At 45.9% G+C, this 144,179-nt stretch overlaps 1 protein-coding gene across 4 annotated transcripts; it reads left to right on the top strand.

Annotated features, from left to right (window-relative positions):
• Nucleotides 1-17,595: 17,595 nt before the first annotated feature.
• Nucleotides 17,596-119,409, top strand: PPM1B (protein phosphatase, Mg2+/Mn2+ dependent 1B). Of its 4 annotated transcripts, none has more exons than XM_068233018.1 (7): nt 17,596-17,678; nt 75,876-76,735; nt 86,214-86,331; nt 92,830-92,941; nt 95,765-95,822; nt 100,266-100,594; nt 114,359-119,409. In XM_068233018.1, exons 2-6 carry the CDS (start codon nt 75,890-75,892, stop codon nt 100,536-100,538), a joined length of 1,407 nt encoding a protein of 468 aa, XP_068089119.1. In that variant the 5' UTR covers nt 17,596-17,678; nt 75,876-75,889; the 3' UTR covers nt 100,539-100,594; nt 114,359-119,409. The 4 variants fall into 4 exon arrangements, with proteins under 4 accessions (XP_068089119.1, XP_068089117.1, XP_068089120.1 ...); XM_068233016.1 differs by lacking the exon at nt 17,596-17,678 and adding an exon at nt 19,266-19,594; XM_068233017.1 differs by lacking the exon at nt 17,596-17,678 and adding an exon at nt 73,362-73,450.
• The last annotated feature ends 24,770 nt before the right edge of the window (nt 119,410-144,179 follow it).

Consider the following 144,179-nt stretch of genomic DNA (forward strand, 5'->3'; position numbering starts at 1 on the left):
TGTGATTCAGCCATTAAAGGTACCATGAACATTCGTTAAAAATGAAATAGTGACTTACCTGGGGCTTCCTCCAGCCCACCATAGGCCCCAAGGTCCCCCGGCATCCTCCTGGCTCCTCTCCCGGCTGGCGGCTTCGTTATGGGATTACTTCGGCCTGAAGTCATCAGGCCTGCTTCCAGCTTTGTCACTTTGCGACATCACACTGGCCGGTTACGCATCATCACGCTGGCCAGCATGAGAGTCCTGCACATGCGCGGTTCAATATTAGGGAACTGCGCTTGCGCAGGACTCTCATGTCGGCTGGCGTGATGACTTGTAGCCGGCCGGTGTGATGTCGCAAAGTGACAAAGCGGGAAGCAGGCCTGACAACTTCAGGCCGAAGTAATCCCATAAGGGAGCCGCCAGCCGGGAGAGGAGCCAGGAGGATGCTGGCGGACCTTGCGGCCTATGGTGGGCTGGAGAAAGCCCCAGGTAAGTCACTATTTCATTTTTAACAAGTGCTCAGGGTCCCTTTAATGAGATTGCTGCAATAAGTTCCATTTTTAAAAATGTAATTCAGAGCTAAGAGTCCCTGTCACGGTCACCCAGGCAGCATTCCAGTGATGGTCTCCTTAAGTCTCATGACCTCCTCGGGCGCTGTCTCCGGAAGTCTTACAGGACCACGTAAAACTTCACAGGTAGCACTTGTCTGACATCATATACAGGCAGCCTTGTTAGCCAATTATAAATTGTCTATCCTCCTCCCTATATAAGGCACAGGAAGTGGAAGGCTGGGCTCCGGGCCGCCACTACAGGGTAGCAGCCCCTGCTACTGCAGGGGGCCCAGAGCTGTAGGGGGGCCCCAACTACAGCTTCACTCTCTTCGATAAACGGATCTATCCCTCAGATAAGGTGTTTTTGAGGCTACACATGGTATGGGTGTGAAGACTTTGATGTCCACACTTTTATGACTCTTGCTTGATGGGCCCCCAGCCTGTGAGGGGTTCGCAAGTGAAAGGGTGTAAACATTCAAAGTTTTGCTGAGGGGCCCATGATTTGTATTTACCCCAAACAAAAACAAATGCTCCAGCAGAGCATTGACTCATTTGTAAGCATGTACCTGTTAGAGATGGTCCGAACTGTGCACCGGCGAGCAGTATTCTGCGAACATCGGCTGTTTGCATTCGTGGCAAACAGCGAACATTTGGTATGTTCGATTCGCCCCCTATACATTTTCATTAAGCTAAACTTTGACCCCTTTCCTCACAGTCAGCAGACACATGGCAGCCAATCAGCTATCACCCCCTCCTGGAACCCCCACCCCCTATTAAAAAGAAGTTGCGGTGGTTATATTGAATTGATTCTCTGCTGGCTGCTGACTGTTAGTGAGAGCAGGGTCAGACTTGCTGCAGATAGGTAGGGAAAGCATTAGCTGGGCCTGTGTTCTTGTTCTTCAATAGCTGTGAAAGCACTCCAAACAGCCCTATTGAGGGCTAGCACATCAGTCTCCTGTGTTTTTTTTGTGTGTGACACTCCACAGCCCACTGACACCCAGAGCTGTGTGCACACTACTGCTGTTGCCTCATTAAGTTGCAGACACAGGACCACTCCAGTGCATTATTATTTCATTGTATTCTGATAATACTATTGCATTCCTCTGTGAGACACTCCACAGCCCACTGACACCCAGAGCTGTGCATAATGTGATGTCTTTAAGGATTTAATTCCGTAATTTTTGGTGGGACATTTGGCATGGATCCCCCTCCGGCATGCCCCTGTCCAAGTGTTAGACCCTTTAAAACAGCTTTTTCATTACTTTTGTAGCCAGAAACAATCTTTGTATGTTTTAAAATTCGCCTGCCCATTGAAGTCAATGGCAGTTTGGCTGTAACGATCGGTGTCAGCACACAGAGAGAATCTGATTATTGGTGATCTGCAGAATCACCAATAATCCAAGTATAACTAACCTCTGGACACCTCTATAGTGTGAGTGTTTGCTGCAACAGTAATGACTTTGAATAGGACCACCCGAGGAGCAGGTGGTCCTTCCTTGGCAGTATGGGAAATACCTCCCTCTGGGAAGTGTAAAAACCTTCCAGCAGCCTGAGACATCCAAAGGGGTGGAGCCCCAGGCTGGATAGCAGGTAGGCCCTGTGACTGAGTGACACCTAGAAGGTGGGCGTCACAAGCAGGTCTGGAGACTAATCTCTCAATGGAGAGAAATAGCTCTCAAGGTCGGGCAAGCAAGGTCGGCAACACACGGGCAGACAAGGTACAGAGACAGAAGGCTGATTTGGTAACCAAGGGCAGGCAGGGTTGGCAACAGGTAATCAGATATGCGTCGGTACCGAATCAGAAAGCAGAGGGATAGTCAGAAATGCAATAGGTCATAACAGATATCAAACAATGTCTAGTCTTGGGTGTGAGGTCCGTGGTCTCAACACCCTGAAACTAGTCTGAAGTATAATATGATGGTACACAGTATCCCTAGTCTTAGGTGTGAGGTCCGTGGTCTCGACACCCTGGAACTAGTCTGAAGTATAACACAAAGATAACACAGAAGTAATCTGGCTCAGTGTTAATTCCCAGGTCCTCCTGGTTCTAACACACTGTGGGATCTGACTATGGTCTGAGTGCTTTCTTACAACTTGAGACTGACCAGCAGTGACTATAAATAGAGCGGTGCTCTCCGGCGCCACTCATCACCGATCACCCAATAGCCACTTGCTCTGGGGTCAGCTGACCAACCTGGTCAGCTGATCCCTCCTCGTTTGTCATAAAGGTTCTGCCTCTCAGCGCGCGGGCGCTTATTCCTCAACCTGTGTGAACTAACAGACCCAGCCACACCAGACGCACGCTGCTGCGTGCAAATTGCCGCGCTGGACGCGGAATCAGCCGCCTTGCTGCCAGTACACGCGGTGGCTTTTCCGCGATCTATTACAGTACCCTCCCCCCTGAGGAGTGGACTCCGGACACTTCCCACCAGGCTTTCCAGGATGCGAGTCATGGAATTCCTTCTTTAATTCCTCTGCGTGCATACAACAATCTGGCACCCAAGTTCTCTCCTCTATGCCATATCCCTTCCAGTGAACCAGATACTGCACGGAGTTCTGCACAAGCCGAGAGTCCAGAATCTTTTCTATCTCATACTCAGGTTGGTCATCGATCAACACAGGGGGGGGGGAGCAGAATCCACGTGCACTGCCGGCTTGAGTAAGGACACATGGAATGATCTCACACCTCGCATGCTGTTAGGGAGATCAATAGCATAAGTGACATTATTGATTTTTCTGGTCACTGGAAAGGGATCCACGAATCTAGGGCCCAGTTTGGGTGACAGTTGCTTTAGAGCCAAATGTCGTGTGGACACCCAGACCAAATCCCCTAGAGAGAATTCCCATTCTATGGAACGTCTCTTGTCAGCCTGTTTCTTCTGGTTCTGAAAAGCCCTCCCCAAATTTCTTTTAACATTCCACAAATTTGCTTCAAGGACCTCTGCCAATCCTCCAGGGCTGGAAACGGAGTAGAAGCCACTGGCAATGGGGCAAACTTAGTTGACCTTCCCGACACCACCTGAAATGGGGAAAATCCTGAAGAGGAACTTTTCAGATTGTTGTGTGCAAATTCTGAAAATGGAAAAATTTTACCCAGTCGGTTTGTGCATCTGCAACATAACATCTCAGAAACTGTTCCAGGGACTGGTTGACTCTTTCAGTCTGGCCATTGGTCTGTGGGTGGTAGCCTGATGAAAAGGAAAGATCCATGTCTAACTGATGGCAGAATACCCTCCAAAACTTAGATAGATGTAGTGTCAGATCGGGGAGTCCAATTCGTATTGGACTCCCCGATCTGACACTACATTTTCCGGAATGCCATGCAGCCGGAAAATGTGCTGGATGAAGAGGTCAGCCAATTCCTGGGCCGAGGGGAGTGCTATCAGGGGGATAAAATGAGCCATCTTACTGAATCGATCAACTACCACCCAAATGACCATCATGCCCTCAGACCTGGGGAGTTCGCCCACAAAATCCATGGACAAATGGGTCCAAGGTTCACTCGGAACTGGTAATGGCTGCAACGTTCCAACAGGTGCCCGACGGGAGGGTTTGCTCCTAGCACACACTGCACACTCTCTTACAAACTCCTTACAGTCTGTTGCCAATGACGGCCACCAAGCACATCTAGCAAGCAGATCCTGAGTTCTGGTGGCCCCAGGATGCCCAGCATTCTTGTGGGAATGAAACAGCTGCAACAGTTGTAGGCGAAAAGGCAATGGTACAAACAGGACCCCCTCAGGCTTCCCCTCTGGAACATCCTGTTGGAATGGACTCAGAGTGACAGTCCAGTCTTTCCAGGTCTCAGTGGCTGCCAGGACCACCTTCTGAGGTAGAATGGTCTCAGGGGCTGAGGGCTGTGCTGTCTCGGGCTCAAAACACCTGGATAAGGCATCAGCCTTGATGTTCTTACTACCAGGGGTATACGTAATTACAAATCTGAATCTCGAAAAAAATAACGACCACCGGGCCTGTCGGGGGCCAAGTCTCTTAGCGCCCTCAATGTACTCTAAATTTTTGTGGTCCGTGTAAACTGTAATGATGTGTTCTGCCCCTTCAACCAATGTTGCCATTCCTCAAAGGCCAACTTGATGGCTAGAAGTTCCCGGTTGCCTGTATCGTATTTTTTCTCTGCGGGTGAAAACCTACAGGAAAAATAAGCACATGGGTGGAGTTTTCCCTGCAAACCAGAACGCTGAGACAGTACAGCCCCCACCCCTACCTCTGAGGCATCAACCTCCATGATAAAGGGAAAGGTGACATCTACATGTCTCAATATGGGTGCAGAACAGAACAGTTTCTTCAGAATGGAGAAAGCAGCATGGGCCTCTGGGGACCAGTGGTGAGTATCTGCCCCTTTCTTGGTGAGACTGGTGAGAGGCGAGATCACCGTAGAGTACTCCTTTATGAACCTCCTGTAGTAGTTGGCGAACCCCAGGAATCTCTGGAGTGCCTTCAGTCCTACAGGCTGAGGCCACTCCAAGACAGCAGAAACCTTTCCAGGGTCCATAGAGAGGCCAGAGGTCGAGATTATGTACCCCAGAAAGGCGACAGAGGTCACTTCGAAAATGCATTTTTCCAATTTAACATACAGCATATTCTGTCTCAACTTCCGTAACACAAACCCAACATGTTTCCTGTGTTCTGAGAGGTTGGATGAAAAAATCAGTATATCGTCTAAATACACCAAGACGAATCTGCCCAACACCTCTCTGAACACCTCGTTAATCAGCTCTTGGAAGACGGCCGGGGCGTTACACAACCCGAAGGGCATCACTAGGTACTCGTAATGCCCGTCGGGTGTGTTAAAGGCCGTCTTCCATTCATCACCGTCCCTGATACGCACAAGGTTGTATGCACCCCTCAAATCCAATCTCAAATCCAATCCAATCTCAAATGACCCCCATCTAGCTGAAACTGCCCATTTCCTGAACTCAGCTGCGTATATTTCAACCGCATCCTTGCATTGCCGCAATGTCTTGAGCTTCCGCTCAGCGGTAGAGGCAATGTCCGGATCATCATAAATTATAGCAATAGCTTTAAAAAATTCCTCAACCGAGGTTAGGGCCTCATGCCCTGTCTGGAGACTATATGCCCAAGTCTTGGAATCCCCTGACAGCAGAGTCTTAATAAACGTAGTTCTCTGTGCCACGGTTCCTGATGAATTAGGCCTCAACTGAAAGTACGACAATACTCGATTTCTAAAATTTTGAAAGTCAGATCTGTGACCAGAAACCCTTTCGGGCACAGGCATACGTAAGTCTGTACCTGGAGGAGATCGCACTATATTCACAGCCGTCTGTAGGACTTGTGCAGACCCAGATAAAGCGTTGATCTGGGTCTGATGACTGTCCAGCACTTGGATGAAATTTTCCACCGAGGTGGTGAGTGCATCAAGACGGCTGTTAAGTACGTCCATTTGGTTTTGGTCTGCCGTTCTGTAACGATCGGTGTCAGCACACAGAGAGAATCTGATTATTGGTGATCTGCAGTATCACCAAGAATACAGATATATACCTGATTATTGATGATCTGCAGAATCACCAATAATCCAAGTATAACTAACCTCTGGACACCTCTATAGTATGAGTGTTTGGTGCAACAGTAATGACTTTGAATAGGACCACCCGAGGAGCAGGTGGTCCTTGGCAGTATGGGAAATACCACGCTCTAGGAAGTGCATAATCCTTCCAGCAGCCTGAGACATGCAAAGGGGTGGAGCCCCAGGCTGTATAGCAGGAAGGACCTGTGGCTGAGTGACACCTGAAAGGTGGGTGTCACAAGCAGGTCTGGAGACTAATCTCTTAATGGAGAGAGATAGCTCTCAAGGTCAGGCAAGCCAGGTCGGCAACACACGCAGACAAGGTACAGAGACAGAAGGCTGATTCGGTAACCAAGGGCAGGCAGGGTTGGCAACAAGTAATCAGATATGCGTAAGTACCGAATCAGAAAGCAGAGGGATAGTCAGAAATGCAATAGGTCATAACAGATATCAAACAATGCCTAGTCTTGGGTGTGAGGGCCGTGGTCTCAACACCCTGGAACTAGTCTTGGGTGTGAGGTCCGTGGTCTCGACACCCTGGAACTAGTCTGAAGTATAACACAATGATAACACAGAATCCCTAGTCTTGGGTGTGATGTCCGTGGTCTCGACACCCTGGAACTAGTCTGAGTATAACACAAAGATAACACAGAAGTAATCTGGCTCAGTGTGAATTCTCAGGTCCTCCTGGTTCTAACACACTGTGGGATCTGACTATGGTCTGAGTGCTTTCACGTAAGTGTTCGCAATGGCAGACAACTTGAGACTGACCAGGAGTGACTATGTATAGAGTGGCGTTCTCCGGCGCCACCCATCACCGATCACCCAATAGCCACTTGCTCTGGGGTCAGCTGACCAACCTGGTCAGCTGATCCCTCCTCGTTTGTCATAAAGGTTCTGCCTCTCAGCGCGCGGGCGCGTATTCCTCAACTTGTGTGAAGTAACAGACCCAGCCACACCAGACGCACGCTGCTGCGTGCAAACCGCCGCGCTGGACGCGGAATCAGCCGCCTTGCTGCCAGTACACGCGGCGGCTTTTCCGCGATCTATTACATCGGCAGATTTGCCTGTTCACGAACATTTGCGGAAGTTTGCGTTCGCGAAAGGAAAATTCTATGTTCGCGACATCTCTAATGTCTATCAGATGCAGTGTAAATTGTATGTGAAACAGTCCATAGTTTCAGAGGTATATATATTCTCATGAAGTCAAAGTCCAAATTACGAAAGCTGAACCTTTGCACTTCCACTGATGATAGTGAAGTCCAGAATATCAAAGAGTCATCAGGGAGGTCATGTTCAACTTTAACAAGAAAACTGCAGTCCATACATTTGCTTGGCAGGTTGATCGGTGTGGCAATCACAGAATAAACAGGAAAAACAAATCGTTTTGCCATGTGTTTGCCATGCCTTTACTGTGGTGCTTGCGAACAAGCGTTCAGCACATGTGCAGTTGCAATTTTTATGGACTGCGCACAAGCAGAGCGCTCCCGACCACGGGGGATGTGATCGAGGAGGCGTATGGCCCGAGGCCACGCATGCAGCTTTTGGAGGTGCGCAGCTGCTGAGTGGATTGGCAAGGAGTGTCTGCAAGAGCACAAAGAGTCAAGAAGAAGCAAGGTCAGTTAAAGTGGTCTGAAATTCTGACATAACATTCAATAAAAATGTGTTTTCCTACTTTTTATTACTCACACAGTTATCATATTTGCTTTTGTGCATAAGTAATATTGTCTGTTTACAAATTACAAGTTTCCAAAGTGTAGTTTATCTTGGCCTGAAAGCTGCCATTGCTTTTTATTCAAACTGCTTTTTATTATATATTAACATCTTCTAATGAGCTGTTCTGGGCTGTTTGTGTGCAGAGAGCTCCTTTTCACTCGTTACGCTGTGTTTACACACATGTATCAATATTGGAATGTAAACACGGATATTGTTATCTCCAGTTTGGATTATTATTATTATTTAGTATTTATATAGCGCCGACATATTACGCAGCGCTGTACAGTGTATATATATATATATATATATATATATATATATATATATATATATATATATTGTCGCTAACTGTCCCTTAAAGGAGCTCACAATCTAATCCCTACCATTGCCATATGTCTATATTATGTAGTGTAAGTACTGTAGTCTAGGGCCAATTTTTTTAGGGGGGCGCCAATTAACGTATCCGTATGTTTTTGGAATGTGGGAGGAAACCGGAGTGCCCGGAGGAAACCCACGCAGACATGGAGAGAACATACAAACTCTTTGCAGATAGTGCCCTGGCTGGTATTCGAACCAGGGACTCAGCGCTGCAAGGCGAGAGAGCTAACCACTACGCCACCGTGCTGGATGCGGATTTGAAGCTGAATAGCAGGACAAAGTGCTTTGTTTAACCATTTCAGTGATGTTCTGCTAAAAAAAATATCTAGGATAGTATCTTTCAAGCTAACGCTTTATCCAGGTGTTTTGAACCTGAGACAGTCCAGCCTTCACTTCCAGTGAACCTTCTGCCGGATAAAGTGGTAATTGCAGTCACTGAACCCTTTGAAGACTTGACTGCCACATTGCAGTCTTATCAGTCTGATGCTTCTGAGGGTAGACCTGAAGTGGTATTATTTGTTCCTTTACATCTGCGTCTGCAGATTTTGCATATGTTTCATAGCCATAAAAATACTGGCCATCCTGGTATTGGAAGAACTGAAGAGTTATTGTCACGCAATGTATGGTGGCCTTCGTTAAAGAACGATTGCAGAGAATTTGTCAATTCCTGCACAGTTTGTGCTCGTAGCAAGGCTTCAAAACAGGCACCCGCAGGAACTCTACAGTCCCTTCCCGTGCCCACTGAGCCATGGACCCATATATCCATGGACTTCGTGGGGGAACTCCCTGTTTCTGATGGCTACACGGTGATTTGGGTGGTCGTCGACCGTTTTAGTAAAATGGTACATTTCATACCTTTGAAAAATTTCCCTACAGCCCAGGAATTAGCGGATCTGTTAGTTAAGCATATTTTTTGCATTCATGGAATCCCTGTTAAGGTTGTCTCAGATAGGGGAGTACAGTTTGTGTCCAAATTCTGGTGAGCTTTTTGCCAACATCTGGGTATGACACTATCTTTCTCCTCAAGCTACCATCCTCAGACCAATGGCCAGTCTGAAAGGATGAATCAGTCCTTGGAGCAGTTCCTGCACTGTTATGTGGCAGAATCCCAACATGAATGGGCCAGGTTTCTCCCCTTCGCGGAATCTGAAATGCTCTGAAATGCTTTATCAAGTTTTTCTCCGTTTCAGGTAGTCACGAGGAAATCACCTAAATTTTGCCAATTACCAGCGACCAATTCGCTTTTTCCTGCCTTGGAGTCATGGCAAGTAGCATGTAAGAGAATTTCGGCGTTGGTGAAGGCTAATCTGGAAAAAGCTTTTAATGTCCAGAAAAGACAGGCCGATCGCAAGCGTTCACCAGAGTGGAGCTTTGCTCCGGGGGACATGGTCTGGGTCTCTACGAGGCATATAGCTTTAAGACAACCTTCTGCTAAACTGGGACCTAAATACATTGGGCCCTACCCTATTGCCAAAAAAATTAACGAGGTAGCTTACAGAGTAGCACTTCCGGCTTCAATGAAAGGAGTAAAATCTTTTCATGTGTCTTTGATTAAACCAGCAGTCTACACAGATTCCTTGCCCCCCCCCTGTGATTATTGATGGAGAACCAGAGTATGAGGTTGAGGAAATCTTAGATTCTCGCAAAGTGCGAAACTCTGTTCAATATGTTCATTGGAGGGGCTATGGCCCAGAGGAAAGGTCTTGGGTACCAGATCATCGTCTGCATGCAGATGAATTGAAACAGGAGTTTCATGTTTTACACCATGATAAACCCTTCAAGGCATGTCCGCTTCCGCATCAAGTGTCTCAGAGTCTTCCGCCGTGGCATCTCCGGGCCTCCCATCGGCATCTGGGAGGTCCGGTGTCAATAAGGAAACGAGCGAGCATCAGGCTCGCGTGCGCGCAGACCGCCGCCGCACTTATACTTTGAGGAAGCAGGTCAGCTGACCTGGTCGGTCAGCTGACGGCAGTATGCTTCCCCTTTGGCTGGGCTTCTGGGTGGAGCTGTGGGCTGCTCCACACTATTTTAGCTCTCGCTGGTCATTTGCTCTTTGTCTGCTGTTGAGAATAGAGAATACTTCACAGTACTAGCTCTCAGACCTTTAGTCAGTTCCTAGTGTGTTGATCCGGCAGGACCCCGGGGAGTCACACTTAGCTCAGGTGTTTTGATAGCTATAATTATAACTATTATACTGTATTGATATTTCTGTGTATGACCTTCTGCTTAACCTCTGACCTCGCTTCTGCTCTCTGATTCTGTACTTCTGCCTTTCTGATCTGCTGCCGACTCATTGCCCGAATGCCGACTAAGTTTGCCTGACGATTCTGTACCGCTACTGCCCGACCCGCTGCCGACCTCTTGCCTGTTTACCGACTACGATTTGCCTAACGATTCTGTACCGCTACTGTCTGACCCGTTGCCGATCCTGCTAGTACGACTATTCACTTCCTGGTGATAGCCTCAGTCACCAAGGGCTATCACCTAAGGAGCTCTCCAGATTACTGTTTACACCAATCACCACACTCGTGCATTAAAGCTTTACGTTATCAGTTTTTTGCTTATCTGCATTATTGGTGATACTGCAGATCACCATATAATCAGATACCTGCATTGTTGCTGGCGCTTCACCGTTACATCATCACTCAGATTATCAGAGCTGTTACTGATCGTTACAGCCCTCCTCTTCAGCCTGGTTAACTACCCTGTCCCTCCCTCCCCTGCTCTCTGCCTGCCTGGATCAAATTACTTCTCTTTTCATAAACTGTAGTACAGAGGAGACACAGGGAAACTGCAGCAGCCTGTCTTATCATGTCTGTTTGCTGTAATTCTTATTTCAGATGTCTGCCTGCCTAGATTAGATCACATGGACATGGTGGGTGGAGTTATGACATCAATCCCCCAGCATCCTTTGCACCTATGGTTTGGAAAGAAAAAAAAATGCCCCGGGCTCAATTTCACACTGGAGGCGGGGATTTCAAGACCATATGTGGAATACGGACCCTGGGGGTGAGAAAATCGCACTCTATCATGTGTGATTTTACGTATCTTGGCAACTTATTAAGTTTAAAGCATACTTTAATTTATAATTTAGGTACTCTTTAATTAGCCCAAACCTTGTAAGGGTTTGGGTTTTTTTTTTGCCTTCCCCTGGATCACCTGGGATATGTCAGGGTGCAGAACAGAAGTGTACCTCATTTTTTTTAACTGGATGGATGTCTTTTTTCGACCTAACTATGTAAAAGGCGGTTGCTGCAAACCAGCCCTTAGGGTCCTTTTACACTAAAAGCACAGTGTACTAACAACCCGTCAACCCCCCACCCCCCACCCCGCTGATATAATCTTTTTTTTTTCTGTCTGTTAATGTGTCCTTATCTGCCTGACATTTCTGTGGTAGGCCAGATCTCAGAAGTAAGGTAATAAAAACCTATGCTAAACATTTAAATGTAACAAGAAGAGGTAAAATTGAGGTTTTTTTTTATAATGAGCCACATAGCATGCATTTTTAATGTGCTATTGAGATGCCCCAGGTGCTAAGAATGGTGCTTGCTTAAAGAGACACTGAAGCGGAAAAAAAACTATGATATTATGATTTATATGTGTAGTACAGCTAAGAAATAAAACATTAAGATCAGATACATCAGTCTAATTGTTTACAGTACAGGAAGAGTTAAGAAACTCCAGTTGTTATCTCTATACAAAAAAAGCCATTATCTCTACGTCTTTCAAAAGTCGTGGAGAGGGCTGTTTTCTGACTTTTATTATCTCAACTGTTAGTTAACTATTTACTTTTCCTCTGGCAGAGGAGAGTTCATTAGTTCACGGACTGCTCTGAAAGAATCATTTTGAATGCTGAGTGTTGTGTAATCTGCACATATTAGAGAATGATGCAATGTTAGAAAAAACACTATATACTTGAAAATAAAAATATGAGAATATTTTCTTTGCTGCTAATCTTCTAGTAATTATTCATAGTACACAACCAATTATTTATATCATATTTTTTTTTCACTTCAGTGTCTCTTTAACTTTAACACTGCTGAGAATGTAATGGAGTTTTGACAGATTTTCTGTTGCAAAATGGGTATTTTTTTTTACTGTGGGCTCAAAGGGAAGATTGAAACTACCTAAGTAGAAATTTGATAAATATCAGTTCAACTTTAAATAGCCCAAATCTGCCAAAATAATTGTGTACTTTACATTTGATTGATTTACTAACAGTTTAGCAGTCTCAAGCAAACGGATGAGTAAATTCTCCCTTCATTGGTCTCAGAGAGAGATTTAATCTCAGATAACCAATTAAGGGGCATTAGTATTGTCACTGCTTACGCAATGCACCTTAGCTCCTTAGCGTTAGATACATTAACTGGCAATGCGTTAAGTGTCATTAACTGACAGTATCCATGGACTTCCAGACAGACCGAAAATAGGAAATCCAATAAAGATTTGTAATGTTGTTATTACCGGGACAACTGAACAGTGTCCGGGATGTAACGAGATATGGCAATCAAGTAATTGTAAGCTTTAGCGTTATGACAATGACAAAAGCGCTGCCTGTACCATTTTCAGGGCGTATTTGCCCTGAATGGAAGGTATAGGGAAAATGCAAAGCGCTTTGTATAGCAATTTCCCCAGAGCTTTAATGAATAAATACATTGTATTTATTCATTTCCGGGGGCAAAGTAATCGCTTCCAGATTGACGTCAGGAAGTGATTTAAATAATTGTACTGCTAAAGCACTTACAAAAGCACTTATAACACGCAGAGCAGAAAAATGATCGCTCAGCGCAGGCGGGAGCGCAAATGCAAAGCAAATTGAAGGCCTAAAAGTGGACCTGAACCTAATTTGTTCACTGCTTTAGCTGTTATACCCTCTTGTCTTGTATCAACTGTTTGTATTGTATACTTTGTATTGTTATACCCTGTATTCTATTGTACAGCGCTGCAGAAGATGCTGGCGCTATATAAATTAATAATAATAATATTAAAACTCTTGCACAGGACAGAAGGAAAACAAAGAGAAATGCAACTTGTACGTGTTTAGAGAGTTTAGCCCGCAGGGGGTGGGCAGGACACATACCTCCATCCACGTGCCAGAGCTTCTTCTATCTAAGTGTCTGATGCTACTTCCTGTTTGTACAGGAAGTAGTATGAGGCACTTAGAGATCGGACCTCCGGATGGAGGTATGTCTTCCTGCCCACCGCCTGCTGCCACTTATTGATGCAGGAGGGGAGCGCGCTGAGGGGAGAGTCCGAGGTGATGGAGGAGGGGGGGACTGTCCCCCCTCCCCACGATGTGTGGCCACGCTTTCCCCTCATGCTGTGACCCCTCCTGCCCCCCAAAACAGCCCCAAGCGGGCCCAGGGGGGCATACGAAACAGCCCCAAGCGGGCCCGGGGGGGGGGGGGCATACAAAACAGCCCCAAGCGGGCCCAGGGGGGCATACAAATCTTTGCAGAGGGGCCCGGTAATTTCTAGTTACGCCCCTGATCAGTGGATCGGGAAAAGACACAGATAAGTCAAGCATCAGAGTTTGGTAGGAACTGGAGAAGAACCAGTCGGTAGGGCAAAGAGGAGGTTTTTTTTTTAATAGTGTGGTGAAATCATATGACTAAGGCATGAAAAGCACTTTAGCAGCATCTTTTGTGAGAAAGGACGGGAATATATATATAAATATATATATATATATATATATATATATATATATATATATAGTGGATGCTGCAGCACACAACAGGAAAACAGTAACAGGGACTCTTGGTTACGCTTTAACGCGTTTAAAGAGACTCTGAAGCTTGTTGCTACAACAGATTTAAAGAGACTCTGAAGCGAGAATAAATCTCGCTTCAGAGCTCATAGTTAGCAGGGGCATGTGTGCCCCTGCTAAAACGCTGCTATCCCTCTGCTAAGCGGGGTCCCTTCACCCCCAAACCCACCCCCGCAAGACTTGGTCACAAGTTGGTCGTGAAATTTTGTTTCCTGGAGGCAGGGCTAACGGCTGCAGCCCTGCCTCCAGGCGCGTCTATCAGACGCGCATCGCCGCCTCTCCCTCGCCCCTCTCAGTGAAGGAAGACGGAGAGGGGCGGGGGAGAGGCGGAGATTCGCGTCTGACAGACGCGCGTGGGGCAGGGCTGCGGCGGTTAGCCCTGCCCCAATGCGGAAGCGCTCCCCCGCTGTACGGAGGGGATTTGGGGGTGAAGGGACCCCCGTTAAGCCGCGGGATAGCAGCGTTTTAGCAGGGGCACACATGCCCCTGCTAACTATGAGGTCTGAAGCGAGATTTATTCTCGCTTCGGACTCTCTTTAAGCTCACCAACTGCGCCAAAGTGTCCCCTATCTGGTGAGTCCTACTCTAGCCAGGCAAAAATGCTAGTTTTTATCAGCATTCTAGTGGGAACCATGCCAAAAGCCCAGGGGTCAGCTAAATGGGAGAAATGAAATTAAAAACACCTCACCTTCTACTAGCTACTAACTGAACTATGAGTACCGCTCATTTATATGCTTAACTGTGCTAGAGATGGGTGTGGTTATGCACGCTCACAGGGGAAAACAACATAAGCCAAGGGATGAGCAGCACAAACTGAATTTTATGCAATACTATGCAAAGCATGCACGCAGCACTGGAGAACCCCAATCTCCATAAGAAATATATAAATACAGAGGGTGCTGCAGCACACAACAGGAAAACAGTGACAGGGGCTCTTGGTTACGCCTGGTTAGAGTAGGACTCACCAGATTGGGGACACTTTGGCGCAGTTGGTGAGCTTAAACGTGTTAAAGGGTAACCAAGAGCCCCTGTCACTGTTTTCCTGTTGTGTGCTGCAGCACCCTCTGTATATATATATATATATATATATATATATATATATATATATATATATACAGTGAGAAATGCGAAAGTTTGGGCAACTTTGTAAATTGTCATGATTTTCCTGCATAAATCGTTGGTTGTTAGGATAAAAAAATGTCAGTTAAATATATCATATAGGAGACACACACAGTGATATTTGAGAAGTGAAATTAAGTTTATTGGATTTACAGAAAGTGTGCAATAATTGTTTACATAAAATTAGTTAGGTGCATACATTTGGGCACTGTTGTCATGTTATTAATTCCAAAACCTTTAGAACTAATTATTGAAACTCAAATTGGCTTAGTAAGCTCAGTGACCCCTGACCTACATACACAGGGGAATCCAATTATGAGAAAGAGTATTATATAAGTTTCCCTCCTCTTTTAATTCTCTCTGAAGAGTAGCAACATGGGGGTCTCAAAACAACTCTCAAATGACCTGAAGACAAAGATTGTTCACCATCATGGTTTAGGGGAAGGATACAGAAAGCTGTCTCAGAGATTTCAGATGTCTGTTTACACAGTTAGGAACATATTGAGGAGATGGAAGACCACAGGCTCAGTTCAAGTTAAGGCTTGAAGTGGCAGACCAAGAAAAATCTCGGATAAACAGAAGCGACGAATGGTGAGAACAGTCAGAGTCAACCCACAGACCAGCACCAAAGACCTACAACATCATCTTGCTGCAGATGGAGTCACTGTGCATCGTTCAACCATTCAGCGCACTTTACACAAGGAGATGCTGTATGCTAGAGTGATGCAGAGGAAGCCTTTTCTCTGCCCACAGCACAAACAGAGCCGCTTGAGGTAGCCAGCTTCATTTTGGAATAAGGTGCTGTGGACTGATGAAACTAAGGCCCGGTTCACAGCGTTCCCTGTCCGGATTCGCCGGGCCGGATCCGGACCGTATACTGTTCAAACGGAACGTACGTTCCACATAGCAATGCAAAGGCTATGCAGACGTTCACACGTGTTCGTTCCGTAAAGTACGGAGCCGGACCGGATCCGGACACTTTTCCAACATGCGCTATTTTTTGGGTCCTGGTCTCCGGCCAACGCACCCGGACCGGAGCCGGACCTGAGCCTGACAGCACCATCCGGAACACAGAAACCAATGGGAAACGGAAGGCACAGAACACACTGCCTACAAAAACCTGACGTTCTACCCCACTTCCTATGCGTATCCAAGCGGCCATTTCGGATGGGGACACATGGGCCAAGCATGTCTGGAGTGGAGCAGCAGTGACAGACGTGCTGGAGCTGTTTGGCAGAATGTCGGAGGTGGAGGTGAGGCCTACAGCGGAGGAACCTGATTCTACAGGTGCACCTTCTGCTGACCCCAACATTTTTTTATTTAAATTTCGCTATTTTTTGCCCACGGATCCGGATGGCAGCCTGATGCATGCCTGATGCAAATGGACCGGATCCGGATCGGAACCGTACGGTTCCGATCCAGAATCAGGTTGTGATCGATCAGGATCCGATCAGGATCCGGTCCGTTTGCATGGCAAAACGCAAGTGTTAACGGGGCCTAAAACTGAGCTATTTGGGCATAACAAGGGGCTTTAAGCATGGAGGAAAAACAACACAGCAATCCAAGAAAAACACCTGCTACCTACAGTAAGATATGGTGGTGGTTCCATCATGCTGTGGGGCTGTGTGGCCAGTGCAGGGACTGGAAATCTTGTCAAAGTTAAGGGACGCATGGATTCCACTCAGTATCAGCAGATTGTGGAAACCAATGTCCAGGAATCTGTGATAAAGCTGAAACTGTGCCAGAACTGGATCTTTCAACAAAACAACGACCCTAAACACTGCTTAAAAACCACTAAGGCATTCATGCAGAGGAGCAAGTAAAACGTTCTGGAATGGCCATCTCAGTCCCCAGACCTTAATGTAATTAAAAATCTGTGGTGTGAGTTAAAGAGAGCTGTCCATGTTCGGAAGCCATCAAACCTGAATGAACTAGAGATGTTTTGTAAAGAGGAATGGTCCAAAATACCTTCAACCAGAATCCAGACTCTCATTGGAACCTACAGGAAGCGTTTAGAGGCTGTAATTTCTGCAAAAGGAGGATCTGCTAAATATTGATTTCATTTCTTTTTTGTGGTGCCCAAATGTATGCACCTGCCTAATTTTGTTTGAACAATTATTACACACTTTCTGTAAATCCAATAAACTTCATTTCACTTCTCAAATATCACTGTGTGTGTCTCCTATATGATATATTTAACTGACATTTTTTATCGTAACAACCAACGATTTACACAGGAAAATTGTGGTGATTAACAAGGTTGCTCAAACTTTTGCATCCCACTGTATATATATATATATATATATATATATTTTAAGAAGTACTTCCAGAGTAAAATAAAACATAAATTATTTCTCGCCTATGTTGCTGTCACTTACAGTAAGTAGTAGAAATCTGACTGAAGCGACAGGTTTTGGACTAGCCCACCTTCTCATTGGTGGGTTTTATTTTTAAAAGCACTTAGTGAATGGCAGTTGCTCCTTCCAACTGCCAAAATAGTGTGCAGTGAGCAGGGAGGCTGGCCAGCATCTTTGTATTAATCATTTTCAGGGAATATCAATAAATAATAAAGGCCATGCTGAAAATCCCCCATGAAGAGATGGACTAGCCCAAAACCTGTCAGGTAATGTCAGATTTCTACTACCTTCTGTAAGTGACAGCAACATAGGAGAAAAGTAATGAATGGCTCATTTTACTCTGGAAGAAATGTACTTCTTATTTATGTGTTTTCAATTTTAGCATTTTCGCGACAGTTCCTCTTTAAAGTGTTTTTACAATTTTACGCTATGGAAGCTTTGATTATGTCTTTCTGAGTTGATATGGTTCTGCAGTGATCTGAGAGCAGTGGAAGAGACTTCCTTGTATGGCAGGGGGCGGCCAGATGACCCCATAAGCGCTGAAGACCCATTTAACAAAGGGTCATACGTAACGGTGAGTGACCACTGCTTTGGGTGTGATGGTGATTCGCAGAAGCGGTTTGCTGAGCTCTGTACAGCTAGAGGAAGAGATCTGGACTGCTTGCTTGTCAGTGGTTTCATGGATACACTGTAGAATCATTAGTGCGCAGCAGTTTTTGTAAATTATTTATAGGTAGAAAAAACAAAAACAAAAAACAACAAATGTAGATTAAAGAGAAACTGTAACCAAGAATTGAACTTCATCCCAATCAGTAGCCGATACCCCCTTTCCCATGAGAAATCTATTCCTTTTCTCAAAAAGGCTCTGTATGGCTGATATTGTGGTGAAACCCCTCTCACGGTGTGATGGCAGGACCATGGACTTGACTGTGTCCTGTCTGTGAACCTCATTGCATTGTGGGAAATAGCTGTTTACAGCTGCAAAAAAAAAAACCAAGCAGCATCTCCTTCCACTGACATCACCTTCCAGCAGTAAAAATGTCACCATGTGATAAGTGTCAGACTGTAAATCAGGGAAAGATTTTAAAATGGGCAAACACCGACTAAATCGTTTATACATAATAAATGTGAAAATGAAGCACTTTTTTTATTACATTATTTTCCCCGGAGTTCCTGTTTAAATATAGAAATAATGTGTAGGAGAGTGGCAGGATTCTTGGACTGGTTACTCCCCCTTAGCAGCCATGTCATGTCAGAGCCAGTGACAGGTGAGCCTCTGTGTGTCAACATAAGATTCTCAGCTTGGAATCTCCTCCACAAGGCTGGAACATTCCCCCTCACAAACTTTCCCTGACATTCTAGCCACGCCCCCTCCTCGCCAGCCAGCGTCAAACATGCGAGATGTTTTGGCGAAGCCGATGACGTCACCCGCCGCCCTCATTGGCTGGCGATGATCTCATGTTACATCCGGGGCTCTCTCCTCCCCTCCCCTCCGCAGTTTCACAATGAAGAAAACAACATCCTCTCAGCGCTCTCGCTCTTACCTCGCGCCCTCCCCGATTCCAGTCACCCCATTGGCCGCCGCCAGCGCCTATCAAGCCGCAAGCCAATCACAAATCGAAGGCTCGCTAGCACGACCTCCCGCCCCCTCCTCTTCACGACAAACACGCCCCCTTTTCAGCTCTGACAGCTGCCCCAGCCAACCGCGCTGCGACTTTCTTTGATTGACAGCGCTCACAGCCAATCCAGCGCCGGCTCAAGGCAACATCGCGCTTAGACAAAATGACAGCGCGACCTCCTCACGTCCTCCCGCTGTCCAAATCCTAAGGCGCAAAACACTCGCAGCCCGAGCTCCGCGCAGGCGCACTGCCATACCGCCTCCTGCGCCCCGCCCCCCTTGCGCCTGGATTGGCCGCGCGGCAGCGTCAGAGCGCTGGCACCGCGACGTCTCCGGGTTCGCCAGCCGACCCAGCGTGCCGCGCGCGGCCGAACTGCGGTTGCGCGATAGTCGGCGCATGCGCAGTATTAAACACCGAGCGTCGAGCCGAGCACACAGCGCCGAGACCGGAAGAGATGGGGGGAGAAGCGGCCTATCGCGTGTAACAGGCGGCTGGGAGCTCCCAGAACGAGTAGCGAGGCCGGCAGCGTGGGGGAGGAGGCCCACTGGAGCTTGTACCGCTAGGTAAGTGGCCTGACTCCCCCTCCCCGCCTCCTCCCCTGACAGCAGAGAGGTCACCCAGGGCCCGGGCCGCCTCTGCCTGTCACACGTGCCTTGCCAGTGGCTACACACGCTGCAATTACATTTTACCTAGATTTGACCGATCTGATGCAATTTTTTAGGGGGTTGATTGGAAGCTTGCAAGAAATTGAGCGATTTATAGAGAAACCGTGACCAAGAATTGAACTTCATCCCAATCAGTAGCTGATATCTCCTTAACCGTGAGAAATCTGTTCCTTTTCTCAAATGGATCATCAGGGGGCTCTGTATGGCTGATATTGTGGTGAAACCCCACCCATACTGTTATGTCAGGACCATGGTCCTGACAGTTTCCTGTCTGTGGTCCTCATTGCATTGTGGAAAATAACAGCTGTTTCCAACTGCCAAAAAAGCAAGCAGCATCTCCTTCCACTGACATCACCTTCCAGCGCTAGAAATGTCACCATGTGATAAATGTCAGAATGTAAATCAGGGGGAGGAAAGATTTTACAAGGAGCAAACGCTGACTAAATCATTTATACATCATTATTGTAAGAATGCCGCACTTTATTACATTATTTTCACTGGAGTTCCTCTTTAAACCTACATATGTTTGAAATTGCTGCAGTTTTGGGGGGGAAAAAATTGTAAATGTTGAAGTCGGTTGGTTAGAAAACCCTCCTGCATAATTATTATTTTTTTTTTGTATTAATATAGTGTTGAATTCTTCTTCTGCACTGATGTATAGGGTATGTAGTCGTGTCACTAACTGTTCCTCAGAGGAGCTCACACTGTAAACCCTCCATAGGCTTAGTCTATTGTCCTACCATATTATGTATTTATATAGCACTGACCTCTTCTGCAGCACTTTACTGAGTACATAGTCATGTCACTGACTGTCCTCAGCGGAGCTCACATTCTAATACCCTACCCTTCTAAAACACTGGTCATAGTCCAGTGTTTCTCAAACCTGTTTTTGTGACTCCCCAACGGTGCATGTTTTGCAGGTAACCTCACGCATGCCCAGGTGGGGTAATTTGTGTCTTAGCTACATGGAATTCACCTAGCTGAGACACTAGCCGACCTGTGTATAGATGAGGTGAGGATCGGATTCTCAGCATGGCCTTTAATCTTTATAATGATACTCCCTGAAAAGGATTTATACAAATATGCTTGCCGGCCTACCTGCTCGTTAGACACGGATTTGGCAGTTGGACAGAGCAACTGCCATTCATGCAAAGCTTTTGAAAATAAAGAAACCACTGAGAATCCCCCATAAGGAAATGATCTAGTCCAAAACCTGTCGGTTCTGACAGGTTTCTACTACCTACTGTAAGTGACATCAACATAGGAGAAAAGTTATTTATAGCTCATTTTAATATGGAAGAAATGTACTTCTTATGCTTCATACACACTTGAGATAAAAGTCTTTGGAAAAGGCAAGATCACAGACCAATTTTACCCCCTTCCATGAGAGCCATACTCTACACAGTCTATTCTATGGAGCTGCACTCCCCATCAGACAGAGATCTTACCCCCTTCCATGTAGTATGAGAGCCATACCTACACAGTCTATTCTATGGAGCTGCACTCCCCATCAGACAGAAATCTTACCCCCTTCCATGTAGTATGAGAGCCACACCTACACAGTCTATTCTATGGAGCTGCACTCCCCATCAGACAGGAATCTTACCCCCTTCCATGTAGTATGAGAGCCATAACTACACAGTCTATTCTATGGAGCTGAGCTCCCCATCAGACAGAAATCTTACCCCCTTCCATGTAGTATGAGAACCACACCTACACAGTCTATTCTATGGAGCTGCACTCCCCATCAGACAGAAATCTTACCCCCTTCCATGTAGTATGAGAGCCATACCTACACAGTCTATTCTATGGAGCTGCACTCCCCATCAGACAGAAATCTTACCCCCTTCCATGTAGTATGAGAGCCACACCTACACAGTCTATTCTATGGAGCTGCACTCCCCATCAGACAGGAATCTTACCCCCTTCCATGTAGTATGAGAGCCATAACTACACAGTCTATTCTATGGAGCTGAGCTCCCCATCAGACAGAAATCTTACCCCCTTCCATGTAGTATGAGAGCCACACCTACACAGTCTATTCTATGGAGCTGCTCTCCCCATCAGACAGAAATCTTACCCCTTTCCATGTAGTATGAGAGCCACACCTACACAGTCTATTCTATGGAGCTGCACTCCCCATCAGACAGAAATCTTACCCCCTTCCATGTAGTATAAGAGCCACGCCTACACAGTCTATTCTATGGAGCTGAACTCCCCATCAGACAGAAATCTTACCCCCTTCCATGTAGTATGAGAGCCATACCTACACAGTCTATTCTATGGAGCTGCACTCCCCATCAGACAGAGATCTTACCCCCTTCCATGTAGTATGAGAGCCACACCTACACAGTCTATTCTATGGAGCTGAACTCCCCATCAGACAGAAATCTTACCCCCTTCCATGTAGTATGAGAGCCACGCCTACACAGTCTATTCTATGGAGCTGAACTCCCCATCAAATAAAATCTTTGCAAGATGCTGCACACACAGATGCTGTACACACTCAAAAGATCATTATCTGCAAAAGATCCATTCCTGCAAAAGATCCGTTCCTGCAAAATGCATTCATAGTCTATGAGCTCTGCAGATCTCCTACACACCTTGTTTAACAGACAATCATCTGCAGATCAGATCCACCAGGATGGATTTTCAGATCTGCAGATGATTGGCAGATATGCAGATGAAGTCTGTTAAACAAGGTGTGTATGATGATCTGCAGATCTCATAGACTATGAATGCATTTTGCAGGAACAGATCTTTTGAGTGTGTACGGGCATCTGTGTGTGCAGCATCTTGCAAAGATTTTATCTGATGGGGTGTTCAGCTCCATAGAATAGACTTTGTAGGTATGGCTCTCATACTACATGGAAGGGGGTAAGATTTCTGTCTGATGGGGAGTGCAGCTCCAGAGAATAGACTGTGTAGGTGTGGCTCTCATACTACATGGAAGGGGGTAAGATTTCTGTCTGATGGGGAGTGCAGCTCCATAGAATAGACTTTGTAGGTATGGCTCTCATACTACATGGAAGGGGGTAAGATTTCTGTCTGATGGGGAGTTCAGCTCCATAGAATAGACTGTGTAGAGTATGGCTCTCATACTACATGGGAGGGGGTAAGATTTCTGTCTGATGGGGAGCTCAGCTCCATAGAATAGACTGTGTAGGTGTGGCTCTCATACTACATGGAAGGGGGTAAGATTTCTGTCTGATGGGGAGTGCAGCTCCATAGAATAGACTGTGTAGGTGTGGCTCTCATACTGCATGGAAGGGGGTAAGATTTCTGTCTGATGGGGAGTGCAGCTCCATAGAATAGACTGTGTAGGTGTGGCTCTCATACTACATGGAAGGGGGTAAGATTTCTGTCTGATGGGGAGTGCAGCTCCATAGAATAGACTGTGTAGAGTATGGCTCTCATACTACATGGAAGGGGGTAAAATTGGTCTGTGATCTTCCCTTTTTTGCAAAGACTTTTATCTCAAATGTGTATGAAGCATTATTTGTATGTGTTTACATATTTGTTTTGTAAAGTGCTGTGGAATATGTTGGCGCTATATTAATAATATATTTTACATTTTCCAATTTTTCGCAACAGGGGTGCTTTGTGGAAAATAAGGTGTCATGAAACCCATTCAACAATTAATTAATGTTTTGAAAATGTCATACATTTGTACTCCAGTTGTGATAAACTATGGTCACACTATTTGGCCAATTACAATGCTTTGCATTATGGAGGGTGCTGTGATAGGAGCAGGGCTGTGGAGTTGAAGTAATTTTAGGTATGAGTCGGTGGTTTCATAAACTGAGGAGTTGGAGTCAGATGATTTTTGTACTGACTCCACAGCCCTGGATTGGAAAACTCTTCCCTGCTGGGTCCCATCAAGTAGACTAGTGCCTTGCTGTTCCCTGAAATTCTTCATGTGATTATTGCCAATCCCGGTGCAGATGGGCTGGTGGGCTGTGCCAAGCAGGGCATTCTGTCATGATGGGAGGATGACATGCTTTGCAGCTCCACTTTTGACCCAGGACATGTCTGTATGGAGTTTGTCATCAATATGTAAATAACCTTTGAATTTCAGAGGTTCTCCCAATGTTTGTGTGGGTCACTTGTTTTTCCTCCCACATCTAAAAATGTGTTTTTTTTTGTTTTTTTTTCTTTACAAGTTATGTCCCACCAGTGGATCATCCAGCACACCCTAAGGCTTGAAACCCACTACAAATCGCTATCGCTAATTGCAACCACTAGCGTTTAGTATGAGCATTTTCTGGCGATTTGGGTAGCAATTTTAAAAGTGTAAGCGTTTTGCTAGCGATTGTGTAGTGATTAGCGTTTTAATTCTGATTGGTCCTTTCAATTAATTTTAATTTTTTACAATGTGCAGTAATGTAAAAACGCTAGCAAAATCGCTCCGTGTAGGTTTTGATGAGATTACACCAGCGCTTATATACTTTACATTGCAGAAACGCTAAACTGTAAAAATGCTGCATGTCCTGAGTTTAGCGATTTGGTAATCGCAATCACTCCAGTGGAATTTGGCCCATCCATTAACATTAGCTTAGCGGGAAGTCGGTAGTGTTTTGAATCTCTCCTTAAACGCTCACAAAATTGCTGTAGTGGGGTTGAGTCCTTAGGGCTCAGACACACTAAGTGCTTTTCTGAGCACTTTTTGGACTCCTGAGCTTAATGAGTTTAAAAAAAAAAAAAAAAAAACACTCCCATTGACATAATTATGCAGTAAAATCGTGCGATTTTATTGTGATCACTTCCAATGACTTGCATTAAAATCGAGTTTTTTCTTAAAAAGCTCTCAGAGAACTGTGGAGGCCAAAAAGTGCTCAGAAAAGAGCTTCTAGTTTGTCTGAGCGCTTAAAAATGTGTTACAGACTTTGGTAGGGAATGGTTTTGTGAGTTCCTCTAAGGTCATGTTCACAGTGACTGTTGCAACGGATTGTGACACGGTGCAATGTAAAGGATTTGGACAGCAGCGCGTTATGGCTGTTTTGTCGGGTAAGGTGAAGCATGCAGTCAATAAAAAAGTAAGCTTCACTCCACCTGTTCTATCGCAATGCACACCCCGCACTGTGAACGCCGGTGCATTGCGGCATGCCGCGTTACAATTTGGCCGTTACACCACACCGTGACCGCTAAGTGTGGCCTCAGGCCTGGTTTCTCAGCCAGTGGTATGTGCACCCTGAGGCGTACTTCTGATGGGTCGGGGGGGGGGGGGGGGATACTTGGGTTTTAGGTATAACACCCTTTTTAAGATTTTCAGAACATTGTGCTTGATGAGCGCCAAATTAGTATTTTAGATAATTTATGAGTAAATGCTTGGATACTGTTTAAAGACAATTAATGTGTAGTACTATTAAATCGGACTTGAACTCAGAACTTCCTCTTTGTTCTAAAAGATAAGCAACAACATAACTTAAAAAAAAAAAACATTTCTTTGTTACAGCTGATACAAATCCTGCAATAAATCTGCAGTGTCTACTTCCTGCTTTCACGGAAGCAGACATAGGGTTAACCTTCTGTGTTTACAAATGACCAGCTGACACAGCTGAAATCAAATTACAGTTGTGATTAGCCACAGATGATGACCACAGGTGATTAGCCACAGGTGAGTGTGATTTAGACAGGCTAAACGCGTTAAATACATACAGGGTGCATTTCTCTGCTTTCCTTTTGTCCTGTGCAAAAGTTCAGGTCCTCTTTAAATGTGTCAAGGGGTACAATCTCCACTATATCAAGAGGTACTTGGTGAGCACAGGCCTTCAAAAGAGGCGCACTCCAAAATAATGTTGAGAAACACTGCCTTAAAGAGAACCTGAGGTGGGGTTCTGACAATGCTAGCTACACACAGAGGCTGGGTTTGCCTATACAGCCTAGCCTCTGTTGATATCCCAATCCCCCCCCTCCCCCAAGCCCCTGCGCTCTGTTATCCCCCATAAATCAAAGCCGTGCTGTCGACATGCAGCATGTCGCAGCGGGCTGTGTTTACCTCTATAGTGTCAAGTCTGCTGCTCCCTCCGCCTCCTGCATAGCTCCAGTCCCCGCCTGAGTCCCTTCCCTCACCGCTGATTGGAGGGAAGGGACGGGACGCAGGAGGGGACCGGAGCTATGCAGGAGGTGGAGGGAGCAGCAGACTGACAGTACAGATGTAAACACAGCCCGCACAGCACGGCTGTGATTTATGAGGTATAGCAGGGCGCAGGATCTGGATAGCAACAGAGGCTAGGCCAGGCATGGGCAAACTTGGCCCTCCAGCTGTTAAGGAACTAGTCCCACAATGCATTGCAGGAGTCTGACAGCCACAGTCATGACTCATAAAGGCAAATGCATTGTGTGACTTGTAGTTCCGTAACAGCTGGAGGGCCAAGTTTGCCCATGTCTGGGCTAGGCTGTATAGGCAGACCCAGCCTCTGTGTGTAGATGGCATTGTCAGAACCCCACCTCGGGTTCTCTTTAAGGTACAATTACTGTATATACTCGAGTGTAAGCAGAGGTACTCGCTTTTCCCTCAGAAACCAGGAAAAACTTGCGTGAGACCCTCTCCCCGTAGCCAGATGTGCCCCAAGGATGATACTGCTGTGTCTTAAGATGACATAGATATGAGACACAGCGATTGCCGCACAGGAAGAATCCCCGATCACGCTCCGCTCCACAAGCCAGGGGACACAGGTAGTCTTGAGCAGCGCACTCTGCACACCATGTTGCAGGGGATGAGGGGAATTGCCCCAGCAAAGAGACAGCTGGTAAGAGCAGGATCACTAGTGCACAATCCTTGTGCTCCTCTGCCAGTAACAAAACCTGCTCCACTGACCCGCATATAAGCCGAGGGGTAACTTTTCAGCATTTTTTTTGAGCTGAAAAATTAGGCTTATACATGAGTATATACAGTATTTGATGATGTACATTGTAAAGTGCTGTGGAAGATGGCTACACTATATAAATACATAATAAATGTAGACTGTTCAGTCTACAGGGTCAGGAGCCAATGAAATTGTGTCCTGCCTGGCTTCCAGAGATCCGCTGTCGTGGAGACTGCAGAGTGGGTGGGCTGAGGTGACGGATGTGCATCGTGAATGCCTGTAGCGGTGATTTGTCGGTATGTTCTCGTATGAGTGGTCTCTGGTCCTTAAAGGGCCAGAGACCGCGGGTACTGAAGCGGTTAAAGAGGAACTTCAGCCTATACAAACATACTGTCATAAAGTTATGTTAATTAAAATAGGTAATATAATCTCTTACCCACCCTGTTTTAAAAGAACAGGCAATGTTTGATTTTTATGAGGGCAGCCATCTTTTTGGTTGAAAGGAGGTGACCGGGAGCATGACACAGTTCCAACTGTCGTGTGCTGATCACCCCTCCCAGTTGCTAGGCAACATGAATAACATGGGAAATCCCATCATCCTTTGCACAGCATCAGGGAAAAAAAGCCCAGGCAGTTTTCTTTGATGGGTGGAGCTTAGCTAAAAATACAGCTAAAAATTATGCTTTGGTATAAAAAACTTCTGATGCTGTGAAACTGTTAAAGAAACACCAAGCCTTTTCAGTTCTGCTTAGATTTTTAGTCTGCAGGTTCACTTTAAGCTCTGGATTAGCATCCATGAAATACATTTACCAGCATGCAGCGCATATACAATACCACAGGGATTTACTGGCCAGGGTCCAGTAGCCCCACCAACCATGCACACATTTATATAAAAAAAAATGTATCCAGTTGTGATTTATTATGGTAGCATCGCTGTAAAGTCGAGCAGCTGAAACCATTCCTATGGGGGGAGGGGGACATCATACCCTTCCACCCCCTGAATACTGCTATACCATAACTGTACAGTGCTGGGTACTAGGTTCACTTAGGACCCCAGTCAGGGCACTCTCTGAATGGAATTTGCATGTGTTTCCTCCATGCGCTCTGGTTTCCTCCCACAACCCAAAAACATAGAGATATAAATTGGCCCTGGACTATGATGGGTATAGAACTATAATAGGGATAGGATTGTGAGACCCGAGACAGTTGGTGACATGACTTTATTACTCTGTAAGAGTGGTTATAACTTAATATGGTGTTGGGGACCAGAGAGACTCTCACCCTCTGGTCCTCCACCGGGAATATTCATTTTTTTTTATCACCACCGGTTACTGTTCTTATTTTGCTTAAGGCTACTTGCACACCAAGACGTTGCGTTAGGTGCTACGTTAAGGTCGCATAACGTGCACCTAACACAACGTATGGTGCTGCAAGTGAGGACGGTAGAGTGAGCCGCGTTAGGCGGCTCGATTCCTATGTCTCCCAGAGTGGCGCTGATTGGCCAGCGGGACCACGTGATGCGGAGCGAGACACTCCGCATTACGTGGTCCCGCCGGCCAATCAGCGGCCGCCAGTGCAGTGAATATTAAGTAGCCATGTGCGCGGCTAGTGTAGCTGGCTCTCCCCGCCTCCTCTCCGCCCCCCACTGAGCATGTGCAAACAGTCTAACGCGGCTATAGCCACTCTAACGCCGTAGCATGCTGCACTTTCGGGAGAACGTGCAGTGTAAGGGAAGGTCCAAGCAAAAAAAAAAAGTTTCACTTACCTGGGGCTTCTACCAGCCCCATGCAGCCATCGTGTGCCCTGGTAGTCACTCACTGCTCCTCCATTCCCCCGCTGGCAGCTTTCTGACCTCAGAGGTCAGGACCGAATTGCGTACATTTTTACACACTCCCGCTAGTGCAGGAACATTAACACATACATTTTTACGCGTTAGTGGTGCAATGCGTACATTTTTGTTCCTGCACTAGCTGGAATGCGTAAAAATGTACGCAATGTGGCCCTGACCTCCGAGGTCAGAAAGCAGGCAGCGGGGGACTGGAGCAGCAGTGAGTGACTACGAGGACACAGGATGGCTGCATGGGGCTGGTAGAAGCAGAACTAGCTGGGGGCGGGGGACTGGAGCAGCAGTGAGTGACTACGAGGGCACAGGATGGCTGCATGGGGCTGGTAGAAGCAGAACTAGCTGGGGGCGGGGGACTGGAGCAGCAGTGAGTGACTACGAGGGCACAGGATGGCTGCATGGGGCTGGTAGAAGCAGAACTAGCTGGTGGCGGGGGACTGGAGCAGCAGTGAGTGACTACGAGGGCACAGGACGGCTGCATGGGGCTGGTAGAAGCAGAACTAGCTGGGGGCGGGGGACTGGAGCAGCAGTGAGTGACTACGAGGGCACAGGATGGCTGCATGGGGCTGGTAGAAGCAGAACTAGCTGGGGGCGGGGGACTGGAGCAGCAGTGAGTGACTACGAGGGCACAGGATGGCTGCAGGGGGCTGGTAGAAGCAGAACTAGCTGGTGGCGGGGGACTGGAGCAGCAGTGAGTGACTACGAGGGCACAGGACGGCTGCATGGGGCTGGTAGAAGCAGAACTAGCTGGGGGCGGGGGACTGGAGCAGCAGTGAGTGACTACGAGGGCACAGGATGGCTGCATGGGGCTGGTAGAAGCAGAACTAGCTGGGGGCGGGGGACTGGAGCAGCAGTGAGTGACTACGAGGGCACAGGATGGCTGCATGGGGCTGGTAGAAGCAGAACTAGCTGGGGGCGGGGGACTGGAGCAGCAGTGAGTGACTACGAGGGCACAGGATGGCTGCATGGGGCTGGTAGAAGCAGAACTAGCTGGCGGCGGGGGACTGGAGCAGCAGTGAGTGACTACGAGGGCACAGGATGGCTGCATGGGGCTGGTAGAAGCAGAACTAGCTGGCGGCAGGGGACTGGAGCAGCAGTGAGTGACTACGAGGGCACAGGATGGCTGCATGGGGCTGGTAGAAGCAGAACTAGCTGGGGGCGGGGGACTGGAGCAGCAGTGAGTGACTACGAGGGCACAGGATGGCTGCATGGGGCTGGTAGAAGCAGAACTAGCTGGGGGCGGGGGACTGGAGCAGCAGTGAGTGACTACGAGGGCACAGGATGGCTGCAGGGGGCTGGTAGAAGCCACAGGTAAGTGAAACTCTTTTTTTTTTTTTTTTTTTTTTTTTTTTTTTTGCTTGGACCTTCCCTTTAAGCAGTCAGTGTTTGCCCATTGTAAAATATTTCCTCTTCCTGATTTACATTCTGACATTTATCACATGGTGACATTTTTACTGCTGGCAGGTGATAGTGGAAGGAGATGCTGCTTTTTTGGTAGTTGTAAACAGCTGTTATTTCCCACAATGCAACAAGGCTCCCACAGTGTGATGTCAGAACCATGGTCCTGACATCACACTATGGGAGGGGTTTCACCACAACATCAGCCATACAGAGCCACCTGATGATCCATTTGAGAAAAGGAAAATATTTCTCATGGGAAAGGGGGTATCCGCTACTGATTGGGGATGAAGTTCAGTCCTTGGTTTCCTTTACGGTCTATCTTTAAGCTGTTTTGTTACCCGACATGATCGTGTGTGGTAGGGGTGGAAGGACAATCTTTGCTTTAAGAAATGGTAAGTCTTGATTTGCTTGACTACCAATTTTTCAGAGTGTCTCCTTTGCCTCTTATTCCTCTCCAGCCCCCCCCCCCCCCCCCCCCCCAAGAGTCCACTAGGTGAGTAGAGTATGCCAGAGCACCTGGCTCTATGCTGTCACTCAGTGCATCGAGTCCCAAACTCTGTAAGCGGCAATCATACTTCTGTGTTCACAAGCTTAGCAGACAGAATGGACAGCAGAGTGTGAACCCTTGCTGCAACCACCCCTTACCATAGATAAATGGCAACCTAGCCTCTCCCATCGAGTCCTATGACAACTGGGTGGAGTTTTTCACTGATATGGCCTGTGGGTCTAATAAGATCATCGTTAAAGGACGCCCGAAGCGAAAATAAACAAATGAATTTAACTCTTGTATCGATCTTCCTTCTCCTCCTAAAACTTACTTTTGAAGATATTCCACAGTTTTAAGTTTAAATCTACTTTTTGAAGTTTTAACTGTCTTGTTTTTGCTCAATGACACATTCATTGAAGTATGCCAAAGCTAAAATCTATGAACTATTGACCCTTTTTTATTTCCTGCTCTCAGAAGCCATTTTCTGCTAGGAAAGTGTTTTATTGTTGGAATTTCTTATCAGTGAGGGTCACAATGTAGTCACTTCCTGTCTTGAGTGAGTCAGACCTGAGTCAGACACTTACATACCTGATGTTTAACTCTTTCAGGCAGAGAAAGAAAAAAGAAACACAGCATAGTTAAGTGTGCTAGGCACTGTACATACCCATGTCTATCTCATCATGTCACTTCACTTCGGGTATCCTTTAGGCTAATTTCACACCAGGATGTTGCGTTAGAGGGGGCGTTAAGGTCGCATAACGTCCCCCTAACTCAACGCCTGGTGGTGCTGAATCTGGACGTCAGAGTGAGCCGCGTTGTGCAGCTCACTCTGGCGTCAGTGATGCCGTGATGCGTACTCTTGTGCGCATGCGGCATCACGTGGTCCCGCCGGCCAATCGCCGCACAGAGCGGCTGCTCCAGGAAGTAAACACTGCACGTCACAACGTGCAGTGCATATTAATTAGCCATGTGCCTGGCCGCTCTCCGCTCCTCCCCAACATTACTGAGCATGTGCAAGCAGTCTAACGCGGCTCAGCCGCGTCCAAAGTACTGCATGCAGTACGTTGTCTTGTGACGCAGCGTTACAATGTAACGCAACGTCCGCACTGTGAACAGCCCCATTGATTTTTCATTACTGTGCGGTGGGCTGCGTTACAGGCTGCTCTAACGTGCGCCTGTAACGTCCCACTGTGAAAGCAGCCTTAAAGAAAAGGTTTCAAAATCTTTTATGAATGGTACTTGATTCCTAATAAAATCTCAAATATTTCCTTCCGCTTCTAGCCTATGTTTTCCTTGTGCCACTCCAGGCACAGAACATGGTTGACTGTCCTGCCCAGTCATTCAGATTTTCTGGGATGCCTGTTTTGACCAGATGTCCCCTTTAAAAATTCATGGCCCTATTTTAGCAAGACTCGTTAATGTCACCAAATGTCAAAATAAACTGATAGCCTTACTTTGTGAGGATAATCGACACCTTATTGCTAAATTCTGGAAGTACCCTCGCGTTTTCCCATCTAGATGTACTGTGGTGGTGCTACCATATGTAGAACCTTTCCTACTGCAATCTAGAACTCATGTATTCGGGTTTGGGCTCCTTGGATTATGAGATGCCTTCTCTTAATATGTTATAGCTTGTTATCTATCCTAGATCTATGTACATGTTAACTTGATGATGTATAGCTGTGGGGTTCATGTTAATAGCTGCAGCGTTGTACCTGCTCAAACGACTTTCACCTACCTATGACTGCTTGTCAAAATGTCTATGAATAACGTAAGCAATATGATGCAAGTATGTTATTTTCATCTTCTGCAAAAGTCTTCAATAAAACAAAAAAAAAGGGAGTGACACCTCTCGGGAGAAAACTAGCCAAGACTTCATTAAAAAAAAATGTAATTGCTGGTGACAATAAGATTCAAATCTAAGTTTATGCAGGATTATACTAATATATGCGGCATGAACATGGACCAATTAAAGGGATACTGTAGGGGGTCGGGGGAAAATGAGTTGAACTTACCCGGGGCTTCTAATGGTCCCCCGCAGACATCCTGTGCCGGCGCAGCCACTCACCGATGCTCCGGTCCCACCTGCGGTTCACTACTGGAATTTTAGACTTCAAAGTCTGAAAACCACTGCGCCTGCGTTGCCGTGTCCTCGCTACCGCTGATGTCACCAGGAGCAGTACGCACAGGCCCAGTATGGTCTGTGACTGCGCAGTACGCTCCTGGTGACATCAGCAGGAGCGAGGATGCGGCAACGCAGGCGCAGTGGTTTTCTGACTTTAAAGTCTGAAATTCCAGAGGTGACCCGGAGGCGGGGCCGGAGCATCGGTGAGTGGCTGCGCGGGCACAGGATGTCTGCGGGGGACCATTAGAAGCCACGGGTAAGTTCAGCTCATTTTCCTCCGACCCCCCCCCCCCATACAGTATCCCTTTAAATGTAGCCAAGCAGTGGGTAACTACAATTCATGGTACCGCCCTGCAAAATTTTGGTGTGCTTGCCCCAATATTCACACCCCTCCTCCTGCCTCCCCTTGGTGGCTGTCATGGCCTGGGGACCCATCTCACAAGTCATCAAAAAAGTGTGGCCATCATGATGTTTACACCTGTAACAAGTGTGGCACCAAAACACCTGCAGTGTTCCTCCCCCCTCCCCAGGCTCTTTTAGCCAGGTGCTCCACCAGGCTAGTTTTGGTGAGCACCCGGTTGTTACCAGCTCACTTCCTCCTATGCTTCTCTCATCTCGCCCCACCTGGCTGCTTTTTCATGCCACCCGGCTGGCAGCGATGAGCTCCGGATGAAATCCAAATGAGTTTCATTCGTATTTCATGCTCTAATTAGTGCAGCTGAGCAGGTAGGTGAGGGAGGCGGGTGGCATCCTTCTTCTTTAACCCATCCAATGCTGCGTTCCCAGCCGCGTCACGTGACTACTACGCATCCTCCTTCAACTCGGATGGAGGAAGTTTGTAGTCACATGACAGCAGTGTGGGACGGGTTAAAGAAGGCTGCTGGGTAACTCCGTGCTCCGAGCACCTCTCATGGGTATGCCTAGAGACTCCGACCAGTACTGCAAAGTACTTAAAGATGCATACCATTCTGTAGCCGTTGTACACCAACTAATTTTTGTTCGATTTCAATTTAAAAATCCCAGCTGCCTTCTTGGCTATGTTATAACTTCCGGGTCACCCCAGTCTTCTCTGTTAGAGAAGTGCATCACTGAATATAGCAGGAAGGGGAAGTGACACGCATGGCCATTGCAAGAGGCTCCTCCAGAGGGGTCATAGCACGACTTTGTTGAAAGTCATCTGGCTTAAAGGCATGCCCATGAGAGGTGCTCGGAGTCCCTTTAACACACACCCACTCAGCTGCACTACTTAGAGGATGAAATCTGATTGAAACTCTTTCGGATTTCATCCAAATTTGATCCAAAGCTCGTCCCTGCCGGCTGGAAAGTTTTTTTTTTTTTTTTTTTTTTTTTTTTTTTTTTTTTTTTTTTTTTTTTTTTTTTCTGGGGAGATCACTGACCTAACCTGAAGTATAGTCCCCTGCATCGGGGGGAGGGAGGGTTAGCATTTGTGGTCTGCATTTCTGATAGCATTCCCTGCATATGATAGGTAGATCATTATTTTTTCTTGTGGGAGGGGGGGTTGTGGCGCAATGTTTAAGAAACCAACACAAATCACAAATGAGCAGAATAAAGGGTGGCTTTTTCAGTTTTGAGCTAAACGTGTCCAGGGCTGGAGCTGTCTTAAGTTTGGCAAGGCGTTCCAAAGGGTAGGAGCAGCATGACAGAAAGTTGAACTCCGGGGGTGGGCAAGTTATTGGATTATTTTGATCTGAGGTTGTGGCAGGTGTGACGCAGTTGCAACGAATCCTTCAGGTATCCGGGGCCTAGGTCATGTAGGGATTTGAATATTAGCATGCCAATTTTGAAGAGGATTCTCCATTTTATGGGTAGCCAGTGTAGTGAGCAAAGGATTGGTGTTATGTGGCAATGGTGGGGTTGGCTTGTTAATCATGTGCAATAAGGCTTGGATACTGAAATGAAACAGAGAAATCCGATAGAATATATATCTATATTTTTATAGACTATGTATACTCTGTACAGCTCTGCACAAGATCTAGGTGCTAAATCATTTTTGAATAGTCTAGCGGCTTCCTAGATCAGGGGTGTCAAACTCCAATACAAAGTGGGCCGAAGTTGTAAACTTGGACCAAGTCGTGGGCCAAGCTCAATGTCTACTGGTCACCTTCCTCCCTTACAAAGCTCCCTGGTCTCTAAGGGCCTCCCCTCCAACCCTTATGCAGTTCACTGGTGTCTAGTGGTCCTCCTTCCCCTGTACAGTTCCCTGGGGTCTAGTGCTTTCCCCTTACCTCCCCCATATGGCTTCCTAGATCTTCCTCAAGCCTACTACTGCTGCCCAGGATCTTATGGCTGTGCACGTTATACTATGTGAGATTACCTTTGCGCTGGAGAATAGAATGTATGTGCGCTCCCATGACTAACAAAACTTATGTTCAATAGTTTTTTTTTTTGTTTTTTTTTTATTAATAGCATGGGAAGAGCTTCATATGGGGAGTGTATTTAAGTCAAGCATGTTTAATGAAAGGTTTCTATGTTCTTCTCTACAGCCCATACTCCAGATTACATGCTGACCTGCATCAGGGAGCGATAGCTAAAAATAATGCAGCAGTTAGCATTATCACGTAGAGGGCTATGTAAAGCCTTAGACAGGAAGTATTCGGTGCACAGACACTTTCAGCGAGGAACCAGGCCAAAGGTACCTACAGACCCGAGCTGTATTTCAATGGAAGGCAGTCTCACATGTGAAGGGTCCCTGTAGCTTTTACCATTGAGTCTTATTAACTTATAATAACTTAAAGAGGAACTTTAGCGAAAAGGGGGAAAAAAATAAATTAATACGTTGCGATGTGAGAAGTTAAATAGGAGAGAGATCAAGAAATTATTGATATTGGCCGTGTACTGTAATTTGCTGGTCTGTGGAGTCGGTGGTTTCATAGTCGGACTCTGAGTTTGATGATGTTTATACAGACTAACCAGCAAGCTCCTTGTGAACCAGAACTCATTGGAGTGTGTGAGGGGCTACAGTAGTCCAAAAAGCTCCCTTACTAAAATGCTGTGCAAAATATGTTTGCTTTCTTAAAGCGGGATTGTCACCATAAAATTCAAATTTTCATCAGGAACTCGTCTGAGTGTATTAATAAGTGATCAAGATGCTAATCCTGCATTCAAAACTTTCAAACATTTTTCTGCTGTTATGGTTTGGAGTTTTCACAAAACTTCGGAGCACTGGCCCTTTACTAGCCATTGCCAAACAGTTGCATGCTGGGGGTTCTTTTTATCTATAATCCTCCTCTTCCATGTATTTCCCTGCCTAGCTGAAACATAATCCTCTGCTCACTTGTGTTTAGAAGCAAGGCTGAGGTGATTCGGCGATTGGAGGAGAAAAGAAAAATTTAAGGGAAGAAATTACATCAGTATTTAGCCTAAACTGTGGGCAAAAGACCTGGTTCCCACCAGGAACAGAATTCTCTTAATTTTACCATATAAAATTCACTAAACTCAAAACGTAGACAGTACAATACATCGGCTATAGAAGTAGAGCAAGTATTTATTTATCAACATATGTATGTATGTTTTCTTTTTTTTCCCCCTGGCATAGCATGGCTAATCCTACTGCTTAAAAACAATACTTGAGTCAAAATAAAAAATGTACTCATTTGGGGCATCCCTCAGCCCCCTTAAGCTGTATGGTGCCCTCACAGCCTCGCTCCGATCCTCCTGTCCCCGCCGGCGGCTACTTCCGGGTTCGGCTGGGAACGTGATTTATATGATGTATATGTTATACGCTATAGCAGCATAGAGGGTGATATAGCGGCTGGGAACGCGGAGAATCACTCGCGTTCCCAGCCTGTCAGCTGGTGTCTCCGAACCTGGAAGTAGCCGCCGGCGGGGACAGGAGGATCGGAGCCAGGCTGCAAGGGCACCATACAGCTTCAGGGGGCTGAGGGATGCCCCAGGTGAGTAAAAATATTATTTTTATTTTGACTGAAGTATGCCTTTACAGGGAACCAGAGACTAAGAACCCTCATGTATTTTACCATGTAGATCAGTGGGAACATTAGAGAAAACGCCTACCATGCTCTCTGTTTCATTATTTACTGTTCAGATTGCTTCTTATCGCCCTTGATAAAATCCCCGACTGAGCATTCAGTCTGGCTTTGTTCAGGAATCTTTAGAGCTGAGTCTGTCTTCTGTGCTGTCTTTTCAAGCCCAAGCCTGCCCCCTTGTGGCTCTGCTCAGGAATCATTATAGCGGAGTCGTTATAGCAAAGCCAGACTGAATGCTCAGTCGGGGATTTTATCAGGGTTGAGAAGAAGCAATCTGAACAGTAAATAATGAAATCGAGCAGGGCAGGTATTTTCTCTAATGTACCCACTGATATATAGGGTGCTTCGTCTCTGGTTCCCTTTAAAACAGGAAGTATTTCCGATTTAATTCAGGTTGGAGTGGGCTGCTAGATGTCTCCCAGTACAGACTCAACAGCCTTGGTAATTTTGTTCATATTGATTGACCCACAATCAGCCTGCAGGTAATCCTCTTTACTACTGGCAGACATGAAAAAAACACTGCGCCAACTGCCATTGGCCTCAATTCACTAAGATCATGCTGGAGATAAGGCAAGAGAAAACTTACTTCCACACAGTGAGAGCGTTATCTTTTCTCTTCATTTCTTAAAGAGAATCTGTACTCTAAAATTCTTACAATAAAAAGCATACCATTCTATTCATTATGTTCTCCTGGGCCCCTCTGTGCTGTTTCTCCCACTCCCTGCTGCAATCCTGGCTTGTAATTGCCATTTTTAGGCAGTGTTTACAAACAAAAGACATGGCTTCTAACTAGAGTGTGATAGGCTTGAGAGTAGCTCAGTCTCTGACTCATACAGAGCTTGGAGAGGGTGTGTATAGCGTCTGCCAGTGACAAGCAGTGCAGCACATTCCAGCCTCAGCCGACAGACGAGAGAAGATTAGATCATATAACAGAGATAACACAGCCACTGTGCAACTAGAAAAAGGCTGCAGTAACACAGACCACATTAGAACGGGTATAGGAACTTACAGGATAGAAGAAATAAGGCTGACAATTTTGTTACAGAGTCTCTTTAAGTTACCTCCTCTGTAGTTGGGACCTCCTCTGTAGTTTTTTTCACATGCAGTTAATTAACAGCCTGTCTTTAACTTTAGAATTCTGGAGTTATTTTAAGGATTGAAGAGTTATCTTAGACAGAAGAGTAAACTTTAGGTTTGCCTGAGGTAAGATGTTTCCTGAATACTACATGCCTCGTCACCATGGTGAGAACTCTAGAAACGTTACTAAAGACAGGAGATAAGCTTAGTGAATTGAGGCCATTATCTATAACCACACCCCCTAACAATGCAGTGTTGTTGTTTTTTTTTTTTTATTCTAGTTATACATGTGCACAGAGGGAGATACTGGTTGCTTGGCAGTTGGAAACAGCTGTTATTTCCCACAATGCAACAAGGCTCACAGACAGGAAACTGTCAGGACCATGGTCATGACACCACACTGTGGGAGGGGTCTCACCACAATATCAGCCATACAGCGCCCCCTGATCTATTTGAGAAAAGGTAAAGATTTTTCTCGGGAAAGGAGGCACCAAGTACTGACTGGGATTTTCTGTTTTCCTGCATCAGGTTGAGTGACGATCTGACAATTTCCCTGCCTCTGTCATACATGTCAAACCCTGGCCCATGGGCCAAATTTGGCCTTCGGAGCCCTCAGATTTGGCCCTCTTTGCATTGATTAGACCACCAGAGAAGCTATATTGGAGGGTGAGCCCTAGCTAGATCACCAGAGAAGCCATATGGGGAAGGGGACAGCACTAGATAGCAGGACATTGTGTATAGGAGAGGTAAGGGGACCACTAGACTACAGAGAACTGTATAGGGGAGGGACTGAGGACTACTAAACATCAGGGGATGGAGGGGGACTATTAGACACCACAGAACTCTATAAAGGGAAGAGGTGGCCTCTAGACATTGAGATCGGCCTGTGACTTGGTCCCAGACCTCAATTTTGGCCCACTTTCTATTTGAGTTGGACACCCCGGCCAGCTCTAAGTTGATTAAAAAAAAAAGAGGACTTGGATCTTTCCCATGAATGTTGTTAATAAATTGGATGATTGCAGATGTTTGCAATCTTCCAGCACTGGTGGTGGTCTTATGCACGCACTTGTGACTGTCCAAGGGCAAGTGCCCTTGGACATACCGTAACTTTCTATACCTATTTTATTTCTTTACCAGGCTCTCATTCACACTTGTAAATGTATTTGAAATACATTAACATGCATGCATTTGTTTATGTGTTTTTGTGCATTTCATTGCATTTCCACACATTTTCTATGCGTTACACTACATTGTCAAAACACTGAATTGAGGTTGAGGGAAAGGAAGCCTGCTCATTCATGGGGCTTCTTTGCCTGATCCATGTGCTGAAACACACGTAGTATCCATTACTGTGCGCTGCAGTGCGATTTCATCACTCCCAACACATTGAAATGCAACGCACAGCTGTACTGTGAATGCTAAAGTGTCTATGGACTCGTGTTACCATGTTTAATGCACGCTATGTGCAGTGCGCCATAACTCAACCCACATAGCGTGACTGAGCCCTAACTGCTGACATTCGTGTGGCTATAAACTCTCTTAGCAAAGAAATGAACAGCGCTACTTAAAAACAGATGAATGCTTACCTGCAAAAAAGTGCAGACCCCACTCATGGGATACAAATACACAATGAGCACACATACAACCTGTCTACCACTTGGAGGATGTTAGTTTCCACTAACAGCTTGCAATGCAATTTGTTAGGTACTCGTCCCTCCCACTGTCGAAGAAGTCTTTCCTCCATGGGAGGGGACCTAACACTAACTAAAACCTACCTATGCATATGCATAGCCTGGGCGCGCTACCAGTAAAATTAAGAATTGCGCACTTCAGCCTTCAGTCGTTTTCACTTTATGCATCCAAGCAATTTTCACCTCCCATTCATTAGCCTATAACTTTATCACTACTTATCACAATGAACTGATCTATATCTTGTTTTTTCCGCCACCAATTAGGCTTTCTTTGGGGGGTACATTTTGCCAAGAGCCACTTTACTGTAAATGCATTTTAATAGGAAGAATAAGAAAAAAACGGAAAAAAATCATTATTTCTCAGTTTTCAGCCATTATAATTTTAAAATAATACATGCCTCCATAATTAAAACTCACGTATTGTATTTGCCCATATGTCCCGGTTATTACACCGTTAAAATTATGTCCCTATCACAATGTATGGCAACAATATTTTATTTGGAAATAAAGGTGAATTTTTTTCATTTTGCATCTATCACTATTTACAAGTTTAAAATAAAATTTTTTTTTGAAACATTTCATCTTTACATTGATATTAAAAAAGTTTAGACCCTTAGGTAAATATTTACATGTTTTTTTTTTTATTGTAATGTTTTTGTTTTGTTTTTTTGTATTAAACATTTTATTTGGGTATTTTTGGGAGGGTGGGATGTATGCCATAGTTTTATAATGTAAATGTGTCTTGAGTTTTATTTTTTTCACTTTTTGTTTTTACTTTTTGGCCACAAGATGGCGGCCATGAGTTTGTTTACATGACGTCACTCTAAGCGTAACATAGGCTTAGAGCGACGTATGGGGGACGTTACAGCCAGAAAAAGCGCAGCTGCCGAGATAAGCTGTCTCTTTTTCAGCGAGGGAGAGGAATCAGTGATTGGGCACCATAGCCCGATTCACTGATTGCCAGGCTAACGAACCGCGGCCGGGAGCGCGCATACGCGCATATGACCTCCTGGGCGTAGCTAGTACGGCCAGGAGGCCAAAGTAGTTAAAGGGAACCTAAACTAAGAGGAATATGGATTTTTTTCCTTTGAGACAATACTAGTTCCTTGGCAGTCCTGCTGATGAAACAAGCATGCAGCTAATCCAGTCTGACTTCAGTCAGAGCACCTGATCTGCATGCTTGTTCAGGGGCTGTGGCTGAAAGTATTAGAAACACAGGATCAGCAGGAGAGTCAGGGAACTGGTATTTTAAAAGGAAAAATCCACATCCTTCTCAGTTTAGGTTCACTTTAAGGCGGAAGATGTTTACTTCCGACAATTGGGTGGCTAAACGACACATTGAAAGTGCTTTTATGCTGCGGATGTCAGTCCTTTGGCTTGTAGACCAGGTGGGATCCTAGTTTGCACGGGAGTGGCTGGGCTGCCATACCCTTCAACTTTGTGGGACTCGGCAGTGCCTCATTAGAGACAGCAGGTCGGCGCTGTTGAGGGTGGAATGGTATTCAGGCTTGCAGTCCTTTTGAGGTTTCAGTAAAATTAAATTCTCTGACTTTTGCAAATAGCATGTTTGTGTTCTCCCAAGAAATATTCTCCACCCAGGTGGCATGAAAAAGTAGCTGGGTGGGGAATTGATGAGAAAATGCAGGTTCGGTGCAACTCTGCTTACAAGCATAGGAGGAGGAGAGCTGATGACAGCCGGGTGCTCACCAAAAGTAGCCGAGTGGAGCACCCGGCTAAGAGTGTGGGGAGAACACGGTTTACTCCATTAGCTTGATTTTAAGGGGGTTCTATGGTATCTTTAAAAAAGCTAAAACTGACACTTACCTGGGGCTTCTATCGGCCCCCTGCAGCTGGAACGTCTCACGCCGTCCTCTGATGCACTGTTTCCCGCCGCCAGTAACCTGCTAATTATTCGCCTAACTAGACGAATAGAACTGTGGCTGCACGTGTGCGCTCTACCATGCGTGTCATCTGAAGCTTACTGCGCAGTACATGAAAACTTCTAGTTAGAAGAATAATTACCGGCGGTGGGGAATGGAGGATCGTAGGAGGACAGCGCAGGACATTATAGCTGCAGGGGGCCGATAGAAGCCCCAGGTGTCAGGTGTTTTTTTAAGATACCAGAGAACCCCTTTAAAATACAGTAACCTTTTAGTTGCAATGACTGCCACAAGCTGGCCTTTTCCATTGTGTAACTGCAAAGCTTGCGTCAGCACCTGCTGTGAAGCTGACTGACAGACATTATGCATCTCTGGGCCACACCTCTTCATACCTGCTGCTTACATGGAAGAGGGGCAACTCAGGCCCGTAATTGACTATATGGTCTGTGTTGCTGATGAGGCGGTTTTTAATCTCAGTTCTAAGCATTCTGCGCCCATCAAAACCAGTATTCTGACCTCCGCTTTGCTTCATTAATAAAACTGACCTCCAAAGGATTGGCGTTAGCAACCAATAAGCCTTATAATAAACCTGCTGCTTTGATTGTAGCAAATTAGAAAACTTTTTATTTAGCACAAGACCTGTAATAACATACAGTTCCTAGAAATACCCCTTCCCCCCCCCCCCCCCACCCCATTTAAATCAGCTTGTTGGTCATCGGCCTCATACATTTGCACACCCTGCATGAACCAGTCGTATGCTGAGCTTGTTTCGACAGTCTATGCCAAGTATATGGTTTTTGACCGGCCCAAGCTCACACCCCCTGGAGGTAATGTTGGGTATAACAGTCAGCTAGATGCAGATTGTGCGCCCTCCTCGCTGAGTCAGGCCACGCCCACATGCGCAGTACACCCTTCCACGCGGGTTTCCTCACCGTGACTTATACCCAGACTAGCTGATGGCCCGGTGTATTTGGCTGGTGCTGCCTCCGCCCACTTTTTCTAACCTTAATGCACAATTACTCATTGACCAAGCTTGTGAGCTTTGCGGTATTTGGCATCAATTTGCATTAAAATGAAACTAATCTGATTGGCTGTTTGTGGCTCCACCCCTTTTCTGAATTTGAACCCCAGTCACCCAATGACCAACTATACCAGGTTTGAAGCTTGTGCCATTAAGTGTCAGAAATTTGTATTTGTCTCCACCCACTTTTTGGCTATGGGGGTAAAAAGTATCCTATAGGTTATTCCAGGTAATGTACTATGTGTGGGCCAAATTTCACTCAAATCTGTTCAGCCATTTTTGCGTGATCGAGTAACAAACTTCCCCATTTATAATATTAGTGAGGTTAGGGAGAGGTTGATTGAGTTTTAAAATGAGCACGTTCACTGGAGTTGAAGTAGCTAGCCAATGAGCTTCATGCTAGTGTATGCCTTGTGCACTTGCTACTGTGGGCCCATTCCTCAAACATTCATCAAAGGTCAGCGCAGGTTTAGAAAGTCATTATATGTAGGGAATGGTAAATTCTTCACCACCACCAAAGTTCGCCTTTTCTCCCCTGATAATGCAGGACTGCGAAACCGGTCGGGGAGGTAACAGGCGGCACCATTGTTTATTGATCTACGATTGACCATTACATGCGCGCTAATCTTCCGGGGTTCCCAGTTTATGGGCCCTGTATGTGAGTTATCGGTTTCTATTTACTGCCTTTTTAAAGAAATTTTATCTAAATAAACTGGTTACGCTTAGATATTGCCATTTTTGTTTTCCTATATAAATTCCTGAAACTTTACCTCCATACGGATGTGCACTGGATCTTCACGACGTCTGATGTTCCCTGGACGTTATCTGTGACCTGAGTCATTTTACAACCTTATAATGTGGGTTGTTGGGAGCTGGTAAGCCTTTTCTAGTTTTGATGTTTGGCGGATACCTACCTCTGAGCGTTTGATATATTGTGGTGAAGAATTTACCATTCCCTACATATGACTTTCTAAACCTGCGCTGACCTTTGATGTATGCCTGACTTCTGAACTTGGACATTGTTCTTCTCAGCGGCGGTTCCATTGTCCCTTGGCGCCGATATATTTGCTACTATACATTACATTCCTCAAACATTGCTTAGCTACTTAGAGAACCCGAGGCAGCATAAAAAAATGAAAGAAACGAACACTATCTGCTCTACACCACCTCCCAGATCCATCTGCACCGCTCTCAGTGGCCCCGTTCTTTCTCCGATCATCGGAAGAATCCAAGATGGCTGCAACCCAGAAGCACTTCCTGAGACATGGCTTAGATGCCGATTGGAGGAAACTAGCGGGGAGCAAGGTGACTGAGGTGGAGTGAGGAGGCGGGGGAACAAGGCATGGAGGATGCAGGGGAACTGGTGATTGATAGCCAGAAGGGGGAAAAGGAGGCTAGCAACTTTTTTTTGGGGGGGGGGGGGGCAGCAGCACCAGGACGACACAGAGGCATGCCATTGTGCACAGAACATGCCACTGTGTCTTATAATCACTATAAAATCCACCTTGGGTACTTTTTGAGCCTGTGAGAGCTTATCACCATCATGACCATAAAATTAACTGGCTCCTTGCAGAACTGATCTACAGAGCACTGCTGGCTGTCTTGTCTGTACAGTGACGTAAAACCTCATATCAGCAACGATTTCAAAGGTCTTTGGCTGCTGCATTTTTCTCTGTAGGTTATGGGCCATGTTTTTATTGAACCTTGATTTGTAAAAACAGATTATAAAGAATAAAACCCTTGCTGAGAATCCCCCATGAACAGATGGCCTAGTCCATAATCTGCCGGTTCTGTCAGATTTCTACTACCTTCTGTAAGTGACAGCAACATAGGAGAAAAGTGATTTATGGCTCATTTTACGTTGGAAGAAACCTGCTTCTTTTTATGTTTAAGTGTATTTAAAGTTTTTTTTACAATTTTTCGCGATAGTGGGCCTTTTTTAAAGGGTTACTATAGAAAGTAGGTAGCTCCAAAGAACGTGCCAAAGCTGGCTGCTGTCCTAGTGCTTTGCAAGAGTAATTTTTCGGGATTTGAGCGGGCGGCAGGGTGAGGATTTGGCTCACCGCTGGCAACATCCTATGTACGCATCAGGAGCCCCCTATATAGTGCAGTGTATATGAGTGCAAGGATTGGATGCAAATATGTACTCTCAAACCCGCATTGGCTTGTAAGTAACCACTGTCTACTCCAGTGGAGCCTTCCCAGACGAACACTGTTAATCCAGCGCAGGAGACTTGGACACAGCCGGCGCCACCATAGGCCGTAATAATAATTACGGCTATAGCAGAGCACAGGGAGTAACTTCGGCGCCGTCAGACGGAGCTGAAGTGACTTTTAAAGCCCAATAATTCGGCTTCCAGCAATTGCTGGAAGCCGAATTATTTCATTCACCATCCATGGCGGCCTGGAGGGGGAATAGTATTTAGCATGGCTGGGACTTGTGCAGCAGCAGGATCAGCCATATACCGGCTGTATCCTGCGCCCAAGTCTCCCGCGCCGATTCCTCTCGTACGCTTCTCACAACTCTGTCACACTCCAAATAGATATATTGTTATGACCAATATCCATTTCCCCATCAGGATTAATATTGGCAAAGGAGACCTACCAGAATAGAAAAAAAGGCAAGTATTGACTAGCCGACAGATGTGGCCAGAAAACTCGCTTCAGGTGGATACAGGGCCTGTGGCTGCAGTGAAAGCAGCTAAGAGCACCTCAGAGGCATTTGAGGAAATTACTTCAGGTGTGCTATCGGGAAGCTCAGGGGACTTTTGATGGTGTATTGGATTGGGCACTTGACCTGAGTTTGCGAGGAGATGTGCATCTGTTACGATTGGAGTTGTGGATGTGGTTTGGGGTTAAAGGACTTCCGAGGCCAAAATGAAGAAAAAGTTAAATACCTGCATTGCATATGAAGGCACGGAGGACACCATCTGTGCCATTCCGCCGGGTCCCCGCCGCTCCTAGCCCCCCGGGCTGGTTCCCGACCCCACGGCCCAGGTCGGGCTTTCCTGCCTCCACAGACATGGCCGCATGAGCTGGCCGCGGCTTCGCGGCCCTCATAGCTCTAGGGACAACCCCCCCGATCCACTCTACAAGAAACAGCCTGTAGCGTGGATCGGGGGGTTGGCCCTAGAGCTGCGCAGCCGCACTCGTGGCTGTGCGGACTGCTCAGCCGCGGCCAGTTAATGCGGCCATGTTTGTAGAGGCAGGAGAGCCCCACCCGAGTCTGGAGCCGATCCGGGGGGCTATTGAGTGGCAGGTACCCGGCGGAATGGCGCGGATGGTGTCCTCCGTGCCTTCATATGCGATGCGGGTATTTAACTTTTTTAGTTTTGGCCTCGAAGTCCCTTTAAAAGGTAAGGATGGGTGTTTGGTAGCTGGACTTGTATTGGCAGGGAGTGCTGGTTCTCAAGGTGAAAACTGGGAACACCTGTCACATGCTGTTGTCTTTGAGATGACCATTGAGGACCTTCTTGGCCAAGAGTTGTCTAACCTATATAATTTACTTAGCTGTATGTAGATCTTTTATCATTCATTTATTGCTTCTAAGTTAAATACATATTCAGTTCAATTGTATTTTTTTTTTTTTTTTCGTTCTAGTTTAAAGATCAAAAATATGACTCCAGTCCTAATTAGAACTAGGCTGTGTTTGTGTGTTACCCCCTCCTCTTAAAGAGCTGTCAGCCATACTATCTCAAAAACAAACACATATAAGTAGATAAATACTTGCTCTACGTACATAACGTATGTATTGCACTGTCCACTTTTTGATTTTAGTGAATTTTATGTAGTAAATAAAGAGAATTCTGTTTCAGGCATTTGCTATCTTAATTCCCTCTGGCTGAAACCAATACTGATGTCATTTCCTCCCTTATGCTTGGGGGTACACGGTAAGATGCTTTCTTACGATTGATAATTTCCGACAGGTCCGATGACCCGCCGGATCGACTCCCCGCAGGCGGACAATAGCTGGGAATCGAGCAGAAGATAAGGAGCGCCCACGGGTATCGATCCAGGCGCCGGCAGGGATCGAGCCAGCGCAACTATCTTACCGTGTATCCCCAGCATAACTCTGGGAGGAGGGCTGCCAATGCAAACAGTCTTCAGACAATCCCATCCTGCTCTACTATAGAAAGTGCATTGTCATTGTGACTCTGTAGCTTGAGAAGCCTGAGAAATATGGGCCAATCGGAGAGGAACAGAGTTGTGGGAGGGGAAAACAGGAGGGAAAGAGGCTTTGGCCAATCAGGCTACATCAGTTAAGTCTGAGGGGGAAAGTAAAGAAGCAAAAAAAGGAAAACCCAGCATGCCTTGCAACTTCCTTGGTGCGGTAGATGTACCAAATAAGAGCCAGGGATACTAGGTAAAGATGATTTACACACACACCCCCGCAGAGCATTCACTGTTGGATCTTTTTCGTGTCTGTGTGTGTACAGTGTGTGTGTGTGTTTGTGTGTCCGTCCGTGTGTGTTTTTTTTTTTTTATTTATAAGCGAACTTCTTCCAAAAGCTTTCCACAAGACTTGCTGGGCTGTTAAATTGGTTTGGAACAACGCTTCCGGCACACGGTGTGCTGAGAAAACGTTTGTGGACCATGCTGCTATTCTGGCTAAATAAAGACCCCAGCACAGTCTAAAAATAAATCCGTTCTAAAAATAGATCAGCATAGGATAAATATAACCATAAAGTGATGCACAACAAGAGCGCTGTATATAAAACAATCAGAACTGCTTATTTAAAAGTCCCTTTTTATTACTAAAGGGAGCCGGAAGTGAAGGTTAACAATGGCATCTATAATCCTTAAAGGGGATCTGAAGGCTGCCTTATTTATTTCTTAGTCGACAATGCCAGTTGCCTGGCAGCCCTGATTGACTGACAGTAGTAGTGTCTGAGTCAAAACCCTGCAACAAGCATATGGCTAATCCTAGTAAAACCTGAATCAGTGTACCTGATCTGCTGCATGCTTGTTCAGGGTCTATGGCGAAAAGTATGAGACAGAGGAGATCAGCAGGACAGCCAGGCAACTGGTATTGTTTAAAGGGGCACTATGGTAAAATTTTTGAAATTTAAAATATGTGCAAACATAAACAGTTTTTTTCAAGAGTAAAATGAGCCATAAATTACTTTTCTCCTATGTTGCTGTCACTTACAGTAGGTAGTAGAAAACTGACAGAACCGACAGGTTTTGGACTAGTCCATCTCTTCATGGGGATTCTCAGTGATTTATTTATTTTCAAAAGCACTTGGTAAATGGCAGTTGCTCTGTCCCAAAAAACTGGGTAGCGAGCAGGGAAGCTGGCCAGCACCACTGTTTAAATCCTTTTTGGGAATAAAATCCTTGCTGAGAATCCCCTATGAAGAGATGGGCTAGTCCAAAAACCTGCTGGTTCTGTCAGATTTTTAATACCTACTGTAAGTGACAACAACATAGGAGAAAACAATTTATGGCTCATTTTACTCTGGGAGAGATATACTTCTTATTTGTATGTTTGCACATATTTTAAATTGTACCTTCCCCCCCCCCCATAGTGTCTTTCTTAAAAATAAATGTCACCCTCCATATCCCTTTCACCTCTGTTACCCTTTAACCACTTAACGACCGCCTAACTGCGATAGGCGTCGGCAGGTCGTTAGTGGTATAGCATGGAAACGGCCGCTCGTTCGAGCGGCCTTTCCATGCCAGTTCACCGAGGGTGTCTCCGTGAACAGTCTGCGAGCCGCCGATCGCGGCTCGCAGGCGAAATGTAAACACGCGGGTAAGAAAGCTGCTGATGTTTACATCATACAGCGCTGCTGCGCAGCAGCGCCGTAAAGGAGATCGGCGATCCCCAGCCTCTGACTGGCCGGGGATCGCCGGCATATAATAGGCTGAAGCCCGTCCGTTCTATCCGTCCTGCGCCGCCCAGGTAAAGGAGGGGAGGGAAAGCCAGGGAGGGTGGAAAACGCTGCGGAGGGGGGCTTTAAGGAGCCCCCCCCCCAACACAAATCTAGCCGGAGGCGATCAGACCCAGCCCCCCCCCCCCCCCCAAGGGGCAAACCCTAGTATGGAAAAAAAAGGGGGGGGGGGGGGGAGTCTTATCTCCCTGCGTGCCTGCTGATCTGTGCTGTGGGCTGGAGAGCTCACGCAGCACAGATCAGCCAGAATTCGGCTGGTCCTTAAAGAGATACTGAAGCGAAAAAAAAAGATATTATGATTTGTATGTGTAGTACAGCTAAGAAATAAAACATTAAGATCAGATACATCAGTCTAATTGTTTCCAGTACAGGAAGAGTTGAGAAACTCCAGTTGTTATCTCTATGCAAAAAAGCTATTAAGCTCTCCGGCTAAGTTAGTCGTGGAGAGGGCTGTTATCTGACTTTTATTATCTCAACTGTATGTGAACTGTTTACTTTTCCTCTGCTAGAGGAGAGGTCATTACTTCAGACTGCTCTGAAAGACTCATTTTGAATGCAGAGTGTTGTGTAATCTGCACATATTATAGAATGATGCAATGTTAGAAAAAACACTATATACCTGAAGATAAAAATATGAGAATATTTTCTTTGCTGCTAATCTTCTAGTAATTATTCATAGTACACAACCAATTCATTATATCGTATATTTTTTTTCGCTTCAGTGTCTCTTTAAGTGGTTAATCCTAGATATGTAGTTCCTGGAACTTGATTTTGAATTTTAAAGGTTAAAATGTACCTGTGAACAGTCTCAGGCTTCTTTCAGTTGCGTTGAGAATTGATCATCAGTGTATGTGCTGCTAGGTTGAATAGCGCTTTACCCACTCCTCAGGTAGCCTTCGGAGCTACTCGGGGGTGCAAGCCGTTCTGAAGACTACCCGTGGAGTACTGGGGACCTAGGATGGCAAGTAACTACAACCAGGAAACGGCACCAAAACAATGGGACAGACTAGAACGTCTCTTTGGTATCCTGAAAATTCTCTCTGTATGAAACCTCACTTCTGATTTACTTTGTGTTGTTGCTAGTCTGAGCATTGTTTGTCCTTGCATAATCCATTGTTAATAACATTTTATTTAAGCTTTGGCAGCTAGAAACTAGTGTCCCAGCGAGTCTAAACGCATGGTGGGATGCCAGTTTATGCTATATGTATGTTTCTGCGTTGTGAAGGGTCCTACTTGCCATCCCTCTTTCTCTTCTGTAGATTGATGTTTTTATATAGGGGAGATGTTATGCTGTTCTCCTTTATAATAAGAGGGTAACAGCACTTGCCACTCCACCAATACGATCCAGGAGCAGGATAAGATTTCATCTACAACAGGCTCACCTATTGAGAAAAAAAAAATCTGCCCAAACTGGAAGGTAAAAGTCTTAATTGTTGTTTAGACAGTCATGGACAATACACCATGCTCATGCATATCGGAGCTGCAGTTGCTCCTTAGTCCTAGTTAATGCCCACACAGGAGCAACAATTTGCTGCCCACACGGGCAGTACAAACCATTAAAAACGCAACATGTGCTGATACTTAAAAGTACAGAATATCAAAAAGTTTAAAGTGAATAGGTTATAAACAGTGCTAAATAAAATGCAAGAAAACTGGAGAAAAATAGTATTATATCTCCCCTATATAATATTAAAATATATAAGAGGAGGGATGGCAAGAAGAACCGTCCTGAATGCAGAAACGTACAAATTGTAGTATGAACTGACATCCCACCATGCGTTAAGACCCTGTACACGAATTCCCAGCTGCCTAATCCAGAATGTTTCGCGGTTCTCTGGCCATCACCTCCTTGACTGGCCTTTAAGCCTCATCTATACGGGTAGATGAGGCGGCGATGTGGCTTATCAATCGAGCTGCTGATGCGGCTCGATTGATAAGATCCGACAGGACAGATCTCCCCACCGCCGATTCCCTGCTTGTTCCCCGCGAGGGGACAATGGCAGGGAATCATGCGGAAGATAAGCGGGGAATCTAATCCGGCGGGGATGCGGAAGAGGCGATCCGGCGGCAAATCGAGCCACCGAATCGGAGCCTCATCTACGCGTGTCGATGAGGCTTAAAACCCGCTTTACACCTTGAAATTTAAAAAGGTAGACATGATACCCTAGAACCACCAACGTTTTTGTTTGTCTTGGAGGCACTAAGGTAATGTTCTACTAATGTTCTATTTAGTAGTAATGCATTGTGGTGGTCCAATCGCTCACTTAAAACAGAAGGCATTTGCGATAATTCAGCTTTAAGTCAAACTACACTGAGCGTTGCTTTTTAGTAGGAGGGCCCTCTAAACATTCCTTGTGGTTTTGGGTCACCCTGAGCTGCTTGGGCATTCCGTGATGTCAGACTGTGGTGCAAGACTGTCACTAAACACACTCGAACAATTCAGGTTGTCGCTCCCATTTCCTTTTGTATTACAGGGCACTTTGTTAGCATTAAATGTAAAAGCTGTGTGCAGCAGCGGTGCGCTGTGGATATGAACACCTGTTTTACTTGATTGAGTCCTTGGCCATGGAAAATTTCCAACTGGCTCCTGGATTCTCTGCTTGTCCACACCTGGCATAGCGTTCTGCTTAACATTGAGTGGGCAGCACACCTGGCATAGCGTTCTGCTTAACATTGAGTGGGCAGCACACCTGGCATAGCGTTCTGCTTAACATTGAGTGGGCAGCACACCTGGCATAGCGTTCTGCTTAACATTGAGTGGGCAGCACACCTGGCATAGCGTTCTGCTTAACATTGAGTGGGCAGCACACCTGGCATAGAGTTCTGCTTAACATTGAGTGGGCAGCACACCTGGCATAGCGTTCTGCTTAACATTGAGTGGGCAGCACACCTGGCATAGAGTTCTGCTTAACATTGAGTGGGCAGCACACCTGGCCTAGCGTTCTGCTTAACATTGAGTGGGCAGCACACCTGGCATAGCGTTCTGCTTAACATTGAGTGGGCAGCACACCTGGCATAGAGTTCTGCTTAACATTGAGTGGGCAGCACACCTGGCATAGCGTTCTGCTTAACATTGAGTGGGCAGCACACCTGGCATAGCGTTCTGCTTAACATTGAGTGGGCAGCACACCTGGCATAGCGTTCTGCTTAACATTGAGTGGGCAGCACACCTGGCATAGCGTTCTGCTTAACATTGAGTGGGCAGCACACCTGGCATAGAGTTCTGCTTAACATTGAGTGGGCAGCACACCTGGCATAGAGTTATTTGTCTTGTCTTGCTTAACATTGAGTGGGCAGCACACCTGGCATAGCGTTCTGCTTAACATTGAGTGGGCAGCACACCTGGCATAGAGTTCTGCTTAACATTGAGTGGGCAGCACACCTGGCCTAGCGTTCTGCTTAACATTGAGTGGGCAGCACACCTGGCATAGCGTTCTGCTTAACATTGAGTGGGCAGCACACCTGGCATAGCGTTCTGCTTAACATTGAGTGGGCAGCACACCTGGCATAGCGTTCTGCTTAACATTGAGTGGGCAGCACACCTGGCATAGCGTTCTGCTTAACATTGAGTGGGCAGCGTTTCCACATTGATGTAAATCAGCTTGTGGTTGGCAGATGTGGGTAATGTTACAGGCTGACGTTGCACTCTTCCACCTAATTTAATAGCCAGCGAGTTATTATGGAATCTTCTGCTAGTAAAAGTTCAGCTCACAAATGTGAGGTTGTAGCATTTATTGCTGCATCAACGTGTTTGTACTGGCCTACACACCGCGGAACAGCTGTACAGATACCTTCCTGGGAAAGCTTGTAATGGATAGCCTGGAAACTTTTCAGCATCGGTGTAGGTACAGGAACGCTGTGACTGTCACAGGAGCACCTTGTTGTGTAGGTTGTCCTGTAGTTTGATTGATTGATTGAACATCTGCAGTGTATGTCTTTGGAAAGAGGGTTTTTTTGCAGAAAGTTTTTTTTTTTTTTTTTTTTTTTTTTTTTTAGGTTAATATTCATAAATAAATTTACAGTGTACTCTGGCTTCAAATGGGCATGTCTTATTGTGGAACTGTAACCAAGGATTGAACTTCATTCCAATCCGTAGCGGATACCCCCTTTCCTCATCTCCAATCTTTGCCTTTTCTTGATTAGATTGGAGGGGGGGGGAGGGGGTTTATGGCTGATACTGTGAAACTCCTCCAACAGTGTGATGTCGTTTACATGGTCCTGACAGTTTCCTGTCTGAGCCTCGTTGCATTGTGGGAAATAACTGCCAAGCAAGCAGTATCTCCCTCTGTGCATAGAACTCTCAGTAATGAACATTCCGTACAGATCAACCAACAGGACTAAAGATGTCACCATCTGTGATAAATTTCGGAATGTAAATCAGGCAGTGAAAAGATTTTACTATGGGCAAACGCTGACTAAATTTATAAGTGAAAATTGTAAAAAAAACATTTTCCAACATGTTATCTTCACTACTGTTAGTGAGCATATACATATGCATTAAAGGTTCTGACAGGTGAAATTATTATGGGAATAATGGGATGCATGGTCCCAGATTTAAGGGCAAACTTGCGGTCCTTTCAGCGGATCGTACGGAACGAATCTGTTCTAACAGAGCAATGTGGAGGGTTCTATAGGTTAACATTGGATCCGATCGCATCCCTTTAGGATCTGTTGCGTGAATGTACTGGTTTTTAATGCAAGTGTGAACTGTGCTTTATTAGTGGGTTACGATTGTGTGCTGTGTAGTAGGCTAGAACGATAATTCGAATTTAAACCGAAATCGTGACCTCCAAGATCATGATTTCGGAATCGTCAAAGCAGCAATTATCGCAATGCAGTTATTTCCGCATGGGGGTAGTTTGAGGAAGTGGCTTTAAACTTTAGAGCTTCCCCCAAGTCCCGGTGCGTGTGGACCACAGCATCGGCAGTGTTGGGACATACATTCCACGCGAGTCCAACGCTGTCGTCCTCTCTCGCCGATTTCCAGCTCTTGTGCTCGGCATACTTCCTCGTTCGTGTATGTCACATCATAGTATGAAGTATGCCGTGCATTAGATCCTGCAGGAGGTGAAGTGGATAGATGGGCATCGCTGGACTCGTTCAGCACTGCCGCAGCTTGGGGGGGGGGGGGGGGGTGACAGAGAGACCTGGCAAGGAGAGAGACCCAAACACACACACAGAGAGAGACCTAGAGGTGGCACAGAGAGACAGAGGGTGCACAAAGCTTAATTTGATGGAAATCGAAAATCAAAATCGTGATTTTTTTTTTGGACAGGGATCATTCAATTTTTTCCTAAAATTATTTGGGCCTATTGTGTAGATCAGCGGTAGGGAACATTGGTTCTCCAGCTGTGATAAAACTACAAAACCCAGAATGCATTTGTCTTCATTAATCATGACTGTGGCTGACTCCTGCAATGCATTGTGGGACTTGTAGTTCCTTAACAGCTGGAGAGCTAAGGTTCCCTACCCCTGGTGTAGATCTTTAGTGGTGTGAGTTCTGCGTCTGAGAGGCAGGAGGATCAGGCAGCATCTTCCCCGGAGATGCGTCCTGTGTCAGCGCTCTGTCAGCTGTAGTCTGATAGATGGCGTGTGTGAAGCATTCACCGAGGTTCATGGAAATAAAGCACCTTGTTTACTGTAATTAGTGTAGACACAGTTCATGTGGTGTCACCAGGATAGGACACTGTGTAGACATTCCATGGTGTTATTCAAGTACACTTTGTAATCTGTGCGAAGTCGAACAGGATGACAAATTATAGGGACGTTGCTAACTTCATTATTTTTTAGGACGACTGAGGTATATAGTCTGACACAGTGCTTAACCTTCCTGGCGGTAAGCCCGAGCTGAGCTCGGGCTATGCCGCGCAGGAAGATATCTCAGCCCCTGGTGGAGCGATTTGCTCCATTTAAAATGCTGTACGCGCAGCTAGCACTTTGCTAGCCACGCGTACAGCTTGATCGCCGCCGCTCTGCGGCGATCGTCCGTACGCAGCGACGCAAGAGGGCCCCCCCCCCCGCCAGAGCCCTGCGCTGCCCGGACCAATGAGTTCCAGGCAGCGCTATGGGCTGGATCGGAGGCGTCTGACGTCAGGACGTCGGCTGACGTAATTCCGATCGTCGCCATGGCGACAGGAGAAGCCAAACGGGAGCGCGTTATATACGCGTTCCCCTGTTTGCTATTGATGCCGGCGACGATCGCACTAGAGGGACACATGCGCCCTCTAGTGGTGTTTCATGTAGCTACCACTCTGGTAGCTTTACATGAAACACAAAAAAAAAAAAAAAAAAAAGATTTTTGCCATTTTGGCAAAAAAAATTAACCGCCAGGAGGGTTAAAGGACACCTGAACCGGAAAATAAACTAAATGATTGTATCTTCCTTCTCCTAAAAATGACTTAAAATATTCCACAGTTTTATTTTATGTTTAAATCTACTTTTTAAGTTTTTGTTTAACTGGTTTTGCTCAATGACACATTCATTGAAGTATGCCAGAGCTAAAATCTAATATTGACCCTTTTTATCTCTTTCCTGCTCTCAGAAGCCATTTTCTGCTAGGAAAGTGTTTTAATAGTTGGAATCGGTAAGGGTCACACTGTAGTCACTTCCTGTCTGAGTCAGGACTGAGTCAGCCACTTGCATACCTGATATTTAACTCTTTCAGGCAGAGAATGAAGAAAAGGAACACAGCATAGTTATTTGTGTGCTGGGCACTGTACATACCCATGTCTATCTCATCATGTCACATGTCAGTTCGGGTATCCTTTATCGGCACTGTTTTATTCTAGTTCGCCGTGGTTGTACCATTGGTTGGAGGTTGTGGAGTGCAGATGTTGCGTTGTCTCTCGCCTCTGGTTTCCTTTTAAAGAATGTGGTATGTTTGATCTACAGTTGATCGATAGCTCAATCGTAATACCTAAAAAAGAAATCTAATATTCTACGGCCACCATGAGGATTGAGGCCCACGAGCAATCGCAAAACTTTTCAAACAAAAGCATTTTTTTTCTCCACTAAACCACGATTTCAAGCAATGCGATTTTTGCACCCTGTGTTCTCTAAATGAAATGGCTCTGAAAATGCCACAGGGACCTCGATTGCGATTTTGCCATATCCCAATCGCACCTGTAAAATGAGTTATAGGCTTACAGTAGCGAAGTGCTTCTGGAATTGCTGGTGATTTCTATAAAGCTGGAAATGGCTTTTGTAAGTGCTGTAAGCCTAAATGTGATCTTGAGTGAACCCAGCCCCTGTAGATAGGAGCTGAGTTCACTCAAGCTGAAGCTGTTAAAGTGGATCCGAGAAACGTTTACTCACTGCATAATTGTTCCTTTCATATAGTTTATAGGGAATTCCTCAAGCCAAATACTTTTTTTTAATTTTTTTATTAAAGGGGAACTTCAGCCTAAACAAACATACTGTCATCAAGTTACATTAGTTGTTAATTAGAATAGATAGGTAATCTCTTACCCACACTGTTTTAAAAGAACAGGCAAATGTTTGTGATTCATGGGGGCTGCCCTCTTTGTCATGGGGGCAGCCATCTTTTTGGTTGAAAGGAGGTGATAAGGAGCAGGAGACACAGTTCCATCTGTCCTGTGCCCGGATTATCCCTCCCAGCTGCACACACTAGGCTTCAAATGTCAAATTCAAAATGTAAAAAAAAAAAAAAAAAATAATTGCACCAAAACAGCAGAACGAGAACATCATCAGAAATCCCATCATGCTTTGCACAGCATCAGGGGAAAAAAAAGCCTGGGCAGTTTTCTTCTGTGCAGCTAAAAATGAGGCTTGTATAAGGGAAACAAAGTTCTGATGCTGTAAAACTGTTAGAGAAACACCAAGCCTTTCAGTGCTGCTGAGTCGATTTTTAGTCCAGAGGTTCACTTTAAGCAAAAAACATTAAGGCTCGTCTCCATTTTGCTAAAAAACCTCTCAATGATTGCCAAGACTTTTGGGAAAATACCTTGTGGACCAATGAGACAAAAGTTGAACTTTTTGGAAGGTGCGTGTCCTGTTAAATCTGTCGTAGAAGTAACAGCATTTCAGCAAAAGAACATCATACCAACAGTAAAATATGGTGGTGGTAGTGTGATGGTCTGGGGTTGTTTTGCTGCTTCAGGACCTGGAAGGCTTGCTGTGATAGATGGAACCATGAATTCTACTGTCTACCAAAAAATCCTGAAGGAGAATGTCCGGCCATCTGTTTGTCAACTCAAGCTGAAGCGATCTTGGGTGCTGCAGCAGGACAATGACCCAAAACACACCAGCAAATCCACCTCTGAATGGCTGAAGAAAAACAAAATGAAGACTTTGGAGTGGCCTAGTCAAAGTCCTGACCTGAATCCTATTGAGGTGTTGTGGCATGACCTTAAAAAGGCGGTTCATGCTAGAAAACCCTCAAATAAAGCTGAATTACAACAATTCTGCAAAGATGAGTGGGCCAAAATTCCTCCAGAGTGCTGTAAAAGACTCGTTGCAAGTTATTGCAAGCACTTGATTGCAGTTATTGCTGCTAAGGGTGGCCCAACCAGTTATTAGGTTCAGGGGGCAATTTCTTTTTCACACAGGGCCATGTAGGTTTTGAGTTTTTTTTTTTGTTTGTTTTTTTTTTCCTCTCACTAAATAATAAAAAACATCATTTAAAACTGCATTTTGTTTTCAATTATGTTATCTTTGACTAATAGTTAACGGTTTTTGATGAGCAGAAACATTTAAGTGTGACAAACATGCAAAAGAATAAGAAATCAGGAGGGGGGGGGAAATAGTTTTTCACATCACTGTACTTGTCTGTTAGCACATAATTTAAATGTTAACATTTTTCACCATAGTGCCCCTTAAATGCAAACTGCCACCTCAGAGCGTAAATGTGCGGAGAGAATCCTGCTGAGGAGAGAACAAGGCCGGCTTTCTTACTGCGACGCTGCCTTTTTAATTCCATTCTCCCCATCACAAGACTGTTATCCCATGTACTGAGATCAGCTCCTAAATTTGGTAAAGCTTGCTAATCTGCCACTCGCCTGCAAGCTCACGGCTGGCATCTAATGAGCCAAGTCACCTCAGGACATCTTGCTGAACGATCGCAGACTCCTAAGCCATGGCCTAGACATGTACTGTCATTGTTTTTATTACTGTACTCCAAACCTCATTCAAAGGAGCTGATGTCACTTGTTATAAACATGATTTTAAAATGTCTCAAGCAAAGTGGTAGATATAAACCACGATGCACAGAGTGATGAAATAAAAGCGCAGCACAGATTTTATAGTGAACCGCAAGACTAAAAAACTACTCAGCAGCACTGAAAAGGCTTTCGTGTTTAACAGTTTCACAGCATCAGAAGTTTGTTTTTCTTACCCAAGCCTCATTTTTATCTTTACAAAAGAAAACCGCCCGGGCATTTTTCCCCTGATGCTGTGCAAAGCATGATGGGATTTCTGATGATGATCTCGTTCTACTTTTTTGGCACAATTTTTTCTTTTTGAATTTGAGATTTGAAGCCTAGCATACACAGCTGGCAGGAGTGTTCAGGACATTTGGAACTGTCTCATGCACCCTGTCACCTCCTTTCAACCAAAAAGATGGCTGCCCCATGAAATCACAAACTTTTGCCTGTTCTTTTAAAGCAGGGTGGGTAAGAGAATATATATTCTATCTATTTTAATTAACATAACTAATGTAACTTAATGACAGTATGTTTGTTTAGGCTGACGGTCCCCTTTAATGCTAGGTACACACTATGAAATTTTCTGGCAGATTTACGATCAGATCGATCATTTCCAACATGTCCGATCTGATTTTGGATCGATTTCCAATCGATTTCCGACCGTTTTCTTTTCACTCCTATCAGAAATGATCAGAAATCAGATCGGACATGTTGGAAATAATGGATATAACAGTAAATCTGCCAGAAAATCTCAGTGTGTAATCTCATAAGGCTCTGGGTATTGGAGTGGTCAGCAGCAACAGAAGGCATAAGCATTTTGACATGGCCACAAGTTAAGATCCTTTGGCCATTTGCAATTAACTTTTCCTCTTGACTTTTTTTCTACTAGTACAGGGGTCTGCAACCTTTAAGAATGAAAGAGCCACTTGGACCCGTTTCCGAAAAGAGAAAAAAAACTGGGACCCGCAAAACCATTATAAAACAGATATGTCCCCAATATGCACAAATCGTTAGCAGATATGACCCCAATATGCACAAATCGTTAGCAGATATGACCCCAATATGCACAAATCGTTAGCAGATATGACCCCAATATGCACAAATCGTTAGCAGATATGACCCCAATATGCACAAATCGTTAGCAGATATGACCCCAATATGCACAAATCGTTAGCAGATATGACCCCAATATGCACAAATCGTTAGCAGATATGACCCCAATATGCACAAATCGTTAGCAGATATGACCCCAATATGCACAAATCGTTAGCAGATATGACCCCAATATGCACAAATCGTTAGCAGATATGACCCCAATATGCACAAATCGTTAGCAGATATGACCCCAATATGCACAAATCGTTAGCAGATATGACCCCAATATGCACAAATCGTTAGCAGATATGACCCCAATATGCACAAATCGTTAGCAGATATGTCCCCAATATGCACAAATTGTTAGCAGATATGTCCCCAATATGCACAAATCGTTAGCAGATATGACCCCAATATGCACAAATCGTTAGCAGATATGTCCCCAATATGCACAAATCGTTAGCAGATATGTCCCCAATATGCAGAAATGACCCCCAATATGCACAAATCGTTAGCAGATATGACCCCAATATGCACAAATCGTTAGCAGATATGACCCCAATATGCACAAATCGTTAGCAGATATGACCCCAATATGCACAAATCGTTGGCAGATATGTCCCCAATATGCACAAATTGTTAGCAGATATGTCCCCAATATGCACAAATTGTTAGCAGATATGTCCCCAATATGCACAAATCGTTAGCAGATATGTCCCCAATATGCACAAATCGTTAGCAGATATGTCCCCAATATGCAGAAATGACCCCCAATATGCACAAATCGTTAGCAGATATGACCCCAATATGCACAAATCGTTAGCAGATATGACCCCAATATGCACAAATCGTTAGCAGATATGTCCCCAATATGCAGAAATGACCCCCAATATGCACAAATCGTTAGCAGATATGACCCCAATATGCACAAATCGTTAGCAGATATGTCCCCAATATGCACAATCGGTAGCAGAAATGACCCCAATATGCACAATCGGTAGCAGAAATGACCCCAATATGCACAATCGGTAGCAGAAATGACCCCAATATGCACAAATCGTTAGCAGATATGACCCCAATATGCACAAATCGTTAGCAGATATGACCCCAATATGCACAAATCGTTAGCAGATATGACCCCAATATGCACAAATCGTTAGCAGATATGACCCCAATACGCACAAATCGTTAGCAGATATGACCCCAATATGCACAAATCCTTCAGCAGAAATGACCCCAATATGCACAAATCGTTAGCAGATATGACCCCAATACGCACAAATCGTTAGCAGATATGACCCCAATATGCACAAATCCTTCAGCAGAAATGACCCCAATATGCACAAATCGTTAGCAGATATGACCCCAATATGCACAAATCGTTAGCAGATATGACCCCAATATGCACAAATCGTTAGCAGATATGACCCCAATATGCACAAATCGTTAGCAGATATGACCCCAATATGCACAAATCGTTAGCAGATATGACCCCAATACGCACAAATCGTTAGCAGATATGACCCCAATATGCACAAATCCTTCAGCAGAAATGACCCCAATATGCACAAATCGTTAGCAGATATGTCCCCAATATGCACAAATCGTTAGCAGATATGTCCCCAATATGCACAAATCGTTAGCAGATATGTCCCCAATATGCACAAATCGTTAGCAGATATGTCCCCAATATGCACAAATCGTTAGCAGATATGTCCCCAATATGCACAAATCGTTAGCAGATATGTCCCCAATATGCACAAATCGTTAGCAGATATGACCCCAATATGCACAAATCGTTAGCAGATATGACCCCAATATGCACAAATCGTTAGCAGATATGACCCCAATATGCAGATATGACCCCAATATGCACAATCCTTCAGCAGATCTGAAAAGAAAACCCCATTTACTCACCTAGTAAGAAGAACTCCTGTCACGATCTCCTCCGGTCCCGACCTCCTTGTGGCGCGCAACTCCCACGATCCTCTTCCTTCCCGACGTCACGTCCTGCCTGCACTACACTGCAGGGCTACGGGAAAATGGCCGCCCGAAGCCCTGCACTGGTCCGGCGGCCTCTCTGATAGGCTGCCGGCCAGCGGCAGCACACCTGACGTCACACGCGCGCCGCAACCACTGACACCCACTAATGGTGTAGTGTCAGAATGGGCAGCCCTGCAGCACCGGAGCCGGGACTGAGCCGCGGCAAAGGGGAAAAAGAGCCGCTTGCGGCTCCGGAGCCGCGGGTTGCCGACCCCTGTCCTAGGAGATCACTTTTTTTTTTTTTTTTTTTTTTCTTCTTCTTTTTATGCAGACTGCATGTAGACTACATAATAGACACAGAGCAGTGGGTAATTGGAATTTGATTTTGTATTTGACAATCCCGCTTTAGTATTTGGTTTCCAAGGCATAATTGTCTAATTCAAAGAAAATTGGGTCACTTGTGTTAACTGTTTTAAGTACAGTAATAAAAAAAAATTGTGACTACTCGTCTAGGCCCCTGCCTAAGAATCTGTAGTCGTTCAGCAAGGGAACTTGTCCCGAGGAGGCCATGTTCGTCAGAAGCCAGTCCTGAGCTTGCAGGAGAGTGGCAGATTAGCAAGTTTGAAAGTGTACCTGTTCTCTTGCACAGGACAGAAGGAGAACAGAGAAATGCACCCTGTATGTATGTAGATTCCCTCTCATCGGTGACTAAGCACAAGTTGTAATTTGATCCCTCGGCTGTCAGCTGGCTGCCTCAGCAGAACAGCCCATTTGTAAATGCAGGGGGTTAACCTTATGTCTGCTTCCATGAAAGCAGGAAGTAGACACTGCAGATTTATTGCAGGATTTGTATCGGCTGTAACAAATGTTTGTTTTCTTTAAAGAGACTCTGACCAATACTGCAAAGTACTTAACCAGCTGAGCGGTCTGGACGAGCTCAGCTCGTCCAACACCGCCAGCGGCTGCCGCTCAGGCCCTGCTGGGCCGATTTTGATGAAATAAAAAGCAGCACACGCAGCCGGCACTTTGCCAGCCGCGTGTGCTGCCTGATCGCCGCCGCTCTGCGGCGATTCGCCGCGAGCAGCGGCGAAAGAGGGTCCCCCCAGCCGCCTGAGCCCAGCGTAGCCGGAACAAAAAGTTCCGGCCAGCGCTAAGGGCTGGATCGGAGGCGGCTGACGTCACGACGTCGGCTGACGTCGATGACGTCACTCCGCTCGTCGCTATGGCGACGATATAAGCAAAACAAGGAAGGCCGCTCATTGCGGCCTTCCTTGTTTATTCTGGGCGCCGGAGGCGATCGGAAGATCGCCTCCGGAGCGCCCTCTAGTGGGCTTTCATGCAGCCAACTTTCAGTTGGCTGCATGAAATAGTTTTTTTTTTATTTAAAAAAAACCCTCCCGCAGCCACCCTGGCGATTTAATCAGAACGCCAGGGTGGTTAAAGGAAACCTTAACTGAATGGGGGGTAAAGAGTTTCACTTACCTGGGGCTATTACCAGCCCCCTGCAGCAGTCCTGTGCCCTCGGAGCCGCTCTGGAATCCTCCGGTACCCCGCTGTCACTTAGTTTCGTTTCTGACGACTCACCAGTCGGCCGGCCGCCATGCGTATTATTGGACGCATTCCCTACCTCAGTTAGCGCTGTTGCGGACCGCAACGCGTACAAAAATACGAAGTTTTAAATCCGGATGATACCATTTATTGGCTAACTACAAATGAATAAAATAAGCAAGCTTTCGGCCTTGCAGCCTTCGTCTGGCTTATATCCTGTTAGTTTGCAAGCTGGTGGTACAGACAGCTTATATACATGCAACATCAAAAGGGAAAACAGATATTTTTTTCAAGCATAAATACATGTCATTAAGATGCCTTAATTCACACAGACCATCGACCTGGGGTTAGAGGTTGTAAGCCAAGATAAGAATCCTTGTTTACTCCCTACTCACATACCTGGGAGTTGGACTGACACAGAGGTATCGTAAATTCTTAGTTCACAAGTTCAGCTATAAGGGCTGAGAAAAGTTCAAATGTCATCAGTCTCATACCAATATAGAAAGTTGTTGTCCTTATTCAGACCCTTCTGCACAGCTTTGAACCAATTTATACATTTTGTTTCTGCTATTAATCGGTCATTTGACGTTTTGAAGCCGCCCTTCAGGGCAGTGACACGAAGATCATCCATGCTGTGTCCGTTGGACCGAAAGTGTATAGCAACTGGGAGTCCAGATTTGGTATCATTAATAGTGTGCCTGTGTCCATTCATACGTTTGCGCAGAGTTTGTCCAGTTTCTCCCACGTACATAACATTGGGGCATTTAGCACACATGATCAGATACACCAGATTGGTGGAACCACAGGAAAATGTACCTTGTACTCTGTACTCCTGTTGTGAACCTGGTATCATTACCCTGTCAGTGGAGTAAATGTGTCTGCAGGTCCCACATATTTTTTTGTCGGCAGGGTGATGTTCCGTTTTGTTGAGGCCTATTCAAAGAACTCCTGACAATCATCTGTTTTAGATTGTGTGGTTGCCGATATGACAAGAGTGGAGGTTTAGGGAATATCGTTCTCAGTCTGTGATCCTTGTGTAAAATGGGATGAAGTTCCTTAGCAATCCTCCTTAAGATTTCCAGGTGTGGGTTGTAGGTGACAACCAAAGGGACACAATCCTCTTTCTGGTTTTGCTTATATTTCAGGAGTTCAGTCCTGGGGATGTTGCTGGCTTTCCTGATTTGGGCCTCAGCCATAGGAGGACTGTAACCTTGTTTAATGAAAGTGTTCTTAAGGCGATCCAGGTGCTTGTCTCTGTCCATCCTGTCAGAACAAATCCGGTTGTACCTTATTGCTTGGCTGTAAATTAGAGTTCTTAATGTGCTTAGGATGAAAACTGTCATATCTTAGGTATGTGGGACGGTCTGTAGGTTTGCGATACACAGAGGTTTGTATGTTGTTACCCCTGATGTATATGGTGGTGTCCAGAAAGTTAATCTCTGTGTGAGAGTAGGTAAGTTTCAATTTGATTGTAGGATGGAAGGCATTGAAGTTCCTGTGGAACTGGAGAAGATCATCCTCACTTGCGGACCAGATGATTAAAATATCATCAATGAAGTGGAAGTAGGCCATGGGTTTTATGCCACATGCATTGAGGTATTCCTCTTCGATTTTGGCCATGAATAGATTTGTATACTGTGGAGCGAATCGCAAACCCATTGCCACGCCCATCTGCTGTAAATAGAGGTCCTGTCCAAAAGTGAAATAATTATGAGTGAGAATGAATTTGATCAGTCCAGCAATAGGCTTTACAGGTATGCCCTGACCCTGAAGATATCTACGGCAGGCCGCAATACCATCATCATGGGGAATGTTCGTGTACAGGGACTCCACGTCCATCGTGGCCGGTATGGTTCCCTCAGGTACTGGGCCGATGGCTGTCAGTTTGTTCAGGAGGTACGTGTGATATCTACGCGTGCGGAATGTGGCAACGCGTATTTTTGTACGCGCTGCGGTCTCAAACAGCACTAACTGCAGTAGGGAATGCTTCCAATAATACGCATAGCGGCAGCCGACTGGTGAGTAGTCAAAAACGAAACTGACAGCGGGGGACCGGAGGATTCCAGAGCGGCTCCGAGGGCACAGGACTGCAGCAGGGGGCTGGTAATAGCCCCAGGTAATTGAAACTTTTTACCCCCTGTTCAGTTAAGGTTCCCTTTAAAGATGCATATCTTTCTGTAGCTTGTGCTCTCCTTTTTCATTTGATATCGCCGTTTTACACCAAATGGTTTTCGTTTGATTTCAATTTAAAAAATCGCGGCTGCCATCTTGGCTATGTTATAACTTCCAGATCCCCGTCTTCTGTTAGAGAAGTGCATCACTGAATATAGCAGGAAGAGGAAGTGACACACATGGCCATTGCAAGAGGCTCCTCCAGAGGGGTCATAGCACGACTTTGTTGGAAGTCGTCTGTCTTAAAGGGATACCTATGAGAGGTGATCAGAGTCCCTTCAAAGATTATTTCTTATATAGGGCCAGCATATTCCACATCACTTTACAAAGCACAATAAGGCAAAGGGAACATAGGTACAACCCAAAAAAAATGGTACAGAAGAGTCTCAAACAGCACAAGTATTGCAACAAAAACAGTAAACATTAGGATTACCCTGCCCTTGCGAGCTTACAATCTAAAGTGTAGTGGGAGGAAACCCTAGTTAAAGGGGGGTTGGGGGGTGCAGCTGGATGAGGCAGTAGCATGACAGGTCTAATCAGTGATTAGACAGGTCTGCTCTCCCCACCTGCTGATATAGTGGTTACCCGGATGGTAATCCTGGTTTGTGAGTATTCATTTATACTTACCTAATCATACCAACATTTCCAGTACATACTACACTATAGGGGGCTCTTGGTGTCTCCCTCTGCAGCCTCTGGCTGCTTTCAGTAGATGAGTGAACAGCCCCTGTGATGGGAGGAGTGGAATAAGGCAGCGTCCTTGGAAAGCCAGTCTTGTTCTCTTTTGGGCACGATTCTCTCTCTGCTCAGCCTGCATGGCAGTGAAGGGTTCATTTGCATTTCTATAGATCTTGAGTGGTGGGTGAGAAGCAGGTTTGCATTGTAGGCTCAGGGCTGTGTCAGTCGTAGCTGGCTACAGTAAGTTTAGGCAAGTAAACATTGACATGTGACACGCCTTGTGGGCGACTGCTTTGGGTAAGAGGTCTGTAGCAGCATGATAGAAATCCTGCAATAGATCTGCAGTGTCTACTTCCTGCTTTCATGGAAGCAGGCATATTGACATCCTGTGTTTACAAATTAGCTGCTCTTTCACAGATGAGGGGGAATTAGACCAGTGTTCTCCCCAGAATTTTTTTCCAGCCGGGTGGCATAAAATAGTAACCGGGTGGTGTGAAAAAGTAGCTTGGTGGGGCGAGAGGGGAATGCAGGGTCGATGCTTTGGTGAGCAACTCTGCTTGCAGCATAGGAGGTGAACCGATGACAGCCGGGTGCTCACCAAAACTAGCCGGTTGGAGCACCCGGCTAAAAGAGCCTGGGGAAAACACTGCAGACGGACTACACTCTCTGGCCCCCTCCGCGCATGCGCAGAAGAGCCTACTGGCGCGACTGAGCAGGATTGCAGGGACTGATGGCGGCTGAACGGAGGCATCCGGGAGGATGGCGAGAGATGCATCTATGCTCATAGGGCTGGACGAAGCCCCGGGTAAGTATAACATTTTTATTATATTACATCTCTGGTACACTTTTTAAGCAAAAAAATGAAGTCCGCTTACTGATTGTACAGAGCCACAATAATCCAACATGCATATACAGACTGTTTGGAATAGTTGATCCTCATCCGTGCATGGCATGGATTAATGTGGCTCTATGGTATAGGACTTGAAACCCCCAGAGTTGCAGTATTATCGCAAATACCCTTTTTTTTTTTTTTTTTTTTTTTTTCCTCGTCTCTTAACCTCTTTGGTCCTTTGTTGCCCTTTACACACTCCTAGGAGTTCTGGTTCACCACAAGCTCGCTGGGTAGTCTGTAATATTAGCATGGATCATCCTCCTGTATAGCCCTAATAATTTTGCCTGTCTCATTTTCAGACTTAGAGGAACTCCAGTGAAAATAATGTAATAAAAAAAGTGCTTCATTTTTACAATAATGTTTAAATGATTTAGTCAGTGTTTGCCAATTGTAAAACTTTCCTCTCCCTGATTTACATTCTGACGTTTATCTCATGGGTACATTTTTACTGCTGGCAGGAGTACCACGGTCCTCAGTCTCCTGTGGGAGGTTCACCACAATATCATCCATACAGATTCCCCTGATGATCTACATAGCAAGGAAATGAGCAGCGCTACTTAAAAAACAGGCAAGTGCCTACCTGCAAAAGAGTGCAAGCCCCACTTGTGGAGTCGAATACACACCGAGCATACACATGTCCTGTCTACCACTGGAGGAGGATGTTAGTTTCCTGTAACAGCTTGCATGCTAGTGTTAGGCCCCTCCCATGGAGGATTGACTTCTTCGCAGTGGGAGGGACGAGTACTTAATAGGTTGCATGCAAGCTGTTACAGGAAACTAACATCCTCCTCCAGTGGTAGACAGGTCATGTGTATGCTCGGTGTGTATTCGACTCCACAAGTGGGGCTTGCACTCTTTTGCAGGTAGGCACTTGCCTGTTTTTAAGTAGCGCTGTTCATTTCCTTGCTATGTACTAATTTATTTCGTTTTTGGTCAGCTGCTCCCACTTAACAGCCATGCTTTTGGTTAATATGCAGAGCTTCTGTTTGGGTTCAAGGTGCGTTTGTAGTTTCTGGGGGGGCTCAGCGCACCTCTGATTGGAGGCCATTCGGAGGCGGCCTGGTGTTACGCTGATCCACCTTTTGCGCAATTTTCCCCTGATGATCTGTTTGAGAAAAGGAATAGTTTTCTCACGGGCAAGGGGGAATCCGCTACTGATTGGAATGAAGTTAAATTTTTGGTCACGGTTCTCTTTAAGTTTAACTGTGTGCAGAGGCAGCTCTGTGCCTGGAGGCCGAGCTGTCTCTGTGCAGGGGCAGCTCTGTGCCTGGAGGCCGAGCTGTCTCTGTGCAGGGGCAGCTCTGTGCCTGGAGGCCGGGCTGTCTCTGTGCAGGGGCAGCTCTGTGCCTGGAGGCTGGGCTGTCTCTGTGCAGGGGCAGCTCTGTGCCTGGAGGCCGGGCTGTCTCTGTGCAGGGGCAGCTCTGTGCCTGGAGGCCGGGCTGTCTCTGTGCAGGGGCAGCTCTGTGCCCGGAGGCCGGGCTGCTCTCTGTGCAGGGGCAGCTCTGTGCCCGGAGGCCGGGCTGCTCTCTGTGCAGGGGCAGCTCTGTGCCCGGAGGCCGGGCTGCTCTCTGTGCAGGGGCAGCTCTGTGCCCGGAGGCCGGGCTGCTCTCTGTGCAGGGGCAGCTCTGTGCCCGGAGGCCGGGCTGCTCTCTGTGCAGGGGCAGCTCTGTGCCCGGAGGCCGGGCTGCTCTCTGTGCAGGGGCAGCTCTGTGCCCGGAGGCCGGGCTGCTCTCTGTGCAGGGGCAGCTCTGTGCCCGGAGGCCGGGCTGCTCTCTGTGCAGGGGCAGCTCTGTGCCCGGAGGCCGGGCTGCTCTCTGTGCAGGGGCAGCTCTGTGCCCGGAGGCCGGGCTGCTCTCTGTGCAGGGGCAGCTCTGTGCCCGGAGGCCGGGCTGCTCTCTGTGCAGGGGCAGCTCTGTGCCCGGAGGCCGGGCTGCTCTCTGTGCAGGGGCAGCTCTGTGCCCGGAGGCCGGGCTGCTCTCTGTGCAGGGGCAGCTCTGTGCCCGGAGGCCGGGCTGCTCTCTGTGCAGGGGCAGCTCTGTGCCCGGAGGCCGGGCTGCTCTCTGTGCAGGGGCAGCTCTGTGCCCGGAGGCCGGGCTGCTCTCTGTGCAGGGGCAGCTCTGTGCCCGGAGGCCGGGCTGCTCTCTGTGCAGGGGCAGCTCTGTGCCCGGAGGCCGGGCTGCTCTCTGTGCAGGGGCAGCTCTGTGCCCGGAGGCCGGGCTGCTCTCTGTGCAGGGGCAGCTCTGTGCCCGGAGGCCGGGCTGCTCTCTGTGCAGGGGCAGCTCTGTGCCCGGAGGCCGGGCTGCTCTCTGTGCAGGGGCAGCTCTGTGCCCGGAGGCCGGGCTGCTCTCTGTGCAGGGGCAGCTCTGTGCCCGGAGGCCGGGCTGCTCTCTGTGCAGGGGCAGCTCTGTGCCCGGAGGCCGGGCTGCTCTCTGTGCAGGGGCAGCTCTGTGCCCGGAGGCCGGGCTGTCCTCTGTGCAGGGGCAGCTCTGTGCCCGGAGGCCGGGCTGTCCTCTGTGCAGGGGCAGCTCTGTGCCCGGAGGCCGGGCTGCTCTCTGTGCAGGGGCAGCTCTGTGCCTGGAGGCCGGGCTGTCTCTGTGCAGGGGCAGCTCTGTGCCTGGAGGCCGGGCTGCTCTCTGTGCAGGGGCAGCTCTGTGCCTGGAGGCCGGGCTGCTCTCTGTGCAGGGGCAGCTCTGTGCCTGGAGGCCGGGCTGCTCTCTGTGCAGGGGCAGCTCTGTGCCTGGAGGCCGGGCTGCTCTCTGTGCAGGGGCAGCTCTGTGCCTGGAGGCCGGGCTGCTCTCTGTGCAGGGGCAGCTCTGTGCCTGGAGGCCGGGCTGCTCTCTGTGCAGGGGCAGCTCTGTGCCTGGAGGCCGGGCTGCTCTCTGTGCAGGGGCAGCTCTGTGCCTGGAGGCCGGGCTGCTCTCTGTGCAGGGGCAGCTCTGTGCCTGGAGGCCGGGCTGCTCTCTGTGCAGGGGCAGCTCTGTGCCTGGAGGCCGGGCTGCTCTCTGTGCAGGGGCAGCTCTGTGCCTGGAGGCCGGGCTGCTCTCTGTGCAGGGGCAGCTCTGTGCCTGGAGGCCGGGCTGCTCTCTGTGCAGGGGCAGCTCTGTGCCTGGAGGCCGGGCTGCTCTCTGTGCAGGGGCAGCTCTGTGCCTGGAGGCCGGGCTGTCTCTGTGCAGAGGCAGCTCTGTGCCTGGAGGCCGGGCTGTCTCTGTGCAGAGGCAGCTCTGTGCCTGGAGGCCGGGCTGCTCTCTGTGCAGGGGCAGCTCTGTGCCTGGAGGCCGGGCTGCTCTCTGTGCAGGGGCAGCCCTGTGCCTGGAGGCCGGGCTGCTCTCTGTGCAGGGGCAGCCCTGTGCCTGGAGGCCGGGCTGCTCTCTGTGCAGGGGCAGCCCTGTGCCTGGAGGCCGGGCTGCTCTCTGTGCAGGGGCAGCCCTGTGCCTGGAGGCCGGGCTGCTCTCTGTGCAGGGGCAGCCCTGTGCCTGGAGGCCGGGCTGCTCTCTGTGCAGGGGCAGCCCTGTGCCTGGAGGCCGGGCTGCTCTCTGTGCAGGGGCAGCCCTGTGCCTGGAGGCCGGGCTGCTCTCTGTGCAGGGGCAGCTCTGTGCCTGGAGGCCGGGCTGCTCTCTGTGCAGGGGCAGCTCTGTGCCTGGAGGCCGGGCTGCTCTCTGTGCAGGGGCAGCTCTGTGCATGGAGGCCGGGTTGCTCTCTGTGCAGGGGCAGCTCTGTGCCTGGAGGCCGGGCTGTCTCTGTGCAGAGGCAGCTCTGTGCCTGGAGGCCGGGCTGCTCTCTGTGCAGGGGCAGTCCTGTGCCTGGAGGCCGGGCTGCTCTCTGTGCAGGGGCAGCTCTGTGCCTGGAGGCCGGGCTGCTCTCTGTGCAGGGGCAGCTCTGTGCATGGAGGCCGGGTTGCTCTCTGTGCAGGGGCAGCTCTGTGCCTGGAGGCCGGGTTGCTTTCTGTGCAGCTGTGTAGGGTTGCCGCATGTCTCGGTGAAGTTGCTTCTTATGGTAAGGAATGCAGTGTACAGTATACTGTTACCCAGGAGTGTCCGGTCCATATTGCATAAAGCAGACGCTACACACAGTTTACTGTGCAACATGCAGCTGGCGTTTAATCCCCGGGCAGATTATTGTGACAGATTGAGTTCCCAAGCCTCACACTGGCGCTTTATTCTTTTTGTCTGAAGACTTCAAACCAGAATTTTGGGTTACCAAATGGGCCAGAAATCAGACTGCTACATTCTAAAATTGGTATCTGCTGCATCATGGATGTCTTCAGATCCAGGATCTGTATTTCAGTTCTGAAATGTGGACTTTGTTGGCTTTTGGCATAATTACACAGCGACACATTCTCTCTATGGCCACTGTGTTCCTCTGCTGAATTAGTACGTTTGCAGAGGTGAGACTCATTTTAAAGCGGATCCGAGATGAAAAACTATAACAAGTAACTTGTCTATATATCTTATCTAAAGTTTAGAGAGTTTACACAGCAAATCTAGCTGCAAACAGCTTCAATAGAATGATTTCTTCCTGTGATACAATGACAGCAGCCATGTTGTTTGTAAACATTACACACAGGAAAGCTGATCTGCATCTCTAGCACTCAGCCTGTGAAAAAAAACCTAATCCTCCTCCTTTCAGCCTCTGAAATCTCTGGCTAGTAATACCTCCCCCTTCTCCTGCCCAGACTGAGCTCCCATGAGCCCTTGCTACTGTCTGAAAATGGCCATGGCTTTCTAAAAAACCTGTGGGCGTAGCTTGTTTAGTTTATAGGGCATAAGAGTATGAAAGAGAACCCGAGGCGGGGTTCTGACAATGCAATCCACGTACAGAGGCTGGGTCTGCCTATACTGCCAAGCCTCTGTTGCTATTTCAATCCCCCCTGTGATCACCCATAAATCACAGCCACGCTGCCGACACGCAGCGTCATAGCGGGCTGTGTTTACCTCTGTACTGTCAGTCTGCCGCTCCCTTGCCTCCTGCATAGCTCCGGTCCCCGCCCACATCCCTTCCCTCTCCGCTGATTGGAGGGAAGGGACGCGGGCGGGACCGGAACTATGCAGGAGGCGGGGGAGCACGCAGAGTGACAGTACAGATGTAAACACAGCCCGCACAGCGCGGCTGTGATTTATAAGGGATTGCAGAGCGCAGGGGGAACTTAGGGGGGATTGAAATAGCAACAGAGGCTGGGCAGTGTAGGCAGACCCAGCCTCTGTACGTGGATTGCATTGTCAGAACCCCGCCTCGGGTTCTCTTTAAAACAAAAAAGTATTTGGCTTGAGGAATGCCCTATAAACAATAGGAAAGGAACACAATTATGCAATGAGTAAAAAAGTTCATCTCTGATCTAATTTAAGCACACTTAAAGTGAACCTAAAGTCACCAAAAAAAAAAGATGAACTCACCTGTGGCTTCCCTCAGCCCCCTGCAGACGATCGGTGCCCTCGCAGCCCCGCTCCAATGGCCCAGGACCTGCCAGCGAACACTTCCGGCTTGGCCGTCACCGGCCGACAGGCATGGGAACGCGATTGATTGTTCGCTTTCCCAGCCTGTATATCGCCAGGAGGCCGCAATAGCAGCATAGGGGGCGATATACAGGCTGGGAACGCGAATAATAAAATAATTCCCGTTCCCATGCCTGTCGGCCGGTGACGGCCAAACCGGAAGTGTTCGCCGACAGGTCCTGGGCCATCGGAGCAGGGCTGCGGGGGCACCGATCGTCTGCAGGGGGCTGAGGGAAGCCCCAGGTGAGTTCCTCTCATTTTTTATTTTATTTTTTTGGTGACTTTTTAGGTTCTCTTTAAGCTGGCCATACACTAGGCCGATTCCACGTCGATCAACAGCAGATTCGATCACTGGGATCGAATCTGCCGTCAAATCGTTAACGCTAAATTTCTATCTATTTTGTCCTGAAATAGATCGGTCCCGTCGATCGCTCCGTGCGGGAATTTACTGGCGATCACCCACGGGTAGGGAGCACGTCGCTAGTGGCTTTCCAGTGCCCGACGACCGACGCAATACATTACCTGCTCCGCCGGCGCGACTCCCCAGGTCTCCGCTGTCCTCTTCTCCGCCCTGGTCTGGTCTCTGGGTCCTACAGGTTTCACTTCTTCTTGTCCCAGTAGGAAGTTTAAACAGTAGAGGGCGCTCTACTGTTTAAACTTCCCCAGACAGGAAGAAGTGAAGCCTGCCATAGACCAGACCAGAATGGAGAAGACAGCGGAGACCAGGGGGAGTCGCGTCGGCCGGAGCAGGTAATGTATGCGGGGGGGGGGGGGGGGGGGGGAGCGGCGGCAGCAGCACCACCACCACAGAATGTGAACGGTTTCAGGCTGAAATCCCTGTCAGACCAGATTCGATCAGAGTGGAATCTGTGTTGGCAAATCGACCAGTGTATGGCCATCTTTAAAGCGAACCTGAAGTGAAAATATGAGAGAAATTATATTCTTACTGTCTCTAATCTGTGGCAGCATATTAAGTGTCCCAGAGAATTGGTGGTCTCCCCTAGGTATTCTGTGGCAGTCAGCGTCCAGGGTAGGCCTGAACAATAAATCGAATTTAAACTGGATCAGCAGGAGAGTCAGGCAACTTGTATTTTTTAACCCCCTTGGCGGTATGAAAAATACCGCCAGGGGGAAGCGCAACAGTTTTTTTTTTAATTTTTTTTTTTTTTTTTATCATGTAGCGAGCCGAGGGCTCGCTACATGATAGCCGCTGCTCAGCGGCATCCCCCCAGCCCCGCCGATCGCCTCCGGCGATAGGCGATCAGGAAATCCCGTTCAAAGAACGGGATTTCCTGGAGGGCTTCCCCCGTCGCCATGGCGACGGGGCGGGATGACGTCACCGACGTCAGCGACGTCGGGACGTCATTGGGAGACCCGATCCACCCCTCGGCGCTGCCTGGCACTGATTGGCCAGGCAGCGCTCGGGGTCTGGGGGGGGGGGGGCCGCGCGCCGCACCGGATAGCGGCGATCGGGCGCGCGGCGGCGGCGATCGGGGTGCTGGCGCAGCTAGCAAAGTGCTAGCTGCGTCCAGCAAAAAAAAAATTAAGCAAATCGGCCCAGCAGGGCCTGAGCGGCACCCTCCGGCGGCTTACCCCGTGTCACACACGGGGTTACCGCTAAGGAGGTTAATAGGAAAAAATCCATATCCTTCTCTGTTTAGGTTCCCTTTAAACAGGACAACTGAAGTGAGAAGAGTATGTAAGCTTGCCATATTTATTTCCTGTTAAACAGTACCAGTTGCCTGGCAGCCCTGCTGATCTATTTGGCTGCAGAAGTGTCTGAATAACACCAGAAATGAGCATGCAGCTGATCCTGTCAGATCTGACAATCATGTCAGAAACGCCTGATCTGCTGCATGCTTGTTCAGGGTCTATGGCTGAAAGTATTAGAGGCAAAGGATCAGCAGGACAGCCAGGTAATGTGCATTATTTAAAAGGAAATAAACATGGCAGCGTCCATGTCCCTCACCTCTGGTTCCCTTTAAGCAGCACTGATTTTTTTTTTTTTTTTTTTTTTTTTTATGTAATTCAGTCTGCCATTTTTCTACTTTGCACGCCTGTTTGCACCTGAATGAAGTGCTGAGCACAGAATCCTTGTAGGATTGGCAGCAAAATGTATGGCAGCAGAAAGTCCATTTGTCCCAATCAATCTCCTGTCCAGCACTTGGCTTATGTAATGCCGATTTATATTCATAGGTTAGCCTAGATTGGTATTTGAATCTACCATGGTCAGTTGTGTTTGAGTTGGGCTGTAAACAAAATGACATATGGGGGGGGGTTCACTCAACTGAATTTTATAACCATTTTACATGATTGAATAAACTTCATGATCTTCAGAAACCTGCTGTATTTCATGTAAACTTGCATGGGCTCACTGACTCCAGTCTGCTGATCACCTGACTTCTAACTGCTAAACAGTAACCAGCACAACTGCCATCTACGTGTTTACTGTTTACCTCCATCAGTCTCTTACATCAGCTAACATCTAGAAATATGCGTTAAAGGTACCCATACTCCAACTTTCCGTCTATATGCAGCACATTCTGTCACTGTGATCAAATCTGCTGTGAAATTAACGCAAACCTTGACTTATTTCCATCTGGCATTGGTCAATTATGTCGATCTGTCCAAATAGAAAATTTCAGTATATCACCAGCTGGTAGAGCGGGTGCGTCCCTAGCAGTGTTCAATTGGGTGGCAACCGACTCAGCATAGCCTCAGCAATACGATCACCTATCCGGCCGGCGTGTGTCCCTGCTGGCACTTCTGGCTGGCCTTCTTCTCCATGTCCTCTTCACTTCCTGTCCAGTCCTGTGACGACCCGAAGTTCAAACAGTAGAGCGTCCTCTACTGTTTGAACTTCAGCTTGCGATAGGACTGGACAGGAAGGGAAGAGGACACCAGTAGTGACAGCATGAATCCTGGGGGCTCACTCTGGTGGACAGGTGATGTTGTTGCCACTGGCTAGGAGAGCCCAAACTGGGGGCGAGGGGCGGCCTGGGGGTGGCGAGGCAAGCAGAAGCTCCACAGGTTTTGAATATTTCATGCTGAAATCTATTCAAAATCTGAGTGCAGTGTATGGGCAGCCAGTAGATCATCTGATCAGATTCGAAGTGATCAGAAATGGATATCGGGTGGCTTTCAACCAGTGCATGGCTACCTTAAGAAGGGGACTAGATCCCTGAAAGCTTGCATTTATTTAATTTATAAAGTGCCAACATATTACACAGCGCTGGACATTAGTTTAGGTCACAGACAATATTTTGGGGTGACATACAGCAATAAGACAATACAGGAAAACGTGCAAACAAGATCACGCAGCACAGTGAGTACAAGGTAATGCTTAGTCACTGGATGGAGCATGGAGATTACACAGCACAGTGAGTACAAGGTAATGCTTAGTCACTGGATGGAGCATGGAGATCACACAGCACAGTATGAGTACAAGGTAATGCTTAGTCACTGTAGGGGAGCATGGAGATCATGCAGCACAGTGAGTACAAGGTAATGCTTAGTCACTGGATGGAGCATGGAGATCACACAGCACAGTATGAGTACAAGGTAATGCTTAGTCAGTCACTGGAGGGGTGCATGGAGATCACACAGCACAGTATGAGTACAAGGCAATGCTTAGTCACTGGATGGGAGCATGGAGATCACACAGCACAGTATGAGTACAAGGTAATGCTTAGTCACTGGAGGGGAGCATGATGGAGATCACACAGCACAGTATGAGTACAAGGTAATGCTTAGTCACTGGAGGGGAGCATGGAAATCACACAGCACAGTATGAGTACACGGTAATGCTTAGTCACTGGATGGAGCATGGAGATCACACAGCACAGTATATGAGTACAAGGTAATGCTTAGTCACTGGATGGGAGCATGGAGATCACACAGCACAGTATGAGTACAAGGCAATGCTTAGTCACTGGATGGAGCATGGAGATCACACAGCACAGTATATGAGTACAAGGTAATGCTTAGTCACTGGATGGGAGCATGGAGATCACACAGCACAGTATGAGTACAAGGTAATGCTTAGTCACTGGATGGAGCATGGAGATCACACAGCACAGTATATGAGTACAAGGTAATGCTTAGTCACTGGATGGGAGCATGGAGATCACACAGCACAGTATGAGTACAAGGTAATGCTTAGTCAGTCACTGGAGGGGTGCATGGAGATCACACAGCACAGTATGAGTACAAGGCAATGCTTAGTCACTGGATGGGAGCATGGAGATTAGGCAAGTCGAGTTCACTCAGATCCATAGGATGGGTGTACAGTAAAGGTGTGTACACACGCACTACAGCAGCCAACGACTGGTCCGTCGGCACCTCCCGCTGGACGGACTTTCAGCAGGCTATACTGCGTGTGTACGCACTGTCGGCGGACTGATGAGGCTGTTCCTGAACGATCCGCCCGGCTGCTGTAGTGCGTGATCAGGTATGACACAAAAGGATGACTCTGCCCGAAGGCTTGCAATCTAGAGGCTTGCATAATTTAACTTTATCAGTCAGCCAAAGGTATTACTTTTACAAAACTTTGTTTAATAATCCATACATTTGTATAGTGCTTTTCTCCTGTTTGGACTCAAAGGGCTTAAGAGCTGCAGCCACTGGGACTTTCTCTCAAGAGTCCACTCTGCAGTGTTGGGGGGGAGTCTTGCCTTGAACTCTTCACTGAATAGGTACTGAGCCAGGATTCGAACCCTGGTCTGTCAAAGGCGGTGCCCTTCACCAGTAACTATCCAACCACTGTCCAACCACGTTAAAACTGGCATTCGAACTGGGTTTTTAAAAATCGACGAGTACCTACACAACAGTTTTCCATATTTTAGTAAACTTTTTGGATAATGTGACATTGGTAATTCCATAGTAGTGCTTCCCAAACCCTTAATTTATTTATTTTTTTCTTTTCGGCAGGCTGATTACCGAACATGGGGGCCTTTCTGGACAAACCCAAGACTGAGAAGCACAACGCTCACGGGGATGGAAATGGCTTGCGTTACGGACTCAGCAGTATGCAGGGCTGGCGGGTGGAGATGGAGGATGCCCACACAGCCGTGGTGGGAATCCCCCACGGTTTGGAAGACTGGTCCTTCTTCGCCGTGTACGACGGCCACGCCGGCTCCCGCGTCGCGAATTACTGTTCCACGCACTTACTAGAGCATATCACAGACAACGAAGACTTCAGGGCCGCCGAGTCCCCCGCATCTAATCTGGAGCCCTCCGTGGAAAACGTTAAAACTGGCATTCGAACTGGGTTTTTAAAAATCGACGAGTACATGCGCAACTTCGCCGACTTGAGGAATGGCATGGACAGAAGCGGCTCGACTGCCGTGGCGGTCCTCCTTTCACCAAGCCACGTGTACTTCATCAACTGCGGGGATTCTAGGTCTGTTTTGTACAGGGGTGGACAGGTTTGCTTTTCCACACAGGATCACAAGCCCTGCAATCCGAAGGAGAAAGAGCGGATCCAGAACGCCGGGGGCAGCGTCATGATTCAGCGCGTCAACGGCTCGTTAGCGGTTTCTCGCGCTCTCGGGGACTATGACTACAAATGCGTGGATGGCAAAGGCCCGACCGAGCAGCTGGTGTCTCCGGAGCCCGAGGTGTACGAGATCGTACGGGCAGAGGAAGACGAGTTTATAATACTGGCTTGTGACGGCATTTGGGATGTCATGACCAACGAAGAGCTGTGCGAGTTTGTCAAGTATAGGCTGGAGCTGACAGACGACCTTGAGAAAGTGTGTAATTCTGTAGTGGACACCTGTTTACATAAGGTAAGCCATTAGTCTGTGTGTGTGTGTAATCTTGCTGGACGTGTTTGCCAACCTTAACAGGAAACGTGTCTTTCTGAATGGCACCAAGGGCATGTCATTAGAGGTCTATAGAGGTTACAATGGTGACCTTCTAAAAACAAAAAAAGTGTCTAATGCTTGTTCTGCAGCTATAATCGCCAGGAGCACGTGTGCTTAAAGGGGCACTATGGCGAAAAATAGTAAGATGTAAAATACGTGCAAGCAAATGAATAAGTACTTTTTTTCTTTTCCCAGAGTAAAATGAGCCATAAATTACTTTTCTCTTATGTTGCTTACTGTAGGTAGTACAAATCTGACAGAAGTGACAGGTGTTGGACTAGTCCATCTCCATGGGGGGGGGGGGGGGGGGAGTTCTCAGGGATTTATTTATTTTCAAAAGCACTTAGTGAATGGCAGTTGTTCTGTCCAACTGCCGAAAAAAACTGTGTAGGGAGCAGGGAAGCTGGCCAGTATCATTGTTTATATCCTTTTAAGGGAATATCTTCATAAAGAATAAAAGCCTTGCTGAGAATCCCCCCATGGAGAGATGGACTAGTGCAAAACCTGTCGCTTCTGTCAGATTTCTACTACCTACTGCAAGTGACAGCAACATAGGAGAAAAGTAATTTAAGGCTAATTTTACTCTGGGAAAAAATGTACTTCTTTGTCTGCACATATTTTACATTTTACAATTTTTCGCCATAGTGCCCCTTTAACCAGTGGTCTGACTCTTCTGCCCTCCACTTTTTATTTTTTTTTATTTTTTTATTGCATGTTTTAACTTAAAGGACCACTATAGTGAAACATTTTAAAATTTAAACTACATGAAAACAGAAATTAAAGTACGGTACACTTCTCCCAGATTAAAATGTTCTCTAAGTTACTTTTCTCTCATTTTGCTGTCACTTACAGTAGGTAGTACAAATCTGACCGGTTTTGGACTAGCCCATCTCCACGGGGGATTCTCTGGGGTCCCCCCCCCCCCCCCCAATCCCTTCCAAGGAGTGCTTTGGTAAAGAATTAAATTACTGAGAATCTCCATGAAGAACTTATTTGTATGTCCGTTCTGACAGATTTCTCTTAACTACTGTAAGTGACAGCAGCATAGGGGAAAAGATCATTTTACTCTGGAAGAAACCTACTTCTTATTTGTATGTGTTAACTTTGTATTTGTTTGCTTTAAGAGGAAAATACCCAGACAGTCTGAACTGCAGAATAACAGGGCTGCCTGGCAACTATTATTGTTTAACCACTTCACTACCCTGGGCATTTTAGTAATTACCCTATTTTCTATGTATTTTAAAAGGAAAATAAGGAAAAAAGTCCTACACAATTTATCCACTTTCATACATCATAGCTTTAATGTAAATGGCTTTTATTGTACATTAAACCCACACATTTTGTTTAAACAGTTAATTTGTTTTAACCACTTAACTGCCTAACGCCGATTGCGGCAGCAGGTTGTAAGTGCGGCAGCAGGTTGTAAGTGGTTTTACATGGAAACGGCCGCTCGTTCGAGCGGGCTTTTTAAGTCCGTTCACGCAGGGTGTCTCCGTGAACAGCCTGCGAGCCTCCGATCATGGCTCGCAGGATAAATGTAAACACGCGGGGAAGAAATCCCCTGTTTACTTCATACGGCGCTGCTGCGCAGTAGCGCCGTACAGGAGATCTGCGATCCCCGACTTCTGATTGGCCGGGGATCGCTGGGGCATCTGATAGGCTGAAGCCTATCAGAGGCGGTGCAGGACGGATCGCCGTCCTGTGCCGCTCCAGAGAGAGGAGGGAAAGAGAGGGAGGCTGGGAATCGTGGCAGAGGGGGGCTTTGAGGAGCCCTCCACCCCCCCCCCCTTCCCCTAGTGGGGAAAAAAGGGGGGAGGGGGGAGTCTGATCGCCCTGCGTGCCTGCTGATCTGTGCTGTGGGCTGGAGAGCCCACGCAGCACAGATTTCTGAAATATAGCCTGGTCCTTAAGTGGTTTTAATAATATATTAGTAACACATTGTATATACCCTACTCTTTTGTTAAATCTGTCTGCTCCTGGAAGGTTCGTTTTACACTTGTTTACTAATGAACTCTGCCATTGAATTCCCTGGGAGGAAGAGAAGGGTTTGCAGTCATTCTTTTATAACTGTGTAGCATTGTTATCAGCTCAGAGATGAGCAGTGTTATCTAGGATTTTGTAGGTAGATGATTGCAAAGACTTTTTTCACGTCATGGGGCAAAAAGTGGTTAAAATTGAATAAATATAGCAGCCTACATATCCCTCTCACTTCATGTTCCCTATAAGGCAAATTTTGAAAATTGTATCCATCACAGAATCTTGTTGTAATGTTAAATAGACTCTATAACAAAATTTTCAGCCTTAGTTCTTCTATCCTATAAGGTCCTTTGCCTGTTCTAATGTGCTCTGGCTTACTGCTTACTGCAGCTTTTCCTAATTGCACAGTGGCTGTGTTATCTCTGTTATATGATCTAATCTGTTTTCTTCTGTCGGCACAGTCGGGCTAAGGCTGGAATGTGTGGAATGTGCAGGGCTGCTTGTGATTGGTAGAAGCTATACACACACCCTCCAGGCCCCCTGCAGGCTCTGTATGACTCACACACTCTGCTTATGTGAGCCTATCACAAGCTGGTTAGTTTGTTTGTAAACACTGCCTAAAACTGGCAATTACAAGCCAGGTTTGCAGCAGGGAGTGGCAGAAACAGCAGAGGGGCCCAGGAGAACATAATGAATAGAATGGTATGCTTTTTGCTGTAAACATTTTAGAGTACAGATTCTCTTTAAGGTGGCCATAGCACATAAGCACAATTTGTACCCATGCAGCATGTAACAAGTGACTTAAAGCAGACATTAACTCACAACTTCCTTTCTGGTGTAAAATATTCACAACAGCATAGGAACCTTTAAAGTGTACCTGAGATGGTTCACTAGCCCCTATTTATACTTACCTGGGGCTTCCTCCAGCCCCATAAGCACCATGGCTTCCTTCGCCGTCCTCTTCAGCCTCTCCGTTCTGGAGGTACGACTCCCGGTAATCCAGGTAGCCGCCGCCAGTTGAGAGCTTCTGCACATGCTTAGCCGTGCTCCCGTCCCCTGGAGCATTCTGTGCCACGATTGCCCGGTTTACAGAGAGTCATAGCGGCATAATGGAGGGGCTGATCTGGGAGGCCACGTTACTTATGGGGCAGGAGGAGGCCCCAGGGAAGTAGAAATTGGTGCTATTGAACCATCTCAGGTTCACCTTAAAGGAGTCATCAGGCTATTTATCCTACTCCCTGATCTACTTGGGGCTTCTTGCAGCTGTAATGTCCCATGCCGCATCTCCAATCGCAGTCCGGAGTCCCCGCCGGTGCAGAGGCTGACCTCGAGGTCGTCCTTTACTGCACCTGTATGAGTGCCGCTGTCAATCTGCGTAGTACAGTCTGGACAACGTGGAGGAGCAGTAGAGGATGACCTCGAGGTCAGCCTCTGCACCGGCGGGGACACCGGGCTGGCATCTGAGAGCGGAGCTGCAGCGTGGGATGTGTCAACTGCAGGGGGCTGTAGGAAGCCCAAGGTAAGTAGATCGGGGGGTAGGATAAATAACTTTGCCAGATGCTGTTATGTAATACTTAAAGGGTCTGAATGGCCTGAAACAGCCTAATTTTATGTTTGACTCTATTAACCTCCCTGGCGGTTAATTTTTTTTTTTTCAAATGGGCAAAAATCCTTTTTTTTTTTTTGTTTTGTTTCATGTAAAGCTACCAGAGTGGTAGCTACATGAAACACCACTAGAGGGCGCATATGTCCCTCTAGTGCGATCGTCGCCGGCACTAATAGCAAACAGGGGAGCGCGTATATAACGCGTTCCCCTGTTTGGCTTCTGTCGCCATGGCGACGATCGGAATGACGTCAGCCGACGTCCTGACGTCAGGCGCACCCGATCCAGCCCATAGCGTTGCCCGGACCAATGAGTTCCGGGGCTCTGGCGGGGGGGCCCTCTTTCGCCGCAGAGCGGCGGCGATCAAGCTGTGCGCGCGGCTAGCAAAGTGCTGGCTGCGCGCACAGCACTTTGAATGGGGCGAATCGCCCCAACAGAGCCGGAGAAATCCTCCTGCACGGCGTAGCCCGAACTCAGCTCGGGCTTATCGCCAGGGAGATTCAAGAGGATCTGAAGGCTTCCAAAAACCCTCTTTATTATTTATCTTCAACAATATCCGCAGTGCTAAAACGCTGCAAGCCCCTGGCTGAACGATGTCATTAAACCCCCTAAAATCCCGGGGCAAAACTCCGTGGCTTTTCAAACCGTGGATTTTGCTGCCCGGGGAGGCAGGGCTTAGCGCTGTAGCTCTACCTCCATTAGCATCAATCCCAGCTGATCGCCGCCCCTCTCAGTGAAAGAAGACTGAGAGGGGCGGGGAGAGGTGGCGATCAGTGGGGGCGGGGAGAGGCGGGGATTGACGCAAGTGAGGCAGCGCTAAGCTCTGCCTCTACCAGGAAGCGATCCCTGAATTTTGCCCCAGGGATTTGGGGGGTTTAATTACATTATTCTGCTGCGGGAATGCAGCATTTTAGCACTGCTGATATTGCTGAACATAAATGTCAAATAACAAGAGGATTTTTAGAAGGCTTCAGAACTCAAGTGAAAATTGTGTAATAAAAAAAGTGCTTCATTTTTACAATAATTATGTATAAATGATTTAGTCAGTTGCTCATTGTAAAATCTTTCCTCTCCCTAATTTACATTCTGACATTTATTACATGGTGACATTTTTACTGTGGGTAGGTTGTGTAGCTGCTGCTTAATGTTTTGGCCGTTGGAGAAAGCTATTTCCTGTCTGTGAACCTTGTTACATTGTGGCAAACTGTCAAAAGTACAGCCGTCCTCAGAGCTTCTTGTGGGAGGGGTTTCACCACATGATCAGCCATACAGCGCCCCCTGATGATCCGTTTGTGAAAAGCAATAAATTTCTCATGGGATAAAGTTAAATTGGTTGGAGTTTCTCTTTAAGGCAAGCACATTTTTAGAGTTCACATTTTATTATAGACAAAGATATGGGACTTCTGTACAATCTCCACCATCCAGTCACTTATGCTGGGTACACACTGAGATTTTATGGTCGATTTACTGTCAGATCGATTATTTCCAACATGTCTGATTTGCTTTCCGATCAATTTCCGTTAACTTTGATAGGAAATTGATCGGAAAATGCACGGAAATCGATCGATCGGAAAGCAAATCGGACATGTTGGTAATAATCGATCTGACAGTAAATCGACCATAAAATCTCTGTGTACCCAGCATTCTAGCTGGAGCCACAGGCCTCTTCCAAATCCTTGGGGGTAGTAAGTCTGGCTGCCACCAGCAGGTGCCTCAGCAGAGACTTCTTAAACTAAATTTTACTGAACTGTCCATAGTGAATTGAGGTCCATTTCTACCGAGACTTTATACACTATCTAGCTACTAAATTAGAAAGCGGTGTATGCTAAGACACTCAGAAATTGTAAAACCCAATTCTAGAAAATGGTTTTGGGCAGGGCTGTCTGAGGTTATAAGTTCCTTCTTTTGGATTGTATTACGGCTACGGCACGATGTTCCACGCATCACCTCCTCTTCTGTACAGCTGTTGCCAGTGTTCTTCCTGCAGGGTTGGTTGTTCCCTAGGTATTCTGCTGCAGTCACTCAGCCTCCAGGGTCTCTCGGGCCCACCCTGATGGTGGCCTGTAGTGGGGGCCATGAAATAGCTGGATAACTGCGGAGGACAATGTGGGTGGGCAGGAAGTTAAAATCAGCTTGTAACTGTATAAATCCAATACGAAAAAAATGACCCTCTGTTTTATCAAGTAAACAAACAATTGTTGACCATCTTCTACAAAAATCAGTAACTTTTCACACTATAGAAAATGAAAATAAATAAATCTGCAACTTGGCTTCAAAGGGAACCCGAGATGAAAATAAAGTGAGAAACTATTATATTTATCCTCCTCCTCCTCTTTTTTTTTTTTTTTTTTTTTTTTTTTTTTAAGTATCTTGTGGTTTTCTTTTATATTTAAACATTTACAAAGTAGGTTGGATCTTTTACTGTCTCTAATCAATGGCAGCCTATCAAGTGTCCCAGACTTGCTATACATGAACTATTGACCCTTTTATATCTCTCCCCTGAACTCAGTTTTATTTTGCCAGGAAAACTTTTATGGCTGTAATTGGCTGATGATCAGTGATGTTTACCGTATATACTCGCAAGCAAACCGACCCGCATATAAGCCGACCCCCCCCCCCCCCCCCCCCCCCCCCCCCCCATGTTTACCTGGAAAACCAGGAAAAATTATTGACCCTCATATAAGCCGGGGGTAGGAAATGCTGTTCATGTGATCCCCCAGTGTGTCCCGGTATAGCTAGTATAGTGCCCAGTATGGGTAGGTGGTGCCCCAGTATAGCTAGTATCGTGCCCAGTATGGGTAGGTAGTGGTCCAGTATAGCTAGTATAGTGCCCAGTATAGCTAGTATAGTGCCCAGTATAGCTAGTATAGTGCCCCAGTATAGCTAGTATAGTGCCCCAGTATAGCTAGTATAGTGCCCCAGTATAGCTAGTATAGTGCCCCAGTATAGCTAGTATAGTGCCCCAGTATAGCTAGTATAGTGCCCCAGTATAGCTAGTATAGTGCCCCAGTATAGCTAGTATAGTGCCCCAGTATAGCTAGTATAGTGCCCCAGTATAGCTAGTATAGTGCCCCAGTATAGCTAGTATAGTGCCCCAGTATAGCTAGTATAGTGCCCCAGTATAGCTAGTAACGTGCCACAGTTTAGCTAGCATAGCGCCCAGTATAGCTCGTATAGTGCCCAGCGTAGGTAGTATAGTGACGCTCCCTCCCCGCGGCCGCCGCTGCTATTACCTTAGCTCGGCGCCGCTTCAATTCCCCTGTCCTGCTCGTATAATCCACAGCCGTAGAGCGAGCGGCTTCCTGTAGTGGCAATGTGTATCGCCGTTACTATGGGAACAGCTCTCTATGGTTTCCTCCCTCATCACAGCAGCTGCCGTGGGCCGCACTGCTGTGGAGTATACGAGCAGGACAGGGGAATCGAAGCGGCGCAGAGCTAAGGTAATAGGAGCGGGGAAGCGGAGGGGGGCTTCATTTTTTACACACTCGCAAGCAAGCCGGACCCCTAACTTTTGACTCACTTTTTGGGGGTCAAAATTCGGCTTGCTTGCGAGTATATAGGGTACTATATTCCCTGACAAGGTACCGACAAGATAGAAGCTGTCACTTCCATGTCTAGAAATGAACTACCTCAGGCAGCAAAATAAAACAAGTAAAACAGCCTGGTTATTAAGGTTTTGCACTGTACACAGGCCCGGATTTACCTCCTAGACAAGACAAATAACATTTATATTACGCTTTACTCCTGGCGGACTCAAAGCGCCAGAGCTGCAGCCACTAGGGCGCGCTCTATAGGCAGTAGCAGTGTTAGAGAGACTTGCCTAAGGTCTCCTGCTGAATAGGTGCTGGCTTACTGAACAGGCAGAGCCGAGATTCGAACCCTGGTCTCCCATGTCAGAGTCAGAGCCCTTAACCATTACACCATACAGCCACTCACCGAGCCCCAATAGGCACAGATGTCCTGGCACCTTGGACTTCCCCCTTTATGTACCTACAAACCCCCTCCAAACTGCACCGCAAGCATGCTGGCTGTCCCAGCTGTCAATTCTCCCTTACTTCCCTTGCCCGTCATAGGTAGCTACAGATACCCCTTAATATTGAGGGTACCTCTGGCTACTGTATACTAAGTAGCTAGAGGTGCCCACAAGTATTAAGTAGCTAGAGGTGCTCCTGACTAAATGGAGATCTTGTCAGTGGAATGCTGAGAGCTGGGTGAGTAATAGGTTGGCCACTTGCAGAACCCCAAAAAGGACATCACACCCTGAAAAGGAGGACATCATACTGAGCGTACCAAAAGTGGGCATGGTCAAGCATAAAGTGGGCGTAGTCGTGGGTGGGGCCAAATATACATGACCTTAGCAGTGGTGTAAATGGTCTGCCGGGGAAGTTTAAGCTCTGCCGTAGTGTAGCCCCCAAAAAATAGATGTAAACTGACAGCATTTCACCAAAAAGACACGTAATCTGGTAGAAGTTCCTCCAAAATACAAATATGGCAGTGGTTCCCCCAAAATAGACAATGTGGCAGCAGCGGTTCCCCCCAACATACACATAATCTGGAACCAGTTCCCCAAAATACGTGAAACCTGGCAGCGGATCACCCAAAATACACATAACACCCAAAATGCACGTAATCTGGCAGCAGTGGTCCCCCAACATACACAATCTGGCAGCAGTTCCCCAAAATATGCAAAATCTGGCAGCAGCCGTGCCCCTAACATGCATAATCTGACAGCGGTTCCCCAAAATACAGATAATCTGACAGCAGTTACCCCAAAATAGGTACCCCCCAGCATAGGTAGCCAGGTCTATAGGTGTCCCCAGTATAAGTAGCCATGAGTATAGTTGTCCCCAGAACAGGTAGCCAGGTGTATAATGTCCCCAGAGTAGTTAGCCAGGTCTATAGATGTCTCCGGTACAGATGGCCAGGTTTTGAGATGTCCCCAGAATAGTTAGGCAGGTCTATAGGTGTCCCCAGAATAGTTAGGCAGGTCTATGGGTGTCCCTAGTATATGTAGCCAGGTCTTTAGGTGCCCCCAGAATAGTTAGCCAAGTGTATAGGTGTCTCCAGTACAGATAGCCAGGTGTGTAGTGTTCCCAGTATATATAGCCAAGTCTATAGGTGTCCCCAGTCTATTTAGCCAGGTCTCCCCCTTCCTTGCTCTCCCTTCTAGAACTAAAGTTTTGGGGTCGCTGGCAGCGGGCGGGACTTATCTCTGCCTCCTTCCACGGTGAAGCAGTAATGATGTCCGGTTCATGAGTCATTTGAGCCTGTTCTTTCCTGTGAGTTTAATGATCAGACTCATCCACTGAACCGAATCAGTTCAGTGGATGAGACAGGAACTGCTTCCAAGGAGGACATCTGGTTGTCCTTCCTTGCCTTGCGCTGGACGGAGGACAAGCACTCCAAAATCCGGACTGTCCGGCCTAAATCAGGACGGATGGCCACCCTAGTGAGTAACCTCCCATTTACACTCTCATCAGGACTCTGCATAAGGATGGAAGCAGGGAGGCACCTGGAGAGGGTGGTGTCGCCTTTCCATCATCAGGTGCTTGTAGGCATGAGCCTATATGCCTCATGGTTAATCTGACCCTGACTGTACATACACCTATGTTTTATCTCATACCGCTTGTTGCCTCGGGTACTCTGCTCCAGACATATGAAGCCCATTACCTGATCTGTGTGCAGTTCTCATATTTGGTGTTTGGATTGGTCAGTCTTCTGCTGCTCCATGACTTTGAATGAAGGGCTGTGGGGGGTAGATGACTTGGCTTGTATTTTCTGTCCTGAGGTTTCACAAGCTTTTGTTTATTTTGCACACAGGGAAGCCGTGATAACATGAGCATTGTACTGGTTTGTTTTCAAAACGCACCTAAGGTGTCTGAAGAAGCCATCAAGAAAGATGTGGAGCTGGATAAACATTTAGAATCGAGGATCGAAGGTATGTTTCTGGATTACATAGCTTCAGTCAACTTTATGTGTAGCGGTTGTCTCTCACCCTGGGCCATATGCAATTCACTCTTTCTCCTGAATTTGATGTCCCCAACTGTATCCCATTTATTTTGTATGGTGCTAGACCATTAGTACGTCCAAAATGCATGACTTTACATTTTTCAACATTGAATTTCATCTGCCATGTATGTGCCCATATAGCCATCCTATCCAGATCCTGTTGCAATATGACACTATCTTCCTGAGAGTTGATGATTCTGCACAATTTTGTATCTGAAAAAATAGCAACATTGCTCACTACTGCATCTACTAGGTCATTAATAAATAAATTGAAGAGCACTGAACCCAGTACAGACCCCTGTGGGACCCCACTGCTAACAGTCTCCCATTTTGAGTATGATCCATTGACCACAACTCTTTGTTTTCTGTCCATTAGCCAGTTCCCTATCCATGCACACAGACTCTTCCCCAGTCCTTGCATCCTCAACTTTTTTGCACCAGACTTTTGTGTGAAACAGTGTCGAAGGCCTTTGCAAAGTCCAAGTATATCACATCTACAGCATTCCCAATATCCATATTAGCATTCACTACCTCATAAAAGCTGAGCATGTTAGTCAAACAGGACCTGTCTTTAGTAAACCCATGTTGATGCTGAGAAATAAAATTATTTTCTACTATGAAGTCATGTATAGTATCTCTTAGTAATCCCTCAAATAGTTTGCATACAACTGATGTTAAGCTTACAGGTCTATAATTTCCTAGATCTGATTTTTTGCCCTTCTTAAATAATGGGAAAATGTGGGCTGTACGGCAATCCACTGGAACTCTGCCAGTTGCAAGAGAGTCACAAAAGAGAAGATAAAGGGGTTTAGCTATAACTGAACTTAATTCTCTTAAGACCAGAGGATGCATGCCATCCGGGCCAGGTGCCTTGTCTATTTTTTATTTATTTAGTCTTGCCTTCACTTCTTCCTGCGTTAAGTACAGTTAGAAGATTGAGACTCTTCTGCCTCTGTAATTTGCAACAGTGCTGTTTCCTTTGTGAAGACAGAAGCAAAGAAAGCATTTAATAACTCTGCCTTACCTTGGTCATCCACCATTGAGTTCCCACCCTCATCCTTTAGGAGTCCGATACAGTCAACCTTTCTTTTTTTTTTTTAGAGTTGATGTACTTGTAAAACTTTTTTGGGTTAGATTTGATATCCCTAGCGATTTGATTTTCAGCTTCGATCTTTGCCAGCCTAACTTCTTTTTTACATTTTTTATTGCACTCCTTATAATTGCTTAGTGCAGCCTCGGTCCCCTCCTGTTTTAGGAGACCTTATAGGCATTCCTTTTCCTCTTCCTTTTTATCCCTAACCTTTCTATTCATCCATAGAGGCCTTTTTTTATTCCTAGACATTTTGTTTCCATATGGGATATACATACTACAATATTGATTGAGAATAAGTTTAAAAGCTTGCCATTTCCCTTCGGTGTCCTCCCCTTGTAGTACATTATCCCAGTTCACCAAACTTAGTGCCTGCCTAATTTGGTTGAACTTTGATTTTCTAAAATTCATAGTTTTAGTGGTCCCGCTGCCCCGTGGCCTATCAGTCACCAGATCAAACATTATCATGTTGTGATCACTATTTCCCAAATGTTCTTGAACCTGCACATTTGATACATTATCTGGTCTATTAGAAATGATCAGATCCAGTAACGCATTCCCCCTAGTTGCTTCCGTTACCATTTGAGTCAAGTAATTGTCCTGTAGTGCTGCCAGAAATCTGCTGCTTTTACCAGAATGGGTAGCCTCAATACCCCAGTCAATGTCTTGAAAGTTGAAGTCGCCCATAACTATGACCTCATTTTTACTTGCAGCTTTTTCAATCTGCTGTAGTAATCGCAGTTCTGCACCTTCATTAATATGAGGTGGTCTACCTTCATCTTCATGTAGTTTTTTAAAATTTTGAGCCCTTTTTGTGTGAAAAAACTATGGGTTACTGCCAGGGAGCTTAACGTTTTGGTTGGGCTGTCACCTTTTCTCTACATTAGCAGATGTTAGTCCTTTACCCATCTTTGCTCAATAAATCTTTATTAAGATAAACGCTTATCAATGTGTTTTTAGGGCCTTTTATTAAAGGATATAATGCGAGTATAGATTTGCTTTTATAGACAGCAGGTTAAGGAATAGTGCTTTTATTAGAAACTGTACCTACAGACTAGACCCACCAGCTTCAGGCCCCTGCAAGAGTAGTAACTGCAAGAGTCAACCATTTGTTTTGTCTCTGAGCAATCGCCACTACTTCATCCAGCTACTAGGCTGCGCTATTAAGTAGAAAGTCAATGTTTTTACTGTAACAGTTGAGGATTTTTTTTTTTCTCTCCCAGTTTTAGACCAATATATCCAAGGTGTGCTCGTAGCTTGGAATTGCGTGTAAACCTGTTGCCTAACCTTGGGGAAGGTGGCTGGGACCAGCAGAACTAAAATCCGAGCCACAGTCCTAGCTAATCACTTAGGCACTTAGGAAGTGGGGGGCGGTGTCCTCCTCCTACTCTGTAAAATGGTGGCAGAAGTGGGGAGGTAGAGCCTATTCTTCAGATGTAGTACTGCATATACTTAGAGACACTGAAGTCTATAATTATTATTATTATTATTATTATTATTATTATTATTTGTAACCTTCTTTTGTTGTTCAGCCATCTTCAGCATTGAATTCCAAGTGATTTATGGCCCAGAAATTGCAGATTTTGCTGCCTGGTAAAGGCAGAGCTGTGCGCAGTAGCTCTGCCTCTAATCCAGTCAATTTCAGTCTCTCCCCGCCCCTCTGTGTGAAAGAAGACGGAGAGGCGGAGATTGACTGGAGAAGAGGCGGAGCTACTGCACACAGCTCTGCCGAGAAGCAATCCTGGAACTTTGCTGGGCTGTTTCTGGGCCATAAATAACTCCTTCTGCCACGGGGAAGCGGCAGATTGGCTTAGAATTTATAGCTGAAGACTGAATAAGAAAATCTTAAAAAAAAAAAAAAAAAGAGGCTTTAATGTCTCTTAAGTATAAGCCAACCTGAGATGTAGGCCTGCTTACTTCTGAACTGTGCATTTTATTATGTAGTATTTTTCCTAAAACAAAACTGTGGGGGGCGCATGGGGGCATGTGACATGAGCTACACCGCTAACTAGCGAGGAGTACCATAGTTTACCTTTGGCAGTGCCAACCCCCTCCGAAGGACAACTAAAGCGATGCGGATATGGAGGCTGCCAAATTTATTTCCTTTAAAACAATTCACATTGCGTGGCTGTCCTGCTGATTCTCTCTGCCTTTAATACTTTTATGCAGATCAGGTGTTTCTGACATTGAGATTAGCTGCATGCTTGTTTCTGGTGTGGTTCAGACACCACTGCAGCCTGATAGATCAGCAGAATAGCCAGGCAACTGGTATTGTTTAAAAGGGAATATGGCAGCCTTCATATTTTTCTCACTTCAGGTGTGCTTTAAGGAGGATCTGTAAATATAAATACTCTGAGGTGAAGCTTCTAGATCCTTATGAAGCTTCCCCATCCTCCTCTGTCCCTCTGTAGCAATGGCAGCCCCCGATCATGTAAATACTTACCTTCCCCAGCAGCGGCTTTCCATTCAGGCTCAGACGGAGATGGCGAAGTCTGATCGTGAACGCTCGGCTATTTCCGCCCGATCGGAAAGTTGCTACTGCGCTTGCGCTGGAGCCCGGGAAGTAAAATATTGCAGCCGCTGCTGCACCGCAGCCCTACATCCATGTTGCCTGTGGTTTCGGAGGAGCCAGTGCTAAAACCGAGGGACAGAGGAGAATGGGGGGAATTGTCATTAGGATTCAGGTACTACTCCCTCCTGAGGGAAGTACAGTGGGATGCGAAAGTTTGGGCAACCTTGTTAATTGTCATGATTTTCCTGTATAAATCATTGGTTGTTATGATAATGTCAGTTAAATATATCATATAGGAGACACACAGTGATATTTAAGAAGTGAAATGAAGTTTATTGGATTTACAGAAAGTGTGCAATAATTGTTTAACCACTTAACGACCGCCTAACGCCGATAGGCGTCGGCGGGTCGTTAGTAGTATAGCATGGAAACTTCCATGCCAGTTCACGGAGGCTTTCTCCATGAACAGCCAGAGAGCCGCCGATCGCGGCTCGTCAGCGGAATGTAAACACGCGGGGCTAGAAATCCCCGCTGTTTACATCATACGGCACTGCTGCACAGCAGCGCCGTGACGTAAATCGGCGATCCCCGGCCTCTGGCTGAAGCCTATCCTTCAATGCGCAGGACGGATATCCGTCCTGCGCAGCCCATGGAGGGAGAGGGAGGGACGGGAAGGCAGGGAGCGCCGAAAACTCTGCGGAGGGGGGCTTTGAAGAGCCCCCTCCCCCGCAGATCACAAACAGCCGGCGGCGATCAGACCCCCCGGACATTGGTCTCCAGAACCTGCTGATACTGAATGTAATCGGAGTCCCTCAGCTTTGACAAGATTCCCAGTCCCTGCACTGGCCCCACAGCATGATGGAACCACCACCATATTTTACTGTAGGTAGCAGGTGTTTTCCTTGGAGCAGTGTTGGACTCACCTCCGAACCGAGTCCAACGCGGTCTGTTGTCCACTCCCGATAGCCACGTGCAGCACTGCTAGATGCAGCATCCATTCGCTTCCTGTAGGTCATGTGACGTACAGCGTCCTGTATGTCACATGACATACAGGAAGCAGTGCGATGCTGCATCTAGCGGTGCTGTAAGTGGCTATTGGAAGGCAGAGAGTGGAGGACAGACCGCGTTGGACTCAGGCTGGAAGGTGAGTCCATAGGGAGAGTGAGGGGAAAAAGGGAACAGGTGGGGGGGACACTGGAGCCAAAAAAGGGCACATGGAAGGCAAAGGGGACAGAGATAGCACAGCGTTCCGACTTGAGAACAGATTCAGGTTAAGAACGAACCTACATTCCCTATCTCGTTCGTTAACCAAAGACTAACTGTAACTTAATTTTAGTTTTATCAGTCCACAGCACCTTTAATCCAAAATGAAGCTGGCTTGTCCAAATGTGCTTTAGCATAACTCAAGCACCTCTGTTTGTGCTGTGGGCGGAGAAAAGGCTTCCTCTGCATCACTCTAGCATACAGCATCTCCTTGTGTAAAGTGTGCCGAATGGTTGAACGTTGCACAGTTACTCCATCTGAAGCAAGATGATGTTGTAGGTCTTTAGTGCTGGTCTGTGGGTTGACTCTGACTATTCTCACCATTCGTCGCTTCTGTTTATCCGAGATTTTTCTTGGTCTGCCACTTTGAGCCTTAACTTGAACTGAGCCTGTGGTCTTCCATTTCCTCAATATGTCCTAACTGTGGAAACAGCTGAAATCTGAGACAGCTTTCTGTATCCTTCCCCTAAACCATGAGTGTAAACAATCTTTGTCTTCGGGTCATTTGAGAGTTGTTTTGAGACCCCCATGTTGCTACTCTTCAGAGTAAATTAAGAGGGAAACTTACAATTGACCCCCTTAAATACTCTTGCTCATTGGATTCACCTATGTATGTAGGTCAGGGGTCACTGAGCTTACCAAGCCAATTTGAGTTCCAATAATTAGTTTTAAAATCCATAAAATAACAGTGCCCAAATTTATGCACCTGACTAATTTTATTTAACCTCCTGAGCGTTCAATTTCCCCAGGATTTCTGTACAAAAAGTAATGTAAAAAAAGTAAAATGTATTTCTTTAACTTTTTTTTTCCCTGTAAATTGCCAAAATGTGTCAAGCAAGGGTCTAGTATACAGTGCAGGAGTGTATTGATGTGTATGCACGTTTATACTGTTCACAGCATGTTTTGTATGGACAGAAAATCTGTCAATACCGCTGGGGAGGTTAAACAATTATTGCACACTTTCTATAAATCCAATAAACTTAATTTCACTTCTCTAATATCACTGTGTGCGTCTCCTATAGGCTATATTTAACTGACATTTTTTTATGGTAACAACCAACAATTTATACAGGAAAATCATGAAGATTAACAAGGTTGCCCAAACGTTCACATCCCACTGTATCCTGAAGGGGGGGGTTACTGGGTCCTGCCTAATTACCTTTCACCAACACCACGCGATTGGATATGGACAGTGGGCCAATAGGAGCAGGTTTGAGGGCAGGAGGGGTGGAGACAGGCTTGGTGACCCTGCATCCATATATAATCTCTCTGGAAACCATGAGCTCAACCCTTTGTACTCTTAGCAGTAACATAAATCTGTGTATGTAACCAGTTTACAGTTCTCTCTCCGGGCTCCTCCAGTTTTTGTTGTTGGTATATACATCGCACGTTCCTGCCGCAGCAGAATAACCTGTCGCGCTGTCAGCATAGCCGCTGAGCTTCAGGGTGATATAAGTTTACATAAAGTTTCTTTATTTGTAGCAACACGCAGGTTACTATGTGTCTGCTCTGTTTCATTGTTGCCAAAATAAAAAAAAATTGTTACTATTTCTTCCTGGCAGAAATCATGACAACTGCTGGGGAGGAAGGAATGCCGGACCTCGCTCATGTAATGCGCATCCTGTCTGCGGAGAATATTCCCAACTTACCGCCTGGAGGTGGCTTAGCTGGAAAGTGAGTGGCTGAATGTGGGGTTTGGGGAGAACTAGGAGGAGGTGGCTATTAAAGATACAGGTTTGGGTACAAATGAGAGCAAAGTAGTTAAAGTGGATCCAAGATGAACTTTTTTACTTTTTGCATAATTGTGCCCCTTGCATATAGTTTATAGGGCATTCCTCAAGCCAAATACTTTTTTTTTTTATTATACCACTTTCTCCTCGACGTAGAGCTAAGTCCAGGAGACCATGTGCGCTCCCACGGCCGATCGCGCACATACATGCACGCTCCCGGACACGGATCGTTAGCCCAGGAATCATAGAATCGGGCCAAGGCGCCTGATCACTGATTCCTCTCCCCCACAGAAAAAGCGACAGCTTCTCTCGGAAGCCTTGCTTTTCCTGCCTCCTACGACCCCCTAAGCGTACATGTTATGCTTAGAGTGACGTCATGTAAACAAACCTAAGGTTGCCATCTTGTGGCCGAAAAGTAAAACTACATCTACATAAAAAAAAAAAAAAAAAAAAAAAAAAAAATACATATATTTATATAAAAAAATACTATTTACACCCCACCCTCTCAAAAATACCCAAATACAATGTTTAATAAAAAAAATTGCTATAAAAAAACACAAATATTTACCTAATGGTCTGAATATCTATGTAAAGATGAAATATTTCATTTTTTTTTTTTTTATTTTTATTATAAGCTTGTAAATAGTGATGGATGCAAATGGAAAAAATGCACTTTTATTTCCAAATAAAATATTGTCGCCATACATTGTGATAGGGACATAATTTAAACAGTATAATAACCGGGACAAATGGGCAAATACATTACGTGGGTTTTAATTATGGAGGCATGTATTATTTTAAAACTATAATGGCCGAAAACTGAAAAATGAATTTTTTTCCTTACTGTTAAAATGCGTTTACAGTAAGGAAGCTATTATCAAAATGTACCACCCAAAGAAAGCCTAATTGGTGGCATAAAAAACAAGATGTAGATCAGTTCATTGTGATAAGTAGTGATAACGTTTTATAGGCTAATAAATGGGAAGTGAACATTGTTCGGATGCATAAAGTGAAAACGACTGAGGGCTTAGGTGGTTAAATACACTAATTCCCTATAAACGAAACAAGCTGCGCCCACAGCTCCTCCAGCACCTAGACATTTTGAGTCCCATGAAGCAAGTGCTCATGGGAACTCAGTCTGGGGATAGAGGAGGATTTTTTTTTTTTTTCTGGAGGAGGCGTTACCAGCCAGAGTTTGCAGAGGGAGAGGGGAGGGGAGTTTTCACAGGCTGAGGAGTGGAGATGCAGAGCAGCTTGCCTGTGTAATAAGCTTAATATGGCTGCTCTCATTGTATCACGGGAAGAAATAATCCTCTTCTGTTGAAGCGGTTTGCAGCTACATTTGTTGTGTAAACTGTCTAAACTTTAGATAAGATATGCAGTATAGACAAATTGTTATAATTCGTTTTTCAACTCTGATCCACTTTAAAGTGAACCTCCAGACTAAACATCTACTCGGCAGAACTGAAAAGGCTTGGTGTTTCTTTAACAGTTTCACTGCATCAGAAATTTGTTTTTATTATAGAAGTCTCATTTTTAGCTGCATGTTTAGCTAAGCTCTGCCCTATCAAAGAAAACTGCCTGGTCTTATTTTCCCCTGGTGCTGTGCAAAAGCATGATGGGATTTCCTATGTTGTTCACGGTGCCTAGCAACTGGGAGGGGTGATCAGGACAGATGGAACTCTCATGTTCCCTGTCACCTCCTTTCACCCAAAAAGATGGTTGCCCCCAAGAAATCACAAACATTTGCCTGTTCTTTTAAAGGGGCCCATACACCTAACGATTTTCCCGCCGATAAACAGCAGTTTCGATCACAGTGATGGAAACGACTGTGAAATCGCCGTGCGCACCGCTGACAGAACGATCGATTTCCGTCCGAAATTGATCATTCCCGTCGACCCTTCCGTGCGGAAGATTTTCCTCGGTCGCCGGGGGGTCGGGAGTGCGGCGTTCGACTGCCCGACGATCGACGCAATATAGCGGGTATAATTGCCTGCTCCGGCCGGCGCGGGTCCCCTGGTCTCTGCGGTCTTCTTCTCCGGGCCGTTGCTGCTACACAGAACTTCCTGTCCCGGCAGGAAGTTTAAACAGTAGAGTGCCCTCTACTGTTTAAACTTCCCCTGGACAGGAAGTTCAGTAGCCGGAGCGGAGAAGACAGCAGAGACCAGGGAACTGGCGCCGGCCTGAGCAGGTAATGTATGCGGGGGGGGACGGGCAGGCGGCAGCACCACCACCACAGATTGTGATCGGTTTCAGGCTGAAATCGATTCACAATCTGTTTGCAGTAAAGGTGGCCATACGATCCCTCTCTGATCAGATTCGATCAGAGAGGGATCTATCTGTTGGTCGAATCTGATGGACAATCGACCAGTGTATGGCCACCTTAAGACAGGGTGGGTTAGAGATTATATTACCTATCTATTTTAAGTAACATAACTGATGTAACTTAATGACAGTATGTTTGTTTAGGCTGAAGTTCCTCTTTAATGACCCTTTGTATTACTCAGCACTAAAGTCTTATCTGAAGTTGTCTTTCATTGTTCTTTGATGTGTAAGTGCTTCAGAAAACAGGACTGTAGCCGACTAAATTAGTTGTACTGCTCAGAGAAGCTCTTTTGCAAAGATTAGTGAAGTTTCTGAACTCTTCCTGCACTGGAAACCATATGAGAATGTTCTATTTCTTAGCTGTACTACACATACAAATCCTGATATCAAAACTTTATTTAAACTTGTGCTTCATTCAAGCTAATTGGTAATCTCTTTTCAGGCGCAGTGTTATTGAAGATGTTTATAATAGGTTGAATCCACATAGAGAAAATGATGGGGTAAGTTCCTAGCATATAAACGTATTTTTTTAATTAAAATCTCTACTGTCCTAGCTCTAATTGGCACTGTATGCTGATGTCCACTGACCGCATGTGATGTTGCCAGGCAACAGTGCAGTGTCTCAGCAGTTAACACACTGTAGTGATTTCTGGGGGTGCTGTGGTAAACTTAGAAGTATAATCTGGGAAGCAGACCACCCAAAGTAGATATACTGCAGTGGACTGTGGTGAAAAAAGTGGTTTCAGGTTGACTCATCAAAAACCTAACTGAAAAGGGAAAAACATTCTGTGGCCAACTTTACAGTAACACTACTGAAGATGACACAAAGCCAGTTGGGTTATTTTTAGCACTTGCCCAAAGCACGGTTTCATTGTTACCCCACCAATTTCCCGTATTAGTCTGGTTCCTCTCAAAGCACAGTGAGCAGCGTTGAGTTTTGAAATCTTATATTTTTCTAAGCAAGTCATAGAAAAGGAAATCTTCTTGGTCATAGCTAGAGTTAAGGTGGCCAAACATCAGGTGACTTGGCTGCCGATCGACCAGCTGATTCAATTATAATTATCCCTCCTGGCGGTTTAAAAAAATCCGCCAGGGGGCAGCAAAGTAGTGTTTTAAAAAAAAAAAAAAATTTACATGTAGCGAGACAAAGTCTCGCTACATGATAGCCGCCCAGCCGTTCAAAGAACAGGATCACCTGGAGGGCTTCCCCCGTCGCCATGGCGACGGGCGGGATGACGTCATCGACGTCGTGACGTCAAAGGGGACTCCCATCCACCCCACAGCGCTGCCTGGCACTGATTGGCCAGGCAGCGCACGGGGTCTGGGGGGTGGCGGCCGCGGCGCGACGAATATCGGCGGGTAGCGGCGGCGATCGGATGCTACACGCAGCTAGCAAAGTGCTAGCTGCGTGTAGCAAAAAAAAAAAATTATGCAAATCGGCCCAGCGCAGTGTTCTCCCCAGAAATTTTTTCCAGCCAGGTGGCATGAAATAGTAGCCGGGTGGCATGAAAAAGTAGCAAGGTGGGGCGAGATGAGAATGGAAGGTTGGTGCTTCTGTGGGCAACTCTTACAGCATAGGAGGTGGTGAGCCGATGACAGCCGGGTGGTCACCAAAACTAGCCGGGTGGAGCACCCGGCTAAAAGAGCCTGGGGAGAACACTGCAGCGGGGCCTGAGCGGTGCCTCCCGGCGGCATAGCCCGTGCTCAGCACGGGCTTACCGCCAGGGAGGTTAAAGAAGATGTCGGGCCATCGTGGTCGGTCGGGTGCGCAGTGGTAAAGGGGAGCGATATCAAGACAAACTCAACTAAACCCCTGGCGCTGTTCCCGCAGTGTATAAATGTGCATGTAATGCGTGCATTTATACCTAACCTGTCCTGTGTCGGTGTCCATCTTCCGAAGCAGCTGCTCCTCTGTTAGCCCCATACATGCTGCCGGTGCATAGCATGCCGGCGTGACGCCACGGCAGCAGCGGATATGGAAGAGCGGAGGATTCAGAAGAGGGACTGGCATCGCGATTGGTAATGTATAAATGCACGCATTGCATACACATTTATACACCAGGGTGGTAGTGACAAGGTGGTGGGTGTAGCCAATTCCTGAGGGATTTCATGCTGAAGTTGGCCTGCGGTGTATGGCAAGCCGACAGATCTCTCTCTAATCAGATTCGATCAGAGCGAGAGTTCTCTTGGACGAATCAACCCATCATCCCTAGATATATGGCCACCTTAACTCTCACACCGATAGAGCTGTCGAGTGTTGATTGGCAGATGCAGTACTCACGTGTGTTTTGCCCCGTTCGTCAGATGCATGGGTGACGTGAAGTATCAAAATTTAGCAACACTCGTGTTATCCATCTTCTTCGGATTACAGGGTAATCTGCCGGCATTATTGTGCGAGCTTGGCAATATTCCATAGCAAAGTCTGTCCCATTGTGTGATAAGCATCCGTGACTTCATGATGTAGGTAGTAGGGCTGATTTGTGAAGCCATTTCCAGTGGGTGAACCTGAGACCGGGCAGGTGCTGAGGGATATTTTTTTTGGTCTATTGGTGTTGAGTTTCCTGCAGGTTCCCGTGGTAAGAATGTTACCAAAGGGACCTTGCAGTCAAAGTATATATGAATCCGCCATTGTATCCTGAATGAGGATCTACTGAAAATTTGCTGCATCTTACGCAATAGGTATTTTTTCTTTGTAATCCACCAGCTGAATTTCAACCATAGCATGGTTAGATCTACAGCTCTGTTTAGCCTCCCTACCAACGTTCTCCTCCCTACCAATCATCTGGGGAGCTGTACTGCCTCCTTTGTGTGCAAGTCCTGTGTTTTTAATTCAGGGACTGCCACAACACACAGAGCAGCTGTTTTGTCTCTGCAGATAGCAGGACACCTCGGGAGGGAAGGACGTGAGGAGAAAGCTGGCTAGGGCTGATAATTCTATGTAAATGCATAATGCTCATGCTTGGAGATTTCTGGAAATGTAAATTAGGCCCCTTGTCCCATTTGGCATGCATTTTTAAAGTAAACCTGGAAGAATAAAAACCTGCCCTAGGGGTACTCACCTCGGGAGGGGGGAAGCCTTCAAATCCTGAAGAGGCTTCCTCCATCATCCCTCACAGACCCATTCCACCGCTGGGACCCCCAGACATAGAATATACCAGCGATGGCCAACCTTGGCACTCCAACTGTGGTGAAACTACAAGTCCCATGAGACATTGCAATACTCTGACAGCTCTAAGCATAACTCGGGGAGGCAGAGGCATGATGGGATTTGTAGTTTTGTCACAGCTGGAGTGCCAAGGTTAGCCATCACTGGTATATACAGTTTCAGCAGAAGCAGGAGCGGCTTTCTCCTCGAGCTCCGGTGGAAATGGCCAAGCCAGATCGAAATGCTCTACTATGCAGGCACCAGCGGTCTCGCCGTAGAGCCGACCCAATCAGGCTTGACTATTTCTACGCTTGCATGTGGATCATAACAAGCCAATCTTTGTGGGTGCCAGCGATAGATCACCTCTGGTGAGAGGGAGGCCTCCTTAGGATCCAGAGGCTTCCCCCTCCTAGTGTAAGTACCCCCTAGGGGCACTTTTTGTACACATACAGTGTAGCAGTGGTAGCACTAACAGGTAGAAAGAGGCCTGGCCTAACAGCAATTCCCCAGCTGCCTGTTTCTGCAGAGGTACAAAAGCAAGCTTCCTGCTTCTGTGTGTGACAAAGTGGAGGGAACCCTGTGGAATTACTGTTAGGCCAGACTAGTTGATATCTGTTACAGCTACTGCATGTACTATGTATGTAAATCATTTCTAAAGTTAACCATACAGGTGACTTCAGCAGGAAGTAAAGGTCTATTCTGGTTGCTCTGGTTTTCTGAGTATTTTAATAATTGGAAATGTATGCACTGAAGGCCACAAGGTGTTAGACCTGGTTTGTTCATGTTGCTATAATAAGTTCTCATACATTTAATACTGAGTTATGATGCTTGCCACACGGGTGCCTGAAAACGGATAATCTATGCATGCCATCGATTTTGGTTTCTTCCCATTTTAACCTGATGACCGTCCTCTAATCTTTTGCGCCATACCATTGCACCAGGCAAGTATCTGTGTAAATGAACGCCACCTCCTGTTTTGATGATAAAATCAGTTTAGCTTCAGACTTGGTGTGTAAGTACTGGGGGAGCCGGCCCTGCTGCCAGTGTGGGTGATATGGGTGGGGGGACCCCATTAAAGCTTTGGTGGAGCCCCCGCAAGCTTTATAGTTGGGCCTCTGTTAAGACTGTACCTTTGCTTGGAAGGGTCTAAAATTTGAATGGAATTGAAGTGAAGTATTAAAGTACACATGAAGTGAGAGGCTTATGGAGGCTGCCATTTTAAACCATGCCAGTTGCTTGCGCCCTGCTGATGTTTAACGCATCAATGTTTGAATCACACACCTGAAACAAGCATGTGAAAAACGTAGTCAAGCTTTAGTCAAACATCTGATCTGCATGCTTGTCCAGGGTCTATGGCTTAAAGGGAACCTAAACTGAGAAGGATATGGATTTTTTTCCTTTTAAAATAATCCCAGTTGCCTGACTCCTCCTGCTTATCCTGTGTCTCTAATACGTTTAGCCACAGCCCCTCAACAAGCAGATCAGGTGCTCTGACTGAAGTCAGACTGGATTAGCTGCATGCTTGTTCCAGGTGTGTGATTTAGCCAAAGAGATCAGCAGGACTGCCAGGCAACTGGTATTGTTTAAAAGGAAACCTCCATATCCCTCTGTTTAGGTTCCCTTTAAAGTATTAGTCAGCAGGACAGCCAGGCAGTAAAAGAAATACAGCAGCCTCCAACTCCTTTTTTCAGATATCCTTTATTGCAGGTCAGTTAGTTTAATCTTTGTATGCATGTGGCATGTATGGAATGACTCTTGTTTTTACATACTGACACTGGGGTCTTGAATCTTGAATAAGGACCCTACTGGAGCAGAGGACAGTGCAACACAAGGAAAGTTGGTGGAAGCTCTCAGAGATCTGAGAATTAATCATAGGGGCAACTACCGTCAAATCCTGGAAGAAATGCTTAGTAGTTACAGGCTAGCTAAAACACAGGCGGAAGAGTCTGCTGCCGGAGCAACGCAGTCGTCGTCCTCCTCTTCTTCTGTGCCCGAAAGTGTGGAGAGCGAAGAGACACCGGAAAACCCGCCGCAAACTCCAGTGGATTCACCTTCAGCAGACCGTGCATGATACATGTTTTTTTTATTTTCTTCCCACTTCCCCCTCAGCCCATCACCAGATTGCAGGTAGTCCATTTTTTCGTAGGTGTAAACAGTTTGGGGTTTCTTTAAAGAGGAACTCCAGTGAAAATAATGTAATAAAAAAAGTGCTTCATTTTTACAATAATTATGTATACATGATTTAGTCAGTGTTTGCTCATTGTAAAATCTTTCCTCTCCCAGATTCACATTCTGACTTGTATTACATGGTGACATTGTTACTGTGGGCAGATTATGGAGCTGTTTCTAGCTGGTCTGGCTTTAACAGACAGCTATTTCCTGTCTGAACATTGTTACATTGTGACAGTTTGCCCAGAGTACCGTACGGTACCAGAGCCTCTTGTGGGAGGGGTTTCAGCACAAAATCAGTCATACAGCGCCCCCTGATGGTCTGTTTGTGAAAATCATTATTTTTCTCATGTAAAAGTGGGTATCAGCTACTGATTGGGATAAAGTTCAATTCTTGGTCGGAGTTTCTCTTTAAACCATTTTCATGGTTGAGTAGACTAACGTCATGGTAGAGTTGGTGAAGGAGTAAGCCAGTAGGATGCTAGTTTTTTGGGTGTTCTGTGTCTGTTGGCCCAGAAGGTGTTCATGGCTAATGACCAGAATGATCGTGCAGACCTAGGTTTTCTAAGTAAACGAGCTACGTGGTTTCCTCAACTCAAACTCCTGAAGCAAATATTGGTCTAGGAACTGGGCAGCTGACGTGAAAATGGGAGCCTCAATGTTCCATTGCACCTACTAAACCATTCTTAGTTCCAACACCCCTCTTTGCTCTGAGGCTGCCGCCTGTTGTAATGAAGGCCAAGTGCTGCTTTGTGCTCAGAACTAAAATTAACCATGTGGCAAAACACTATTGGTTTGAGTTTTGAGTTATAACCAGACTTGTATTTTCTTAAAGCTGGCTTCCATTCTCCTACCCAATCTCCACCTTGGTTCACCTGTTGGGACATGGTTTCCATTGTCTACTTCTCAACTAAATCACAAACTTGTAACTGTTTTAATGCGAGGCTGTTGGGTTTGTTTTTGAAACTTTTGTTTTTCCTCTTCAGGCTACACAAGTAGCTGACTGTTCTTTCTCCTTTTCAGTCCAGCATAAATGGTAACTGACGATTGGCCTTTGCCTCGAACCGCTTTCACTAATGCTTGCTTGCCTGCTTGCTTTCCGGCTTTTACTGAGATCTACATTTTACTTGCCAGAAAATTGGTATTGGTATGATGCTGACTATGCCAATACAAGCTCAAGGAGGCACAGAGGTGGATTAGTTTTGTCTTCTCCTGGCACTCGCTCCAGCTGCAGTATTGGTCTTTTTGGAATTTTTACAACTTTGCAGACAGTATGAAAATCTATATAGGAGTCTCGCCATCTCGCCCATCCCATGGGGCCCTCGGAGATTAGAATGTCGAAGTTTAAATAGCTGCAAAATCTTCAGCCTCAATACTCCCAAATCAAAATTTAGTGGACACGCATGTTTTGACTGTAACTCTGTGGGGTTTTGGGGGGGGGGGGGGGGGGCATTTTATCATGTTTTTGTTAAGGTTTTTTTGCGTTTTTAGCCTCAGATTTTATTATCCTCTCACTCCTTTAATGCTGGATGGATCACAGTATGTTCAGTAATGCTTGTCAGTGCAGTTACAGCTGAATTGAAAGCCCCAGCCCACCCTTAGTTGTGTCCTAATGGTGAATTCGGTATGTTAGGAGAAAACTTGCTTGTAATGAAATTACCTGCTGGAGAAGATAAGTTGGGCAGCTACTCTTTGTTGGCACTCCATTGTCATTCTGACAAAATGTAGACTCTCAACCCAAATTGTGGCCAATGTTATATCTTGGTGGGAGTGGGTCTAACTGCAGTTCCTGTTGAAGCCACCTTGCCTTGAGATGTTAAGAATAAGCGACCAGTTTCGTGAGACGCTGAACTATACTTGCTCGTGTCGGAGCAGGAGGCAGTGGGAGTTAACTTAATCGGGTGTCCGCCTATTACCGTGGCACTCCACTCTGCACTCCATCCTCCTGACACTTCCCTTTTCAGAGCTGGAACTTCCACTGTGGAACAGGAAGTATCAGGAGGATGAAGTGCAGAATGCATTGCACAAATCTATCCATCTCTTTAATTTACCAAATTGAATGAGTCTGATTTCTAAAAGGGCATCTTTATTAGCTGTATCGGTACACAGTGGCTTTAAAGTATACCAGAGGCCAAATCGATATGAGAAACTGGGGGAGTGGGCATGTATGGGCAGCTGTCCTGATGCTCACCAGACACCCCCATCCACTGGGTCTCCCCCCCCCCCCCCCCCCCGTTCTCAATTCAGCCCCTCGGCTTGCCTCTAAATGCCTTCCGGCACCATGGGTTGGGTCGCACATCACTGCGGCTGCACGTGACCACAAATGGGAACACGATCGGCATGACGTCATGACTGCCTCCGCAGAGTGCTCCCGGCTGTGGAGTGTCAGGATGGAGAACAAGAGGGGGCGTTAAGCAATCAGGACAGCTCACCATACATGCCTGCTCTTCCGTTTCTCATTTTGATTTGGGCTCTAGTATCCGTTAAAGTGTCCCCTAATTCCTGTTAAAAATGTTGGAGTGGGCTGCAGGTAAAGACCCTTATTATGATTCTCAAAGGCAGACAGGATCACAGTTGAAAGCCTCATTTGGCGCGTGCTAAAATATGTATTTGCCATAGAGATTACCAGGACATAATCTGCACTGTGCTGCTTTCAGCTAAAAGCTACTGCATGACCATAATTTAGTACCGCCAGCCGTCTTGCATCGCAGTTGCGCGTGCAATGGACTTTCTGATGGGTTGAGAGCACCTGCAACTCTGGAGACTTCGTAGCCTATAGGTTATTCATTTTTAATGTAGTGATTTCAATGTAGTTAGAATCGTACATAAAATTTGATCAAATTATGTTTGGATTTTTTGGGGGGGATTTCATAACTGTCAAGGAATGAAGGTATTTCTTTTGTCATGTACATGGTGCGTTTTTGTTTATAATACATATATTGCAGTGTAAACTTTTTTAACAATCCTTAATAAAGCTTTAGTTGTTTGAAGAACAGCACTGCCCTCTTTATTGTGAGAATGCAGAGTGCGAGAGACCCGATTCCTATGTATGAGGTGTAGAGACCTATTGCATGTTCTCTGAGTTTTTTATAGAGGTAGATTTGGATGGTAGATCTGAAAATTGATACCGAAAGATTAAGTGTCCATAAACTAGTCAATTGGCGGGAGGTCATTTGAATCACACCAGAAATGAACATGCATCTAATCTTGTCACTTCAGTCAGAGCACCTGAACTGCAGCATGCTTGTTCAGGATCTATGGCTAAAAGTACTAGAGACAGAGGAATCGGCAGGACAGCCAGGCAACTGGTATTGCAAGGAAATAAATATGGCAAAACTCTCGCTTCAGTTGTCCTTTAACCCTTTGCGTACCAGCAGGCTCTGGCCCCTTAAGGACCAGAGACAGTTGGATAATTCGGAGCACATACCCACCAGTCACAACGCTTTTTTTTATTACCGCGGGCCCCTCTGCCGTCTCTATGACGGCAGAGTGATGACCGGCAGTCAGGAGCCAATGAAAGCGGATCCTGAACTGCTCACGGAGCTCTCTACTGTCTTATAGATGACAGGGTGAGTGAACTGCGGCGGGTGCAGAACAGCGGGAGGCAAACGACAGGGACAGAAAAATCTGTCCCGTCAGAGCTGCGCAGCCACCACGGTCAGGAAGCAGTTAAAGGGAACATAAAGCGAAAGGTATATATGGAGGTTGCCATATTTATTTCCTTTTAAACTATACTATTTGTTGGGCAGTCCTTTCTGGCATCTCTAGTGGCTGAATGACACACCTGAACTAGCATGGGGCTAATCTTATGTCAGAAACCTGTGATCTGCATTCTTATTCAGGGTCTATGGCTTAGCACAATCACAATCTACCTTTTGAATTGGTCCACACACAGCCTATGAGCCAATAAAATGTGCAGATGCTTTCACCTGTGGCTGCAGTACCAAATCTAGCAGGAGCTGCAACAAATCGGCACTCATGCAACAAATCGGCCATAGTCAGAGAGGGTTCGGTCTCACATAATCATAGATTACGTGACCAGCAGGGGGCACCACATGCAGGTGTCCCTCTCAACATTCCCTTACCACTCACCTGATAAGAGCTGCAAAAATAAAGACTACAATTGCAAAGCACTGGTGCGCATGACAGGCCCCGGGCTCTGCCGCCATCTGGGACCCCCACTCGGATCCCGGGTTCACCATGCAACACCAAAGGGGGGAGAGCAGGTGGACCCCAGTGCTCACACCACCAGGGGAATCGCCCACAACTGCCAAGCACCAGAGAAGCCAATTGGTCTGTGGACAGCCTGTTAGCCAAGGAGCAAGAAAGGAGAACCGAGAGCCCGATATAGTGTAGTAAGGCAATAGGGTATATGGAACAAGTATCAATATATACTCACAAAGCAGGGTTACCTCCAGGCAACCACTGTATAAGGAGATGTGGAGATTAGCCTGTCCCCACTCAGGATTAGGAAGTAGCTCTCTGTAGATAGGAAAAAGGTGATTCCCCCCCAGGGGTGGATATTCATGATGATGTAAGTGAAACAGAGGCGCCAAAAGGATAAAAACTGTTGTTAAAAAGTTTAAAAGTGCTTAGGAGGCAGTGGTGAACTTGCCTCCTGCAAGCAGGCACAAAAAACTGTATTCAAGACAAGTAAAATTTATTGGTATACTCCAGGTGTTTAGCAACGCGTTTCACAGGCTCTCACCCGCTTCATCAGGCAATAAGTTAATGGAGTACACAACAGTATGTGGTCCGGGTTACACCTGACTCCTCAGTCTAGCCAATAAGAGGTGCAAATACATGCACCTGTGTCTGCAGTACAGCGCAGTCCAGCAAGAGCTGAGACGAGTCTATGGCTTAACCTATTAGAGACAGAGGATCAGCAGGACTGCCAGGCAACTGGTATTGTTTAAAAGGAAATAAATGTGGCTTTTATAGTCCTCTTACTTCAGGTGTGCTTTAACCATTTACCGACATCCTAACGTATTAAAACGTCATGCTTACCGCTATTAACAGCAACATGACGTTTTAATACGTCGCGCATTCCCGCCGCTGCTACCGCCGTGTGTCCGCCGCTACCGCCGCCATTACCGTCGGGATCCCGTGCTGGGCGATTGGGGAAGAGGACTGAACAGTCCTCTACCCAATCGCAGTGCCTGGAGTGAATGGACGTGACCGCGAACAGCGGCTACGTCCATTCACATAAACAGGAAATGTAACAGTTTAATAAAGTGTGTAAAAAAAAAAAAAAAAAAAAGTGAACACGTCCTATGAGTGTTCACCAGCGCCATCTTGTGGCCAAAAAGTATATTACACTTACAAAATACATACATTTTTAAGTATATACACATCATTAATAAAATTACACTTCCAACCCTCCCCCCCCCAAAAAAACACTTGTAAAAAAAAAAAATCAGCTTAAAAAAATAAAATAAATAGTTGCCTTAGGGACTCAGCTTTTTTTATTCTATATTTTATGGGGGAAAATTAATTTTAATTTATTACATAGGGGCTTGTAATTATGGCCAGAACAAACAGAAAAATAACCACTTATATTTCAAAATAATATACTGTCGCCATACATTGTGGTAGGGACATAATCTAAACGGTTTAATTATCGGGACCACTGGGCAAATAAAACGTGTTTGTTTTATCCACAGGAGAATGTTTAATTTTAAAACTATAAAGGCTGAACACTGAGAAATAATGATTTTTTTTCTTTTTTTTTTCTGTTTTTCTCATTAAAATGCATTTAGAATAAAAAAATTCTTAGCAAAATGTACTATCCACAGAAAGCCTAATTGGTGGCGAAAAAAACGAGGTATAGATCATTTTCTTGTGATAAGTGGTAATAAAGTTATTAGGGAATAAAAGGGAGGAGCGCTGACAACTGAAAATTGCTCTGGTCCGTTAGGATAAAAACCCTTGGGGGTGAACTGGTTAAAGCAAGTCTGAGGTGAGAATAAAAATAAAAAGATGCATAAGGAGAGGGAAGGCTTGGGGTCCTATGCAGTGTTCCCCAACCCTGTCCTCAAGGCACGTAATCCGCTCTACTGAGGCTTTAGAGGTCTTGGGTAGCACTCTGGCTCCCGAAGACCGACGTCTCTGTACTGCGCATACAAGAGAGGGTGCTGTTGAATGCACAGTAGGAGCAGCCTGTCTTCGAAAGCTAATGTGGAAGAGAGCAGTGTACGACCGAAAGGTTGTAGACTGCTAATGGGGGAGCCTGCAGGGGGGGGGGGGGGGGGGGGAGGACTAGAAAGAGTAGGCGCTCTATAGGACCTAGAGCCTTCCCTCTCCTGTGGTGAGCATCTGTTTTAAATTTTTATTCTCACTTCAGACTCTCCTTAAAGGAATTATCAGGCAAATAAGCGCTACTTACCGGGGGGCTTCCTCCAGCACCAAGTTCCCAGCATGTCCCTCGTCGCAGCTCTCCCTTCAGCCGTTTGCCACAGCTCGCTCCCGGTCCCCGGAGATGACGTCAGGCCGACTTCAATCACCGCCACGTGGACCAGAGCGGACTGCGCAGTAGTTCTGGAGGTCGGCCTGACATCATCATGACATCACCGGGGACCAGGACGGAGCTGCTGCGGGCAGAGCTGCGGCGAGGGACATGCTGGGAGCTTGGGGCTGGAGGAAGCCCTGAGTAAGCAGCGCTTATTTTGTTACATTTGCCTGATAACTCCTTTAGGACTGTATTTGAGAAGTACAACACAAATTTAGTTGGGAACGACAGTCGAAAGGGACAGTCGCATACTCAATTCAAAATAAAATTCCAAACCATCAACTATCCGCATGCACCATGCCAACAACGAAACTGAATCAATATATGCTAAATTGGCTGCATGCAGATATTTCTAGAGTACTTGATCTTCTGGACCAGAAGATGAGCTTTTTCCCCACAAAGTGGGGTGGGATGAAATAGTTGGAGTGGCGCAATTGTCCCTCACAAGTGCCATCCGCCACCATACTGTGTATTGTGTCCCCATGTCCTCTTCTATCCCTGCTGTGTCCTCCCTCCTTAGCCGTTCTTAATAGTCCGGCAATTGTCCTCCATACATGTGCAGCATACACACACACCGCGGCTCTGTCTTCAGACTCTAGTCAGTAGCGGCCAATCAGGCTGGGTGCTACAACTAGACCCACCAATCACAGACGCTCTGCTTGTTTACACGAGCTGATGGTCTTGGAGGCGGGAACATGGCTCTGCTATTGTTGCCAATGATTGGTAATCCTGGCACTACAGAACGGGCCCTTCTGCTGTTCATTTTCCTTTTCATAGAATGTTATTTTAAAGAGCACTGTAACAACATATAGTAGAACGCAGACAATTATTCAGGCAAAGTTACTTGTTAGTGTTTGGCCCCAGCGCTGGAAAGGTAGCCGTTTCAGCAGTATGATAAAATTGGATTGGTCCATTTTCAAGCTGCATGAATTTAAACTTGGTAGGACGTGATTGGTCCATTTTCAAGCTGCATGAATTTAAACTTGGTAGGACGTGATTGGTCCATTTTCAATGTATGTACAAGATTTGCATGATACTGCATCAACTTAGAAACATTTGCCTCTCCTTAACTACCGTACTTATTGAGCAAAACAAGGGTATAGGCAGTTGGCGTACTGCTCTCAGACCAGTTAATGCGATCAAAGCACAAGTTAAACACAGTCAACAAGTGTGCAGCCAGTGAATGAAGGCCTTGGTCACATCATTTAGCGCAGATGGATGTGCGATCAGAACGCAACGCGTCCGATCGCACGCCATCTGCGCTCCTGTGCGCTGCAGATCCCATTCACTACAATGAATGGGATCTGCGCTGCGATTCCCCAAAATGCGTGCAGCACGCGATAGCGCAATCGTGCTGCCACGCAGCGCATATGATGGGAACGGTAGAAGGGCTGTCTATGCCCTTCTACCGTTCTTGCGTGTCGCACACTATACGCGCTGCCAAAATGCGCACGGCAGCGCGTATAGTCTGAACGAGGCCTAGTGCACATCTATCAGCTTCTGTCTGCTTTTTATCAGCACATCAATGTTACAGATTGATACATGTTGTTGAAAAGCGGACAGAAGCTGACAGAAGCGCATAGATGGAAACGAGGCCTAAGGCGTGGTTCCTGATCTGCACCTCCCTTCCTGGGTTCGTCACCCAAAGTATTTTAGGCAAATGTTCTGCATGAAGTCACACCCACCATCCTGACTCCACCATCAACCCCCCTTCCCCTGCAGCCTAGCAACAAAACACATTGCTAGCCTGCAATGTCTCCTGAGGGATCAGTTCTTGATTCCCGCCTGCTGACCCGACTGCACCTTCTGTTGAAAATATTTAAGCACACTTTGAACCAAGTTCATGACTATAAAACCATCTAAAACACAATATTTAAAACTCCTTCCAAGATTAGAGACTCCCATCACATTGGTGGGGCTAGTCTGGTGGTTAAGGGATCTGTCTGACACAGGAGACCAGGAGAATCTCTACTCTGCCTGTTCAGTAAGCCAGCACCTATTCAGTAAGGAGACCTTAGGCGAGACTCCCTAACGCTGCTACTGCCGATAGAGTGCGTCCTAGTAGCTGCAGCTCCCAGTGCTTTGAGTCCGCCAGGAGAAAATCACAATATAATTGTTCTGTATCTTATTAGAAGCCCTTCTGTGCTGTACCCAGGTTCAGTCTCATACATACTATACTGCAGCTGCAAATCTAAGGTGCAAAATCGTGCCGCTAAAGTCAATTAACTTTCTAAGCACTTTATCATTGCACCTCCTGGTAAGCCTATATGCTTTTCCATTCATTAGTAGTCTCATCACTTTGCACTTTGATTACTCTTGCAACTTGTTTTGCGACTCTTGCATATCATTTTTGCTGCACTATTTTTGCACTTTAGACTTGCAACTGCAATATCGCATGTATGGAACTGAACCTGGGCTCAGCACAGAGGGGACTCTTACACAATTAGAGCCACCAATGTGATAAACGTGGAAGGGATCTTTAACATAGTTGGTTTTAAAGCGGACCAGATATCAGAACTTTCTCTGTTGTTCCTACTACTGCAGCCAAATGGACTTCGATTGCTTAAGTTGATCTTCTGAAAGTGAATAAAATTGATAACAATTGCCTGGGTCACGGGAGATGATGGCCATTGATAATGGTGGTTGCACTTGCACCACTGAACTGCTGAAAGACTGGTACTCTTTGCATAAAGGACAGGGAGTGTCTTTGAAAGGGAAGTGTTGGATACGAAAAACCTATAATTTTAAGAATGCATTGATTATATCTTTGATATAAAGCATATGACCACATATGCTATTGCTCCGTTATTGTTCTACTGACCACATATGCTATTGCTCCGTTATTGCCTGATGAAGCGGGATCAAACCTGCGAAACGCGTTGCATATTTGGAGTTCATAAATAAAATATATTGACTGTCTTTACTACAGTCATTGTGTGTCTACTTGGAGGAGGTAAGTCCACCACTACCTCCTCTATTTACCAAGAGTTTGGTTTTTAAGCTCATTTAGCTCCCTTTTATCCTTTTGGCGCCTCTGTTCTCCTGCATAATATTGAGTCCACCCTTGGTGGAGGGTTGAACACCCTTTTTTCACATCTACAGAGAGCGACTTCTTATTCCTGAGTGAGGTCAGGAAAATCTCCCCACCTGCCTTTACAGTGGTTGCCTAATGGTAACCCTGGTTTGTGAGTAGTAATATTTACTCTATCTAGTAACCATTTACCACTACATATTACACTATTGGGGCTCTTGGTGTTCCTTGTTTTTATTGATTATATCTTAACTGGGGTTTTAACGTGGGTTGAAACTCATTCGTTCATCTATGGTCTAAAACATGAAACGCCACCTAAAACAAGATAGATAGGATTTGAAGCTACTGATGGGGTTACTGGTCATTCCTCTACTTCAAAGCTAATGGATAAGGTACTAAAATAAGCAGATTTTGTTAAGCTGTTACTTGCAGTCTAACCAATGTAGAAAAGTTTGCCCCTGTATCCAGGGAGAAGGCAGACACGCATGGTGGAGATGGAAAGATCTCACTCTTTCTGGTCAGGTGCATGGTGGTAGTTTTCTATCCCTCCCTTTTCTCCCGATCTCCCACATCTGAAATGCACTCTCCTGGGGACCTGCAAGGTGTTGGCAGCAGAGTGTACTTACCTGTGTGCTGGTGGGCTCCTCCCATGTCCTCTACATCCCTGCCAGGTTGCCTGTTTCCCGCGACCCAACGGCATGCACGTTGTGTGACTACATACACGTCATGGGGTGCAGGCATCCTGGCAGGGATGTAGAGGATATGGGAGGAGCCTGTCGGCTGACAGGTGCACTCTGCTGCCAACACTTTGCAGGTCCCCGGAAGAGCACATTTAGATGGACCAGCAGGTAACACCATTGTATAATTTTAATAATGTCAAGGTTTAGGCTCAGTTCCCACTTGTGCTGTATCACGTGCGGCCAGCAGGAGGGGACGGGGTATTGTCTCCTCTGATGGTCCAGCTGGAGCCCGGGGCAGATATAGGCTATATGGGGAACGCATCTGCTGCTTATCGCGGTCTGCACAGAAGTGCAGCACACTTATAGAGACTCTGAAGTCAAAGCGCAGCCTCTCCAGGAAGAGACGCCCTGCAAGCCAGGGCAGCATGATCTGCGACCTGCAAAGTCGTAGAACTTTGCAGGTCGTTTTTCTAAGTAATAAATCACTCCTCTGCCATGGGGATGCGGCAATTTCACTTTGGCATTAAAGATGAAGAGGAATGTTAAACAAAAGAGGGGGGAAAAAGAGACTTCAGAGTCTTTAACGCCACAGATCCAACAATGGACCAAAAAAATGCTAATTTTCCACTCAGTTGGGGGCATGGCATAATTCTATTTGCACTGTTTGGCAGTTTTCAATCCCTCTCTAATTTGATCAGAGGGGGAATCTATCTGTTGGTCGAATCTGGTGGGCATCTTATAGGCTTATGGCCACCTTAAAGTGTAACTGTTAGCATCCTTATTACTTGTTTACCAAATAAAAAATAATTGATTTTTGATTGTATGCCTAACAAGGCAATCAAAAAGTTAAAATCACTATTACTTTTCTTGTTGATAAATGATCATCCCCCAGTTTACCTGACTCTCTTATTTGTTACACACAATTTTTGGTACACAAAAACGAAGTTGCAGGGCATGCTGGGTTGTCTTTTTTTGCTTCTCTACTTCCCCTCAGACAAAACTAATGCAGCCTGATTGGCTGAAGCCTCTTTCCCTCCCGGTTTCCCCTCCCACACCTCTGTTCCTCTCTGGCCAGTATTTCTCATGCTGGGACAATGCACTTTCTATAGTGGAAGGCGGGCAATGCATACACAATCAGGCAGAGGAGAGTAAGGGAGGAAATTGCATCAGGATTGGCTTAAAAATAGCCACAGTTAAAATGGGAAATGCTAAGAAGCATTTTCTCTTTTGTAACTGTAGAAAAAAAATCACTAAAATCAAAACGTGGACAGTGCAATACATGTGTTATGTAAGTATTTCTACTTATATAGGTGTTTTTTTTTTGTTTCTGAAATAGTGTAGCTGACTCCGCCTTTAAGCCTTCAATTACCATAGCATCAGTCTTACTGTTTCCAAACTTTTTTGCTGTTTAATATTTTATAAAAACTTGTAATTTTGAGTTTCATCAAACTTTAACAATTGTATTGCTCATGTATAGCAAAACAGTCCTTTAAAGAGAAACTCCAACCTAGAATTGAACTTTATCCCAATCAGTAGCTGATACCCCCTTTTACATGAGAAACATAATGCTTTTCACAAACAGACCATCAGGGGGTGCTGTATGACTGATTTTGTGCTGAAACCCCTCCCACAAGAAGCTCTGAGTACCGCGGTACTCTGGGCAAACTGCCACAATGTAACAATGTTCACAGACAGGAATTAGCTGTTTACAGCTGTCTCTAACAGCCAAAACAGCTAGGAGCAGCTACATAACTGCCCACAGTAACAATGTCACCATGTACTAAATGTCAGAATGTAAATCGGGGAGAGGAAAGATTTTACAATGGGCAAACACTGACTAAATCATTTATACATAATTATGGTAAAAATGAAGCACTTTTTTTAATACATTTTCACTGGAGTTCCTCTTTAAAAGCAGGAGATGATCACAAAAAGTCAGAATTGTGCATCTGTCACCTAATCAAACTGATGACTTGATATTTCCCTGAGTTTTGCCAGGCTTGAGTGCCATATAAATATAAATCTTTCCACCGTTTTGTTTAATGGATGTTAAAAGTAAATGGGTATCCCGAGTCAGCATGTGAAAGTACATGAAAGTAAAATCAGAATTGTGGTGCACTGAGTAACAGATCTTTTGTTTTTGTCCGTTTTTCATATATGTTGTACCTTACTGTAGGTTCACAACAATCTGCTGAATTTAATGTTGTAAATTTCCCAGCAAGCTCATGGTGAATTAAAACTTCTAGGAGTGTGTAAGGGGCTGTAAGAGACCAAAAAGCCTCCTTATCAATGTGACAAACTCCCACCAATTTGGTCATACTGTGCCACAGTTGCCATACATGTTTCATCCACTAGAGACTTCTGGAGGTGAATCCACTGTGAGCTCAGAAAATGTCTAAAGAGAACCCGAGGCGGCTTAGAAAAAAAAAATGCTCAAAGCCGCCTTCCGGATCCATCTGCGCCTTTCTCGGTGGTCCCCATTCATTTTCCGCAGCCGGTGTAACCTCCGATCACCGGTGGAGGAAATCCAAGATGGCCGCGACCTGGAAGTACTTCCTGTGTCACGGCTTAGATGCCTTATATGGAGGAAGCCGGTGGAGACGGGGAGCGGAGTGATGGAGGCGGGGGAGCAGGTGATTGATGGTTGTAAGGTGGAAAAGGAGGCTAGCGACCCAGATAGCCGCTAGTTTTTTGAGGGGGAGGGGGGCAGCACCAGAAGGACACAGAGGCATGTCATTGGACAGACAGCATGCCTCTGTGTCCCATAATCTCCATGTAATCTGCCTCGGGTACTCCTTGAGATTGGTTTGGTGTGTCCATACATGATCCAATCAGTAAAGTAAAATTGATTTTGCATTGGAAACCGAGGGTAGCATTCTGCCCCCACTCTCGATTGACAAGTTACAGAGACCTCGAAAGCTAATTATTCCTAAAAGTAAGAAAACTGTTATTGGCAACCTAAGTAGCCAAATGAACAATTCATAAAAGTAAGACAGTGCGGTAGTCTCTCTCTTTTTTGAGGACATAGATCTGAATAATCAGGTAACAAGGGTAAAACTGGAACGATTGAATCGTTTATAATAAAACTATACACAAAAAATATACATTGGAGGTGGCAAATATATCTGGCAGCTGAACAGATTGGTTGGATAGAATAAGCAAGTGATAAGAAATGATATAGAATGTCTGAAAGTTCAACCTACAGGCCCATATGCAATTCACTTTCTCTCCTAGGTAATCTTTTCAATCCTTGTCCACAACATGCTTTTTAAACCACCAGAAAGCAAGAACATACTCAAAATAATTTTTATAGTACTTTTCCAAGTACTTTTTGGTACTTTTACAATTGCAAAGTGCTGAAAAAATATTTCAAAGAGAAGATAAAATGTTTTCTCCTAAGAGAAAAGTAGAGAGAAAAAGTCAGTCGCATTTGGGCCACAGTGTTTTACACAAAATGTTTAATGGTCACACTTTGTTACATGTTTTCTTTCTCTTTCCTATAGGGTGCTGGCGAACTAGAAGACTCATGGTAGCCTTTCACAACTCCTAAACAATGTTTTGGTCTGGAATAAAAGGGGAAAAAAAACTTTTTTATCTCTGTTCTCTTCAGTCCATGGAAGAGATTGTGATGGAGCGTCAACTGTGTACAAAAAAAAAAAAAATGGGCAAAAGGAGAAATGATTAGTATTTTGCACCATTTTATTGGTTTGTTTTATAACATTGTCACACTTAGCAGTATTTTTGCCAGCCTCAGGTTCTCTGGCCACCTGTGCAGCAACATTACTCCTTTTAACAGTTAAAACTGGCGGGGGGGAGGGCCTTGCAGCGCAGCATCTTATGAGCACCTCGGGGGTGCTAAAGAGCTTAGGAAGAAATACGAAGCCTCATGCAGTTTGTTAGATGCATGCAGTTGTACTTGAACAGGTAGGGCACTTCCGAACTAAAACTCCACACACGCATGTAAAAAAAAAACACGTCATTGTATGAGACATTACTTGTCATTATTTTTTCAAACTTTGGTTGTTTCACTGATTGACTCTTTTTAATATGTATATTTAGATATCAGCCGGCCACTTCCATTTCTTTTAAAGTGAGAACACTTAAGAGGATCAGTCCACCCAAAACTGATATCCGTTTCACGGTTCTGTGTCACTCAGGGAGTTCAGCAGTGGATTTATTTCTGCTGGAGTTCCAGACTCCGCCTCTTCAGACCCCCTCATCAGCTACTGCAGGGCAAGGGAGTCTTGCTGCTTCCTCTGAAGTCTGACAAGCTAGCAGGAGGGCATGACCTTCCCTCATAAATGGATGTAGAGATGGTCAGAGCTGTGAACACAGGGAGAATTGTGCGCGCGGCTCAGATCATCTGCCATTACGTTAGGTCTTCCTCTTGCTTGGGATTTTTTTTTTTTTACATTATGCGAAATTTGATCTCTTCGTAAATGAGACAAAATAAGCTCCTCGGTTATTTAGCCCACAGGTGCGTTTTATTTTTACAACTGGAATACCAGTGATAAAGCATTTTTTTTAGTGGTGATTGAAAGTACATCTGTCAGTTAACTAGAGGCGTCAAGATGCCTGTGTGGGTGTCGTGCTGGCCTGGTGATGTACCTGCACTCTTCTGACTTCCTGTTGGAGTTTCTGACTTCCTGTTGGAGTACCTTAGTAAGCTTGAGATGAGTTGGCTCTATTATGGAAATACAGACTTTACTTTGGAGTGTGGCCCTCTTCCCTTCCTTTAATAAGCCATTGTGAGGGTGGCCACCATAGCCAGCAGAGAGCTTTAGAAGGTTGTGTGGTCACACAGCTTGTTTGCATGGTAAGACTCATCCCAACCAGCTGTTGGAATTCCCCAGGAACCATAAGTGCCTGCAGGGGCCGCTTCATGTCTGCACCATTCCCACATATGCGCATATTAGTAGATTTTAAAGGACGTGTATTAGGTGAACTTCGGCTGTTTCTAAGATACAGCTTCCTACTTGCAGGGCTTGCTGAAGTTTCACTTCTGGAATAGTTTGAAGGACATTAGGAACGCTAGACAATTGGGAGCCCCGTGTACCTAAGAATTACAACTGGTCCTTCTCTTTTATAAAACATTTTACCAGCTGAAGGATGTATTCAATTTATCTCAACATTTCATGGCAGACCTATGGGTGTTGCCTTTCCTTAATTGCTAGTTCCTTGGCTGTCTTGCCCATCCTAAGTTTACCACTTTGAGTCACCGATTTGCAGCCAGTTAAAGCAGACCTAGAGCAACGAAACGTGTTGACGTGTATAAAATTTGTTAATGCTTTAAATTTAATTACCCTAGATATTATTGGCGTGCTTACTCCTGAAAACTCTTCCTTGCCTCCCTGGACAGTCATGTAAGCGCATGCCACAAGTGGGCCCACAAAAAGGAAGAGTCCTAGCGAGGCTGGTGTAGGAACTTGTACTCTTGATGATGGGAGGATGTCTTCTCTGCAGAAATATTCTTCCAGTGTGTACGTGTTACTATGGTAGCCAGCAGGGAAATTCTCCCTACCAGCTCTCAGAATATGGCAAGTTTTTATATTTTTAGGGTGGTAAGTGAGCAAATGGACATTTTTTTTGGGGGGGGGCGTCCGTTGTCCGATCTCCGCTTATTGCTAAACGGACAGTGAATGGCTCCTATTTAATAAATAGGAGCCGTTCATTTACACTTGTGACTCTGCAAAGGGGGATCCGTTGCGTTAAGTGGACCGCACTCCTGTGAGGTCCGCGATAATCACGGGCAGGTGAATGCATGTCGTGCCCCCACCACCTTCCTGATGGTACAGTCGGACTACGACGGACCATTGGAGCGCACACTACCCTGTCTGCTCCTGCTTGGCCGCACATGGTCTGGAACAAGTGGGAATACAGCCTAATGGTGACCATACATGGTACAATTAAAATGTTCAATTTTCCCATTTATTCGACCAAAACAATCGAATAAAGTGAAAAACTGAAAATCTTTTTTTTTTTTTTTTTTTTTCAATGAAAAAAAAGGAACTTTTCCGTTTTTTCGATAAACTGATTGAAGATGTTGGAAAAATCTGGGTGATTGTGAAATTGTATAGTGTATGGTAGGTTGTATTAGAAAATACTATAATACTATTAGATAGATCAACTATTTTTCTTTGCATTCAATTGTTTTTTCTCAGATTTTTCTGAAAAATTGAACGATCGTGTATGGTGCCTCAAAAATAATTTTTAAAAACTTATTTGACCGAACGGAATCAATGATTAAATTTCTTTCACCTAAAAAATTGTGCCATTTATGGGCACCATTAGAGTGTAGGAATAAATTTTTATCTAATTTTTTCCTTAAAGGGCCACCGAGCACCTCTCATGGGTATGCCTTTAAGACTCCGACCAGTACTGCAAAGTACTTAAAAATGCATACCTTTCTGTAGCTTGTGCTCTCCTCTTTCATTCGATGCCTGAATAGCCATTCTACACCAAATAGATTTGTTTGATTTCAATTTAAATATCACGGCGCCATCTTGGCTATGTTATAACTTCCAGATCCCCGTCTTCTGTTAGAGATGTGCATCACTGAATGAAGCAGGAAGAGGAAGTGACACGCATGGCCATTGCAAGAGGCTCCTCCAGAGGGGCATAGCATGACTTTGTTGGAAGTCGTCTGGCTTAATGGCATGCCCATGAGTCCCTTTAATGCTACAGTCATTTTTGTATGAGTGTGCCAGTTTAACCTAGAACACGAATTCCAGTCTGTACTTTCAAGTTAATTTGCTGGGCGAAGAACCCACGAGATCATGAAAGCTAGGGAGCATGCAGTCTCCACGTCAGTGGTGGCAGTTCAAACATGCCTTTCAAGGTACACCTCTTTTTAAATAGGAACCTATACACAACAGCTGGCCAGTATCACCATTTGCCACTAACTAAAATTTGGCAGTGCCATCTTATCCAAGTTTAGCTTCTTACCAGTTACAATTTTTAAAGAAGCAGCTGATTTTTCTGGTGGGCGCGTTCAGTTTCATGCACACGGACTTCACGTTATATTGTACTCGGACGTTGTTGGAAGACACGTTTGGGCCAACAGGATTGTGACAAGGGGGTACCAGGAAATGTCTTCAACACTGCCAAATCTTAATGCATTCCCCCAATCGTGCGGATTGATGGTCCATCTTGGACCAGGTTTGGAATATGGAACGATGCCAGTATCCCATGATCACTTTTGAACGCGCCACGATTTATTGAATAGTTTGTGGAGGCTGAGTGCAGAATTTTAACGTACATCCATTTTATACCTGCAAAACAGAATTTCTCCTTTTTCGAAAATGGACAGAATATTTGAAACCAAGTTTAGTGCGTTTAAGTCTGCTTTAATTTTCCTGGCAGTATGATTATTTCCGGATTTTACGGTCTGAAAACTGTGCCCTTTCTTTATTTTATTTTTTTAGATCCTAAAAGCAGGAAGAAAAAATCATGCTGGTAGAGAGAGCTGTAGCAGCTCAGCACTTGCCCACCTCCCTGGGACCCAGCGCTGCCATTCTCCCTCTAGGTGGCGCTGTAAACCTGTAGCGAGATTGCCATCTGTCATCGGGATGACAAACTGCGCTCTCACCAGGGGGATGCAGAGCCTTCGAGGACAGGAAGAAGAATGGCTGCTGGCGCCTTGATCCCGGGGGAGGCGAGTTGAAATGCCCGCTACATGCTATACTCTGCACAGAGCTCCTGGCGGCTATCACAAGTCGGGCTGTGATTTTCTCCCCCGAGCCTGACTTGGGGTTACCGCCAGGGAGGTTAAGGATCGGTCTATTAGCTTGGTGTTCTTGACTGCCAGTGAGGAGACATAAGCTTGATTGATCTACAAATCTGAATTGTTTGGAACTTGAATTTAGCTCAGAGGTAAAGGACATTTTTTTGAGCAGATTTGGGAACTCGATCAGTTAACCAGCAGCTGCTCAATGGTCCTGCAGTATCTGATCTAGCTTCCGAAGAATTACATTTCTAACTATGTCCCATTGAGGTTGAACCAAATGTGCATATAACTTAACATTAGCTCAGTGTTTATGGCCACATAAATTTGTCCATTCTTTTCATTGCAAATCAGTTGGTCTAAAATCACGTTGGTTCTATTTATTATTCAATTTCAACTGCCGCTGCAGACTTTATTTCCTTTTTTTAAGCTAAATATCCCCTCCCTCCCCCCCCCCCCCCCCCCCCCCCCCCTTTCCTTCATTACCAAGTCCCCTTCAAAGTAGACTGTGGCTTTTTTATTTTTCTCGTGATTTCGGTGTAAAATGGTAGCATTGTGTAATGTGGATATAACTTTTAATTGTTTGCATTCTATTTCAGAGCTCAACTTAACAATTTGAAAATGTCTATATATACACTATGAAATAATCTATTTTAAAAATAAATTCTTAGCAGATAATACAGAGATATTTTCATGGGTTCTGTGACTTTTTATTTTCTAAGCAGTGGGCATGGTACTAGAGTGGCTGTTGTGAGGTACTTGAAGATTGTCAATCTATTTTTGCAATAACCTTGATTTATGTAATTTTTTTCCTTCTTCCCCCCCCCCCCCCCCCCCCCCTTTTTTTTTTTTTTTTTTTTTTCTTATTTTGCATGTCAGAGAAATTCTGTTTTATGCTGAAATAGGAGGAAGAGAGGTATTTGTCTAAAAAGCTATCAGAGGCAGTGAGGACTGTATAAATTGATTTTACATACTGTGGAGTCCTTGTAATAAAACTTATGCCTGTTTTCTACAGTTCAGCAAGAATGTTTTTGTTTTTTTTCGTTAAGCAGACAACTTTTTAACTTAGAAAACAAATGCAATTTTCTTGCTGAATCTGAAAATCTACTCAACTAACTGGTACATGGATCCGCTATCCAGAATACTTAATTTTCTATCTGATTTTTTTTTCCCGGTTTCTCTTGTGAGGTTTTTAATGTCTAAGGATTATTGCTACCATATTTTTATTTATTCACTAGATCTTAGGTTCGTAAGTTAAAGTGTTATCCACAATGATGCGAATCTGTCCATTGGCTGGGCTGTTTGGGATTTGTTTCTTATTCACCCCTTCCCACTGTATTCCTTTTGGGGTAAAGAGTTCAGAATAGCTTGATCAAATTTGTCCGCTCTGGTCCAACCTGTACTGATACCTTCCCAGTATATTGTGATGTTTCATACAATACCGTGACATAACCAACTTGTTTCATTCAATAAAGGATTGCTAAAACATTGGGCTTACTTTATTTTTTTTCCTCCAAAACATAACAATTGCATTATACAGATAAAACTCCTGAAAGTGTAATGAAGAAAAGTGTCTACCGAGTGCTGGTTAAAGGGGCACTACGGCGAAAAATTGTAAAATTTTAAAATATGTGCAAACATAGACAAATAAGTAGTAAAATGAGCTATAAATTACTTTCCTCCTATAATTGCTGACACTTACAGTAGGTCGTAGAAATCTGACAGAAGTGACAGGTTTTGGACTAGTCCATCTCTTCATAGGAGATTCTCAATAAGGCTTTTATTCTTTATAAAGATATTCTCTAAAAAGGATTTTAACAATGATGCTGGCCAGCCTCCCTGCTTGCTACACAGTTTTTTGGCAGTTGGACAGAGCAACTGCCATTCACTAATTGCTTTTGAAAAGAAATCCCTGAGAATCCCCCCCCCACCCATTAAGAGATGGACTAGTCCAAAACCTGTCGCTTCTGTCAAGATTTCTACTACCTACTGTAAGTGTCCGCAACATAGGAGAAAAGTAATTTATGGCTCATTTCACTCTGGAAAAAAAAACCGTACTAATTTGTCAGTTTGCACATATTTTACAATTTTTCGCTAAAGTGCCCCTTTAAGCTAAATACTCATCACTAGGGATAAGAGATATGCAAATATTTGTAAGTTTATGCAAATGTATGTACATTTTTATGCAAATATAATGCAGTTTAAAAAATAACTAATCAATTTAACCCTGGGTGGGACTTGCATTTGCAAAACACATTTACATAACTTTGCATACATTTGGAAATATTTGCGTCTCGATCATCTCTTCTCACCACCCAACGGAGGAAGATGGATTCAGTGACGTCCCCCTTATGACGAACGTTCCACGACCAATCTTCCGACTATCGTCTCACAGGCGCGAACGGGAAGTCAAGCGATTGAGGTACTTTGTGCTGAGTCGTTGGAGATCTTAAAGATCCAGTCTGCCGTGACGGTCCTTATCGCCACAAGTGGCTAAACATCCTCGTGATCGCATGCCTGTACCGAAGATGCAAGATCGCAAAAACTATCATTCGACGCTCAAAAAAAAATGCTGGTCATCAGAAAGATTGATGGGTAAATAGTGTTGTGGGTACGGGGCCTTTAGGGGTGATCATTGAGATGGCCGTTTATGAATACTGTATGCAATATGTTAGGTCAAACCAAAGGCATTATCTGTTGATCTGTTTTGGTTCAGTTCAAGGGATGGTCAGTGAGATACACATCCAAGTTAGGGTTTGCTCACACTAGGAGTGCTTTTTGATTTTGAAAAGCACTGGCGATTTTTTTTTTTTTTTTTTTTTTTTTTAAAGCGCTTGAACAATGTTTCTCAATAGGAGTATTCTCACATGAACGATGAGCTTTCTTTCCAATCGCAAACGCGGCTCCTGCACCATTTCCTGAGTGTTTGTGACGCGAGGAAGGTATAGGAAAATCGCTAAGTGCTTTTAAAAAGCGCTCGGCTAAGCTATTTTATGAGCGCTTTTATAACATTACGGATATGCAGCTCCAGGTCAAAGTTCACTTCCTGTTTGTCTGCAGGAAGAAAGGCTCAAATTGCCTAACAAAAAGCGCTTCTAAAAATAAAAAATCACTCAAACGTTTATGATTGCGCTGGCGATTCCGAATGTGAACAAGGTCTTAATGCAGAATTATGGAAATGTTGCAGCAAACTAGTGCTGCTTGAAAATGGACCAATTGAATCCTGCCAGGGGTGGAGTTCTCAATTTGTATTTCATGGACTATCCCTTGTAAGCTATTAGAATCTTTGCAACTACATTTTTTTATTGAAAGGTTCACAGTACAAAATTAGAAATCAGTGACCCATCAAGCATCATAAAGAGATACTAGTATCAGCTCTCAATAGTAGATACAACTTTCAGAAATGGTACATAAAAGAGCACAAAACAGGTTAAAGGGACTCCGAGCACCTCTCATGGGTATGCCTTTAAGACTCTGACCAGCACTGCAAAGTATGTAAAGATGCATACCTTTCTGTAGCTTGTACTTTCCTCTTTCATGATGCCTGAATCACGGCTGCCACCTTGGCTCTGTTATAACGTCCGGGTTACCCCCTGTCTTCTCTGTTAGAGAAGTGCATCAACTGAATAAAGCAGGAAGAGTAAGTGACACGCATGGCCATTGCAAAAGGCTCCTCCAGAGGGGTCATAGCACGACTTTGTTGGTAGTCGTCTGGCTTAAAGGCATGCCCATGAGAGGTGCTCGGAGTCCCTTTAACCACTTCGCATCCAGACCTTGTTTTCCCCTTATTGTCCAGAGCAATTTTGATGTTTTAGCTATGCCTCTATTCAATCAGCCATAACTTTATCCCTACTCATGACACCTAAATAATCTAGGTATCGTTTTGGGTTTTTTCAGGACAAACTAGACTTTCATTGGCGGGTATTTTGTCCCTAGACCAAAAAAGTTTTCTATGCATTTTAATTGGGAAAAAGAGGGGAAAAATGAAAGAAATGCATTTTCTCAGTTTTTATCAATTCCAGTTTAAAAATAAAAAGTGCCACAGGAGATAAACATGTCACCAGTATTATGTCCCCCAGTATTGATAGCAAAATGCGTCCCGAGTATAAGACCCCCCCCCCATAGCCAGATGTGTCCCCAATATCAGTCACCCCCGGTATAGCCTGATGTGTCCTCTGGCACCTCCCAGTATAGATAGACAGATGTATCCCCAGGATTTCTGCCCCTCATTATAACCAAATGTGTCCCAAGGAATAGTGACCCCCCCTCAGGATTAGCTAGGTGCACCCCGGATTAGGGCCCCCCCCACCATTATAGCCAGATCTGCCCCTAGTATAAAATTATAATATGTGGCCCCTCTTACTTTATCCCCCCCCCCCCAGCTGCACAGTTTACCCCCCACCAGGGGTCCAGGCACCCCCATAGGAGCCAGACAGATGCCCCACCCAGGCAGTCCCCTCGGTGGCCAGATGACTATAAAAAATGATCAGAAAGCAGCCTCATTCACCTTATCTCGTTCCAGCGATCAGCCCAAGCCTCCGATCGCCGCTCTGCACGCAGCCCTGTGATGCCGGTTACCGGGTCCCGGCTTGATGACGTCATCAAGCCGGGACTCTGCTATTCAGCATCACAGGGCTGCGTGCAGAGCGGGGATCGGAGGTTCGGGCTGCAGGCTGATTGCTGGAACAGGAAAAGGTGAGTCAGGCTGCTTTCTGATCCCTTTTTTTTAATTATTTTTTTACAGATCTGGCCACTGAGGGGAGAGATGAAGGATCATAGCTGTTTGCTACAGCGGTGATTGTTCATCCGCGGGGGGGGGGGGGGGGGGGTTACTAATTGGCTACAAGGGAACATTTTCCCTTTCACCAATTAGTATTGCAGCTGTTAGTGCCGGGAGGTGCGCTCTGAAGCGCACCTGTTCCTGCACAACAGGGCTGCAAGCAGGTCGGTATATCTACGTGGCTGTGGCTTGGAGAGTGCCTCAGCTGCCGTAGATATACTGTATCAAAGGACAAAGTGGTTAAGCATAAGTGAACCTCATTTTTCCCGAAATATAGAATAACTGTTGGGTCTATATTGTAACTATAATGATGAAACAAATGCTCTACTCAAGAAAAATGTTGCCATACCATACTTCTAAGAAAAATACGAGAATAAAACAGATAGCATAATCAATATCCCAGCATCAATGTCTCCAAACAGAACTAGGCAAGTAAGTTATGATTCGAGTGGCATTTCTTAGATCTTATCCCAATAATCCCAAACCTTAAGAGAATGCCCTGAGGTTTCATTAATCAGAGATGACAAATACTCCATTCATCAGATCAGTGTACGAAGTGTGACCACCTCTAGGGTAAGGGGGTTCCTGCCTTTCCATTTAGCTGAGATCTGCATACGAGCTTCGGTCAGTATACGATTTAACATTTTCTGTGTATGAACTCTAAGGCCTGAAGGAGACCTACCCAGAACGTATACCCATGGATTCAACTGAACAAGTTTTCTATTGACCTTCAAGATCAAATCGCTGATGGCCTGCCAGTATGATCGATTATTTGGGCAAGGCCAAAAAATGTGAGCCAAAGAACCCTAGCCTCCCCGCCAGCACAGGTCTGAGGACGTAGGGAATAGCCTATGTAGGACTACGGGAGTATAATACCAATTAAACATCAGTTTGTATAGATTTTCCTTTACAGTTGTACAAATGGATGATTTCCTAGCATTGTCCCAAATATCCTACCAATCAGAATGATCTAAAGATTGATCAAATTCCCTTTCCCAGTATTTCATATATCTATGAGCTATTAGAATCTTATTTACGGTCTCTGCTGCTGAATAATGGAAGTGCTTGTACACCATATGGAGTCAGGCTAGGTCCACACTAGGCACGGTTGCAGGACGGACGCTGCAGTCCGGGATCAGGGGAAGTACCACCAGACCGCAAACTGATCAGTTTTCATAAAAAGTGCATCAGTTTTGCATCGTTTCCATTCAGTTTTTTACCCCAAAAAACGGACAGAAAACGTCTCTATCATTAGGAAGGTAGTGGGAAGACTTTTGGGGCCAATAATAAAGTTCAGGCTATCCGGTTTTTCATCCGTTTTTGGTGCTATTTTGCCTGTGGAGATGGAGTTGCATTTTCCCATGGCTTCTCTCTACCCATCCGTGTATCCGTGGTCCGTAAAAATGCAGCAATTCCGGACCTTCCGTTCAGGTTTTGAAAACGGGTCCCTGCAAACGCAGACGGATCCGTTTTTTTCTTGGGTGAGGACGGCTGCTATTTTTAACATTAGGATCCGGGACTCCGTTTTTCATCAGGGCTAAAAAACGCAGCCATGGATAAGTTTCCGGACCTAGTGTGGACTAGCTGTATGTCAGTGTTCACCTCTTTACAGGGTGAAAAACAGAATTTAAAAAAAAACAAAGGTCTTATCACAATGTGTCACCTTATTAGCTGCCAATTAAAATTTTAAGTTTTTGTGCATTGCAAGTCAGAGATTGGACAAGATGAGAAGCATACAAGTACTAAGAAGAAACTGCTTTTATTTAACCTCTTCACCCTACAGGCCATTTTACCCTTGCCACCAAGAGCCAACTTCACCTGTCAGTGCTTCTCCTGTTCATTTGACCATAACTTTATCACTGCTTCTCACACCTGAATTATCTTTTTTTTTTAATGCAAATTGGGATTTTTGTGAGCGATACTAGTTTTCAGTAATTATTTTTCTATTGTGTTTTATAGGCAAACGTAAGAAGAAAAAAAATTAGAATTAAAAATACAATTCCATCCCCTATAGTTTTAAAATAAGCAATGATACTGTAAATAAAACCCACCCATTTTATTTACCCTTTAGTCCCTTCTATCACAACATTTAAATTCGGTTCCTAGTACAATGTATGGTGGCAATATATTTGAAAATATATGTTTTGGGTTTTTTGTATGTGCTCAACAATTACAAGTCCTTTTTTTTTTTTTTTTACTAAAATAACAGTAATATACCCTCATGACATACATGTAAGAAAAAACAAATATATATATATATATATATATATATATATATATATCCCTTCACTAATTGAACTCCTCCACAGTGCTATTTTGAGCAAGCCCCTTTCAATTAGTGAATCAATTGCACAGAGACCGCAGCATGCATGTCATGACTGTTGGGTCTGTTGGATTTCTATCACTGTACTACACCTACTAGTGAATTATTTGCCATGTAGAGATATTTCTACCAAAAACAGTGATTAATCAGGTTAGTACTGTCTTATTCTGAACACAACTCTGTGTTCTCCACAGAACTTTTTTTCCTGCCGGGTGGCATGAAAAAGTAGCCGGGTGGGATGCGATAAGAGAATGCAGGGCTGGTGCTTTTCTGCTTTCAGCATAGGAGGTGGTGAGCCGATGACAGCTGGTGCTCACCAAAACTAGCTGGGTGGAGCACCCGGCTAAAAGAGCCTGGGGAAAACACTGACAACTGAACACAACTGTACATAACCTATCATGTTTAGAGTTATTAGATACTGCCTACTGTAAATGACACCTACATTGGAAGTAAGAAGGGTGTAAATTTATAGTGATTTTACTTTGTGATGGTTATGTTTAAATTTGGATGTTTAATTTTAGTTTTTCACTATGGTGCCCACATAACCTGCTGAGCGGTCTGGACGAGCTCAGCTCGTCCAGTACCGCCGGAGCCTGCCGCTCAGGCCCTGCTGGGCCGATTTGGCTCAAATAAAAAGCAGCACACGCAGCCGGCACTTTGCCAGCTGCGTGTGCTGACTGATCGCCGCTGCAGTGCGGCGATCCGCCGCATGCAGCAGCGAAAGAGGGTCCCCCCAGCCGCCTGAGCCCAGCGTAGCCGGAAGAAAAAGTTCCGGCCAGCGCTAAGGGCTGGATCGGAGGCGGCTGACGTCCATGACGTCACTCCGCTCGTCGCCATGGCGACGAGGTAAGCGAAACACGGAAGGCCGCTCATTGCGGCCTTCCGTGTTACTTCTGGCCACCGGAGGCGATCAGAAGAACGCCTCCGGAGCGCCCTCTAGTGGGCTTTCATGCAGCCAACTTTCAGTTGGCTGCATGAAATAGTTTTTTTTTTTATTAAAAAAAAGCCTTCCCGCAGCCTCCCTGGCGATCTTAATAGAATGCCAGGCAGGTTAACCCTCCTGGCGGTTTGGTAAAAAATCGCCAGGGGGCAGCAAATCTTTTTTTTTAAATTTTTTTTTTTTTTTCATGTAGCGAGACAAAGTCTCGCTACATGATAGCCGCTCCGGCAAAGAACGGGATCTCCTGGAGGGCTTCCCCCGTCGCCATGGCGACGGGGCGGGATGATGTCACCGACGTCGTGATGTCAAAGGGGATTCCTATCCACCCCATAGAGCTGCCTGGCACTGATTGGCCAGGCAGCGCACGGGGTCTGGGGGGGGGGGGGCGGCTGCGGCGCGACGGATAGCGGGGTAGCGGCGGCGATCGGGCACTGCACGCAGCTAGCAAAGTGCTAGCTGCGTGCAGCAAAAAAAAAATTATGCAAATCTGCCCAGCGGGGCCTGAGCGGTGCCTTCTGGCGGCATAGCCCGAGCTCAGCTCGGGCTTACCGCCAGGAAGGTTAAAGGGACACTTAAGTCAAACAAAAAAAATGAGTTTTACTCACCTGGGGCTTCCAATAGCCCCCTGCAGCTGTCCGGTGCCCTCGCCGTCTCCCTCCGATCCTCCTGGCCCCGCTGGCAGCCACTTCCTGTTTCGGTGACAGGAGCTGACAGGCTGGGGGCGCGAGTGATTCTTCGCGTTCCTGGCTACAATAGCGCCATCTATGCTGCTATAGCATATATCATATACCATATAGCAGCATAGAGGGTGCTAATGTGTCTGGGAACGCGAAGAATCACTCGGGGGACCAGCCTGTCAGCTCCTGTCACCGAAACAGGAAGTGGCTGCTGGCGGGGCCAGGAGGATTGGAGGGAGACGGCGAGGGCACCGGACAGCTGCAGGGGGCTATTGGAAGCCCTAGGTGAGTAAAACTGATTTTTTTTGTTTAAGTTGTCCTTTAAAGGATACCCAAAGTGACATGTTGATAGACATGTGTATGTACAGTGCCTAGCACACAAATAACTAGGCTGTGTTCCTTTTTTTCTTTCTCTGCCTGAAAGAGTTCAATATCAGGTATGTAAGGTGCTGACTTAGTCCTGATTGAGACAGGAAGTGACTACAGTATTACCCTCACTGATAAGAAATTCCAACTATAAAACACTTACCTAGCTGAAAATGGCAGAAAAGAAATTCCCTTTTTACCTCTTTCTTGATCTCAGAAGCCATTTTCTGCTAGGAAAGTGTTTTTATAGTTGGAATTTCATATCAGTGAGGGTCACACTGTAGTTACTTCCTGTCTGGGTTGCTACTAAGTCAGCCACTTACTTACCTAATATTTAACTCTTTCAGGAAGAGAAAGAAAAAAGGAACACAGCATAGTTATTTGTGTGCTAGGCATTGTACCTACACATGTCTATCAATATGTCACCATAGTGAAAAACTAAAATTAAACATCCAAATTTAAACATAACCATAGTTATTTGTGTGCTAGGCACTGTACATACACGTCTATCTCATGTCACATGTCATATGTTACTTTGGGTATACTTTAAAGTCAATAGGTGGCAATGTTGTATAGGTATGTTCGAATGTTTCTTCTTTCAATTCAATTGAGAAGCTGATTGCCTTCTACCACTAGGTTACAGATTGCAGGGCAAGCTCATGGTGAACCAGAACTCCTAGGAATGTGTAAGGGGCTAAAAAAAAGAACTAAAAAGCTTTCGTACTAAGATGATATGGAAAACAGAATTGTGCCTTCTTAAAACAGAAGGTATTTGTGATTTAGGTTGGAGTGAGATGTCTCCCACAAAGCATTGCAGCTTAATATGCGAATCATCCTTTGTTGTCACTGTAAGCTAGCCACACCTCCCAAACCGCTGGAATGCAATGATGTTAGCTTGTTAATTGTACAGAGCCACACTAAGCTAACATTCATACAGACTGGTTGATCCTCATCAGTGCATGGCATGGATTAACCATTTAAGCCTTCTGGACGTAGAGGCTACGTCCAGAAGGCCATGTGTGCTCCCGCGCACGCGCGCTCCAGGATGCGGATCGTTAGCCCAGGAATCAATGAATTGGGACATGGTGCCAGGTTTCCCCGGCAGAAAAAGCGACCACTTCTTTCGGAAGCCTTGCTTTTTCTGCCTCTTATGTCTCCCTACATCCCTCTAAGCGTACATGTTACGCTTAGAGTGATATCATGTAAACAAACTCAAGGTTGCCATCTTGTGGCCAAAAAGTAAAACTAAATAAAATAAATATAAAATAAACATATTTACAGTACATAAAAAAAAATTACTATTTACATCCCACCCTCTCAAAAATAACCAAATAAAATATTTAATAAAAAATTACAATAAAGTTAAAATTAAATTCATGTAAAGACTAAATATATTTTTTTTATTATTATTATTATAAGCTTGTAAATAGTGATGGACGCAAAACGGAAAAAAATGCACTTTTATTTCCAAATAAAATATTGTCGCCATACATTGTGATAGGGACATAATTTAAACGGTGTAATACCCGGGACTATTAGGCAAATACAATACGTGGGTTTTAATTATGGAGGCATGTATTATTTGATTATTTTTTCTGTTTTTTTCTTATACATCCTGTTAAAATGTATTTACATTAAAGTAGCTCTTAGCAAAATGTACCACCCCAAGAAAGCCTAATTAGTGGCGGGAAAAACAAGATATAGATTAGTTTATTGTGATAATTAGTGATAAAGTTATAGGCGAATGAATGGGAGGTGAACATTGCTCGGATGCATAAAGTGACTGAAGGCTGAAGTGGTTAATATGCTTCCATGGGGTAAGACTTGAAATAACCAATCCGAAACCGTATCTATGCATGTTGGATTATTGTGGCTGAAATCCGACCAATTGGAAATTTGGGGAGTAGTGATCAATCTATTGCCTTGCCTAACTACATTTCAGTTAGATTTCAGCAGCAATCTCATTAACTGACCTGCTGAGTGTGCTGCTTGCTGTTCCTCTCTCCACCCACTCTTACTGCGCTTGCGCAGGATGCGCTCACTGACGTGAATGTGTACAAGGATGCGCGCGGTTAGGGCTGTGCAGGCGCAGTGTACCGCCAGCCAAAACGAAACTACCGGTAACGGTGGGGGAAAGGAGTATCGGTTCGGCACACCGCAGGGGCATAGGAGGGCTGCAGAGGGGCTGGTCGAACTCCAGCTAAGTTTTTAACTCTTGTTCTTCTTTTCAGTTCACTTTAAAGCAGGAGGATTAGCCATATTATGCCAAAGGAAAAAACACACAAATAAGTAGATAAATACTTGATCTACTTAAATAACACATGTATTGTACTGTCCACGTTTTTATATCCGTGAATTATATATAGTAAATAAAGAGAATTCTATTCCTGGTGGGGGCCATGTCTTTTTCCCACAGTTTGAGGCTAAATCCCGATGTCATTTCTTCCCTTAACTTTTTTTTTTCTCCTCCAATCGCTGAGTCACCTCAGCCTTGCTTGTAAACATGATTGAGCAGAGGATCATGTTTCAGCTAGGCAGCTCCACACTGCAGCCAATCAGTGAGAAGCAGGAAGGTGGGAGGGGAGATGACAAGCCTCCCTTCTCTCACTTTGGTTGGCGATGGCACAGAAAAGAGCCCGGGGGCCTGAGTGACTATAACAGCAGAGAGATTCCTGAATAGATTGGAGAGCTTGTACTGCAGGGTGAGATTTCTGGCAGCATTTTATAAACACTGCAGTGTTGAAATAGAATTTGGTTTTGTGGCTGACAATCCCTCTTAAATATGAATACGTAAATTGCCCAGTAAGGTTGGAAGTTTATCAGTTTAATATTGCGTCTTCAATGCAATTGCATCTGGAAATATCAACCATGTTAACCTCCCTGGCGTTATGATTATTTGCGTCACACGGCCGCAGGAGGGGGTTTTTTGCTGCCTAATTTTTTTTTTAACATGTAGCTAGCCTAGCGCTAGCTACATGCTTCCCCCCCCCCTCCCTGCAGTGTCCGCCCAGCCCCTCCCATCAATCCCAACAGGAAATCCTGTTCTGAACGGGATTTCCTGTATGGGCTTCCCCCGTCGCCATGGCGACTATCGTGATGACGTATCTGGGGTGTTCAAAAACAAAAAAATTGCATTAAATTTGTGTGTAATCCAGAATTATTAGCAAATCAGCCATTTCTAATCACCACCTATAGGGATGGTTCAGGTGAGTGCTTGGGGACATCTAGCTTAGCCGAAGCTAAAAGCTTGCTTCTAAATGAACAGGGAAGCAATTGGCATTGGTCCCCGTCATTAACCTCCTTAGCGGTATGCCCGACACCGCTCGCTGGCCCCAGGAGTCCCCCAGTATAAATGTAACAGATCGTAGGAGCTTTAGCTAGCACTAGGCTAGCTAGTACAGGTGGCCAGCGTCCACCCGATTGCTGCTGATGCCCCCGATCCCCTGCTAATACATTACCCAGCCTGGATCCAGCGATCGCGCAGCCTATATGCACAGCTCTGGTCCTCTCTATGGGGAGGATCGGGTCTGTGCATGACCTCGGTGACATGACGTCATGTACGAACCTCCCCGTAGAGAGGACCGGAGCTGTGCGGGGAGGCTGTGCTGAAAGCTGGATCCAGGATGGGTAATGTATTAGCTCGGGTTTTGGGGATCAGTAGCAATCGGGGGGACGCTGGCCACCTGTACTAGCTAGCCTAGTGCTAGATAAAGCTTTTACAAGTGTACGCTCTGTTAAATTTATACTGCAAAACCTCCTGAGCGGTGTAACCCTCAGGAGGTTGTCATTGTGTCATGAGCCCCCTAGGGGCTCACAGAAGCACCAACGTTGATGATCTTGTCCAGGATGAGACGATGGGATAGACTTTGTCGTTTACACGAGCAACGAGAAAAGCCAGTACCATCGTCTAACCTATTGGCAGCTTCAATAGAGTTATCTCCTTTGAGATAGTGCTCTGCTTTTGACCTCAGTCGGCAGAACTCCTTGTGCTGTAAATTCTTGGAATGCTTTGAGGTCTCTCTGCTAGCAGAAAATACTGAAACTGAATGCAGAAGTCCTCTCTTATCTCACACTGCCCCCTAGTGAAAAGTGGCCATAAACACACATTACAGCAGTACTAATTAGAAGCAGGAAAATGTAACAAATAAAAGTGCTAAAATAAATTGTTTGGATCACTTACAAGCCTCTAAATAAATTAGAGCGCTGTGGACTGGGCCTTACCCTTTAAAGGGGAACTGAAGTAAGAGGTATATGGAGGCTGCCATATTTACTTCCTTTTAATCAATACCAGTTGCCTGGCAGCCCTGCTGGTCTATTTCTCTGCAATAGTATCTGAATAACACCAGAAACAAGCATGCAGCTAGTCTTGTCAGACTTGACTTTAAAGTCAGAAACACCTGATCTGCTGCATGCTTGTTCAGGGGCTATGGCTAATAGTATTAGAGGCAGAGGATCAGCAGGGCTGCCAGGCAACTGGTTTTGCTGAAAAGGAAATAAACATGGCAGCCTCCATATACCTCTCTCTTCAGTTCCCCTTTAAATCTGATTGAATACTGCAAAGATGAGGAACTTGAGGATGAGCAGACATTGTTTCTCTCCAGAATTTTCACATCAACTTTCATTCAGAAAAAGTGCCGTAACAGAAACCACAATACTCGATCCTCTTGTTTTACAAATCTGGCAACAAACCTAAAGCGAACCTAAATCCAAGATAACAGTAATAATAACAGTAATAATAACCAATTGAATCTTTTGCACAGACTTAATTGAGTGTCGGTTGTAAGAAAACTTTAAAAGACACCCAAGGCGAAAATAAACGAATGAAATAAACGATTGTGTAAATCGTCCTCCTAAAAATGTGGCTGGATAGTGTACTGGTTAAGGGCTCTGCCTTTGACATGGGAGACCAGGGTTCGAATCCTGGCTAGGGTCAGTACCTATTCAGTAAGGAGTTCAAGGCAAGACTCCCTAACACTGCAGGGTGGCCTCCTGAGCGCGTCCCAGTGGCTGCAGCTCTTGAACGCTTTGTTTCCGACAGGAGAAAAGCGCTATGCAAATGTTCAGATTATTATTATTACTTTTTAAGATATTTCACAGTTTTATTTTATGTTTAAATCTACTTTTTAAGTTTTAACTGTTTTATTGTTTTTGCTCAATGACACATTAATTGCAGTATGCCAGAGCTAGAATTCATGAACTATTGACCTTTTTTATCTATTTTCTGCTCTCAGAAGCCATTTTCGGCTAGGAAAGTGTTTTATAGTTGGAATTTCTTATCAGTGAGGGTCACACTAGTTACTTCCTGTCTGAGTCAGGACTGAGTCAGACACTTACATACCTGATATTTAACTCTTTTAAGCAGAGAAAGAAAAAAAGGAACACAGCATAGTTATTTGTGTGCTAGGCACTATCTTGTCTATCTCATCATGTCACATGTCACTTCGGGTGTCCTTTAAGTGAACAAATGTGGTCAGTTACTTACCTGGGGTCTCTTCTTGCCCCCTGAAGTCCTCCTGGCCTGCTGCCGTCGTTGCATGTTGCTCGGTTTTTCCGCTGTCTTCCTGTGAACACTGGAGAACCGAGCAATGTGGCACACGCTTCCGTGGTTGCGAGTGCTCGGTGTTTGGTCAAATTGGCCAATCAAGATTGGATGTGCGCACTTTTGTGTAGTATGAAAGCTTATGTATACAATTCATGACAAAGTGACATTCTGAGCCCTGGAATCTAAACCCTCTACAGTAAAAAGAATACTCGTCCTGCCAAGCCACGGGGATTGGGGCTTATCCCACTTCAGAAGGACCTGTTTAAGTCGTTCCAGGGCTGGCACAAAGTTATGTGATACCAGGTCCTTAGGGTGTGGAGTAATAAGGACCCCTAGATACTTCAGGGCATGGGTTGGCCCTTTAAATGGAAAGTTCCTCTGGAGTATGAATTTAAGGGGCCCTGAAAGCAACACTCCCAACTCTTCACTTTTCAGAACTGATTGGCATCTTGGACAGCTGTCCATATGTTTGAAATTCTGCCAGGAGATTCAGCAACATGATATGGGGGTCGGTAAGGTAACATAAGAAGTAATCTGCGTGTGCGGCCACATTATGGGTGGACTTCAGAAAAGTTACACCATATATATTTTGGCTCTGACTGTACATAGAAACAGTTCTAATGATAGTGTTACAATCAGTGGTGAAAGTGGGCAATCCAAATCCTACAGACCATTGTAATATAGCTTTACAACAGGGGTCCCCAAACGTTTTGGGTCGAGGGCCGGGTCAACATATGTCAGACTGCTGGGGGGCCGGAGTATACATAAAGTGATAGAGAAGTCTTTATGGGCCAGACAGTGAAGCATACCCAGGTGACAACCTGCAGTCCAATCGGACAGCAGTGTCACCTGATGTGGAATTTGATTGGAAACCAGCGATTTACTGCTTTCTGGCTTCCATGTGGGTGGGTGGAGCCAGCATTCTATATGTGAACCACCAATATTTAAAGATGTAGCTGACCGCATCTCTAAGTGATACATTTTGTGTGAGGGGGGCCACATTCGGCCCGCGGGCCTTAGTTTGAGGACCACTGCTGTACAATGTATCTGCTGCTTGGTATATCATACCCCCTGGCCTCCTTTTTTTTTTCTCTCTCTCTCTATGATGCACACTCATACTTCAGGACACGTCATTGTTTTTCTGCTATTTTTTCTTTTCTCCTTTGTTGTTTCTCTTCCACAGGTTGGCTGAAGATATGTGACTTTTATAGACTTTATACTTGTGGTGCCCCCTGGAATCACAGTAGGGTGGTAAGTCCCCCATTTTCCAGGTGGAGCGCCCATTCTATGCTCCCTCCTGCGTCTAATTGGTGTTTTACTGTTATTCTGCGTGCAACTTGTATTTGATTCACTGCTTTCAACTCATGGATGATGGATAAGGGCTGGTTCAGACGGGCGTCTGCGGAGCGTTTTTTAAACGCAGCGTTCAGATGCCGGCGTTTTTTGTTTTTTTTTAAGAACGCCAGTGTTTAAACTGCTAAGCTTTTAAGGGATGTTCAAGGCTTTTAACCTCCCTGGCGGTTAATTCTTTTTGCCAAATTGGCAAAAATCCTTTTTTTTTTATTTTTTGTTTTTTTTTGTTTCATGTAAAGCTACCAGAGTGGTAGCTACATGAAACACCACTAGAGGGCGCATGTGTCCCTCTAGTGCGATCGCCGCCGGCACTAATAGCAAACGGGAGTGCGTATATAACGCGTTCCCCTGTTTGGCTTCTCCTGTCGCCATGGCGACGATCGGGATGACGTCATGGACGTCAGCCGACGTCCTGACGTCAGGCGCACTCGATCCAGCCCATAGCGCTGCCCGGAACTCATTGGTCCGGGCAGCGCAGGGCTCTGGCGGGGGGGGCTCTCTTTTGCAGCTGCGTGCGGCCGATCGCCGCAGAGTGGCGGCGATCAAGCTGTGCGCGCGGCTAGCAAAGTGCTGGCTGCGCGCACAGCACTTTGAATGGGGCGAATCACCCCACCAGGGCCGGAGAAATCCTCCTGCGCGGCATAGCCCGAGCTCAGCTCGGGCTTACCGCCAGGGAGGTTAATAGCTCTCAGATAGTAGCGTTTGTGAGCGTTGCGGTTTCTGGGCATTTGCTGGCTTTTACACTTTTCTGCTGTTTAAAGCGGAATGAAACCCAGCATTTCTTCTTTGCTCTAAAAATTATTTACAGCATATTATATACAACCTGCATTCTTTTTTTTTTTTAACTAGAACAGCATTCAAAGGGTTACACACAGGGCTGGAAAGTTCAGTGCTCTAAATGTGGATGCATCCGAAGTGTAGATTATGTTATCTTGTGTTTACCTCATTGTATCAAGTAAGGAATGTGACACATTCTCTGACTGTGCAGAAACTCCTCTACTCAGACAGACACTCAAAGCATTTCTGCCTTCAATTCATAATGAATAAAACCAGTTATGAATAAAAAGCAGTCAGCTCACAAAGCAAAAAACTGTACTTTTGGGAACGTATCATTTCTAAATGAATAAAAATACTTATGCACAAATGCAAATATGATAACGGTATGGCATATACAAAGTAGGAAAACATGTTTTTATTGAATATTATGTCAGGGTTTTATACCGCTTTAATAAAGCTTCTTTAATAAAAAAAAAGTGGGCAACCCTGACAAGTCCCATTATATATGGTGAACATCTCAGTACAGTAAAAATAAAAAGGAACATAGGATAGTTCTAGTTTGGATTGGGACTGTACAAGCATCTCATCTTGTTACATGGTGCGCAGGAATTGGCAAGTATTTTGTTGCGTAGGAATTGGGAAGTGTGAACTGACACTTTCAGTTTTTCTATTTGATGGCTGGTTTGGGGCAATAAGGCTGTTTGAACCTTGTCACATGAAGTGGAATGTTCTCGTATTATATAATTTATGCCGCTCCAAGGTTCAGATGGGTAAATAAACATTGTTTTATGTACACTTCAGTTTAGTTAATAATTTTCCCTTACCACAGATAATGGTGTACAGTGAAAACCGTAAAATTGATGGAATGCGGGTAATAAATAACAGCAGTCTGCAGGGTGATCTCCTCTTCTTCCTCCTTCATCTGCTTTCCGTGGCCCAGCAATCACGCCCCCGTTATGTCCCTCCTGATGCTGCGTGTGTCCCCTGGTGTCGGGTGTATGCATCCTCATGACACCAGGCGGCAAATGTAATTTTTATTTTTTGTATTGGTTTCAATACAATCATGTATTGGATCCAATCAGAGATGCTTAACTTCGGATTTGGGTGAAACCCAGATAGTTGCTATCTGGATTTCCACCCTCCTAATTGCAATCAGCTGGGCAGGGGGGGGGGGGGGTCAATCTTACCTCTCTGACGTCTTTTTCGTTCCGTCCCTTAGCACCTCCCACGATGCGCTCCAATCCGGCGTCACGTGAGTACAAACACTTCCGGATTGAAGGAGGAAGTGTGTGTGTGACAGGTGCACATTTGTAATACCCATCACTGCATATACCTACCTGTTGTGTTCAGTGCACCCACCTACCTAAGTGAGCACATGCAGTGTGATATTAGTCACTGTACCTGTTCACGGTACGTGTGTGTGACAGGTGCACATTTGTAATACCCAGCAGCACTGCATATACCTACCTGATGTGTTCAGTGCACCCACCTACCTACGTGAGCACATGCAGTGTGATATACCACTCCGTGCATACCTGCTAACTGCACCTGCGTGACTGCACATTGTATTAGTCAAGTCAGTGCATACCTTTCACTTCATCCCCCCCCCCCCCCCCCCCCGATGTGGAAAAACCGGACAAGACAGGTAGAGGCAGACCCAGAGGTAGGTCACCCGGCAGGTCTGTGCGAGGTCGTGCTGATGTGATTTTGTGCGGCCCTGGACCAAAGTACAGTGCTCAGAAGAAGGCACGTCCCATCAACTCCCAAGATTGTCAGGACGTGGTTGACTATTTAACACAGAACACCTCATCTTCCTCAGCCACCAGCGCTACTACAAGCACTACATCTGCTGCATTTGACACTTTGCAGGAGTTATTTGGTGAGGAATTAACTGATTCACAGCCACTACTGCTACAACAAGATGAAGGCGCTAAGCAAGTTACACCACCTCATGTGTGTTAGGCGACACTATAAACGTAACGTGTGAGGAGGAGGATGATGAAGTACCTGCTGTTGGTGCAGTTTATGAGGTGTCTGAGGCAAGCGAAGCTGGGCAGGATGATTATGATGACGATGATACGGATGTCACGTGGGATCCTGAGAGACTAGCTGAGCAAGGGGATAGTTCAGAGAGGGAGTAGGAGGAGACGAGTTGCTGAAAGAAGCAGGGGGAGCTCGTCGTCAGAAACAGCTGGTGGCAGTGTCCCGCGCCATGTATCGCCACCTATGGACAGCCAGCCAACATCCCCTTCAATGTCAGCTGTTGATGCCACCATAGTGCCATCACCCCAGGGGGGGCTCAGCGGTTTTAAAATTCTTTAATGTGTCTGCCTCAGATCAGAGCAATGCCATCTGTTCTCTCTGCCTCCAAAAATTGAGCCGTGGAAAGGCCAACACCCACGTAGGGACAACTGCCTTAGGCCCGGTGCACACCAAAACCAGCTAGCAGATCCGCAAAATGCTAGCAGATTTTTAAACGCTTTTTTTTATTTTTATGAGGCGTTTTGCGGATTGCTGCTGCGGATTTCAGTGTAGTACATTTCATATATTGTTACAGAAGCTGTTACTGAACAGCTTCTGTAACAAAACCGCCTGGCAAACCGCTCTGATCTGCTGTTTTTCAGAGCGGTTTGCGTTTTTCCTATACTTAACATTGAGGCAGAAACGCCTCCGCAATCCAAAAAATGCCTCACCCCAGGATTATTCATTTCTGCAAAACGCCTCCCGCTGTGGTGTGCACACCCCCATTGAAACACATTATCCTAGCATATCCGCAGCCGCAAGCGGCTGCAAAAACACTCAACAAGCCGCTCGGTGTGCCCCAGCCCATACAAAGGCACATGCAGAAAAGGCACAAACTGCAATGGGAAGAGCACCTGAGCAAAAGCAGCACACAAAAACCTCCTTCAGGTGCAGCATCTTCAGCCGCTTTCTCCCTTGCACCTTCACAGCCACACTCCTCCACTCTGACTTTGAACGGTTCCTGCTCCTCTGCCCACAGCAGCCAGGTGTCCGTGAAGGAAATCTTTGAGCGGAAGAAGCCAATGTCTGCCAGTCACCCCCTTGCCCGGCATTTGACAGCTGGCTTGGCGGAACTGTTAGCTCGCCAGCTGTTACCATACCAGCTGGTGGACTCTGAGACCTTCCATAAATGGGTGGCCATTGGGACACCACAGTGGAAGATGCCAGGCTGCAATTATTTCTCTAAAAAGGCGATACCCCAATTGTACCGTGAAGTTGAGGCAAGTGGTGTCATCTCTGGCACACAGCGTTGGGTCAAGGGTCCACCTGACCACGGATGTCTGGTCTGCCAAGCACGGTCAGGGCAGGTACATTACATTCACAGCCCATTGGGTCAACCTGGTGACCGATGGCAAGCAGGGAGTATGTGGCTGTGCAGCGGACCAACTTGTGACACCTCCACGGCTTGCAGGCAGGCCTCCTGCCACCTCCTCTCCGCATGCTACATGCTCTTCGCTGTCGTTATCCTCCTCCTCCTTCTTGGCTAGTGCCGCGATCTCCTCTCCAGCTAAACAGCCCCATCTCCCCAGGGCCTATGCTGCATGCCAGGTACGACGGTGTCACGCAGTGTTGGACATGTCTTGCCTCAAAGCGGAGAGTCACACTGGAGCAGCTCTCCTGGCTGCTCTTAACAAACAGGTAGATCAGTGGCTGACCCCGCACCAGCTGGAGATCGGCAACGTGGTGTGTGACAACGGCAGCAATCTCCTTTCCGCTTTGAATTTGAGAAAGCTGACACACATACCCTGCATGGCACATGTGCTGAATCTGGTCGTGCAAAGATTTGTGTCAAAGTACCCAGGCTTAGAGGACGTCCTGAAGCAGGCCAGGAAGTTGTGTGGGCATTTCAGGCGGTCTTATACGGCCATGGCACGCTTTGCGGACATTCAGCGGAGAAACTATTTGCCGGTGAGGCGCTTGATATGTGATAGCCTGACTCGCTGGAATTCGACCCTGTTGATGTTCTCTCGCCTGCTAAACCAGGAGAAAGCCGTCACCCAGTACCTGTACAATTACAGTAAAAGGACACAACCTGGGGAGATGGGGATGTTCTGGCCCAACAACTGGAATCTGATGCGAAATGTATGCAGGCTCATGCGGCCGTTTGAGGAGGTGACCAGCCTGGTGAGTCGCAGTGAAGGCACCATCAGCGACTTAATCCCGTATGCTTTCTTCCTGGAGCGTGCCGTGCGTAGAGTGGTGGATCAAGCTGTGGAGGAGCGTGAAGAGGAACAGTTACGGGCGGAAGCGTTGTGGGATCAATTCACATCAGACCCAGGTGTTTCCTCAACACCTGCGGCAGCACAGAGGGAGGAGGAGGAGGAAGAGTCATGTGGAGAAGAGGACTCAGACTCGGATGATGAGGAAGGTGTTTCTTTGGAGGAGGAGGTGGCGGCGACAGAAGAACAACTGCAGCAGGCGTCGCAGGGGGCTTGTGGTGCTCGACGTTCCCGTGGTATTGTTCATGGCTGGGGGGAGGAGGAGGACTTACCTGACGTCACTGAGGAAGAGCAAGAGGAGATGGATATACGTCTGGATCCAGCTTTGTGCAGATGGCGTCTTTCATGCTGTCCAGCCTGTTGAGGGACCCCCGTATGAAAAAACTCAAGAGGAATGACCTGTACTGGGTGGCCACGCTACTAGACCCTCGGTACAGGCACAAAGTGGCGGACATGTTACCAACTCAACTGTAGGCAGAAAGGATGCAGCACATGCAGAACAAGCTGGCAAGTATGCTTTACAGTGTGTTTAAGGGTGATGTCACAGCACAACGGAATAAAGGTACCACTGCCAGTAATCCATCTCCCATGTCCAAGCAGGCAAGGACATCGCTCCAGCGATCTCATGGTGATGTTGGACAGGCGGACATTCTTTAGTCCAACGCCTTGCCTTAGCCCTTCTAGATCCACCCTCCACCAGCGCCTGGACCGGCAGGTAGCCGACTATCTGGCTTTGTGTGGATGTAGACACTGTGAGAAGCGATGAACACCCACGATAATAAGGTAGTTGCTTCATTGTGGACAGACCAAATTTTATCAGCTGGACAGTCACTGTTGTTCTATCATTGAGCTACCACAGTCCGACGACCATATGGGCTTGAAAACCGCCACGGCCTGCACTCTGGCCATGGTGCGCACCAGTCCAGCATGGCCGTCACAACACAAACAGCAAACAGCTGTTTGCGGTGCGTTACACAGTGAGTTTGGTGTGTCAGTGTGAAGCAGTACTCTAATTACACTCCCTGATTGATGTATACACATGCAAGATGTTTTAAAGTACTTTAGGCCTCCAATTTAGCATTCAATGTGATTTCTGCCCTTAAAACGCTGCTTTGCGTACAATCCGGATTTTCCCCGAGACTTTGGGCATGTATCCCACTCTGCCATGCCCCCCTCCAGGTGTTAGACCCCTTGAAACATCTTCTCCATCACTTTTGTGGCCAGCATAAGTGATTCTAGTTTTCAAAGTTCGCCTCCCCATTAAAGTCTACTGCGGTTCGCGGAAGTTCACAGTTCGCGAACCGAAAATTGGAGGTTCGGGCCATCTCTACCGTTAAGCTCAGGGTCGCGGCTTGATGACATTCATCAAGCCGGGACCGACACTTACGTCAGAGGGAGTGGGGATGCCGGCCTGAGCGGAGGGGAGCACCGATCGCCGGGGGAACGTCAGGAAGGTGAGTCCCTGTCCTGTTCTTCCCATCAGACCGCCGCTGCCAACAGTGATCAGCACGATCCACCAGCGATCATAGTGATCACGTGATCAGGAGCCAATTATGATGGCTGCTGATCACTGAGGGGAGATGTCAGCTGTCACATGATAGCTTAACCTCCCCTCTCGGGTGTGCACGATCTCGTCGAGAGCGGAAATGGCAGGTGGTGTAAATCCTACTCTGCATCAGGCTTAGACAGCCACAAGTACGGCATTGGATTTACATTACGTGGTCCGGCTAAGGTTAACCTCCTTAGCAGTAATCCCGAGTCAGGCCCGGGCCGGACATCCGCAGCTCAGTAACCCCGAGCTGGATCCAAGGAAGGTGAGTAATGTGCAGGGTTGCCGCAGATCTATCTAAAATTGCACCGCTTTCAGAACCTAAAATCTGGAAATTGTCATAAAGAAGTTATCAGGCAAAATAAAAAAAAAAAAATTAAAAAAAAAAAGCTTTACTCACCTGAGGCTTTGTCCAGCCCCTTGCAGCCGACTGTCCCACGCCGACCGCTCTGCTCTCCGCCACAATCCGGGTCTCCGCACACGGTGCAGAGGCCGACCCTGAGGTCGCCCCTACTGCGCCTGCGCAAACTGCCGCTGTCCATCAAGCTCAAGTTGTACGTGACTTACTGTGCAGGCGCAGTAGTTCTGCGCAATCAGCCTTCAGTGTTTTTTCACCTTATGCATCTGAGGAATTTTCACCTCCCATTCATTTGTCAATAACTTTATCACTGCTTATCACAATGAAATGATCTATATCTTGTTTTTTCCACCACCAATTCGGCTTTTTTTGGGCTTGTACATTTTGCTAAGAATTTTTTTTTTTTAAATGCATTTTAACGGGAATATTAAGAAAAAAAAATCATCATTTCTCAGTTTTCATCCCTTATAGCTTTAAAATAGTACATGCTACCATAATTAAAACCCACGTATTTTATTTGCCCATTTGTCCCGGTTATTACGTGATTTAAATTATGTCCCTATCACAATGTATGGTACCGATATTTTATTTGGAAATAAAGGTGCATTTTTTCAGTTTTGCATCCATCACTATTTACAAGCTTATACGTTAAAAAATAATAATAATATACCCTCTTGACATGCATATTCAAAAAAAGTTCAGACCCTTAGGTAACTAATTTTTTTTTTATATTATTGTAATTTTTTTATTAAAAGTTTTATTTGGGTATTTTTGGAGAGTGTGAGGTAAACAGTTAATTTAAAATGTGTGTCTGTTTATTAAAAAATTGTATGTAGATGTAGTTTTACTATTTGGACACAAGATTTTTTCCATCCTGTAAGCGTGTGATCATGCTTACAGGAAGTGAAGGGAGGGTGTGAAACTTTTTTTTTTTTTTTCTCTTCAGAAAGATCGCAGCTTATCATAGAAGCCATTGGTCTTTCTAACGTTCCTTTCACATCTAACAACGTGTGCAGGAGAACGTTGAGTAGCCTGCGGCTGTCATCGGGAATCTGCGGTGCGACGCTGAGTAGCGGCGGTCACGTGGTTGAAGGAGGAAGTGTTTGTAATCACGTGACGCGCGTATAGCGCATCGTGGGAGGCACCGAGGGACGGACAAAGAAGACGCAAGACAGGTAAGATTGACCTCCCCCGCCCACCCCGCACAGGTTTACTGGGAGATATCCGGATAGCAACTATCCGGGTATCTCCCAGATCGGGATTTGAGCAGCTCTACTGGTTATCACAAGATTTTAATTATGCCCCTAGTACAAAGTATGGTGACAATATATTATTTGGAAATATAGGTGTATTTTTTTCTTTGGTGTTTTTTCTTTTCACGTGCACGCTCGCGGGAATGCACGTGCACGCGCACAGCGGCAGCAGCACTGTCTGACTTATAAAAATGTCCTGGAGTCATTAAGAGGCTCTAGCTGGACGTTTTTATACGTCAGCTTGTCATTAAGTGGTTAAAAGGAAATAAGTATGGCAGCCTCTGTATCCCTTTTGCTTCAGTTGTATTTTAACTTAGCGGAAATACGTGGAGATATGGAAGGTCCACATGTTTAGAGAAAAGCTTAAAGGTAGCAGAAAATGCATGCTGTGTTTCCTCTTCAGACACCTCCTCACACCGGGCCTCAGCCTCATGAAATTGGGTAACAAGAAGTGGAAATGAGTTACCAGAAGGGAATTACACTCAGACAATGGCCCGTTAGGGAAAAGCTCTTTAATTAGGAAGATATCTTACAGTTTCCATCGACACCACGCAGGAAGGAATATATTAACTACAATAAAACAAGTACAATGTGAAACTGGGACTAGTTAGATTTCAGGGTAAGGTAAACACAGGAAGAAACTGTCATCAATCAATAGATCAGATAAAGCACTCTGGAGGCTGGGATGATACCAGTCCATTGTCCTGTATTTTAAAGTGGAGCTAAAGTCTTGCACAGGGCAAAGGAAAACCTAGATAAATGCATCCTGTATGTATTTAGAGAGTTTAGCCTGTCTAATTTCCCCTCATCTGTGACTAATCACGAGTTGATCTCTCCCCTGTGTCATTTGACTGCCACGGCAGATATGCTCATTTCAAAGCACAGGGTGTTATCAATATGTCTTCTTCCATGAAAGCAGGAAGTAGCCACACTGCAGATTTATTGCAGGATATGTATCAGCTGTAACAAAGAAATGGTTTTCTTTAAAGGTTATTATCCTGCTGCGTATCTTTTAAATCAGAGAGGAAGTTATGAGTTCTGGTCCTCTTTAAAGTGTACCTGAGATGGAGACATACACTCACCTAAAGGATTGTTAGGAAGACCTGTTCAATTTCTCATTAATGCAATTATCTAATCAACCAATCACATGGCAGTTGCTTCAATGCATTTAGGGGTGTGGTCCTGGTCAAGACAATCTCCTGAACTCCAAACTGAATGTCGGAATTGGAAAGAAAGGCGATTTAAAGGGGCACTATGGCGAAAAATTTTAAAATTTAAAATATGAGCAAACATAGACAAATAAGAAGTACGTTTTTTCCATAGTAAAATAAGCCATAAATTACTTTTCTCCTATGTTGCTGTCACTTACAGAAAGTAGTAGAAATCTGACAGAAGTGACAGGTTTTGGAATAGTCCATATTTTCATAGGGGATTCTTAGCAA

The sequence above is a fragment of the Hyperolius riggenbachi genome, chromosome 4 (genome assembly GCF_040937935.1).
Source record: "Hyperolius riggenbachi isolate aHypRig1 chromosome 4, aHypRig1.pri, whole genome shotgun sequence".
Taxonomy (NCBI): Eukaryota; Metazoa; Chordata; class Amphibia; order Anura; family Hyperoliidae; genus Hyperolius; species Hyperolius riggenbachi.

Coding starts and splice junctions, on each gene's coding strand:
- PPM1B (XM_068233018.1), top strand. CDS start 75,890: ATGGGGGCCTTTCTGGACAAACCCAAGACTGAGAAGCACAACGCTCAC. Junction 92,942..95,764: donor GGAGGTGGCTTAGCTGGAAA/GTGAGTGGCTGA, acceptor ATCTCTTTTCAG/GCGCAGTGTTATTGAAGATG. Junction 95,823..100,265: donor CACATAGAGAAAATGATGGG/GTAAGTTCCTAG, acceptor ATCTTGAATAAG/GACCCTACTGGAGCAGAGGA.